This window comes from Anarhichas minor, unplaced genomic scaffold (genome assembly GCF_050575085.1).
Source record: "Anarhichas minor isolate MPS153535 unplaced genomic scaffold, ASM5057508v1 ptg000012l, whole genome shotgun sequence".
NCBI lineage: Eukaryota > Metazoa > Chordata > Actinopteri > Perciformes > Anarhichadidae > Anarhichas > Anarhichas minor.
The window spans coordinates 4,986,367-5,105,000 of NW_027466458.1; the positions used below are offsets into that span (position 1 = coordinate 4,986,367).

General features: G+C 41.3%; 10 protein-coding genes across 19 annotated transcripts in view; 8 read left to right on the plus strand and 2 right to left on the minus strand.

Annotated features, from left to right (window-relative positions):
• Positions 1-228: 228 nt before the first annotated feature.
• Positions 229-15,755, plus strand: gne (glucosamine (UDP-N-acetyl)-2-epimerase/N-acetylmannosamine kinase). 3 transcript variants are annotated; one of them, XM_076090350.1, is made up of 14 exons: positions 229-350; positions 9,223-9,294; positions 9,475-9,623; positions 9,728-9,974; positions 10,158-10,365; positions 10,457-10,609; positions 10,699-10,911; positions 11,298-11,385; positions 11,896-12,106; positions 12,426-12,555; positions 12,682-12,903; positions 13,840-14,022; positions 14,337-14,453; positions 14,657-15,755. In XM_076090350.1, exons 2-14 carry the CDS (start codon positions 9,241-9,243, stop codon positions 14,890-14,892), a joined length of 2,211 nt encoding a protein of 736 aa, XP_075946465.1. In that variant the 5' UTR covers positions 229-350; positions 9,223-9,240; the 3' UTR covers positions 14,893-15,755. The 3 variants fall into 3 exon arrangements, with proteins under 3 accessions (XP_075946465.1, XP_075946467.1, XP_075946466.1); XM_076090352.1 differs by lacking the exon at positions 229-350 and adding an exon at positions 411-8,440; XM_076090351.1 differs by lacking the exon at positions 229-350 and having other exon boundaries at positions 411-9,294.
• Positions 15,756-17,191: 1,436 nt separating this feature from the next.
• On the plus strand, positions 17,192-25,277 carry clta (clathrin, light chain A). Of its 3 annotated transcripts, XM_076090357.1 has the most exons (6): positions 17,192-17,464; positions 18,128-18,156; positions 18,787-18,904; positions 19,125-19,236; positions 20,394-20,447; positions 22,740-24,245. In XM_076090357.1, exons 1-6 carry the CDS (start codon positions 17,287-17,289, stop codon positions 22,858-22,860), a joined length of 612 nt encoding a protein of 203 aa, XP_075946472.1. In that variant the 5' UTR covers positions 17,192-17,286; the 3' UTR covers positions 22,861-24,245. The 3 variants fall into 3 exon arrangements, with proteins under 3 accessions (XP_075946472.1, XP_075946471.1, XP_075946473.1); XM_076090356.1 differs by lacking the exon at positions 22,740-24,245 and having other exon boundaries at positions 20,394-21,627; XM_076090358.1 differs by lacking the exons at positions 20,394-20,447; positions 22,740-24,245 and adding an exon at positions 24,252-25,277 and having other exon boundaries at positions 17,198-17,464.
• Positions 25,278-25,952: 675 nt separating this feature from the next.
• Positions 25,953-39,742, plus strand: nansa (N-acetylneuraminic acid synthase a). 2 transcript variants are annotated; one of them, XM_076090353.1, is made up of 6 exons: positions 25,953-26,315; positions 37,363-37,578; positions 37,662-37,761; positions 38,062-38,216; positions 38,457-38,723; positions 38,897-39,742. In XM_076090353.1, the coding sequence occupies exons 1-6, from the start codon at positions 26,184-26,186 to the stop codon at positions 39,104-39,106; spliced, it is 1,080 nt and encodes a 359-aa protein (XP_075946468.1). In that variant the 5' UTR covers positions 25,953-26,183; the 3' UTR covers positions 39,107-39,742. The 2 variants fall into 2 exon arrangements, with proteins under 2 accessions (XP_075946468.1, XP_075946470.1); XM_076090355.1 differs by lacking the exons at positions 37,363-37,578; positions 37,662-37,761; positions 38,062-38,216; positions 38,457-38,723; positions 38,897-39,742 and adding exons at positions 27,372-27,587; positions 27,671-27,770; positions 29,068-29,222; positions 29,775-30,041; positions 30,206-31,179 and having other exon boundaries at positions 26,048-26,315.
• A 5,976-nt stretch (positions 39,743-45,718) lies between these two features.
• Positions 45,719-48,320, plus strand: LOC142948369 (N-acetylneuraminate-9-phosphate synthase-like). The gene is made up of 5 exons (XM_076090359.1): positions 45,719-46,156; positions 46,240-46,339; positions 46,640-46,794; positions 47,035-47,301; positions 47,475-48,320. Exons 1-5 carry the CDS (start codon positions 45,887-45,889, stop codon positions 47,682-47,684), a joined length of 1,002 nt encoding a protein of 333 aa, XP_075946474.1. The 5' UTR covers positions 45,719-45,886; the 3' UTR covers positions 47,685-48,320.
• A 5,981-nt stretch (positions 48,321-54,301) lies between these two features.
• Positions 54,302-56,903, plus strand: LOC142948370 (N-acetylneuraminate-9-phosphate synthase-like). Its single transcript, XM_076090360.1, has 5 exons — positions 54,302-54,739; positions 54,823-54,922; positions 55,223-55,377; positions 55,618-55,884; positions 56,058-56,903. The coding sequence occupies exons 1-5, from the start codon at positions 54,470-54,472 to the stop codon at positions 56,265-56,267; spliced, it is 1,002 nt and encodes a 333-aa protein (XP_075946475.1). The 5' UTR covers positions 54,302-54,469; the 3' UTR covers positions 56,268-56,903.
• A 5,983-nt stretch (positions 56,904-62,886) lies between these two features.
• On the plus strand, positions 62,887-65,034 carry LOC142948631 (N-acetylneuraminate-9-phosphate synthase-like). Its single transcript, XM_076090763.1, has 5 exons — positions 62,887-63,324; positions 63,408-63,507; positions 63,808-63,962; positions 64,203-64,469; positions 64,643-65,034. Exons 1-5 carry the CDS (start codon positions 63,055-63,057, stop codon positions 64,850-64,852), a joined length of 1,002 nt encoding a protein of 333 aa, XP_075946878.1. The 5' UTR covers positions 62,887-63,054; the 3' UTR covers positions 64,853-65,034.
• Positions 65,035-71,827: 6,793 nt separating this feature from the next.
• LOC142948632 (solute carrier family 24 member 2) lies at positions 71,828-82,149 on the plus strand. The gene is made up of 9 exons (XM_076090765.1): positions 71,828-72,712; positions 78,740-78,775; positions 79,155-79,266; positions 79,662-79,745; positions 80,226-80,305; positions 80,431-80,568; positions 80,964-81,053; positions 81,618-81,784; positions 81,900-82,149. Exons 1-9 carry the CDS (start codon positions 71,828-71,830, stop codon positions 82,147-82,149), a joined length of 1,842 nt encoding a protein of 613 aa, XP_075946880.1.
• A 3,485-nt stretch (positions 82,150-85,634) lies between these two features.
• Positions 85,635-89,083, plus strand: xpa (xeroderma pigmentosum, complementation group A). Of its 2 annotated transcripts, XM_076090365.1 has the most exons (5): positions 85,635-86,025; positions 86,126-86,231; positions 87,201-87,366; positions 87,851-87,968; positions 88,104-89,083. In XM_076090365.1, exons 1-5 carry the CDS (start codon positions 85,749-85,751, stop codon positions 88,256-88,258), a joined length of 822 nt encoding a protein of 273 aa, XP_075946480.1. In that variant the 5' UTR covers positions 85,635-85,748; the 3' UTR covers positions 88,259-89,083. The 2 variants fall into 2 exon arrangements, with proteins under 2 accessions (XP_075946480.1, XP_075946481.1); XM_076090366.1 differs by lacking the exons at positions 87,201-87,366; positions 87,851-87,968; positions 88,104-89,083 and adding an exon at positions 86,446-87,044.
• Positions 89,084-90,249: 1,166 nt separating this feature from the next.
• kpna7 (karyopherin alpha 7 (importin alpha 8)) lies at positions 90,250-95,428 on the minus strand. Of its 4 annotated transcripts, none has more exons than XM_076090362.1 (12): positions 95,363-95,428; positions 95,143-95,286; positions 94,987-95,072; positions 94,427-94,595; positions 94,138-94,237; positions 93,748-93,830; positions 93,283-93,369; positions 92,972-93,148; positions 91,518-91,751; positions 91,163-91,345; positions 90,900-91,046; positions 90,250-90,625 (listed from the first exon to the last, which is right to left on the minus strand). In XM_076090362.1, exons 1-12 carry the CDS (start codon positions 95,426-95,428, stop codon positions 90,539-90,541), a joined length of 1,563 nt encoding a protein of 520 aa, XP_075946477.1. In that variant the 3' UTR covers positions 90,250-90,538. The 4 variants fall into 4 exon arrangements, with proteins under 4 accessions (XP_075946477.1, XP_075946479.1, XP_075946478.1 ...); XM_076090364.1 differs by adding an exon at positions 93,415-93,426 and having other exon boundaries at positions 90,250-91,046; XM_076090363.1 differs by having other exon boundaries at positions 90,250-91,046; positions 94,987-95,059; positions 95,127-95,286.
• A 22,780-nt stretch (positions 95,429-118,208) lies between these two features.
• Positions 118,209-118,634, minus strand: part of LOC142948633 (fibroblast growth factor 20-like) — a 1,707-nt gene continuing 1,281 nt past the window's right edge. Inside the window, exons 2-3 of the mRNA XM_076090766.1 lie at positions 118,590-118,634; positions 118,209-118,454 (exon numbers count right to left, since the gene is read on the minus strand). The exon at positions 118,590-118,634 is cut by the window's right edge and continues 59 nt beyond it. Coding sequence (XP_075946881.1) covers positions 118,209-118,454; positions 118,590-118,634 — 291 coding nt within the window. The remainder of the gene's footprint in view (positions 118,455-118,589) is intronic.

The following is a 118,634-nucleotide window of genomic DNA, read 5'->3' on the forward strand; positions in this document are numbered from 1 at the left end:
TTGTACATTTAGATCCGACTGAGATGATTTACTCTTAAAGACACATAACAAATTAATACCCCTCTGTAATTGAGAATCTGGTTATGGTTCCTTTGCATATTTGACATTTGATATGTATAATATTATAAGTAAATGACTGGAAGAAGTATTTTCCCCCCATTTACAATGTATTTTATTTTTTTATTATGAAGGTCCGAACAAAGCATATCCGGTCTTATAGTCGCGACTCCTCCTTGCCCTATATTCGTTGGCTAGTAACTACTGAAAACCTCAAGCAGAAGGGAAATAAGTGAAAGTAACCACGGATTGCTTCAGCATTAGATGAGGACAACGTATCTGGATAATTCAAGGTAACTTAATTGTCTCTCGGTGGGAATCCGTATCAGGGTACTATCATGTTTGATAAAGAGGGATTGATAACTTCAGCTAACTGTGATGTGGGGTTCGCCAGCTAACGTCAGCCTCCCTTACGCCGCTGCGAAACGTTCAGTCACTAACTCATGCGCGGATGAATTGAACAACGTGCCCCAACAACTCTGCATTGATATGATACTGTCTGTACTTTTTAAATCCAATTTGCCTGGCGTATTTTTGAAGCCAACGGAAAACACAGGCGGCACGACGTGACGCGAAGTTCGCCCCCATTCATGTTCTATGGGACACTAGCGAATCGCTTCGCAAGGCATTGTGGGATTCCGGACGACGTGGAACAGACCAGAAACGCTGCATGAAGTCTGACGTGTTGAACTTCATGCACATTAGGGAGACACGCTCGCTTGGAATCGTTTAGTAAAAAGTGTCGTACTACTGGGATGGGAAGACTGTCGACGTGAACTGCAGTGGATGAATGTCTGTGGAAGAGGAATCTGTTGTACTTTCTGGGTTGCAGATGCAAAAAATCCGAAGTGCTGTCACTGGCACAGCAGGCTGCTTGTTCCACGTTGCACAATACTGCTAATGAGCTATCTAACGTTACTCGCTAGTTTGCGAGCGTTGACACGTCCACCGCGACGGTGTTCTCTTCTTCCAGTGGGTCTTCTCCTAGTACATGTAGTAAATGTCAAATAAATAAACATTCGTCTGGACAAAACGAACCTCAATAATAAGGAAAACAAGTCCGGTGCTTGTCATAAGGTGCTGAAACAGCTAACAAACGTGTCTTGCTGCACAAAGATGCCTGTTTGCTGCAGCGACTGTGTGAAAGAGGAGGCGGAGGAACATATTGTTGAGCAGATGTGCATACAGGTGTATGAAAACAGTTCGTCCTTGCCTTCTTAGGATTACCTCTTATTTTGTCCACTTTTTTGGGTTAGCTACAAATTGGTCTATACAATAGGAGGTTTTGCACTATCATAATTTTCAGTTAAATTGAGTATAACATTTTCCAGCAACATTTGTGGGCTTTTAATAAATAGGTGTGGACAACATACCCAGGTGGTTCCTCATGCAACCACATCTGCAGGACATTAATCACAGGAATTACCCAAAGTTGTGCTTCCTTTAGTACAGATTAGTTTGATAAAGCTGGGCGTAATTGTTGCAGTATCCAGTGGCGGCTGGTGGAGCATTTTTCAGATGAAGATAAATGAGATATGCCGATATTATTTGGGATTAGGATTGTTTTTTGCGCATTTGGAATATGCTCCTCACTGTTTATTTCTTTACCGCAGTTTGTGACACACGGCATTAGTAGGAATATGGGCAAAAAACGGAATATTTTGTGCATGTAAACGTAGTTACCGTCATTCCCTCGTGTCAAGAACAGGAATACACTATGTTTCCTAATATTCACTTGACGTTATGTGACTGTCATTATGCCTTTGCTGCAGTGCATTATATTAGGCAAATACCCACTTCATCAATGCATCTCCAGTACCCTGCATTAGTTGAGCGCAGCAACTAATGATTATTTTCATATTTGATTAATCTGCTTGCTCATTATTATCTCAATGAATTGATTATTCTATAAAATGCCAGAAAGTTACATTGAACTCTTTTGGTACGTTGAGGCAAGCCTGTACGTCCCTGCACTTCTTAAATACACAGAACACTCCCAATAGTAAGTCAGTGAACTCTCCTGTGAATCAGAGACGTGGCAGACTTCAGAAGGCTGCAGGGTTTTTATGGTTTTGTCATAGTTTTACCTCTGACCACAGCTGTGTCTGATCAATGTTGGCATTGCTATAGGTACTGACCAGTGAGGTGAAGGCCCGCAGATGCTGCAGTCTGTTAGTGATTATTTCTAGGCGTATCTCTATTGGGCTGGTAGGAGTGTGCAGTCTTGACAGAAACTGAAATGTAACTGGCATAATTGACTAAACTAAAAGGGGACTATACACCCATAAAAATATGGTCTCGTTGTATGGTTTCACTCAGTCTTATAAACAAGCTAAATGTTGAAATAATTAGGGTAATTGAATCCATAAATGGAGTGTAAAAAAAGAAGGAAAAACAAAACCGTAAATTCTGCATGTTATTTACTACCCCAAGACAAACTCTAGTCTTCTGGTTAATGCATTGCACATTCACACAACCAATATGCAGTTCATCCACGCTCTATATGGAACACACAATGTATCAATAATGCTGGCTTTTAATATGAGCACAGAAGATAAGTAATGAATCATTAACAATCGAGGAACCCAGCTGCTATTGTTACCAACCCGAGATACAACCTATACAAAATTACAGCTAACATAGCTAGCAGAGCATAAGGTGGCCATAGTACAGAGGGTCACTTAAGGAGAGCTATCCTAGAAGATGGACTTTTTAGAATTTTAGTTAGAAAGTCGTTGAAGTTAGACCTGCTTGAAAAAACCCACAGCTCTTGCATTCCTTTGGATAGAGTCAGCCAGATAGGTGCAGCGGGGTTTCCAACGAAGTAGAACAATCAAGGGTGTGTGGTTGGACCGGTCCCAACTTTTGCCTATTCAATAATGAATTCAAAAGTAGTGTATTGCGCACTTTTATTTTAAAAGTACTGCTATATGAACAAAAGTGCAATAACATTTGGTTCACGAGATGCAGGTAGCATGTTTTATACTTAATGTGAATATAATTCATACTTTGTTGGCATCTTATTCTGAAAACCGGATGTTCGTCTGAAGAAACCGGATGTTGTCTCACGTTAATCTTTCCGCTAACTTTCAAAGTCCTTCGCTCGCTCCCGATCTGTGCCGTTTAAATGCGTTTACCGTGAATTTCAGCATATAGGTGCACTAACATGTAAGTGTCTGCTGAGTTGACCGCGGAGATCATTTTTTTTTTCCCATCTTAAAAAAGGCTCAAGGACACACACACACACACACACACACACACACACACACACACACACACACACACACACACAACTGACTATAGGATGTTTGCTGCCTTTTATCCCACTGTTCTTGTCATCCTCTTGTTATGTCTATGTATTGTCTCTTGTCTTTCAATTAAAAAATAAAATAAAATAATAATAAATTAAAAAAATGCATTAACACGCGATAAAATAATTGTCGGCGTTAATTGATGAATGCTTAATGCGAAATTAAGGCGTTAACTTGCCCAGCACTAAAATAAACCCAACCCAGATCCCACTCAGCCCCTCCCCCAGCTGTATCAGTCTGTCACCCTACCTCTCTCTCCTCCTTTCTCCCTTCCTCTGCTGCTTGCTGGCTCATGCATTTCTTCCCTTCATTGCCTAATGCGGCTGGGCTAAAGGGAGAAATAATAGGATAGAAGGATTGGAAAAAGGGTGTGATTTTAGCTGATAATCCACAGAGGCGAGGGATGGAAAAGCAACCGCGTTCTTTGTGGATAAACCCACATGTAAGTCATCGCTCTACCATATGTTTTGTCTTTATCTTCACATCCTTCCTTACCGTCTCACTGTCTGTCATTGTCCCTCTTTTATTCTGTGTGCATTGTATCTCTGTCTGCCGCTATTGCTGTGCCATCTCTGCCTTTTGCTCTCTGCATGCGTCCCTGCCCCCATACCATAACACTGGCTGCTGATGCTGTCTTGTGATGCTTGAGTGGAAGTCACTGGCGGGCTGAATGAGACTCAGGGTAAATCACATTATTTAGTCCAAGAGGTTGTTTTTTCTCTCTTCATATTTGCCACAAAAGAGTTAAAGAGCCACGAGGAATGGATTCATGTTGCTTTGACTACGTCACTCAAATATGTTTTAAGTTGGCATTCACACACGTAATTTAATCATGTTTCATGGACAGTAAGTCATATTCGAAGCAGTAAGGCTCGAGTCCGGAATGCTCACTTGAACAATACTGGATTACTGTGGTTGGTTCTCTTAGTGCTGGACGGTATACCGGTTCAACCGGTATACCGCCCAGCACTAAGGTTTTAATTTCTCGTATGATATCAATTTTTCACACTCATACCGGTCATACCGGTGCATAGCCGAAACAACTGCTGTCGCTCTTCAACAGGCAGCAAAATATATTGTTCGGTCACCGGGCGCTCAGTTATTTGAGAGTTACCGCTCATACTAGCCTGTCATCAAACAGTAGTCTGAGCTGCTAACTATGGAGAGTGCAAATACTTTCACCAGCTAGCCAAACCGAGTGGCAATACGCCAAGGTAGCAATACCCCATGAAAGTAGAAACACTTTCCTCAAACTACCGTTAGCTTCACTGGGCTAACACACCACAGAGTATTAATACTCCCGCTGCATAACCCGCCTGGAAGTCACAACGCTCCCAGTCGGCTCCCGCTATTCCCTAGCCACACCAGACTAGCATAAGCACATAGTGTAACTTTAGCTCTTCAGCTAATTATCCCTGCTAGTGACCATGGCTGCCGCTTTTGTCCCTATTAAAGCAGATGAAAAAATATAAGCGCGAGAATAAAATATCGAGCTTGGATACTCACCAGATGTGTGTGATGTGTCTTGGTTTAAAACATGCCCATGCCACCTTTGAGTCAATGGAGGAGTGCACACACAGTGGCTGATTCTCCCTCAAAGTGTTATGTCGCTGTCTGGCTCGTCAGACGAATATGACCGACTGCGACCCAGTTATGGCTTCCACCGCAGCAGCTCAAGAGCCGATAGAGCTAGCTGAGCTGATGGCCCCCGAAGTTGAAGCTGGACCGAGCTGGGGAGATCAACTGGACATTGTGGATCCGCTGCCCCGAGAATATGCCAGTTTGCCGGTCCCTGCCTCGCAGCACACCGCTCTTCTCTACTGTCCGGCTGGGTTGCAAAACCCAAAGCCTCTGTGACTCCGGCGGGTGATGGGAATGCATCTTTCCCCATATTAGACTTGCAGGACGTGTGCAAACGCGCCGCCGCTAAGCTCAAGATCCGATGGCCCAAAGTCCAGGCTGAGGTGACGCGGTCCCGTTATGATGAATGGGAGAACAACTCTTGCTGATCTTCCCAGAATTACTGGAGGAATTTGCTGTCTCTTGGCGCAATAAGCCGTACAGAGAGAAGCATCCTGTGACAGGTAGTTCCATGCTTGACTGTGAGGGAATGGAGAGCCACGGCTTTCGCAACATGCCCTCAGTGGAGCCCGTGGTGGCGGCTCACCTCCACCCGAAAACATCCCTGTCGTCCCCGGGACCTGCTCACCCATCCAGAGCGGACCGGTTCCAGTCCAACCTGACAGATAAGGCATACAAGGCCGCTGCACTGTCGGTCCGGGCCCTTAATGCCACATCTCTCCTAATGACATACCAAGCCGAGCTGGAGGAGGAGATGATGATGGCTTCGCCTGACCCGGCGTTATGGGAAGAGGTGTGCATCATCACGACCACTGCCTCCACCTCAAGGTAGCGATCCACTCACAAGGTAGAGCCATGGGGTTGATGGTTTTGCAGGAGAGAGCCCGCTGGCTGAATCTCACCACCTTGTCAGCCAAAGAGAAGGAGGACCTCCTCGACACCTCCAAACCACACCCCACGGTCTCTTCGGCACAGCGGTCACGTCGATGCAGAAGAAGTGCGAGGAAAGAAAGGAGGGTGAAGCCCTTAAGCTCTGTCTGCTGAGGAGGCCGCCTCCCGTCGCCCCTCCAGTCCATCGCCAGTCCTTTGCCCAGGCGGTAGCGTGACCGCCTCCCACTTTCAGAACCCCTAGGCTGCTGAAACCTCAAGCAGTCAGGCTCCGCCGAGAGCATCAGCTCCGAAGGGCCTGTGGCAGAGGAAGTCTTTCCCTCAAGAAGGGACCCGGCCTGACAAACCACCCCCCGCCTCCTCTCACGGGGTAAGGAGGAAGAAACAGCTAGCCTGATAGCCACCCTGGTTGTGATGAGCCTTCTGGCTTCGCTCACTCCAACGGCCCTGTTCACGAGCAGTTTCACAGAGCTCGGTTCTGTCTCACGCTTGCGTAGTACCAAACAAGCAGTGCTACGTCCCTATACCACTAGAAGGAGCTCTAACTCCTTGTATGACAGACTGGCCTGTCAGCCCTCTGTCATTGAAAACAGCGAGCTGGTCAGAATGCACCAGCTCAGAGTGGGTTATGAGAACATTAAACAGGGGATACAGTCTTAAATTTGCCGTAACACAGTTACAAGCCCCAGGACAAAGGGAAGGCTTTCTCCACCATCAAAGTGTACTTGGCAGCTATTTCTGCTTGTCATATTGGTTTTGAGGGAAGGGCTGTAGGCCAGCATCCCTTGGTCTGCCGCTTCATGAGGGGTGCACGCCGTAAACTCCCGGTCTCTAAACCACTGGTCCCATCCTGGGGCCTTGCCACCGTGTTGGATACTCTTTCGGCTCCACCTTTTGAACCACTCGAACAAGTAGACTTGAAAATGGTGGCTTTAAAGACAGCTTTGTTGTTGTCTCTTGCTTCAGGTAAACAAGTAGGTAAGATTCATGCTCTTTCAGTCCACTAAGCGTGTACGAAGTTCTCTTTGGGGAATGTAAGTGACTTTACATCCTAACCCTGCCTTTATACCTAATGTGTTAGGGTCATACTCCCCAATTGATCTGGTGTCCTTCTATCCCCTGCTATTCTCCTCAGATGAGCATCAGCGGTTACATATGCTGTGTCCGGTGCGTGCTTCACGCATCTACATTGACAGAACCAAAGGCTGTAGGAAAAGTGACCAGCTCTTTGTGTCTTGGGCAAAGAACCACTTGGGGAAGCCAGTCTCAAAGCAGCTCTCTCACTGGATTTTGGGGGCTATTGCTTTAGCCTATAGCTCTAAGGGGTTGCAGCCACCAGGGGTCTCTCTACCTCATGGGCCCTTTTCAGAGGGATCTCCATTCAGGAGATTTGCGCTGCTGCAAGTCGGGCCCATTCGGTGCTTTGTGTGGCTAAACCACGGTAAGGCTAATTTAAGGACAGTTGGTTCCCCAGTAACATCTGCCCAGCAATCCGGGAGTCAGTATTTTCCCAATGTGAGACACGAAACAAATGCTATGAAAGAGAACTTTAGGTTACTTGCGTAACCCCGGTTCTCTGAGTAGCATGAGTGAGTGTCTCACCAGACCACCCTCCTTGCTCATTCGTAGCGAGGAAGAGGTGAGCATTTTTGAATGACTGGCAGCGTAGCGTCAAGCCCTTTTTATCGGGGGAGGGCCTCCACCCTCCTTGACACTGACGTGCTTTTTTCCAGCCAATCCTGGCTGGCAGAATGCAATGGGAGCTTCTTATGAGGTCACGCCATAGGCGTTCCCAATTTGAGACACTCACTCAATCTACTCAGAGAACCGGGATTACGCAAGTAACCTAAAGATTTTTGTGGCTGATAGATGGCATTCTTTAAGCAGCTGAAGTCACAACTTATGACATAGCACAGTCAAGGCCTTTTTTATTTGCACAGTTGAGATGTTCTTTGCTCCTATTTGATAAAGGGCTCGATATTGCCTATGTTGATACACTTATTGTCCCCTCTTTTTGTTATTCTCTCTTTGTGAGTAGTACCCATTGCCTTGATTTCTGATTTGGCTCCTCTCCTTGGTCAGTTTCATACCATCAGTACAAAGGCTCCATCCACAAAGGCTAATGTTTCTATATTGACCAACTATTTATGTTGTATATGCACCGGGGAAATGGATTGTTATCAATATGAAATACAAGCCCTAAAAACAAGAAGGTACTTGCCATGGCTCTCATAACTCCAAGCACTCAATCCGCTCTGGAATTTGCGGTCCCTGTGATTCACCACATTGGCTCGAATATATAGAGTAACTATAATTTTTCTGGAAATGACACTCAAAGATTATTATTATTTTTTTTTTTATATTCAAGAACTTGACTTTGAATGCTTATTTGGAAACTGTCATAATGTGTTCACGGCAGCAGATGGCAGCAAGTGTTTGTAAAATGAGGATTCTTTCACCAGTTTTAGTTTAACGTAGTTGAATGAACTAGAGGGTACGTGACATATTGTGATCTGCCATTGGTGCACACTGTTGACAGCTGAAGAGAAGATAAGCAGCAAGGTATTTTTTCACAGTCGACATTTTGACACACAGGTCACACGGTAAGAAATGCTCGGGTGTAAATCATAAAATGAATTATGTCTGATTTCCATTTGTCTGTTTCAATTATAGGGTCTAGAGTGGCCCACTGTCATGGCTTACTGAGTAGCACTGATTAATCTTATTCGTAACACCTGCTTTATAGTATGACAAGTCAGAATGTCCATTTAAATTCTGGGGCTTGGTCTTTGTAGTTTTGGGTCAGGTGTGCAATGTTGTCAACTAAAATTCTAATCATACCAAAGATTGTCGTAGGACTACTCAGTGATTTAATCTTCATTGTTTTACTAATGTCCCAGTTGGTAGTTTAGACAGGTCTGACCCTTCAGGATAATGGAGGGGTTGAACAAATTCTTAAATCTTAAAATGAAATGGACTAATACAAATAGGTTGTAAACATATCCAGGTACTGCGAGGGATTGAAGTTCGATTCCCTCTGTCATCATTTCTTGTGGACAATAGTCCTGACCCCTTACGAACTCACTCAAGGCCAGTTTCCTTCTGCCATGTGACCAGAGTGTACCAGGTGTGAGTGTGTGACCACCACTTTGCCATGCAAAGCACTGTCCTACAGCATGTTTATCACCTCTGGAAAAAAAATGGTCAGCATGTGTTCTTTGTGTAAAATTCAAAAAAATGTTTCCACGCTACAGCATCTGAATATTCAGAAGATCCAGGTGAGTATGACCTGTGGGTGAGTTAGGGTACTGAACATAATATGCTAAAATCATGCATTACAAACCCATTACTGGATCTCACCTTCTCTATTGTCCTTGTTTTCTAGGAGTTGTACCTTCTGAGAATGCAAAGGTGCAAAGAAAGAATGGAGAGGACCAAGACAGAAGACGAGAATCAGGTATTGCTTTGTGTCTTTGGCTCCATGTGAAAACATTTAGGACATTATCAGTCATTTGTATTTGAATAATTAAACAACTATTGGAGAGAGGGGTGTTTCTACGTGGTGTGCATGCTAAATTCCAATCAACTAATGGTCTCTGTGTGTGTTTGTGTGTGGTTACACCTCCGTTTGGTGTAGTGTCAGAGGAAATTGAGGGTGTGTGTGGCAACATGCAACAGAGCGGACTACTCCAAACTGGCCCCCATCATGTTTGGGATCAAAAACCACCCTGACGAGTTTGATCTGGAAGTCGTGGTGCTTGGCTCACATCTCATTGATGACTATGGGTATGACGGCATCCTTTGTTAGCCAACACAACGGTCCATAATCGCCACGGGTGTTTCATTCAAGTTCTTCCTTTCATTGTCTTTTCCTACTTCCCGCTCCGCAGGAACACTTTCCGTATGATCGAGCAGGATGACTTTGACATCGGCTCCAAGCTCCACACCATAGTGAGAGGAGAGGACGAGGCAGCCATGGTGGAGAGCGTTGGGCTGGCACTTGTGAAACTGCCGGATGTCCTACAGAGGCTGCGCCCTGACATCCTGGTCGTTCATGGCGACCGTTTTGACGCGCTGGCCCTAGCAACTGCTGCAGCGCTGATGAACATTAGAATACTTCACGTGGAGGGGGGAGAGGTGAGGAGGCAGGGGGAGAGAACATACGAGAAAATTCGACTTGTGATTACATTTCAGTTAATGCCGCACTACACACAGTGTGTATCGTATGCGGTGATACCTTTTCTTACCTTTTTAAAGCGGTAATGTAAGAAAGTAATTGTTACCACATAACATAATCTTTTCTCTCCCTTTTTTTCCCAGGTGAGTGGTACAATCGATGACTCAATCCGCCACGCCATTAGCAAACTGGCCCATTACCACGCCTGCTGCACACGCGTGGCAGAGCAGCACCTCATCGCCATGTGCGAGGACCACTCTCGCATCCTGCTTGCTGGCTGCCCCTCATATGACAAGCTGCTGTCAAAAAATCAGAGAGACGACTACATGGATACCATCAAGAGCTGGCTGGGTAGGGGGGGAGACAGTCATGGGGCAAAAATAAAGTGGGAGACATTAGAGTATGTTTGTATGTCATGTGCGGGGCTTAATTCATGTTGCAGGTGACACGGTGCAGGAGGGTGACTACATTGTGGCTTTGCAGCACCCAGTGACCACTGACATCCAGCAATCCGTTAAGATCTACGGGCTGATGCTGGATGCCCTGCTCTCCTTCAACAAAAAGACCCTCATCCTCTTCCCTAACATTGACGCCGGTTAGTTTCACTTACTGGTCCCTTTAGTTCCTTCTGTTTTTTCCCGGCTCCTCTATCTCACTTGACCAAACCCCTTCCTATGTAAACAGGAAGTAAGGAGATGGTGCGCGTGATGCGAAAGAAGGGCATCGAGCAGCACCCCAACTTCCGGGCAGTAAAGCACATTCCCTTTGAGCAGTTCATCCAGCTGTTGGAACACGCCGGCTGCATGATCGGAAACAGCAGCTGTGGGGTACGAGAGGCGGGGGCCTTTGGCACGCCCGTCATTAACCTGGGCACAAGGCAAACTGGCCGAGAAACGGGTATGTATGACAGAAAACAGGATTATAGTTACTTGCTGCCTCTGCCGTAATTATGGTCCTGATTTGCTGTCTGACAGACGAAGCTCAAAATATGGATTAAATCAGTAATGAGGCACCACATTTGCTGAAGTAAGGGGCAGCTCTGCAAAAGTTCTTTATGTCTTTGCTGACAGAGCTTTTTTTTCAGCTTTACAAAATGTGTTCATATAGACAGTTTGTCATCTGACACAAGTTATTGTTGTTCTGAATATTAGAGGATTGTGGCAGCTGGAAGACAAACATGCTGCTATGGTATTATTAGCGATTTCCAAAGCAAGCGTTATTCTGTTGAATGAATCTGCCTCGGGGCTCGACAGCTATGTTGATGACGTTTCTCTCTCCGCCAGGTGAAAATGTTCTACATGTCAGAGATGCCGACACTCACAATAAGATCTACCACGCTCTGGAGCTGCAGTTTGGAAAGAGATACCCCTGGTATGACCAATGTACTGCCTGTCTGTCTCACTGGGTGCCAGTAACGTAGTTTTATTTACTGCGCTTCCAATGATATCTTGACAGCCTTCTAATTCACAAAGTCCAGTGTCACAGTCAAAATCCATCTCCTTATAGAGAAACCAGCTACATGACTTTGAAATGATCTACCTGTTTATAGATTATCTCTATTTGTCTTAACAGAGTGTTTAAAATGACCTTTTCACACAATCTCTGGCTAACACACAGGTAGTATTGGGGTCTGAAATAAGAGTAAACTTTGGGCCATGCAAAGTATTCATTCTGTCCGGTGAAAAAATGTCTACCTCAACATTAATCGCTGAGGTGTGATCATTAGTGCAACACAGTTTTAGGCCCTAGAGATCTGTGAGACGATGGCGCCCTGCCTCTAGAAAATTGTGGAAATGTTTAATTTAAGTACAGGATTGATGCTCTTTATTCCTTAGAAGCCATGTAACAATGTTTACATTCTGCACTTCTGTGTCCCATCAGCTCTAAGATTTATGGCGATGGAAACGCAGTTCCTCGTATTCTCAAGTTTTTACGGGCCATTGACCTGGATGAGCCCCTCCAGAAGACTTTCTGTTTCCCCCCTGTAAAAGATTCCATCTCCCAGGACATCGATCACATCCTGGAGACACAGAGCGCTCTGGCTATAGACCTGGGAGGGACCAACCTCAGGGTGGCGATCGTCAGCATGAGGGTATGCTCCATGGACTCTGTAATCGTTTGTTTGAATGTTTCTCCATTTTTTGATACTTTGATTCTTTGCATTTTGAACGTGTTTACTTTCAAATGGTTATCAATAAAGCCATGATTCAAATTACAACTTTCGAATGTCTAAGATGTGACTAAGCATGATTTATAGGCACTAAGAATTTTGTCTTCTTTGTGATTCAGTTTGTGCCTCAGTTTTACTATCTGCAATAAAAGCTGCTTCATGCTCTTCTGCTATTCTTCCCTTTTCTTTCCCTGCCACCACTCTGTCCTTCCCCCCCTTTACCACCTCCCTCTCTGTCCAGGGTAAGATGGTAAAGAAGTATACTCAGCCCAATCCAAAGAACTTCGAGGGCAGGATGCAGCTCATATTAAAGATGTGTGCAGATGCCATGCGGGACGCTGTCTGCCTCAACTGTAGAATCCTCGGTGTTGGTATGAAGGAAAAAAAAAACACACTCACATTAATGAATGAAAATAGTCTGTGAAGCTGACAAACCTGTTATCTATTATCTAACTATCATGTCATTGCTCCTCTAAAATCTCTCATCTACATCTTAGGAGTTTCCACAGGGGGGCGTGTAAACCCCCAAGAAGGAGTGGTCCTGCACTCCACGAAGCTGATTCAGGAGTGGTCCTCTGTGGACCTGAGGACACCCATCTCCGACGCACTGCACCTGCCCGTCTGGGTGGACAATGACGGCAACTGTGCTGCGTTGGCTGAGAGGAAGTTTGGTCACGGAAAAGGGGTGGAGAACTTTGTCGCTGTCATCACAGGAACAGGTGAGTCAGGATCAGGGCATGTGAGCGGTGAGAATTTCCGCCTAATATCACTCACTGCTGGCTCAAAAAAAGCAATTTAAAAAAAAGCTGCTATGTATTTTAATTACAGCTGTACTGAATACCTTTGTTTTGTTTTACATTCGAAGCCTCTGTTGAGGTTTTTGAATGAGGCCTTGAACGTCTGTTGTCATAATTTATGACATCACCCTAAAAAAATGAAACATCCTTCAACAAAATCCTCAATATGAATAAAGTGATTCATCATATTAAACGAGTTAGTATTTTTCATATTAAATCAACCCTCTTTAATGAATATAACTCGTCAGTGCTGCCGCCATTTGTGTGCAGCAAGTGGTAGAGCAAACAGTTTTTTGACCGTGGTAAGAAATTAAGTAATTTTGTAGTAGAATAGGTTGAAAAAGTAGATGTGCAACTGATTGCAACGTTGCCAGGCAAAAGTCTATTGCTGTGATCTCTCACCATAAGATAACAGCTAAACTGCATTAAGATTAGTCAAGTTTCCGCCATTTGCGATGTCAATCGAATCTGCTTTGTTTATTCTGCACAGCCGCATTCACCACTATTGCGTTGGAAATTGCAGCTTATGGCCAACTAAGGTGTTTGGGGAATGTTAGTCCAACATACAGTAGATCTGGTCTTTCTGGGGACATATCGAAGCCTATCAAGGCACAGTTTAGTGCCAAATAGGAATTAGTAATGAATTTGCTACTGTCGTAGTATATTTTATTTCGTACGAAACCTGTTGCGAGTGTCTTAAACCGTGAGCCCTGTCTCACGAAGCACATTGTGATCATCACTACAGCTGTATTTGAAAGAAATGATGAGTTTATTGGAATGATTTACTTAAATTACTCAAATCAGTTTCTTAATTGCACCTACGATCTGAGGAAGTAAATATCTTGACTCTTTGTGTAGGTATTGGAGGAGGGATTATCCATCACAACGAGCTGATTCATGGCAGTACCTTCTGCGCTGCAGAGCTGGGCCACATCATGGTTTCATTAGAAGGCCCAGAGTGTTCGTGTGGCAGCAGAGGATGCATCGAGGCTTACGCATCCGGCATGGCCCTGCAGAAAGAGGCCAAAAGGCTGCACGATGGTGAGTGTTTGTTTTGGTGTGTATGAAGCTAAGGATTGTGCCGAGACTCGATTATACCCAGATGATCCAGAAAGTAGCTCAGAAAGGTGTGTCTTCTAAACATCGTGTGTTTAAGTTGGTTGAATTTATTGGATGGAGGAATTTTTAAAATAAACTTATTTCTTACAGTTTTTCTAACTACCGTTGAAGTTGTCTCAGAATTGATGCCTTTGTTAAAATCTAGCGTGATAAAGAAAAAACCTGGCGTAGTGTTTTTGACAAGTTAATTAAATGTAGCTCCTTACATCTGACCTATGTGTTGGTGTGTCTCTCAGGGGACCTGCTGAAGGTGGAGGGGATGGATATGAAGCTCACGGAGCCGATCACTGCTGCCCACCTCATCAACGCAGCCAGACTGGGGAACTACAAAGCTGACGCTGTTCTGAAGAAAGGTCAGAGCACCAAACTAAAGAACAGAAAATAGTCTCTTGTCATGACAGGGATTCAAACGCTTTGCATTGTTAAACAAAATTAGTGTAATTTTCCTCTTGCCCCTCACCGTCCTTCATAGTTCACACGTCATTGCTCACAAACTCTTCGATTAAAAATAAGAGCAAAGTCTCATTTCTATCTGTCTTCAACTTCCTCTCTCCAGCCTCCACAGCGCTAGGTGTGGGCATCATCAACATCCTCCACATAGTGAACCCCACGCTGGTGATTCTGTCCGGAATCTTGGCCTCTTACTACCAGGCTCCAGTGCAGCACGTCATCTCTGAGAGAGCCCTCGTCTCTGCCCAGAACATCAAGGTTGTCGAATCAGAGTTGGAGGAACCTGCTTTACTCGGAGCGGCAAGCATGGTTTTAGACTATGCAACCAGAAGGAAATATTGAAGGATATCATTCTGATTTACGAAGGACTGCTACCAACAAAAGGACAGCACAACTGAAAGTAGTACTTGTACTGCCGTGATAGATACATAAGCATACATTTTGAAGGCTAGACAATGACGATGCGTGCAAACCATCAGTCAGTGTAAACCGCAGGTTGGGGGGGGGGGGGGGGTTTAGCATTTAAGCTTTTCAGCTTTTGAGTAAACATTAATGCCATCTTCAAACCAAATTTACCCATACAGGTTAGGACTAACCCATTCTACTTTGATGTGATGTGGGTGGATGGAAAAGTCTGTTGTTATAGAAAGCTTGTATCAGATGTGACCAAAATACTGCTTAAACATTCTTCTGCAGCTTCCTGTCAATTCACCTTAATTACTTGCCGTCTCACTTTTCCATTAATGTTGTTTGGAGTTTTCATTCTCTATTTGGTTATGCATTAAATTATTTTAGGTGTATAGGGGAAAGAAATTGTTTTTAAAGATAATGGTTAATGTAGTTGGTGATAAGGAAGAAATAGTTATTGAAAAATCAGTTGAAATGCTATAATGAAACGTTAGGTCGCAACTGATTTAGCTGCTGTAGTATAAGGATAGCCTAGAGGGGGAATTGTTTGCCTGTGTCAGGTGTTTCTTTGTACCATTTCATTACCACAGACCTTATGAAGATTTAAACTGATTTTTAAGTTTTCTTCGTGCCTTTGGAAGATACATTTTATCTCAAAATGATTTATATGACTTGTATTTAATTACATACTGTATTGTGCATTACAAGCTGATGGAATTTTTTTGGGATGTATTTCTTTGTCATCTTTTGGGGTTTATGTCCAAATAAATGTACCGTCTTAGTACAAATCCTGCTGACCTTTTGCAAAAGCCTGGTCCACAATATGGTTGCTCTCTTTGGGTGTTTATGCAGCTTCTTCGTTTGGATGTCTATGCAGAAAAACTGCAATTGTTACAATGCTCATGCAAAACACAAATATCTTTGCCTTCAGCATTTAAAACATCTTCAGTAGTGAAAAGGCCCAAATAAGAGACATGCAATTTAAAAAAAAAAAAACATGTTAGTAAAAGAATGAGGAAATTAAACAAATCTGATATTGGGGGCGATGTGTTTCTGGGGGTCCAGTAGAGTTGACTGAGCTGCTGTTTCCCATTGTAAATTTTACTTCTTGACAGTGAATGCACCTTTTCTCAGTCTTGAATCATACGAGTCTCCTCCTTATGAGATATTTAAACTGAATGAAAGTCACACAAGTACTGTAAATGGGACTTTTACATCGCAACAGTGGTCGCCCATTAAAACACTGCTGATTATTGCGTTCTATATCCAAAACCAGTAACACGTTGGAGCAACAACAGAGAAGCTGTATCTGAATCTTTCACTGTAGTCCCCTCTAAGTTTTAGAATCACTCCAGACCATCAAAAGTCAGTATTGCAAAACTCAGTCATCATCCAATTTATTAATATCTGTGCACTGTGAGTCATGTTCCGCCATGTTCCTCACTTGTTTAATTATTTTGATGATGTTAAATTACAATCATGAAAAGTTGAATTACAACAACATTACATTGTAATTTTTAAAATAATTAGTAGTTATCTTGAGTGTAAATTTCAGGGAATAAGGAGCCAGGTCATCATCTAGTCCAACATCCTCACTCAAGTCCCAAGATTTAGATAATGCAGTGACATTAGATGTTGCAGAACTGTACTTCTGAAAAATGCTCACCTGTATCAATAAGGAGACCCATCTTTGTTTTTTCATGGCCTCTGTAAAGTAGGCAACAACTGGATGCATATGTTTCGTCCTTGTTACATGCAGCAACACATGTTTTCAGCTCAGAGCAAAAGTTTTTTTATGTTGGTAAATTCTAGCTTTGAAAGTAACTGTAGTAGCACAGTCAGGTGAGTGTTTGCTTGTCACCTGAGCTCTTTGAGGTTTTCAGAGCAGTTAATAATTAACTACCATACACATTGTGCTTGGGCTAAACACAATGGACACAACAGACGTTGCCTAGGTGCTCCACCAGCTTTAAATATGTATGTATGTATATATATATATATATATACATACTTATATACATATACACATATATATATCTCAGACTGGATTTTTAGCACAGCTCTGACAGCACGTAGCAGGTCATGGGACCCGTATGCAGGAGCGTTCACAGATTTGATTGGTCCCATTTAGAGGTAGCTGTTTTGTGATTGGTGCTCTGTATTGTCAGTCACCCATCCTGGTTTCTGATTGGTTATTCTTCCGTTTCCGCTTTGCTACCTTTTTTTCTGTTATATTTGCAGTCTTTCCTTCCGTTGAGCCAGCTAGTCAGTTTAGGTCCACACCTGCACACAGCCTCTCATCTTTATCCTCCCACAAGTACTCACAACATGGATGATTTTGACATGCTGAACGCGCCCCCCGCTGGAAACGGTGTTGGCTCGGATGAAGATCCCGCTGCCGCGTTTTTGGCCCAGCAGGAGAGCGAAATCGCGGGGATTGAAAACGACGAAGGCTTCAGCATCCTGGACAGCGGAGAGGTCCCCTCGTCGCTGGGAGACTCTACCGGTGGGTCTCCGTTGTGGTCAAGATGAAGCCGTTTCCCTCCGTTCCACACTAATATTGTCCGTCTAGTTAGTTCATCTTAGGGCGTATGCAATAAACTATAACTCCCGTTAAACCTTAATTTGGTTCTAAATGGACACTGAAGGTTGATGCTAGCTATTGTTGGCTTAGCTAGCAAATTAGCCAAATGGTCTTATAGCTAACGGTAACGTAAACCTGTGTCAACGCTACGTAAAATGAAGACGTAACGTGAAACAGAAAACTCTGGATGATAACGTTACTGTTTGTTACGTGACCGATCCAAGCTCACCGAGCGTTACCGTACTCGCTTGTGTCATTCATTGCTTCCTGCTAAGCTTGACTACTTGCTGGCAGCGCGACATTTTGCTACAACCGTGTCTGCCAGTTACAGCCAAAGTAGGACATCAGTAGAGCTTTGGACGACCTTTGGCCCGTACTGCCTCGTTTCCTCGATGGTGTAGCTTCGTTGTAGTTTAGCAAGTAGTGAGTCAGAACTGCTGACATATCATATTATGAAATATGTGTGTATGCCAATCTTGCGGATTCAGCGATAGTAAAATAATCCCATTTAACCAAAGTCTTGCCATTATAGAGTTCTGTCTGTGTGCTTGATTACTAACAGCTATTTTTCTTGTATTTTTGCAGATGGTGCCGTCAACGGAGAGCTTCATGGGGTAATACTTTCTGACAATGTTTTGATTCTTAACTATTTCTACCCAATTATTTTGTCCTGGTGTTTGTTCCTCTGTATTTTGTGTGGATTGGGAGACTTTCTGAGCATAATACGGCTGTCAAAGTACACACCCGTCCAAAACAAACATCTTTAATCTTCTCTAAATGTAGGTATTTTGCTTGCTGTCTCTTAAGAGCTGTATTCTGCAGCTTTCTCATTAATATATTTACAAACATATTTGTAGTATTTAAGTGGTGGTGTGGAAAATACTTGTTTCCTTTTTAGTGCTAGTTGTGTGAATTCAGTGCTGACCGCAGAGGTTTAAACATCTGGCAGTTAGATTCACTCCAACTTCCTTTTCCTGTGCTGTCGTTGCAACATTGCTGCCTTTTGCACTGTCGGGACTTCTTTCTGGCAGTGAGCAGGGTAAAGCTGATGAAACTCAAATTTGGTCTCAATAAAGCCTCTCAACCAGTATACTGCTAACTTTTAAGAACAGTCATACTAAATGTATATTGGAGAGATGAATAATTCAGGATGAGAAGGTTTCTTCGCCATACCTCGGTGTATTGATAAAACGGATTTCTGTGAAGTAACACAATTGTCTCTGCATGTCTCCCTTGTTTCTCAGGAAAGCAACGGTCCATCTGACGCCTATGCAGCAATTTCCAGTGCAGACCGGCTGCAGGCCGAACCTGAAAGCCTACGCAAGTGGAGGGAGGAGCAAGGCGAGCGGCTGGAGTTGCTAGGTAAGCCCAGACCACCTTGTGTTTTTATAAAGGAGCAGCACAGACCAGTGAGAAGTAAAGGTTCTCAGGAGATCTATGCCAAACCTTTTTCAATAGTATGTGGGCCGGTGTGTAAAATGTGCCCCGTCATTCATATCATTAGTCCCTGCTGCTGTGTTTACCTTCCCATCTGCCTTTTCACTTCTTTATCGCTAATCTCCACGCTCATCTTCTTCCCTAGATCAAAACTCTCTGACGCAGGAGTCAGAGTGGAAGGAGAAAGCCAAGGTAGAGCTGGAAGAGTGGCACGCCAGGCAGAACGAGCAGCTGGAGAAAACCAAAACCAATAACAGGTACTGGTTTCATAGAGGGGTGGAAACGGGGAAATGAGGGAGGGCTGATATTACCATGAGTAGGAACACAGTCACATTTGTGTCCGGACAACAAAAAAAACCCAAGATGATCACATGGAGGATCCGCAAAAAGTTTATGTACTTAAAAAGGGTGTTTAAAAAAAGTGACGGATGAACTTATAACTGAATACTAAGGTTTGACTCGGTGCGTAGGGTCTCCAGAAGGAACAGAAATGGGTCCACCTTAGCGTTGAGGTTCCAGAAAGACAACGTGGTGCTGTGCCAACACGTCAATGTTCCTACCCTTCGTTAGCCCACACCATGCAGTCAGCAGCTCCACTCTTAGATGATAATAATGTGAAGTCAAGCCTTTTTTCTTTAGGGGGCAACCTCAGATGCTACAGTAGATGAGCCAAGAACATGATGATATAGTAGCATCGTAGTTCATGCTGTGACACACACACACACACTCTTCTGTAGCCTTGCAACAAATACTTCTGTGTGTTAGGACTGCAACTAACAATAATTTTCATGATTAATCCATTTCTTCTTTTCCAAACTTATCAATTAATCACTTGATACAGTAAAATTAATAGAAAAGACAGATTCTAATTTACCATTTATTTTTGACCCCCCAAAAAAGCCAAATATTTCATTACTGTAAACCACAGGTAAGCAAATGAGTCCTCACATTATAGACGCTGTAACTAGCACATATTTTTGGTATCTTCCGTTGAATACTTAAAATCATTATTATTATTATTATTATTATTATTATTATTATTAACAGTTAGTTACATATTGTGGGGATTCAATTAATTGACTGATTGGTTCAGAAGGTGTTTTGAAGTTGCTCTCTCCCTGGTGGAATTAGTTTTGTGTGTGAAGAGCTGCTGGCGTGTTACGGAACACCGCAGACTTATAATTAAAGATTCGGGGAGGTTGGACACAATCGCCTGACGGCCTCTCTGAGCCTGTGAAACCACCTGACACATGGATTTAGGAGTCTGCACAAAACCCTGAGCCTTTGATGACATGCCTTAGCTCATTGTTGTGTGGTAACCTATAATGCTTGTTGTTTCCATCCTCTTCTCCCTTTTATCGCTGTCTCTCTTCTCTTCTTGCTGCTCTGTCGTTTTGGGCGGATGTTTGTCCAGGGTGCTGGATGAAGACTTCTACAAGCAGCCCTTCTCTGAGCTCATTGGTTATGTGTATGTTGCTCCAACTAACATCCTCCCTTCTCATGTTTTCTTTATTTACCCCCCCTCCCCCTCCATTGTCATCAACTCCGAGCATCCAACCATTGCCATCATCTCATTACTAGTTCGGGCAGTGTTGACATTTTTTAGTTCCATGTTCATGTTTGAACTACTTTGATTTGGGATTTTGTTACATGCTTCATCTAGCTTTGTCTTTCTTTTTCAAATGTCAACCACAGTAATAATTATTCCCCCATATGTCTGCATGTCATCTGTGAGTGGATGCCTGTCAGGAAGTTATCCGTAAAGAGAATGACTGCATGCCACTTCACCGCCACGCTCCTCAGTCCCATCCGTGGAAATGAAATGAATCCTTTCATGACCAGACCTCATCCGTTTCCATGTCTGTACTCTTTTCCTGCTTCACTTCAGCCAAAGTTCCCAACGATTAATACTTGCTTACATTAATTGTATGAAGTGTTTTGTTTCTACTTAACACCTTTTTATTTCTCTCCACAAATTAATCTTCAAAATATGCTATTCAGGAGTAGGATGCGTATAGATTTGTTTGAAGCAAGTGTGTTTTACTAATTGGACTCGTTTGTTTGGGTAAACCTGACATCACCTAAACTTGTTGTTTATAAAATAAGATATTATTTCACTGAACAATGTGCAGAGTTGGCATTGTTTTTGGTGACGATTCCTTCCTCTGAAAGTAACTTCCCAGCCCTAGCCACTCGGTTATGTAAAGACGAGGGCTATGTGCAGAACAGGATAGTGCCAAACTGTGTGACGGTCAAGTTGTATTCCTTTTATTTGGACTTTTAATTGGAGGATTATCTGCAGGCTTCAGAAACTCCATTTGATATCTTGTTTTGCCTTTTTAAGAATATTTTACATTTGTATAGCCTGCAGGAAGGTCATAAATAGTTTAGGGACATTAATCCCCTGTGCAGAAATACATTTTTCTTTCTGTATTATTTTGGTTCCTCAGTTTCCAGGTAGCATTAAACGGTTCAGATTTTGGGTTTCTTAAGCCTGCAGATATACTTGACTTGTGATATTGAGTCCAGCACTCACTATCTCTCTTTCCTTTTGCTCAGAGAAAATGCACAGCAAAGACTTAATTGAAAGCACCATTGGTCATATCATGGTTACACAACTGCTTCAAACTGAACTGTGTGTTCATGCTTCAGAATGTCAGCTGCTCCGTAGCTACTGCTGTACGACACGATGGCGTGCTAATTGCCCCAGCTAGCTGGCCAATGAGCCGAGCTGTGCAGCCTTTGGTTTTGCTCGAAAATGACTATTGAGCAGCCATTAGACTGCATTGTGGTGTGCATGCTTTTTAAAAAATTGTTATTATTCATCAGGTTTGGTTTTCAGGTTCAAGGAGAGACCAAACCTGTAGCAGTGATAAACATAAAAAGTACATAGCTGAAAGCTATCACATTTTCCCTGGTAAACATCTTTATTTCTAGTTCTTTCATCAGCTTGCTCGTTGAGCTCGATTCATTACATTTTCACTGTATTTGTAAATTAATAGACGTAAACCTGAACATGTTTTGAATGCCTCGCGGTATAAAGAATTTGTCTCGTGATTAGGAAAAGAGGTATTTTACTGTGTTTTTCAATAGCCAGTTTTTTTTTTTTTTAATTATTCATATTTTGATTAAGTGCACACCTCAATGCAGTTTATGCAGCATAGTATTCCCTTTATATGTGGGATTGTTGGTGTAGAATGAACCTTTATCACACATCTTGTTAGTGTGAGACTGAGGGGGACTCCATTTCTAAGCATTCAGTCGGAACAAAAAGGCTTGTGTGATGTTAATACCACTTCCCACACAAATGTTGGGAATTAAAAAATGTGACGAGAATGAATGCACCTGAACAATGCCTACTAACGTTTGGAGGGAGTGGGAGCTGCAAATGTTGTTAAATGAATTGCGTTAATGTCTTGAAACAAGGTAATCTTGCTCGTAGGTGAGCTCTTGAACATTAGTTAAAAAATCAACACAGTTGTGTGTGTGTGTGACAGAAATATAGCATAAAGCAAAAATGTCTTTTCCACTCACCAAACCAAAGGCTGCACATCAGAATAATTCTGAACACTGTTGAAGAAAAAAAGATGACGTTTAAAAAATGGTCGCTTTTGCATGCTGGCTTTCAACATCTGCATTAAGCTCATTTTTGTTGTCTTTCATTTCACCCCCCCCCTCCCCCTCTCTCTCTCTCTTTCTCTTCTAAATTCTGACTTGTGAAACTGTTTCTCCCTGTTTTCTTTTCCTATGCACCTTAAAGCACACACATTAACCATCCTTGCTACCGCCTAGACCAGTTAAGTAAAACAATGAAACCCCACAACCTCCAAATACTTTATATCTTTAAAAAGGGGATCAATGCAGTGCTGTGTGTATGTTAGATAATTGATATGTTGCGCAGTTTACTATCCCGACAGCTAGCTCCACTGCCTAGATAGAGGTTTGTTATAATGTCCCTTCTGTGATGTTGTGGTACTTCTAGTCCCTTCTGTGTATTTGTTGTGACGGTGAATGTTTCATTGGCTTCTCATCCCCATTTTGCTTTGTGTACTGTGTTGTAGTTGGTAGCGGAGTTTGTGCTTGCAGGTTGGGTGGGAAATAAAAAAGAATCCTTGTAATTAGAAAAGTATTACGGCAGTGGAAAATATTACTATATTTGTGGGTTGGGTGTGATGAGGGCTTACTGTACATTTGTTTAGCCATGATCTGTGGCTTGCATCTCAAAATGTCTTGCGATAGTGGCACTGATCCATTTTCAGATTTGGTCTTTTTTTTACTTTTTGTTTTTTTAAGTTCAAGTGTTGTGGTAAGTCCTCCAGTGTAAATATCTTTATATTTGTCTTTTTATTTTTGTTTGATAGATGATTTCTAACGCCAAACCTTAACTAGGACGACAGTAATTGATCTGTTAATATACGCATTCTTTGTCACACCTCCAAATAGCCTGCTTTTCAGCTGCAGTGCATTGCAATGCATGGCCAAGGCCCAGCAGTGCTTCCAGTTCTTTTGGGCTTGGTTAAAAACAAAAATTAAAAACTTGCCATGATTGTTCCTTTTTAATCAAGGACATGTGTACAGATGAGTTTTTTGTCCTTGGGTCTTGCTGAGGAATAAGAACAGTGTAAATAGGCAAGTTGAAGTGTAAGGGTGTGGGCAAACGCCCCTCCCCCAGTTCTGTACAGAACGGCATTTTTAACCAACCAAAGATGCTTGTCAGGACTTACTTTGATTACTTTGTTTAGCTTTGGTTTGTTTCTTTGGATTTCTCATCAGTGTGTTGTATGTACCTTACTTATTAACTGTTGTGGAGAGTCACATAATGCCGGTGACTGTACTGTAATGTGTAAGCAGAGTTGGGGGGGGGGGGGGCATGCCACAGGGGATGAAACTGTTGTAGCTTGTTGCTCTTTATGGGCCTAAAGACAGATGGATGTCCATCTCTGTGTGTTGATTGGACTGTCCTGCCCTAAAGTAGACTCTGCTGAATCATCAAAGTCTCACCAAGCCATGAAAAGAGATTGTAGGGATTTATGCTTAATGTTTTTTAGGACAATTCCTCAAATTTGACTGAAATTTTGACTTTTATTGAAGATTTCTGACAAATGAATCATCAAAGGCAGGACTGAGTTTTTCCACCTGAGCTTGTGTGTGTTGGTGATCAGCAGAGGACTTCTTCGGAGCTGTATGTGTACTTTGGTGTGTCTTACCACTTCCCCCACTGATTGTTTTCTACTCCATGTCCTTTCCTTCTCCTCTCCCCTGTTTCTTGTAGGGCGGCTGAGGAGGCAATGATTTCAGATCTGGATGAGAACAACCCGGGCACGGAGTGGGAGCGGGTGGCTCGGCTCTGTGACTTCAACCCCAAGTCCAGCAAGCAGGCCAAAGACGTGTCCCGCATGCGCTCCGTCCTCATCTCCCTGAAGCAGTCCCCGCTAGTCCGCTAGGAGGCCAAGACTGCTCGGGGCGTCATTCCATATCATCGTCTGTCACCACACACGCACACCAACCAACCCAATCTGTAGTCTGAAGGAAAAAGGGCCTTAGACCCCTTCTGTGACACCCCCCCCCCCCCCCCCCCCACCTAAAGATTTTCACCTGTCAAGGCCTGTTAGATCCACACCAGGTCTCGTGTAACACTTTGTGTAATGCGGGTGACTTGGGACACTAAAAGGGAAGGGTTGATGTTCGTTTGGGCTTACAGCTACACTACAACGTGCTTCACACAACACCCAAACGATATCATTCCCATGATGCTCTTCTCTCTTAACCTGTCCGTCTCATCAATCCTTCTCTCGCCCACGAGGGTTGATTGATGTTTAATAGTTTGCCTTTTGTTTCCCATCCTTGCAAAAAAAACACTATCTCCGAATTTGTGTTTTTTTTAGTTTAATTTTATTTTATTTTATTTTTTTAGGGACCAAATTCAATGACAGAACTCCAAATTCAGTGTGCACTTCTGTGTATGTAGAGCTTGCTTGTGGCAAATTGTGTTCCAATCTATGCATTTCCTTTTGAAAAGCCTCTCCCCTCTCCAGTCAGGGACTGAACAAAGTCCAGTCATTACAATAAATATGACCCGTTTGTGTGTGCGATTAAACCTCAACAGTGTGTGTATGTACTCTTATGCGTGTACCTATGTACATATACAGAAGGCAATATATATACAGTATATAAAACAATTATGTCACTGAAATTAGACAGTTGTGGTTTTGAAGAGAACTAGATATTAGCCAGCTGTTGCTTGATCATGTGTGTTCGTTGTCCATTTGATTTCAATATCAGTAAAAAGTGAATGAAAGCTGTCGTCCTGTCATTCTTCAACTGGATATTTAATGTTCTTCTGTGCTCAGAATTGTGACCGTCAACTGAAGGTATCACGGGACTTCTAACGATTTTGTCTTTAGTTTAGTCGCCACCAGCTTCAATATCCGGCTTATTAGCTTGCTAGCTGCACTCTTATTGTCAAATTTGCCATTAATAATATGATAAATTGAACTTATAGCTGCACTGATCAATATTTGCTAAGAGTGGGTCACGATTGTGTAATATGAAAGAGGTCGCTTGTAGTGACGAACTCAGAGAATCATCACCCAACTCTGCAGGAAGGAACTTGTAACATATAGATCCCTTTTTACAAAAATGCTCCGGTCAGAACAAAAATAACTGCAGTTACAAAAATGCAAACTACACAGAATGAACAGGTCTGTAGTCGCTCAGAGTACTAACTCATTAGAGGCATCTATTTGGTCTTTTCTCGTGTGATTTGGGGATGGGCGCATGGGAGAGTTTTCCACCTGTCTCAGCTTGCTTTTCACCCAAAATATTGTATACCTAATAGAACCGTTGTTACAGGGTTCAAATGGATGTTTTCGTTTAGTTTTGATGTTGGTGAAACTTGATAATTTGCATGATATTTGCATGTGCATAAGGAGGCAGTGCTAGTGTGACAGTATCACAGTCTATATGCAGCTGAAGCACAGGGACACGCATCGCCACTTCTCGATCTCTGCGCTATTGTTTATCTGTAAAGGAAATCCGGATATTACGTCAAAATACAAGCGGAAGTCCTCCCACATCCTGGTTGTGCAGCACATGAATTGGTCCGCTCAGATTCAAGTCTCAGTTACGGCTTTCGCTTCGTGCTAAATACAGTAATTCCGTTTATTGAACCGGTTTGTTTTCCGTTTTCTTTTCTTTGGACAAAATGCCGTTAACGTTCGAGCTGTGTCCCGGTAGAATGATCGGAGGAGATCATCCGTGCTTCATCATCGCTGAAATTGGACAAAATCACCAGGGAGACATTGAGATTGCCAAGAAAATGATCAAAATGGCAAAGGTAATAAAATCGACACGTATCGCTTTGTATTGAATGTGAATAGGTATATTTTCTGATACGAGAACTGACGTAATCAGAATTCAATTAAAAAATGTGCCAATTGAATATTTTTGTCGCCTCATCGTACTCTTCTGAGTCATTACTTTAAATGAAGTTTGGCTTGTGTTAGTTAGTGGCCATGTTAGGTAACCGTATCTGTACTGAAGCCAAAGCACACGCCCGTTTTATGTGTATTCAGTGTAAATACCTCATAGACATAAAGAAGCAGCAATGGGTGAGAAACTTTGAATGCACCTAACATATAAACCTAAAAACACAACTTCTTAGTAAAAACACTTCAGTATGGCTGCTCCTTTAAACCTTCAGTAGAGCCTTGTTTTGCAGGTGTATATTGTTAATTATTTCCTGAAATGAACTGTGTATTTTGGTCCCAGTTACAGGGAAAATCGAGACAATGTCTTGAGTTATTTAAGTTATAAGCTTTTGTTAATTTCGAGAGGAATTTCCTTTAGAAGAACTACATTAAACCACAGTATTAAACATATTTTCTTATCTATTTAATGTGAACTTCATTCCCCATATATGTTGCTTATTATGCCGCTTTTAGATCCCATTAATTCATGATCAGCTCACCTGGTGAAAAAAACAACTATTTGTAACACTAGAAATAGATTTTAATAGGTATAATAAATGACAAGTGTAGTAATTGAACACTGTCTCCTCTTAATAGTACGAAATAGTCCTTTCTAGGAACATTACTGTGTTTTTTAGCAGACTACGGAAGTTTAGGAGGTGCAGTCAGAAGAGATGGGACGTCATTTCCGCAGGAAATATTAATACATAAATTAAATAAACGCTAAATAAACCTCCGGTTACATAATGAAATGATGAATGACAAGTGTAGTAATTGAACACTGTCTCCTCTTATTAGTACGAAATAGTCCTTACTGTGCTTTTTAGCACAATCTGTAGGAGCCCTAAAATCAATCATCACTACTTAGTATGTTTTACAAGCTTCCCTTCTTTTTAATCCTTCACTTATTTCTGCCTTTACAGGACCAGGGTGCGGATTGTGCCAAATTCCAGAAGAGTGAATTGGAGCATAAATTCAACAAGAAAGCCTTGGAGCGCGAGTACAACTCTGTTCACTCCTGGGGGAAAACTTATGGTGAACACAAGCGCCATCTGGAGTTCAGCCATGAGCAGTACAGGGAGCTGCAGAAATATGCTGCTGAGGTGGGGATCTGCTTCACTGCCTCTGGGATGGATGAGGTAAGACAGAGACGTTTGAAGAAGGCTTTCTGTGGTATTAATCAGGTTGAAGTTTAACCGTGTGTTTTCTTTCTGTCTTTTAGATGGCAGTGGAGTTCCTCCATGAGCTTAATGTGCCTTTCTTGAAAGTGGGCTCAGGAGACACCAACAACTTCCCCTATCTGGAGAAGACTGCCAAGAAAGGTGAGCGTGAACTGCAGCAGATGTATTTTATGTTGCATATTTAAATGCTAAAAATCATCAGTGCACTTTGTTGGGACTTCACCATGTGGTTGGAACAAAGGGAGTTGGCAGTTGGGCCTACATGGTTCAACAGCCCCACCAGACGTTAAGTCTCACCTACGATTTTTGGTCCAAACTTAACACTGGGGTCTCATTGGACGAGGGCCACAGGCACCACAGGGGGCTCCCTGTGGCGTGACTGAGACTATACAAATCTGCATTACCTCCAGCTCGGAGCCATCCCACGCAATTCGATTCGCATGAAAGGAGGTGTGCACAACGTTGTTGCTTTTAAGAAAACATAGGAATAGTTCTACATTCGCTGGTCGAACAATAGACTGTTTTGGCTGCAGAAAGAGAAGTGGATTAACCTGCAGAAGGAAGAATCATATTCTTCATAGGAAGAGAAGGACGTTACAGTCGACATTTGCCGGTCGTAAGGAAGAAAGATTCCCTTGAGGAATCCATGCTGCCATATGGACGATTTATCGCCGCGCAGCTTGAAGCTCTGGATCCCGAATTTAATGAAGAAATTCGAAGAACCTCATCGACTGCTACAAAGTCATCTCAGAGTAAGAGGCTTGTGTCTGGGCAGAGATAGGCCATAGTGTGTCTGTTACCTTGTTTTGTTTAAATTTACTGTATTTTGAACGTGGTATTGCGTACGTTTACGGACCGCCGAGTTCCGTTCCGAAATTACTGTTCTATTCGGCATTTTTGTAGTCTCACATGGCGTGGTCACTATTCTGATTATAGCTGGATATCGTGGTCTGTGCTGGAATTCAAACCTTCACTCTGAATGTGGAATAGTACTTTGACTATGCACATTGTGAGTGAACAGCAATTTTTTAACTTAATTTATAGTTTGGTTATTGGTCTGTGATCTCAGGGTGGTGCCCCGTTATTATTAATATTTGTTCATAATCTTATTGACATGAATCATTTTTATTGATGTCAATAATTTAGTTTCATACTTGCTAATAATCAAACACGCTCCTGCCAGATCTTAACAACTTCATAACTATTACATAAATAAATACTATATTAAGTAAAACAATAAAAGAGCAATAGAAGCAGAAAGAATGCACAAATGTGTCAGTAGAAATTAGTTAAAAAGTGGGAGAGGAAAAATAAATGAAGTTTAGCTTGATTGTTGAACTACAGGAGCTCATTAAGAGGAAAGAGAAGGGTTGCATTTCCCCCTTTGCCCATGTTATACATGTTGTTGATCAGGCTGTTGCCCTCCTGTCTGCGTCAGGACGGCCCATGGTGGTGTCCAGTGGGATGCAGAGCATGGAGACGATGCGTCGGGTCTACAAAACGGTGAAGAAGCACAACCCCAACTTTGCCATCCTGCAGTGCACCAGCGCCTACCCTCTGGAAGCTGAAGATGTCAACCTCAGAGTGATAATGGTGAGAAGAATAGAGCATTACTCCTTTATCAAAAGGTTGGTACAAAAACAAGATGAGTTGTGAAGTTGTCTCACTCCATTGAAAGCAACATTAGAAGTTTTTTAGCAGATGCATATTGAGTTTTAAAAGCCATTAAGATATCACATGTCTTATTGCAATTTGTGTTTTTAGCATTTATTTCCCCAAATTAAACTTACAATAATTAAGATTAATCTTCCTGTTTTGATGGCCATGTAGAATTGACACTTTCGTACGAGTTTAAAGCTACAATATGTAATGCCTAGCCACCTTCTCCAAAGAAATGGGGGGCAGCATCTCACCTCTACTACTGGGAACACACCATTATAACAATATATTTATAGCAAAAATACGCTTTTCTAGTTTCTAAATTTCTAGTCTCTAATGCTAAGCTTAGCTTTAACTTTATTTTAGTTTTAGTAACTCCCATTTAAAAAAATACACTTAATTTAGTTACTTTGATATATATATAGTGTAATACAAAACATTGTATGCATATCAGAAAAAAATAACTCACCCTCTTGTAAACTACAGGAATACCAGAAGGAATTTCCCGATATTCCCATCGGGTACTCCGGCCATGAGTCTGGGATCAGTATTTCAGTTGCGGCCGTAGCTATGGGTGCAAAGGTCATCGAGCGCCACGTAACCTTGGACAAGACTTGGAAAGGAAATGACCACGAAGCCTCTCTGGAGCCCAGTGAGCTAGCCGAGCTGGTTCGTTCCATCCGACTGGTGGAGAGGGCGCAGGGCACCGGCATCAAGCAGATGTTACCTTGTGAGAAGCCGTGCCATGATAAGGTGAGATATTCTGGCTCCACAAAAAAAAAAAAAGCCATCGGAAACTTACATTTGTACTGTTCAGAAAGACAGAGAACCTTTAAGACAACATTTTTGAAATTGTTTTCAACTCCCAACCATGAGAACAATAATGATGTCAGACCTTTTATTTTCTATTCTTCAAGCTGGGTAAGTCCTTGGTGGCCAAGGTCAAGATCCCCAAAGGAACCGTCCTGACTCAGGACATGTTGACGGTGAAGGTGGCCGAGCCGATGGGCGTCGCGGCCGAGGACATCTTCCAAATGGTGGGAAAGACCGTGACGAAGGATGTGGAGGAGGACGACAGCCTCTTGCCAGAGGTGGTGGATGGGTACTGCAAGAAGAGGAAGTGCTGAGGATGGCAAGGAGTTCATAAATGGGTAGAAAAGGCACATCATTTGAGAGGAAATGTTATCGATTCCTCTGGTCATTTTGTTTGGTGGTGATGGGATTGTCCTGGACGAGGAGTAATTGGTTCGTGCATTGCTCTGATAGTTTCAATATATCACAGCTGGGGTTCAAACGGTTTCTTTTTCAAATAACTCTGTTTTTTATTGTCTAAAAGCCGCCTTAACTTAATACACTAACTTTTTCTCCAACAGGCTCTTTGATAAACCCACCATAATCTTACAAGAGGCGCGGTAGTAGTTTCAGTCCTGTGGTCAGTACTAGTGCAGTGCTTTCTGAGGTGGCACAAAAGCCAGTTGTTACTGTTAACTTAACATATTTTGCACTATAGTTTCTGCCTGCTCTGTAGAGATTAAAGGAACATTGAACACACAAAGCTGCTACTGGTCATCTCCTCACACACCGGTGAGATCACAGAGGCCCTTTGCCAAACACTCATTGTATTCTTCTTGTACCTGCTCATTAATGTAAGTTCATGATATCCTGCATGGTTTGTGTTTGTGCTGCTTCTTTGAGAGAAGCACAATAAGACTACCGGAGCCAGACGCTTCCCAAAACCAAAAGAAGAAATGCCCCCTCTCTCAATTAACCTTGTTTTTGTCACGAACCCAAACCCGTCCGGATGTTAACTGAACATGTCACAACCTGTGGAGACTCTGTTGAGATTTGATGTTCCGAAAAGATGAAGCCTTCAAATAAAATGTTGCCCGAATTTCCTCCCTGAGGTTTTCCCTTGTCTTTGCTACATCACTTTGATGCTCGGATCGACTCCCTTTGTGTATGCCACATTCACTTTGTTCTCTCCTTCTCATGGCAGGTTTATTATCTTTAGATGTGCAGTTAGTTTCTGTGAAATAACATACCACACACTGATATTATCTGTGCATTGACTTGGTTATGCAGCTCTCCATCTGCTGGAGTAGGAAAGAGTGTCAGGATTAAGGGTACATCGTTTCACAGTAATGTTGGGCAAATTGAATGTATTAATTTACTCTAATCTGTAAAACAGCAGAAGGAACCATGTGACTATCACGTGCAACAGCACGCAGACACAGGAAGGCCAGCTGCTGCAGGGTCTAGTCTAGTAGAGAAATATGCAACAGGGCTTTGTTTTCCCCCATGTTCCTGAGTCAAAACTAATGTCATGTAACCGTCTCTTTGGTCCACGTATTGTGTTAACGGTGTGTCAAGTTTAGGTAGTCCAAGTGTCGGAGCTGACAGTAATGCGTCCTTCATGTCATTAAAAGCAGTAGTCAGTCCAGGTCGGCTTGTCATGCGCATAAAGAAGTTTACCATGAATCATGGAAGAGAGGGGTGCCTCTCTTTCTCAATATTGGGATCTACTGTATATAATATGACATCATTCCGAAGAAGCTCATCATTTGTTTCTTAGTTTGTGGTTTAGGCAGTTTGAATAGCCTGTATTCTTTTGGGAGGGAGGGTTTTGCCCTCTGCTGTGATCACATGTCCCAGATATGAAACTTTATCGAAAGCAAATTGCAATTTGGACGGACTAGCCTTGTGGCAAATGACATGCCCATTTGTATACAGTACATTTATTTGTGTAGCAATGTGTTACACGTACTGTAAGCAAACAATTCACCTTTGATTTGTCATGTTAAGTTCTTGTGCACATTGTAGACATTTGTACTTACACTTTTACTTGAATGAATGAGAAATTCAAATCTGTTGTGAAAAGCTAACCAATGGTTCAGAGATTTGAACTTATTGTTTTGAAAAAAGAAATGCTCATTCAAAAATGTAGCCAAAGCGAATACTGAAACGCTGTTTCACATTATGAACATTAAAGCATACATCTGTACAGAACACTGACCTTTCCTAGTGCGCTAAGCAGCAAAACAGGGTTATGTTAGAACAAAAAATAAGAGTCTGATCTTACATATTGTCTTATCATATATTGGACATGTAGCATAGCCTCAGTCTTTTTTAGTTTCTTTGGTTGGAGTGTGTGAGAATGACATCAGCTGATAGGACGTAAACATGGCTGTTGCCTATCCCGTTGAAACGTTCTATTCAGTGACTCATATAGATCTCAAACATAGAGTTTCAGATATGTTGTTTCCGAGCCCAGCACTCTTTACTACCCAACTGTTCAGTTTTAAGATATTTAGTCTTCTGCTTATGGTTAGGCTGTTCATTTAAAAGGCAGGAAATCTCCACATATGAGGGGCCAAAAACAGCATCCTCTGACATTCCTGCGTGCAAAATAACTTTCAGGATCAATCAGTCTTTAAAATGGTTGGCGGCTGTTTTTCTGTCGATCGACTAATCAACCAATTGTTACAGCTCTACAATAAGTAACAATAAAATACAACTCTCTATCCACAACCTTATATTCTTGTACAGGATTTATATTTTATGTTTTCCGATATGCTATTCTGGGACTTTATAAAATACTTTTCCATTAGTTTGAATTTGTCACATCATATTGTAACGTATGTTCTACTCAACAGTACGAGTTTTTAAATCCACTTATCTGAAAGAGATTTGTCTGTCAGTTGTCTGTCACAGATGCTTCTCTACTTGTCAATGTGCAGAATAGACAGAGATACCCTGCAGCGTGTCATTAGCTAACTACATACTTTTTGTGAGGTTACACCCTGTTACGCACTGTTCTAGTACATCCACTGTGTGGAATCCATTATCAGAGCAGGCGATAGGGTAACATCAACAGGTCTGTCCTGCTCTATATTGGGTCAAAATGTTCAGATGTTTTTTCATCGTAGCAGTCAACCCTGGAAATGTTTCTTAATGACAAATCTCTGTTTTGCTCTACTTTTTTGTTGACACTGACTGCTTACTGTACTATACAAGAATGGTTACATGCTTCATCTAGCTTTGTCTTTCTTTTTCAAATGTCAACCACAGTAATAATTATATGTCTGCATGTCAAATACATGACACAAATGTCCAATAATTAACACTTGCCTACAATAATTGTATGAAGTGTTTTGTTTCTACTTAACACCTTTTTATTTCTTTCCCCAAATTAATCTTCAAAATATATTATTCAGGACTAGGATGTGTATAGATTTGTTTGAAGCAAGTGTGTTTTAATAATTGGACTTGGGTGTTTTTTCCATTAATAATATGATAAATTGAACTTATAGCTGCACCAATCAATATTTTCTAACAGTGGGTCACGATTGTGTAATATGAAAGAGGTCGCTTGTAGTGACGAACTCAGAGAATCATCACCCAACTCTGCAGGAAGGAACTTGTAACATATTACAAAAATGCTCCGGTCAGAACAAAAGAACTGCGGTTATAAAAATGCAAACTACACAGATTAAACAGGTCTGGGCGTGGTGTTATGCACCATACGCAAACATCCGCCAACCGTCAAACGTGGGATGCGACGACACGTGCAGTCTTCTGTATGATTCAGGTCTGATCATGGAAAATATAAGCACTATCTCTTCTATTTGAGATATGCAATATGGCCGGCTTGTAAAATGTCATCACTCAATGGCAACATTTCTCACGTGATATGAACATCATCTCTGTTTGAAAAAATCTGCCCCTGACAACTTTTCCTTGCACTTATTTAAATAGTTTGTCGTCTCTACCGAGATACATATAGGCCTGCTGTATTTGAGAGGAAGGTTACATTTTTCGAGGGTGCTACGTGTGGCCCTTCTATTAATAGAAATAGTTTCTAAATGTTGCGTGACAGCACTGTACTGAAGGTAGAGAGACAATCCTTTTTAAGAGAGACAGCAGCAAGATGGTCGGCTAACAATGTCAATGTGTCGTTGTGCTATTGGATAGAGGAGATCAAGCTGATATTATGAAACAGCCCCAAACAATAACAGCAAGCAAATAATGAGTGAGCATGCGTGAGGAGTAACTGGCAGATGTATCAGAAATAAACTACAGGCGTAGGCGTGCAAGAGTATTGTCTTCCTGACCAGACTCTGACGCATCTATTTAGTCTTTTCTTGTATGATTGTGGGATGGGCGCATGGGAGAGTTATTCACCTGTCTCAGCTTGCTTTTTACCCAATATATTGTTTAGCCGTTGAACCGTTGTCACAGGGTTCAAATGAATGTTTTCGCTTAGTTTTGATGTTGGTGAAACTCTGTAATTTGCATGACATTTGCATATTGTGGTGGAAAATCATTTTACCCACTGTTGAGTCTTTTTAAGCTGAAATGAAGAATATCGTGAAACAGAACTTGTCTTTAAAATGATTCATCCTCGCAAGAGGAGGCACAGTTATACAGAGTCACAAAGAGTCTGTAGAAGTGCACGCTCCAGAGATAAAGTCACACAGAGTTATATTTATCAAGTGTGGGGTGCTGTTTACTGGAAAATCTGGCTCCAGGCCGTGGTAATAAAAGAAGGGCTTTACCTGCATAACAATGGACACGTACGTTTTATCCGTAAGCATTACATTACATTACAGTCATTTAGCAGACGCTTTTATCCAAAGCAACTTACAATTCAGAGTCTATCACATTTCTACACTGTAGGCACAGCTACGGGAGCAATTTTTTTTGGGGTTAAGTGTCTTGCTCAAGGACACATCGACATGCGACTAGCGGAGCCGGAGTTCGAACCACCGACCCTCTGATTGAAAGACGGCCCTGCTATCCAGTTAGCCACAATCGCCATAGAACATGTGCATATAAGTGCTTGTTATTCGACAGCAAGAAGAAGAGGATATGTGTGCAGACAGTTCTATGAACATAAAATAATCCCTGCTAACTTCATCTGTGACTGTAGTCCCGATCCATCTGTATCGATGGGCAATGGAACCGGAACGACGTCAGTTAAAGACGGTAAATAACGTAGCAGATAGATTTCCCATGAATCCCATAGAAATAATGGCAATTAGGTATATTGTCAGTGAGTGTATGCATGTGCTGACGGGGTGTCTGGCAAATAATATGACTAACTCATATGTGCAAGTGGCACAGTCAGTGAGTCGATTATTCTGGAGTTCCTTGTATGGTGTATGTGTATTCAACGGTGCAACGGGAGTGGCACTTGGTTCCTGCTTTCTATTGTGTTGAGTCAACGTAGTGCTGCCTATGAGTCAGTGCAGTAACCTTTTTATAGTGGCTGCTGTGGATCCAAATAACTTGCTCGCCACATTCACAGGTGTGTGGGTGGTGAGGAGAATCTGGAACGGTCCTTGCCAACGTATGGAGTGCCAGTGTTTCTGTCTAGAAGTCCTTCACGACCACAAAAATGAGTGCTTTATCTGCGTAACAACAGACACACCATGCATATAAGTGCTTGTTTTTCGACAGCAAGAAGAGGATATGTGTGCAGGAAGTCAGCTGCTGCATGGATCACAAGTTATACGATGCAAGCTTGTGATAGTTTGCACAAAAACAAGTTATAAAACGGTTTACTTAAAAGAATGTAAAATTTCCACAACAATTGGCATGAGGAGGAGGAGGAGGTGGCAGTGTGACAGTGTCACAGTGGCCTACCACTTTCAGACCAAACGGGCCGGTTGAACAGGATATACTAAAGAAGAGCAGCAGATCCTGTCAAGTCAAGCTTTCCATTTCTTCTCTTCTCTGAATATTTTTGTCGCCTCATCATCCTCTTCTGAGTCATTACTTTAAATGAAGTTTGGCTTGTGTTAGTTAGTGGCCATGTTAGGTAACCGTATCTGTACTGAAGCCAAAGCACACGCCCGTTTTATGTGTATTCAGTGTAAATACCTCATAGACATAAAGAAGCAGCAATGGGTGAGAAACTTTAAATGCACTTAACATATAAACCTAAAAACACAACTTCTTAGTAAAAACACTTCAGTATGGCTGCTCCTTTAAACCTTCAGTAGAGCCTTGTTTTGCAGGTGTATATTGTTAATTATTTCCTGGACATGTCCTGAAAGGAACTGTGTATTTTGGTCCCAGTTACAGGGAAAATAGAGACAACGTTTTGAGTTATTTCAGTGATAAGTTTTTGTTAATTTCTAGAAGAATTTCCTTTAGAAGAACTACATTAAACCACAGTAAAAAAATATTTTATCTATTTATTTATGTGAACTTCATTCCCCATATATGTTGCTTATTATGCCGCTTTTAGATCCCATTAATTCATGATCAGCTCACCTGGTGAAAAAACAACCATTTGTAACACTAGAAATAGATTTTAATAGGTATAATTGTAATAGACTTGGATAGGGGCATTGAAGGAGACGACTCAGAGGATGCTTTTCCAGCATTTATTTGCTGCAGAAGACAATACAACACACGCATATATTAACTGCTGGTCTCCCTCTGCGCCTATGCAAAACACAATTTTGCATAGGGAAAATCAGCGACATCAAGTGGACAGCAATGAAATCTCTACGTCGCCACGTCCCTTTTCTATGGGACAGGGCGGCCCGACACAAAAGCAAAAGTTCGCCCAAAAAGCCCGAATAAAATAGTCACAAAACTCACACTTCCAACAGTCAAAGTGACACATAACAGTCGGATAACATGATTGCATCAGCGGCTACTAAGGTGTGCAGCGTAAACAGTTCCAGTTTTGAAGATCACAACCAAAATAGTGCGACAGTATTTATTTTCCCATATAATCTACCCTCAACAATACAAAGCCCCGTTGTGAGGAGAAAACCGGACTACGGAAGTTTAGGAGGTGCAGTCAGAAGAGATGGGACGTCATTTCCGCAGGAAATATTAATACATAAATTAAATAAACGCTAAATAAACCTCCGGTTACATAATGAAATGATGAATGACAAGTGTAGTAATTGAACACTGTCTCCTCTTATTAGTACGAAATAGTCCTTACTGTGCTTTTTAGCACAATCTGTAGGAGCCCTAAAATCAATCATCACTACTTAGTATGTTTTACAAGCTTCCCTTCTTTTTAATCCTTCACTTATTTCTGCCTTCACAGGACTGCGGTGCTGATTGTGCCAAATTCCAGAAGAGTGAATTGGAGTGTAAATTCAACAAGAAAGCCTTGGAGCGCGAGTACAACTCTGTTCACTCCTGGGGGAAAACTTATGGTGACCACAAGCGCCATCTGGAGTTCAGCCATGAGCAGTACAGGGAGCTGCAGAAATATGCTGCGGAGGTGGGGATCTGCTTCACTGCCTCTGGGATGGATGAGGTAAGAAAGAGACGTTTGAAGAAGGCTTTCTGTGGTATTAATCAGGTTGAAGTTTAACCGTGTGTTTTCTTTCTGTCTTTTAGATGGCAGTGGAGTTCCTCCATGAGCTTAATGTGCCTTTCTTTAAAGTGGCCTCACTAGACGCCAACAACTTCGCCTATATGGAGAAGACTGCCAAGAAAGGTGAGAGTGAACTGCAGCAGATGTATTTTATGTTGCATATTTAAATGCTAAAATCATCAGTGCACTTCACCATTACATAAACAAATACTATATTGAGCAAAACAATAACAAGAGCAATAGAAGCAGAAAGAATGCACAAATGTGTCAGTAGAAATTAGTTAAGAGACGAAAAATAAATGAAGTTTAGCTTGATTGTTGAACTACAGGAGCTCATTAAGAGGAAAGAGAAGGGTTGCATTTCCCCCTTTGCCCATGTTATGCATATTGTTGATCAGGCTGTTGCCCTCCTGTCTGCGTCAGGACGGCCCATGGTGGTGTCCAGTGGGATGCAGAGCATGGAGACGATGCGTCGGGTCTACAAAATAGTGAAGGAGCACAACCCCAACTTTACCATCCTGCAGTGCACCAGCTCCTACCCTGTGGATCCTAAAAATGTCAACCTCAAAGTGATAACGGTGAGAAAAGTAGGATTTTAAATCCTGAGCGTCTCACTTTAGTTTGACATTTCAGGAGTTGGTGGATTTTGTTACTGTTGGGCTGAGCCAGGCTAGCTGTTCCCCCCTGGTTTCCAGTCATTATGCTAAGCTAAGCTAACTGGCAGCTGGCTCTAGCTTCAAATTTAACTCACAAATGTGACTGTGGTGTCAATCTTCTGAGAGATTTAGGAGTAACACTCACGCATTTGTAAACTACAGGAATACCAGAAGGAATTTCCCGATATTCCCATTGGGTACTCCGGCCATGAGACAGGGATCGGTATTTCAATTGCGGCCGCAGTTATGGGTGCAAAGGTCATCGAGCGCCACGTAACCTTGGACAAGACATGGAAAGGAAATGACCACAGCGCCTCTCTGGAGCCCAGTGAGCTAAAAGAGCTGGTTCGTTCCATCCGAGAGGTGGAGATGGCGCAGGGGTGCTGCATCAAGCAGATGTTACCTTGTGAGAAGGCATGCCATGCTAAGGTGAGATATTCTGGCTCCACAGACATTTTTTTTTTTAAATGCGAGCCATAGTTAAATTACATTTTTACTGTTTAGAAAGACAGATAACCTTTAAGAAAACATTTTTGAATTTTTTTTCTACTGTGCCATGAGAACAATAATAATTTCAGACCTTTTATTTTCTATTCTTCAAGCTGGGCAAATCTGTGGTGGCCAAGGTCAAGATCCCCAAAGGAACTGTCCTGACTCAGGACATGTTGGCGGTGAAGGCGGCCGAGCCGATGGGTATCGCGGCCGAGGACTTGTGCAAAATGGTGGGAAAGACCGTGACGGAGGATGTGGAGGAGGATGACAGCGTCATGCCAGAGATGGTGAAAGGGTACTGCAAGAACAAGAAGTGCTGAGGATGGCAAGGAGTTTTTAAATGGGTAGAAAAGGCACATCATTTGAGAGGAAACGTTATCGATTCCTCTGGCGATATTGGTCATTTTTGTAGTGATAGTGGTTCAAACAGTTACTTTGCTCAAGTGATAAACCCACCATAATCTTACAAGAGGCGCGGTAGTAGTTTCAGTCCTGTGGTCAGTACTAGTGCAGTGCTTTCTGAGGTGGACCAAAAGCCAGTTGTTACTGTTAACTTAACATATTTTGCACTATAGTTTCTGCCTGCTCTGTAGAGATTAAAGGAACATTGAACACACAAAGCTGCCACTGGTCATCTCCTCACACACCGGTGAGATCACAGAGGCCCTTTGCCAAACACTCATTGTATTCTTCTTGTACCTGCTCATTAATGTAAGTTCATGATATCCTGCATGGTTTGTGTTTGTGCTGCTTCTTTGAGAGAAGCACAATAAGACTACCGGAGCCAGACGCTTCCCAAAACCAAAAGAAGAAATGCCCCCTCTCTCAATTAACCTTGTTTTTGTCACGAACCCAAACCCGTCCGGATGTTAACTGAACATGTCACAACCTGTGGAGACTCTGTTGAGATTTGATGTTCCGAAAAGATGAAGCCTTCAAATAAAATGTTGCCCGAATTTCCTCCCTGAGGTTTTCCCTTGTCTTTGCTACATCACTTTGATGCTCGGATCGACTCCCTTTGTGTATGCCACATTCACTTTGTTCTCTCCTTCTCATGGCAGGTTTATTATCTTTAGATGTGCAGTTAGTTTCTGTGAAATAACATACCACACACTGATATTATCTGTGCATTGACTTGGTTATGCAGCTCTCCATCTGCTGGAGTAGGAAAGAGTGTCAGGATTAAGGGTACATCGTTTCACAGTAATGTTGGGCAAATTGAATGTATTAATTTACTCTAATCTGTAAAACAGCAGAAGGAACCATGTGACTATCACGTGCAACAGCACGCAGACACAGGAAGGCCAGCTGCTGCAGGGTCTAGTCTAGTAGAGAAATATGCAACAGGGCTTTGTTTTCCCCCATGTTCCTGAGTCAAAACTAATGTCATGTAACCGTCTCTTTGGTCCACGTATTGTGTTAACGGTGTGTCAAGTTTAGGTAGTCCAAGTGTCGGAGCTGACAGTAATGCGTCCTTCATGTCATTAAAAGCAGTAGTCAGTCCAGGTCGGCTTGTCATGCGCATAAAGAAGTTTACCATGAATCATGGAAGAGAGGGGTGCCTCTCTTTCTCAATATTGGGATCTACTGTATATAATATGACATCATTCCGAAGAAGCTCATCATTTGTTTCTTAGTTTGTGGTTTAGGCAGTTTGAATAGCCTGTATTCTTTTGGGAGGGAGGGTTTTGCCCTCTGCTGTGATCACATGTCCCAGATATGAAACTTTATCGAAAGCAAATTGCAATTTGGACGGACTAGCCTTGTGGCAAATGACATGCCCATTTGTATACAGTACATTTATTTGTGTAGCAATGTGTTACACGTACTGTAAGCAAACAATTCACCTTTGATTTGTCATGTTAAGTTCTTGTGCACATTGTAGACATTTGTACTTACACTTTTACTTGAATGAATGAGAAATTCAAATCTGTTGTGAAAAGCTAACCAATGGTTCAGAGATTTGAACTTATTGTTTTGAAAAAAGAAATGCTCATTCAAAAATGTAGCCAAAGCGAATACTGAAACGCTGTTTCACATTATGAACATTAAAGCATACATCTGTACAGAACACTGACCTTTCCTAGTGCGCTAAGCAGCAAAACAGGGTTATGTTAGAACAAAAAATAAGAGTCTGATCTTACATATTGTCTTATCATATATTGGACATGTAGCATAGCCTCAGTCTTTTTTAGTTTCTTTGGTTGGAGTGTGTGAGAATGACATCAGCTGATAGGACGTAAACATGGCTGTTGCCTATCCCGTTGAAACGTTCTATTCAGTGACTCATATAGATCTCAAACATAGAGTTTCAGATATGTTGTTTCCGAGCCCAGCACTCTTTACTACCCAACTGTTCAGTTTTAAGATATTTAGTCTTCTGCTTATGGTTAGGCTGTTCATTTAAAAGGCAGGAAATCTCCACATATGAGGGGCCAAAAACAGCATCCTCTGACATTCCTGCGTGCAAAATAACTTTCAGGATCAATCAGTCTTTAAAATGGTTGGCGGCTGTTTTTCTGTCGATCGACTAATCAACCAATTGTTACAGCTCTACAATAAGTAACAATAAAATACAACTCTCTATCCACAACCTTATATTCTTGTACAGGATTTATATTTTATGTTTTCCGATATGCTATTCTGGGACTTTATAAAATACTTTTCCATTAGTTTGAATTTGTCACATCATATTGTAACGTATGTTCTACTCAACAGTACGAGTTTTTAAATCCACTTATCTGAAAGAGATTTGTCTGTCAGTTGTCTGTCACAGATGCTTCTCTACTTGTCAATGTGCAGAATAGACAGAGATACCCTGCAGCGTGTCATTAGCTAACTACATACTTTTTGTGAGGTTACACCCTGTTACGCACTGTTCTAGTACATCCACTGTGTGGAATCCATTATCAGAGCAGGCGATAGGGTAACATCAACAGGTCTGTCCTGCTCTATATTGGGTCAAAATGTTCAGATGTTTTTTCATCGTAGCAGTCAACCCTGGAAATGTTTCTTAATGACAAATCTCTGTTTTGCTCTACTTTTTTGTTGACACTGACTGCTTACTGTACTATACAAGAATGGTTACATGCTTCATCTAGCTTTGTCTTTCTTTTTCAAATGTCAACCACAGTAATAATTATATGTCTGCATGTCAAATACATGACACAAATGTCCAATAATTAACACTTGCCTACAATAATTGTATGAAGTGTTTTGTTTCTACTTAACACCTTTTTATTTCTTTCCCCAAATTAATCTTCAAAATATATTATTCAGGACTAGGATGTGTATAGATTTGTTTGAAGCAAGTGTGTTTTAATAATTGGACTTGGGTGTTTTTTCCATTAATAATATGATAAATTGAACTTATAGCTGCACCAATCAATATTTTCTAACAGTGGGTCACGATTGTGTAATATGAAAGAGGTCGCTTGTAGTGACGAACTCAGAGAATCATCACCCAACTCTGCAGGAAGGAACTTGTAACATATTACAAAAATGCTCCGGTCAGAACAAAAGAACTGCGGTTATAAAAATGCAAACTACACAGATTAAACAGGTCTGGGCGTGGTGTTATGCACCATACGCAAACATCCGCCAACCGTCAAACGTGGGATGCGACGACACGTGCAGTCTTCTGTATGATTCAGGTCTGATCATGGAAAATATAAGCACTATCTCTTCTATTTGAGATATGCAATATGGCCGGCTTGTAAAATGTCATCACTCAATGGCAACATTTCTCACGTGATATGAACATCATCTCTGTTTGAAAAAATCTGCCCCTGACAACTTTTCCTTGCACTTATTTAAATAGTTTGTCGTCTCTACCGAGATACATATAGGCCTGCTGTATTTGAGAGGAAGGTTACATTTTTCGAGGGTGCTACGTGTGGCCCTTCTATTAATAGAAATAGTTTCTAAATGTTGCGTGACAGCACTGTACTGAAGGTAGAGAGACAATCCTTTTTAAGAGAGACAGCAGCAAGATGGTCGGCTAACAATGTCAATGTGTCGTTGTGCTATTGGATAGAGGAGATCAAGCTGATATTATGAAACAGCCCCAAACAATAACAGCAAGCAAATAATGAGTGAGCATGCGTGAGGAGTAACTGGCAGGTGTATCAGAAATAAACTACAGGCGTAGGCGTGCAAGAGTATTGTCTTCCTGACCAGACTCTGACGCATCTATTTAGTCTTTTCTTGTATGATTGTGGGATGGGCGCATGGGAGAGTTATTCACCTGTCTCAGCTTGCTTTTTACCCAATATATTGTTTAGCCGTTGAACCGTTGTCACAGGGTTCAAATGAATGTTTTCGCTTAGTTTTGATGTTGGTGAAACTCTGTAATTTGCATGACATTTGCATATTGTGGTGGAAAATCATTTTACCCACTGTTGAGTCTTTTTAAGCTGAAATGAAGAATATCGTGAAACAGAACTTGTCTTTAAAATGATTCATCCTCGCAAGAGGAGGCACAGTTATACAGAGTCACAAAGAGTCTGTAGAAGTGCACGCTCCAGAGATAAAGTCACACAGAGTTATATTTATCAAGTGTGGGGTGCTGTTTACTGGAACATCTGGCTCCAGGCCGTGGTAATAAAAGAAGGGCTTTACCTGCATAACAATGGACACGTACGTTTTATCCGTAAGCATTACATTACATTACAGTCATTTAGCAGACGCTTTTATCCAAAGCAACTTACAATTCAGAGTCTATCACATTTCTACACTGTAGGCACAGCTACGGGAGCAATTTTTTTTGGGGTTAAGTGTCTTGCTCAAGGACACATCGACATGCGACTAGCGGAGCCGGAGTTCGAACCACCGACCCTCTGATTGAAAGACGGCCCTGCTATCCAGTTAGCCACAATCGCCATAGAACATGTGCATATAAGTGCTTGTTATTCGACAGCAAGAAGAAGAGGATATGTGTGCAGACAGTTCTATGAACATAAAATAATCCCTGCTAACTTCATCTGTGACTGTAGTCCCGATCCATCTGTATCGATGGGCAATGGAACCGGAACGACGTCAGTTAAAGACGGTAAATAACGTAGCAGATAGATTTCCCATGAATCCCATAGAAATAATGGCAATTAGGTATATTGTCAGTGAGTGTATGCATGTGCTGACGGGGTGTCTGGCAAATAATATGACTAACTCATATGTGCAAGTGGCACAGTCAGTGAGTCGATTATTCTGGAGTTCCTTGTATGGTGTATGTGTATTCAACGGTGCAACGGGAGTGGCACTTGGTTCCTGCTTTCTATTGTGTTGAGTCAACGTAGTGCTGCCTATGAGTCAGTGCAGTAACCTTTTTATAGTGGCTGCTGTGGATCCAAGTAACTTGCTCGCCACATTCACAGGTGTGTGGGTGGTGAGGAGAATCTGGAACGGTCCTTGCCAACGTATGGAGTGCCAGTGTTTCTGTCTAGAAGTCCTTCACGACCACAAAAATGAGTGCTTTATCTGCGTAACAACAGACACACCATGCATATAAGTGCTTGTTTTTCGACAGCAAGAAGAGGATATGTGTGCAGGAAGTCAGCTGCTGCATGGATCACAAGTTATACGATGCAAGCTTGTGATAGTTTGCACAAAAACAAGTTATAAAACGGTTTACTTAAAAGAATGTAAAATTTCCACAACAATTGGCATGAGGAGGAGGAGGAGGTGGCAGTGTGACAGTGTCACAGTGGCCTACCACTTTCAGACCAAACGGGCCGGTTGAACAGGATATACTAAAGAAGAGCAGCAGATCCTGTCAAGTCAAGCTTTCCATTTCTTCTCTTCTCTGAATATTTTTGTCGCCTCATCATCCTCTTCTGAGTCATTACTTTAAATGAAGTTTGGCTTGTGTTAGTTAGTGGCCATGTTAGGTAACCGTATCTGTACTGAAGCCAAAGCACACGCCCGTTTTATGTGTATTCAGTGTAAATACCTCATAGACATAAAGAAGCAGCAATGGGTGAGAAACTTTAAATGCACTTAACATATAAACCTAAAAACACAACTTCTTAGTAAAAACACTTCAGTATGGCTGCTCCTTTAAACCTTCAGTAGAGCCTTGTTTTGCAGGTGTATATTGTTAATTATTTCCTGGACATGTCCTGAAAGGAACTGTGTATTTTGGTCCCAGTTACAGGGAAAATAGAGACAACGTTTTGAGTTATTTCAGTGATAAGTTTTTGTTAATTTCTAGAAGAATTTCCTTTAGAAGAACTACATTAAACCACAGTAAAAAAATATTTTATCTATTTATTTATGTGAACTTCATTCCCCATATATGTTGCTTATTATGCCGCTTTTAGATCCCATTAATTCATGATCAGCTCACCTGGTGAAAAAACAACCATTTGTAACACTAGAAATAGATTTTAATAGGTATAATTGTAATAGACTTGGATAGGGGCATTGAAGGAGACGACTCAGAGGATGCTTTTCCAGCATTTATTTGCTGCAGAAGACAATACAACACACGCATATATTAACTGCTGGTCTCCCTCTGCGCCTATGCAAAACACAATTTTGCAAAACACAATTTTGCATAGGGAAAATCAGCGACATCAAGTGGACAGCAATGAAATCTCTACGTCGCCACGTCCCTTTTCTATGGGACAGGGCGGCCCGACACAAAAGCAAAAGTTCGCCCAAAAAGCCCGAATAAAATAGTCACAAAACTCACACTTCCAACAGTCAAAGTGACACATAACAGTCGGATAACATGATTGCATCAGCGGCTACTAAGGTGTGCAGCGTAAACAGTTCCAGTTTTGAAGATCACAACCAAAATAGTGCGACAGTATTTATTTTCCCATATAATCTACCCTCAACAATACAAAGCCCCGTTGTGAGGAGAAAACCGGACTACGGAAGTTTAGGAGGTGCAGTCAGAAGAGATGGGACGTCATTTCCGCAGGAAATATTAATACATAAATTAAATAAACGCTAAATAAACCTCCGGTTACATAATGAAATGATGAATGACAAGTGTAGTAATTGAACACTGTCTCCTCTTATTAGTACGAAATAGTCCTTACTGTGCTTTTTAGCACAATCTGTAGGAGCCCTAAAATCAATCATCACTACTTAGTATGTTTTACAAGCTTCCCTTCTTTTTAATCCTTCACTTATTTCTGCCTTCACAGGACTGCGGTGCTGATTGTGCCAAATTCCAGAAGAGTGAATTGGAGTGTAAATTCAACAAGAAAGCCTTGGAGCGCGAGTACAACTCTGTTCACTCCTGGGGGAAAACTTATGGTGACCACAAGCGCCATCTGGAGTTCAGCCATGAGCAGTACAGGGAGCTGCAGAAATATGCTGCGGAGGTGGGGATCTGCTTCACTGCCTCTGGGATGGATGAGGTAAGAAAGAGACGTTTGAAGAAGGCTTTCTGTGGTATTAATCAGGTTGAAGTTTAACCGTGTGTTTTCTTTCTGTCTTTTAGATGGCAGTGGAGTTCCTCCATGAGCTTAATGTGCCTTTCTTTAAAGTGGCCTCACTAGACGCCAACAACTTCGCCTATATGGAGAAGACTGCCAAGAAAGGTGAGAGTGAACTGCAGCAGATGTATTTTATGTTGCATATTTAAATGCTAAAATCATCAGTGCACTTCACCATTACATAAACAAATACTATATTGAGCAAAACAATAACAAGAGCAATAGAAGCAGAAAGAATGCACAAATGTGTCAGTAGAAATTAGTTAAGAGACGAAAAATAAATGAAGTTTAGCTTGATTGTTGAACTACAGGAGCTCATTAAGAGGAAAGAGAAGGGTTGCATTTCCCCCTTTGCCCATGTTATGCATATTGTTGATCAGGCTGTTGCCCTCCTGTCTGCGTCAGGACGGCCCATGGTGGTGTCCAGTGGGATGCAGAGCATGGAGACGATGCGTCGGGTCTACAAAATAGTGAAGGAGCACAACCCCAACTTTACCATCCTGCAGTGCACCAGCTCCTACCCTGTGGATCCTAAAAATGTCAACCTCAAAGTGATAACGGTGAGAAAAGTAGGATTTTAAATCCTGAGCGTCTCACTTTAGTTTGACATTTCAGGAGTTGGTGGATTTTGTTACTGTTGGGCTGAGCCAGGCTAGCTGTTCCCCCCTGGTTTCCAGTCATTATGCTAAGCTAAGCTAACTGGCAGCTGGCTCTAGCTTCAAATTTAACTCACAAATGTGACTGTGGTGTCAATCTTCTGAGAGATTTAGGAGTAACACTCACGCATTTGTAAACTACAGGAATACCAGAAGGAATTTCCCGATATTCCCATTGGGTACTCCGGCCATGAGACAGGGATCGGTATTTCAATTGCGGCCGCAGTTATGGGTGCAAAGGTCATCGAGCGCCACGTAACCTTGGACAAGACATGGAAAGGAAATGACCACAGCGCCTCTCTGGAGCCCAGTGAGCTAAAAGAGCTGGTTCGTTCCATCCGAGAGGTGGAGATGGCGCAGGGGTGCTGCATCAAGCAGATGTTACCTTGTGAGAAGGCATGCCATGCTAAGGTGAGATATTCTGGCTCCACAGACATTTTTTTTTTTAAATGCGAGCCATAGTTAAATTACATTTTTACTGTTTAGAAAGACAGATAACCTTTAAGAAAACATTTTTGAATTTTTTTTCTACTGTGCCATGAGAACAATAATAATTTCAGACCTTTTATTTTCTATTCTTCAAGCTGGGCAAATCTGTGGTGGCCAAGGTCAAGATCCCCAAAGGAACTGTCCTGACTCAGGACATGTTGGCGGTGAAGGCGGCCGAGCCGATGGGTATCGCGGCCGAGGACTTGTGCAAAATGGTGGGAAAGACCGTGACGGAGGATGTGGAGGAGGATGACAGCGTCATGCCAGAGATGGTGAAAGGGTACTGCAAGAACAAGAAGTGCTGAGGATGGCAAGGAGTTTTTAAATGGGTAGAAAAGGCACATCATTTGAGAGGAAACGTTATCGATTCCTCTGGCGATATTGGTCATTTTTGTAGTGATAGTGGTTCAAACAGTTACTTTGCTCAAGTGATAAACCCACCATAATCTTACAAGAGGCGCGGTAGTAGTTTCAGTCCTGTGGTCAGTACTAGTGCAGTGCTTTCTGAGGTGGACCAAAAGCCAGTTGTTACTGTTAACTTAACATATTTTGCACTATAGTTTCTGCCTGCTCTGTAGAGATTAAAGGAACATTGAACACACAAAGCTGCCACTGGTCATCTCCTCACACACCGGTGAGATCACAGAGGCCCTTTGCCAAACACTCATTGTATTCTTCTTGTACCTGCTCATTAATGTAAGTTCATGATATCCTGCATGGTTTGTGTTTGTGCTGCTTCTTTGAGAGAAGCACAATAAGACTACCGGAGCCAGACGCTTCCCAAAACCAAAAGAAGAAATGCCCCCTCTCTCAATTAACCTTGTTTTTGTCACGAACCCAAACCCGTCCGGATGTTAACTGAACATGTCACAACCTGTGGAGACTCTGTTGAGATTTGATGTTCCGAAAAGATGAAGCCTTCAAATAAAATGTTGCCCGAATTTCCTCCCTGAGGTTTTCCCTTGTCTTTGCTACATCACTTTGATGCTCGGATCGACTCCCTTTGTGTATGCCACATTCACTTTGTTCTCTCCTTCTCATGGCAGGTTTATTATCTTTAGATGTGCAGTTAGTTTCTGTGAAATAACATACCACACACTGATATTATCTGTGCATTGACTTGGTTATGCAGCTCTCCATCTGCTGGAGTAGGAAAGAGTGTCAGGATTAAGGGTACATCGTTTCACAGTAATGTTGGGCAAATTGAATGTATTAATTTACTCTAATCTGTAAAACAGCAGAAGGAACCATGTGACTATCACGTGCAACAGCACGCAGACACAGGAAGGCCAGCTGCTGCAGGGTCTAGTCTAGTAGAGAAATATGCAACAGGGCTTTGTTTTCCCCCATGTTCCTGAGTCAAAACTAATGTCATGTAACCGTCTCTTTGGTCCACGTATTGTGTTAACGGTGTGTCAAGTTTAGGTAGTCCAAGTGTCGGAGCTGACAGTAATGCGTCCTTCATGTCATTAAAAGCAGTAGTCAGTCCAGGTCGGCTTGTCATGCGCATAAAGAAGTTTACCATGAATCATGGAAGAGAGGGGTGCCTCTCTTTCTCAATATTGGGATCTACTGTATATAATATGACATCATTCCGAAGAAGCTCATCATTTGTTTCTTAGTTTGTGGTTTAGGCAGTTTGAATAGCCTGTATTCTTTTGGGAGGGAGGGTTTTGCCCTCTGCTGTGATCACATGTCCCAGATATGAAACTTTATCGAAAGCAAATTGCAATTTGGACGGACTAGCCTTGTGGCAAATGACATGCCCATTTGTATACAGTACATTTATTTGTGTAGCAATGTGTTACACGTACTGTAAGCAAACAATTCACCTTTGATTTGTCATGTTAAGTTCTTGTGCACATTGTAGACATTTGTACTTACACTTTTACTTGAATGAATGAGAAATTCAAATCTGTTGTGAAAAGCTAACCAATGGTTCAGAGATTTGAACTTATTGTTTTGAAAAAAGAAATGCTCATTCAAAAATGTAGCCAAAGCGAATACTGAAACGCTGTTTCACATTATGAACATTAAAGCATACATCTGTACAGAACACTGACCTTTCCTAGTGCGCTAAGCAGCAAAACAGGGTTATGTTAGAACAAAAAATAAGAGTCTGATCTTACATATTGTCTTATCATATATTGGACATGTAGCATAGCCTCAGTCTTTTTTAGTTTCTTTGGTTGGAGTGTGTGAGAATGACATCAGCTGATAGGACGTAAACATGGCTGTTGCCTATCCCGTTGAAACGTTCTATTCAGTGACTCATATAGATCTCAAACATAGAGTTTCAGATATGTTGTTTCCGAGCCCAGCACTCTTTACTACCCAACTGTTCAGTTTTAAGATATTTAGTCTTCTGCTTATGGTTAGGCTGTTCATTTAAAAGGCAGGAAATCTCCACATATGAGGGGCCAAAAACAGCATCCTCTGACATTCCTGCGTGCAAAATAACTTTCAGGATCAATCAGTCTTTAAAATGGTTGGCGGCTGTTTTTCTGTCGATCGACTAATCAACCAATTGTTACAGCTCTACAATAAGTAACAATAAAATACAACTCTCTATCCACAACCTTATATTCTTGTACAGGATTTATATTTTATGTTTTCCGATATGCTATTCTGGGACTTTATAAAATACTTTTCCATTAGTTTGAATTTGTCACATCATATTGTAACGTATGTTCTACTCAACAGTACGAGTTTTTAAATCCACTTATCTGAAAGAGATTTGTCTGTCAGTTGTCTGTCACAGATGCTTCTCTACTTGTCAATGTGCAGAATAGACAGAGATACCCTGCAGCGTGTCATTAGCTAACTACATACTTTTTGTGAGGTTACACCCTGTTACGCACTGTTCTAGTACATCCACTGTGTGGAATCCATTATCAGAGCAGGCGATAGGGTAACATCAACAGGTCTGTCCTGCTCTATATTGGGTCAAAATGTTCAGATGTTTTTTCATCGTAGCAGTCAACCCTGGAAATGTTTCTTAATGACAAATCTCTGTTTTGCTCTACTTTTTTGTTGACACTGACTGCTTACTGTACTATACAAGAATGGTTACATGCTTCATCTAGCTTTGTCTTTCTTTTTCAAATGTCAACCACAGTAATAATTATATGTCTGCATGTCAAATACATGACACAAATGTCCAATAATTAACACTTGCCTACAATAATTGTATGAAGTGTTTTGTTTCTACTTAACACCTTTTTATTTCTTTCCCCAAATTAATCTTCAAAATATATTATTCAGGACTAGGATGTGTATAGATTTGTTTGAAGCAAGTGTGTTTTAATAATTGGACTTGGGTGTTTTTTCCATTAATAATATGATAAATTGAACTTATAGCTGCACCAATCAATATTTTCTAACAGTGGGTCACGATTGTGTAATATGAAAGAGGTCGCTTGTAGTGACGAACTCAGAGAATCATCACCCAACTCTGCAGGAAGGAACTTGTAACATATTACAAAAATGCTCCGGTCAGAACAAAAGAACTGCGGTTATAAAAATGCAAACTACACAGATTAAACAGGTCTGGGCGTGGTGTTATGCACCATACGCAAACATCCGCCAACCGTCAAACGTGGGATGCGACGACACGTGCAGTCTTCTGTATGATTCAGGTCTGATCATGGAAAATATAAGCACTATCTCTTCTATTTGAGATATGCAATATGGCCGGCTTGTAAAATGTCATCACTCAATGGCAACATTTCTCACGTGATATGAACATCATCTCTGTTTGAAAAAATCTGCCCCTGACAACTTTTCCTTGCACTTATTTAAATAGTTTGTCGTCTCTACCGAGATACATATAGGCCTGCTGTATTTGAGAGGAAGGTTACATTTTTCGAGGGTGCTACGTGTGGCCCTTCTATTAATAGAAATAGTTTCTAAATGTTGCGTGACAGCACTGTACTGAAGGTAGAGAGACAATCCTTTTTAAGAGAGACAGCAGCAAGATGGTCGGCTAACAATGTCAATGTGTCGTTGTGCTATTGGATAGAGGAGATCAAGCTGATATTATGAAACAGCCCCAAACAATAACAGCAAGCAAATAATGAGTGAGCATGCGTGAGGAGTAACTGGCAGGTGTATCAGAAATAAACTACAGGCGTAGGCGTGCAAGAGTATTGTCTTCCTGACCAGACTCTGACGCATCTATTTAGTCTTTTCTTGTATGATTGTGGGATGGGCGCATGGGAGAGTTATTCACCTGTCTCAGCTTGCTTTTTACCCAATATATTGTTTAGCCGTTGAACCGTTGTCACAGGGTTCAAATGAATGTTTTCGCTTAGTTTTGATGTTGGTGAAACTCTGTAATTTGCATGACATTTGCATATTGTGGTGGAAAATCATTTTACCCACTGTTGAGTCTTTTTAAGCTGAAATGAAGAATATCGTGAAACAGAACTTGTCTTTAAAATGATTCATCCTCGCAAGAGGAGGCACAGTTATACAGAGTCACAAAGAGTCTGTAGAAGTGCACGCTCCAGAGATAAAGTCACACAGAGTTATATTTATCAAGTGTGGGGTGCTGTTTACTGGAACATCTGGCTCCAGGCCGTGGTAATAAAAGAAGGGCTTTACCTGCATAACAATGGACACGTACGTTTTATCCGTAAGCATTACATTACATTACAGTCATTTAGCAGACGCTTTTATCCAAAGCAACTTACAATTCAGAGTCTATCACATTTCTACACTGTAGGCACAGCTACGGGAGCAATTTTTTTTGGGGTTAAGTGTCTTGCTCAAGGACACATCGACATGCGACTAGCGGAGCCGGAGTTCGAACCACCGACCCTCTGATTGAAAGACGGCCCTGCTATCCAGTTAGCCACAATCGCCATAGAACATGTGCATATAAGTGCTTGTTATTCGACAGCAAGAAGAAGAGGATATGTGTGCAGACAGTTCTATGAACATAAAATAATCCCTGCTAACTTCATCTGTGACTGTAGTCCCGATCCATCTGTATCGATGGGCAATGGAACCGGAACGACGTCAGTTAAAGACGGTAAATAACGTAGCAGATAGATTTCCCATGAATCCCATAGAAATAATGGCAATTAGGTATATTGTCAGTGAGTGTATGCATGTGCTGACGGGGTGTCTGGCAAATAATATGACTAACTCATATGTGCAAGTGGCACAGTCAGTGAGTCGATTATTCTGGAGTTCCTTGTATGGTGTATGTGTATTCAACGGTGCAACGGGAGTGGCACTTGGTTCCTGCTTTCTATTGTGTTGAGTCAACGTAGTGCTGCCTATGAGTCAGTGCAGTAACCTTTTTATAGTGGCTGCTGTGGATCCAAATAACTTGCTCGCCACATTCACAGGTGTGTGGGTGGTGAGGAGAATCTGGAACGGTCCTTGCCAACGTATGGAGTGCCAGTGTTTCTGTCTAGAAGTCCTTCACGACCACAAAAATGAGTGCTTTATCTGCGTAACAACAGACACACCATGCATATAAGTGCTTGTTTTTCGACAGCAAGAAGAGGATATGTGTGCAGGAAGTCAGCTGCTGCATGGATCACAAGTTATACGATGCAAGCTTGTGATAGTTTGCACAAAAACAAGTTATAAAACGGTTTACTTAAAAGAATGTAAAATTTCCACAACAATTGGCATGAGGAGGAGGAGGAGGTGGCAGTGTGACAGTGTCACAGTGGCCTACCACTTTCAGACCAAACGGGCCGGTTGAACAGGATATACTGGTTAAAGAAGAGCAGCAGATCCTGTCAAGTCAAGCTTTCCATTTCTTCTCTTCTCTGAATATTTTTGTCGCCTCATCATCCTCTTCTGAGTCATTACTTTAAATGAAGTTTGGCTTGTGTTAGTTAGTGGCCATGTTAGGTAACCGTATCTGTACTGAAGCCAAAGCACACGCCCGTTTTATGTGTATTCAGTGTAAATACCTCATAGACATAAAGAAGCAGCAATGGGTGAGAAACTTTAAATGCACTTAACATATAAACCTAAAAACACAACTTCTTAGTAAAAACACTTCAGTATGGCTGCTCCTTTAAACCTTCAGTAGAGCCTTGTTTTGCAGGTGTATATTGTTAATTATTTCCTGGACATGTCCTGAAAGGAACTGTGTATTTTGGTCCCAGTTACAGGGAAAATAGAGACAACGTTTTGAGTTATTTCAGTGATAAGTTTTTGTTAATTTCTAGAAGAATTTCCTTTAGAAGAACTACATTAAACCACAGTAAAAAAATATTTTATCTATTTATTTATGTGAACTTCATTCCCCATATATGTTGCTTATTATGCCGCTTTTAGATCCCATTAATTCATGATCAGCTCACCTGGTGAAAAAACAACCATTTGTAACACTAGAAATAGATTTTAATAGGTATAATTGTAATAGACTTGGATAGGGGCATTGAAGGAGACGACTCAGAGGATGCTTTTCCAGCATTTATTTGCTGCAGAAGACAATACAACACACGCATATATTAACTGCTGGTCTCCCTCTGCGCCTATGCAAAACACAATTTTGCAAAACACAATTTTTGCATAGGGAAAATCAGCGACATCAAGTGGACAGCAATGAAATCTCTACGTCGCCACGTCCCTTTTCTATGGGACAGGGCGGCCCGACACAAAAGCAAAAGTTCGCCCAAAAAGCCCGAATAAAATAGTCACAAAACTCACACTTCCAACAGTCAAAGTGACACATAACAGTCGGATAACATGATTGCATCAGCGGCTACTAAGGTGTGCAGCGTAAACAGTTCCAGTTTTGAAGATCACAACCAAAATAGTGCGACAGTATTTATTTTCCCATATAATCTACCCTCAACAATACAAAGCCCCGTTGTGAGGAGAAAACCGGACTACGGAAGTTTAGGAGGTGCAGTCAGAAGAGATGGGACGTCATTTCCGCAGGAAATATTAATACATAAATTAAATAAACGCTAAATAAACCTCCGGTTACATAATGAAATGATGAATGACAAGTGTAGTAATTGAACACTGTCTCCTCTTATTAGTACGAAATAGTCCTTACTGTGCTTTTTAGCACAATCTGTAGGAGCCCTAAAATCAATCATCACTACTTAGTATGTTTTACAAGCTTCCCTTCTTTTTAATCCTTCACTTATTTCTGCCTTCACAGGACTGCGGTGCTGATTGTGCCAAATTCCAGAAGAGTGAATTGGAGTGTAAATTCAACAAGAAAGCCTTGGAGCGCGAGTACAACTCTGTTCACTCCTGGGGGAAAACTTATGGTGACCACAAGCGCCATCTGGAGTTCAGCCATGAGCAGTACAGGGAGCTGCAGAAATATGCTGCGGAGGTGGGGATCTGCTTCACTGCCTCTGGGATGGATGAGGTAAGAAAGAGACGTTTGAAGAAGGCTTTCTGTGGTATTAATCAGGTTGAAGTTTAACCGTGTGTTTTCTTTCTGTCTTTTAGATGGCAGTGGAGTTCCTCCATGAGCTTAATGTGCCTTTCTTTAAAGTGGCCTCACTAGACGCCAACAACTTCGCCTATATGGAGAAGACTGCCAAGAAAGGTGAGAGTGAACTGCAGCAGATGTATTTTATGTTGCATATTTAAATGCTAAAATCATCAGTGCACTTCACCATTACATAAACAAATACTATATTGAGCAAAACAATAACAAGAGCAATAGAAGCAGAAAGAATGCACAAATGTGTCAGTAGAAATTAGTTAAGAGACGAAAAATAAATGAAGTTTAGCTTGATTGTTGAACTACAGGAGCTCATTAAGAGGAAAGAGAAGGGTTGCATTTCCCCCTTTGCCCATGTTATGCATATTGTTGATCAGGCTGTTGCCCTCCTGTCTGCGTCAGGACGGCCCATGGTGGTGTCCAGTGGGATGCAGAGCATGGAGACGATGCGTCGGGTCTACAAAATAGTGAAGGAGCACAACCCCAACTTTACCATCCTGCAGTGCACCAGCTCCTACCCTGTGGATCCTAAAAATGTCAACCTCAAAGTGATAACGGTGAGAAAAGTAGGATTTTAAATCCTGAGCGTCTCACTTTAGTTTGACATTTCAGGAGTTGGTGGATTTTGTTACTGTTGGGCTGAGCCAGGCTAGCTGTTCCCCCCTGGTTTCCAGTCATTATGCTAAGCTAAGCTAACTGGCAGCTGGCTCTAGCTTCAAATTTAACTCACAAATGTGACTGTGGTGTCAATCTTCTGAGAGATTTAGGAGTAACACTCACGCATTTGTAAACTACAGGAATACCAGAAGGAATTTCCCGATATTCCCATTGGGTACTCCGGCCATGAGACAGGGATCGGTATTTCAATTGCGGCCGCAGTTATGGGTGCAAAGGTCATCGAGCGCCACGTAACCTTGGACAAGACATGGAAAGGAAATGACCACAGCGCCTCTCTGGAGCCCAGTGAGCTAAAAGAGCTGGTTCGTTCCATCCGAGAGGTGGAGATGGCGCAGGGGTGCTGCATCAAGCAGATGTTACCTTGTGAGAAGGCATGCCATGCTAAGGTGAGATATTCTGGCTCCACAGACATTTTTTTTTTTAAATGCGAGCCATAGTTAAATTACATTTTTACTGTTTAGAAAGACAGATAACCTTTAAGAAAACATTTTTGAATTTTTTTTCTACTGTGCCATGAGAACAATAATAATTTCAGACCTTTTATTTTCTATTCTTCAAGCTGGGCAAATCTGTGGTGGCCAAGGTCAAGATCCCCAAAGGAACTGTCCTGACTCAGGACATGTTGGCGGTGAAGGCGGCCGAGCCGATGGGTATCGCGGCCGAGGACTTGTGCAAAATGGTGGGAAAGACCGTGACGGAGGATGTGGAGGAGGATGACAGCGTCATGCCAGAGATGGTGAAAGGGTACTGCAAGAACAAGAAGTGCTGAGGATGGCAAGGAGTTTTTAAATGGGTAGAAAAGGCACATCATTTGAGAGGAAACGTTATCGATTCCTCTGGCGATATTGGTCATTTTTGTAGTGATAGTGGTTCAAACAGTTACTTTGCTCAAGTGATAAACCCACCATAATCTTACAAGAGGCGCGGTAGTAGTTTCAGTCCTGTGGTCAGTACTAGTGCAGTGCTTTCTGAGGTGGACCAAAAGCCAGTTGTTACTGTTAACTTAACATATTTTGCACTATAGTTTCTGCCTGCTCTGTAGAGATTAAAGGAACATTGAACACACAAAGCTGCCACTGGTCATCTCCTCACACACCGGTGAGATCACAGAGGCCCTTTGCCAAACACTCATTGTATTCTTCTTGTACCTGCTCATTAATGTAAGTTCATGATATCCTGCATGGTTTGTGTTTGTGCTGCTTCTTTGAGAGAAGCACAATAAGACTACCGGAGCCAGACGCTTCCCAAAACCAAAAGAAGAAATGCCCCCTCTCTCAATTAACCTTGTTTTTGTCACGAACCCAAACCCGTCCGGATGTTAACTGAACATGTCACAACCTGTGGAGACTCTGTTGAGATTTGATGTTCCGAAAAGATGAAGCCTTCAAATAAAATGTTGCCCGAATTTCCTCCCTGAGGTTTTCCCTTGTCTTTGCTACATCACTTTGATGCTCGGATCGACTCCCTTTGTGTATGCCACATTCACTTTGTTCTCTCCTTCTCATGGCAGGTTTATTATCTTTAGATGTGCAGTTAGTTTCTGTGAAATAACATACCACACACTGATATTATCTGTGCATTGACTTGGTTATGCAGCTCTCCATCTGCTGGAGTAGGAAAGAGTGTCAGGATTAAGGGTACATCGTTTCACAGTAATGTTGGGCAAATTGAATGTATTAATTTACTCTAATCTGTAAAACAGCAGAAGGAACCATGTGACTATCACGTGCAACAGCACGCAGACACAGGAAGGCCAGCTGCTGCAGGGTCTAGTCTAGTAGAGAAATATGCAACAGGGCTTTGTTTTCCCCCATGTTCCTGAGTCAAAACTAATGTCATGTAACCGTCTCTTTGGTCCACGTATTGTGTTAACGGTGTGTCAAGTTTAGGTAGTCCAAGTGTCGGAGCTGACAGTAATGCGTCCTTCATGTCATTAAAAGCAGTAGTCAGTCCAGGTCGGCTTGTCATGCGCATAAAGAAGTTTACCATGAATCATGGAAGAGAGGGGTGCCTCTCTTTCTCAATATTGGGATCTACTGTATATAATATGACATCATTCCGAAGAAGCTCATCATTTGTTTCTTAGTTTGTGGTTTAGGCAGTTTGAATAGCCTGTATTCTTTTGGGAGGGAGGGTTTTGCCCTCTGCTGTGATCACATGTCCCAGATATGAAACTTTATCGAAAGCAAATTGCAATTTGGACGGACTAGCCTTGTGGCAAATGACATGCCCATTTGTATACAGTACATTTATTTGTGTAGCAATGTGTTACACGTACTGTAAGCAAACAATTCACCTTTGATTTGTCATGTTAAGTTCTTGTGCACATTGTAGACATTTGTACTTACACTTTTACTTGAATGAATGAGAAATTCAAATCTGTTGTGAAAAGCTAACCAATGGTTCAGAGATTTGAACTTATTGTTTTGAAAAAAGAAATGCTCATTCAAAAATGTAGCCAAAGCGAATACTGAAACGCTGTTTCACATTATGAACATTAAAGCATACATCTGTACAGAACACTGACCTTTCCTAGTGCGCTAAGCAGCAAAACAGGGTTATGTTAGAACAAAAAATAAGAGTCTGATCTTACATATTGTCTTATCATATATTGGACATGTAGCATAGCCTCAGTCTTTTTTAGTTTCTTTGGTTGGAGTGTGTGAGAATGACATCAGCTGATAGGACGTAAACATGGCTGTTGCCTATCCCGTTGAAACGTTCTATTCAGTGACTCATATAGATCTCAAACATAGAGTTTCAGATATGTTGTTTCCGAGCCCAGCACTCTTTACTACCCAACTGTTCAGTTTTAAGATATTTAGTCTTCTGCTTATGGTTAGGCTGTTCATTTAAAAGGCAGGAAATCTCCACATATGAGGGGCCAAAAACAGCATCCTCTGACATTCCTGCGTGCAAAATAACTTTCAGGATCAATCAGTCTTTAAAATGGTTGGCGGCTGTTTTTCTGTCGATCGACTAATCAACCAATTGTTACAGCTCTACAATAAGTAACAATAAAATACAACTCTCTATCCACAACCTTATATTCTTGTACAGGATTTATATTTTATGTTTTCCGATATGCTATTCTGGGACTTTATAAAATACTTTTCCATTAGTTTGAATTTGTCACATCATATTGTAACGTATGTTCTACTCAACAGTACGAGTTTTTAAATCCACTTATCTGAAAGAGATTTGTCTGTCAGTTGTCTGTCACAGATGCTTCTCTACTTGTCAATGTGCAGAATAGACAGAGATACCCTGCAGCGTGTCATTAGCTAACTACATACTTTTTGTGAGGTTACACCCTGTTACGCACTGTTCTAGTACATCCACTGTGTGGAATCCATTATCAGAGCAGGCGATAGGGTAACATCAACAGGTCTGTCCTGCTCTATATTGGGTCAAAATGTTCAGATGTTTTTTCATCGTAGCAGTCAACCCTGGAAATGTTTCTTAATGACAAATCTCTGTTTTGCTCTACTTTTTTGTTGACACTGACTGCTTACTGTACTATACAAGAATGGTTACATGCTTCATCTAGCTTTGTCTTTCTTTTTCAAATGTCAACCACAGTAATAATTATATGTCTGCATGTCAAATACATGACACAAATGTCCAATAATTAACACTTGCCTACAATAATTGTATGAAGTGTTTTGTTTCTACTTAACACCTTTTTATTTCTTTCCCCAAATTAATCTTCAAAATATATTATTCAGGACTAGGATGTGTATAGATTTGTTTGAAGCAAGTGTGTTTTAATAATTGGACTTGGGTGTTTTTTCCATTAATAATATGATAAATTGAACTTATAGCTGCACCAATCAATATTTTCTAACAGTGGGTCACGATTGTGTAATATGAAAGAGGTCGCTTGTAGTGACGAACTCAGAGAATCATCACCCAACTCTGCAGGAAGGAACTTGTAACATATTACAAAAATGCTCCGGTCAGAACAAAAGAACTGCGGTTATAAAAATGCAAACTACACAGATTAAACAGGTCTGGGCGTGGTGTTATGCACCATACGCAAACATCCGCCAACCGTCAAACGTGGGATGCGATGACACGTGCAGTCTTCTGTATGATTCAGGTCTGATCATGGAAAATATAAGCACTATCTCTTCTATTTGAGATATGCAATATGGCCGGCTTGTAAAATGTCATCACTCAATGGCAACATTTCTCACGTGATATGAACATCATCTCTGTTTGAAAAAATCTGCCCCTGACAACTTTTCCTTGCACTTATTTAAATAGTTTGTCGTCTCTACCGAGATACATATAGGCCTGCTGTATTTGAGAGGAAGGTTACATTTTTCGAGGGTGCTACGTGTGGCCCTTCTATTAATAGAAATAGTTTCTAAATGTTGCGTGACAGCACTGTACTGAAGGTAGAGAGACAATCCTTTTTAAGAGAGACAGCAGCAAGATGGTCGGCTAACAATGTCAATGTGTCGTTGTGCTATTGGATAGAGGAGATCAAGCTGATATTATGAAACAGCCCCAAACAATAACAGCAAGCAAATAATGAGTGAGCATGCGTGAGGAGTAACTGGCAGATGTATCAGAAATAAACTACAGGCGTAGGCGTGCAAGAGTATTGTCTTCCTGACCAGACTCTGACGCATCTATTTAGTCTTTTCTTGTATGATTGTGGGATGGGCGCATGGGAGAGTTATTCACCTGTCTCAGCTTGCTTTTTACCCAATATATTGTTTAGCCGTTGAACCGTTGTCACAGGGTTCAAATGAATGTTTTCGCTTAGTTTTGATGTTGGTGAAACTCTGTAATTTGCATGACATTTGCATATTGTGGTGGAAAATCATTTTACCCACTGTTGAGTCTTTTTAAGCTGAAATGAAGAATATCGTGAAACAGAACTTGTCTTTAAAATGATTCATCCTCGCAAGAGGAGGCACAGTTATACAGAGTCACAAAGAGTCTGTAGAAGTGCACGCTCCAGAGATAAAGTCACACAGAGTTATATTTATCAAGTGTGGGGTGCTGTTTACTGGAACATCTGGCTCCAGGCCGTGGTAATAAAAGAAGGGCTTTACCTGCATAACAATGGACACGTACGTTTTATCCGTAAGCATTACATTACATTACAGTCATTTAGCAGACGCTTTTATCCAAAGCAACTTACAATTCAGAGTCTATCACATTTCTACACTGTAGGCACAGCTACGGGAGCAATTTTTTTTGGGGTTAAGTGTCTTGCTCAAGGACACATCGACATGCGACTAGCGGAGCCGGAGTTCGAACCACCGACCCTCTGATTGAAAGACGGCCCTGCTATCCAGTTAGCCACAATCGCCATAGAACATGTGCATATAAGTGCTTGTTATTCGACAGCAAGAAGAAGAGGATATGTGTGCAGACAGTTCTATGAACATAAAATAATCCCTGCTAACTTCATCTGTGACTGTAGTCCCGATCCATCTGTATCGATGGGCAATGGAACCGGAACGACGTCAGTTAAAGACGGTAAATAACGTAGCAGATAGATTTCCCATGAATCCCATAGAAATAATGGCAATTAGGTATATTGTCAGTGAGTGTATGCATGTGCTGACGGGGTGTCTGGCAAATAATATGACTAACTCATATGTGCAAGTGGCACAGTCAGTGAGTCGATTATTCTGGAGTTCCTTGTATGGTGTATGTGTATTCAACGGTGTATGTGTATTCAACGGTGCAACGGGAGTGGCACTTGGTTCCTGCTTTCTATTGTGTTGAGTCAACGTAGTGCTGCCTATGAGTCAGTGCAGTAACCTTTTTATAGTGGCTGCTGTGGATCCAAGTAACTTGCTCGCCACATTCACAGGTGTGTGGGTGGTGAGGAGAATCTGGAACGGTCCTTGCCAACGTATGGAGTGCCAGTGTTTCTGTCTAGAAGTCCTTCACGACCACAAAAATGAGTGCTTTATCTGCGTAACAACAGACACACCATGCATATAAGTGCTTGTTTTTCGACAGCAAGAAGAGGATATGTGTGCAGGAAGTCAGCTGCTGCATGGATCACAAGTTATACGATGCAAGCTTGTGATAGTTTGCACAAAAACAAGTTATAAAACGGTTTACTTAAAAGAATGTAAAATTTCCACAACAATTGGCATGAGGAGGAGGAGGAGGTGGCAGTGTGACAGTGTCACAGTGGCCTACCACTTTCAGACCAAACGGGCCGGTTGAACAGGATATACTGGTTAAAGAAGAGCAGCAGATCCTGTCAAGTCAAGCTTTCCATTTCTTCTCTTCTCTGAATATTTTTGTCGCCTCATCATCCTCTTCTGAGTCATTACTTTAAATGAAGTTTGGCTTGTGTTAGTTAGTGGCCATGTTAGGTAACCGTATCTGTACTGAAGCCAAAGCACACGCCCGTTTTATGTGTATTCAGTGTAAATACCTCATAGACATAAAGAAGCAGCAATGGGTGAGAAACTTTAAATGCACTTAACATATAAACCTAAAAACACAACTTCTTAGTAAAAACACTTCAGTATGGCTGCTCCTTTAAACCTTCAGTAGAGCCTTGTTTTGCAGGTGTATATTGTTAATTATTTCCTGGACATGTCCTGAAAGGAACTGTGTATTTTGGTCCCAGTTACAGGGAAAATAGAGACAACGTTTTGAGTTATTTCAGTGATAAGTTTTTGTTAATTTCTAGAAGAATTTCCTTTAGAAGAACTACATTAAACCACAGTAAAAAAATATTTTATCTATTTATTTATGTGAACTTCATTCCCCATATATGTTGCTTATTATGCCGCTTTTAGATCCCATTAATTCATGATCAGCTCACCTGGTGAAAAAACAACCATTTGTAACACTAGAAATAGATTTTAATAGGTATAATTGTAATAGACTTGGATAGGGGCATTGAAGGAGACGACTCAGAGGATGCTTTTCCAGCATTTATTTGCTGCAGAAGACAATACAACACACGCATATATTAACTGCTGGTCTCCCTCTGCGCCTATGCAAAACACAATTTTGCATAGGGAAAATCAGCGACATCAAGTGGACAGCAATGAAATCTCTACGTCGCCACGTCCCTTTTCTATGGGACAGGGCGGCCCGACACAAAAGCAAAAGTTCGCCCAAAAAGCCCGAATAAAATAGTCACAAAACTCACACTTCCAACAGTCAAAGTGACACATAACAGTCGGATAACATGATTGCATCAGCGGCTACTAAGGTGTGCAGCGTAAACAGTTCCAGTTTTGAAGATCACAACCAAAATAGTGCGACAGTATTTATTTTCCCATATAATCTACCCTCAACAATACAAAGCCCCGTTGTGAGGAGAAAACCGGACTACGGAAGTTTAGGAGGTGCAGTCAGAAGAGATGGGACGTCATTTCCGCAGGAAATATTAATACATAAATTAAATAAACGCTAAATAAACCTCCGGTTACATAATGAAATGATGAATGACAAGTGTAGTAATTGAACACTGTCTCCTCTTATTAGTACGAAATAGTCCTTACTGTGCTTTTTAGCACAATCTGTAGGAGCCCTAAAATCAATCATCACTACTTAGTATGTTTTACAAGCTTCCCTTCTTTTTAATCCTTCACTTATTTCTGCCTTCACAGGACTGCGGTGCTGATTGTGCCAAATTCCAGAAGAGTGAATTGGAGTGTAAATTCAACAAGAAAGCCTTGGAGCGCGAGTACAACTCTGTTCACTCCTGGGGGAAAACTTATGGTGACCACAAGCGCCATCTGGAGTTCAGCCATGAGCAGTACAGGGAGCTGCAGAAATATGCTGCGGAGGTGGGGATCTGCTTCACTGCCTCTGGGATGGATGAGGTAAGAAAGAGACGTTTGAAGAAGGCTTTCTGTGGTATTAATCAGGTTGAAGTTTAACCGTGTGTTTTCTTTCTGTCTTTTAGATGGCAGTGGAGTTCCTCCATGAGCTTAATGTGCCTTTCTTTAAAGTGGCCTCACTAGACGCCAACAACTTCGCCTATATGGAGAAGACTGCCAAGAAAGGTGAGAGTGAACTGCAGCAGATGTATTTTATGTTGCATATTTAAATGCTAAAATCATCAGTGCACTTCACCATTACATAAACAAATACTATATTGAGCAAAACAATAACAAGAGCAATAGAAGCAGAAAGAATGCACAAATGTGTCAGTAGAAATTAGTTAAGAGACGAAAAATAAATGAAGTTTAGCTTGATTGTTGAACTACAGGAGCTCATTAAGAGGAAAGAGAAGGGTTGCATTTCCCCCTTTGCCCATGTTATGCATATTGTTGATCAGGCTGTTGCCCTCCTGTCTGCGTCAGGACGGCCCATGGTGGTGTCCAGTGGGATGCAGAGCATGGAGACGATGCGTCGGGTCTACAAAATAGTGAAGGAGCACAACCCCAACTTTACCATCCTGCAGTGCACCAGCTCCTACCCTGTGGATCCTAAAAATGTCAACCTCAAAGTGATAACGGTGAGAAAAGTAGGATTTTAAATCCTGAGCGTCTCACTTTAGTTTGACATTTCAGGAGTTGGTGGATTTTGTTACTGTTGGGCTGAGCCAGGCTAGCTGTTCCCCCCTGGTTTCCAGTCATTATGCTAAGCTAAGCTAACTGGCAGCTGGCTCTAGCTTCAAATTTAACTCACAAATGTGACTGTGGTGTCAATCTTCTGAGAGATTTAGGAGTAACACTCACGCATTTGTAAACTACAGGAATACCAGAAGGAATTTCCCGATATTCCCATTGGGTACTCCGGCCATGAGACAGGGATCGGTATTTCAATTGCGGCCGCAGTTATGGGTGCAAAGGTCATCGAGCGCCACGTAACCTTGGACAAGACATGGAAAGGAAATGACCACAGCGCCTCTCTGGAGCCCAGTGAGCTAAAAGAGCTGGTTCGTTCCATCCGAGAGGTGGAGATGGCGCAGGGGTGCTGCATCAAGCAGATGTTACCTTGTGAGAAGGCATGCCATGCTAAGGTGAGATATTCTGGCTCCACAGACATTTTTTTTTTTAAATGCGAGCCATAGTTAAATTACATTTTTACTGTTTAGAAAGACAGATAACCTTTAAGAAAACATTTTTGAATTTTTTTTCTACTGTGCCATGAGAACAATAATAATTTCAGACCTTTTATTTTCTATTCTTCAAGCTGGGCAAATCTGTGGTGGCCAAGGTCAAGATCCCCAAAGGAACTGTCCTGACTCAGGACATGTTGGCGGTGAAGGCGGCCGAGCCGATGGGTATCGCGGCCGAGGACTTGTGCAAAATGGTGGGAAAGACCGTGACGGAGGATGTGGAGGAGGATGACAGCGTCATGCCAGAGATGGTGAAAGGGTACTGCAAGAACAAGAAGTGCTGAGGATGGCAAGGAGTTTTTAAATGGGTAGAAAAGGCACATCATTTGAGAGGAAATGTTATCGATTCCTCTGGCGATATTGGTCATTTTTGTAGTGATAGTGGTTCAAACAGTTACTTTGCTCAAGTGATAAACCCACCATAATCTTACAAGAGGCTCAGAAGTAGTTTCAGTCCTGTGGTCAGTACTAGTGCAGTGCTTTCTGAGGTGGACCAAAAGCCAGTTGTTACTGTTAACTTAACATACTTTGCATTATAGTTTTTGCCTGCTCTGTAGAGATTAAAGGAACATTGAACACACAAAGCTGCCACTGGTCATCTCCTCACACAACGGTTAGATCACAGAGGCCCTTTGCCAAACACTCATTGTATTCTTCTTGTACCTGCTCATTAATGTAAGTTCATGATATCCTGCATGGTTTGTGTTTGTGCTGCATGGTTCATTTTGTATAGCCCAAAATCACAAACCACAAATTAGCCTCAGAGGGCTTTACAATCCGTACACATGTGACAACCTCTTTCCTAACGGGGAGAAAAAGGGAAGAAACCTTTGAGAGCTTTGGGAGGGATCCCTCTCCCAGGATGGAAATAAGTGTAATAGATGTCATGTGTACAGAATGAACATCATAACAGAGTTACAACACATTCAATGCATATGACATATATTATTCATAAAATGAGAGTAGTAGATATAATAATGATGGAAACTATTACTAGTAATAACAGCACAAGTGGATATAGTAGAATAACAATGGTAACAAAAGCAGTAATGGTATCAGCAATAGCAATGCGACTAGTAATAATAATGATAGCAGTGGGTGTCAGGCAAGACCACAGTCCAGATATAAGTACGATCCACGGAAACCTGCGAGGCGAGAAAGCACAAAGACTCCGGTGAAGAAGCAAAGTCAGTAATGTGCGTTAATGGTATCGGTAATAGAAATAGTAATCTGACTAATAATAAAAACAATATTAGCAGTGGGTGTCAGGAAGGACCAGGGTCCAGATATAACCGCAATCCATGGAAACCTGTGAGGCGAGAAAGAACAAAGACTCCGGGGAAGAAGCAAAGTTAGTAATGTGCATTAATGGGACATGAATTCATACAGAAGGAGAGAGAGAGAAGAGGAGAGAGGAGCTCAGTGTATCAAGTCCCCCGGCAGTCTAGGCCTATAGCAGCATATCTAGGGGCTGGTCCAAGGCGTCTGGACATATTTATATTGGATTGATCAGGTGATCTGTGTGAATCTCAAGTGCTCCATACACACCGATGTTCTGCATTGAAAATATTCTCATTTTATTTGTGGAAGTGAGTAAATAGATGGCTTCATACCTTTATGGTTCATCAGACACCAATCCAAAACGTTTGGTTCTAGTCTTGCTGGGTTCATACTTTACAGTTCAGTATTTTAGTTATTATAATACTGAATCGTTGTTTTTCATTATGAACATTAAAGCATACATCTGTACAGAACACTGACCTTTCCTAGTGCGCTAAGCAGCAAAACAGGGTTATGTTAGAACAAAATAACAGTCTGATCTTACATATTTTCTTATCATATATTGGACATGTAGCATAGCCTCAGTCTTTTTTAGCTTCCTTGGTTGGAGCATCTGAGAATGACATCAGCTGATCCTATCCCAGCTAGCTAGCTTCAGCTATCCCATTGAAACGTTCTATTCATTGACTCATTATATAGATCTCACCAATTACCTGGGCCGTCCCTGCTCACAGATGGAGGGTCTCTCTCTAAGGCGTATATAACTTAGCTGCTGTTTCAGGCACAAGCTTTAGCCAATAAGCTGCTGCTGATCCCAGCTTCACAGAGGAACATGCATACCTCTCACTTTTCACTGCCTGGCCTGCCAATGAAAATTACTTAGCAAGTGAGCCACTTCTCACCTTGATAGAATTAAAAAATCGAATATTGTTTTCGAGGGTGCCAATTGCTGTCCAATGCAAAATCAAGGTTTTCATCTATAACTCTCTTGGCCAAGGTTGTGCTAAGGTTTGTGTCCAGATGTAATTAGGCTACATCTTTGCACTCTAACTCCAGCTATCTTAGAGTCGACCCCTAACAGATCTCATTCGTTTTTTTTAAGAGAACAGCATCATAAATTTAACCCGAAACAACTACTGAAGGTCTGGTGACCTTCTATATGCCAAGAGACTTATTTTTATTTCAAGTTCTGCAGGTGATATATACCTCTGCCTGCCTAGAAGGAGGGTTAGGTTAGCCTTTTTGGTTATGTAACAAGTTTAGCCATGTCACGACTTTACATAGCCCTTAATATAGCAGCTATAGCCCCATGCAGAATCCTTACTGAGGTCAAACACCTCTGCACCTCGCCAACAGTCGCCTCAGGCCATGGCATTGCCTTGTTGTTTGACAGTGTGGAAATAAAATATGTAGGCTGTATTTAATATGGGGAGCATGCAACATCTTTTATCAAAGTAATATTTGCACAATTTGTATTTTCTCTTGTTTCCTTTATGTAAGCTTGTCTACAGACATACAGCCTGAGACCATTCTGAAACTTCATCATACTTTATGCAGAATGTTTTGAAAAACACACGCCTGTTCCCACAAGGTAATGGAGCTTGACTGGCTGAGGTAACAGACGGACTGTAAGAATCAATAGCAACATTTTGCTTGTGAGGGAAAGTTAGCCGTGCATGCCATTAAGTATGCCCCTGTTTAATTGGATAAGAACAGTAGGAGGTGAGAAACGATGGGTGTGGTCCGGGCAAGGCACGAGAAGTAGGGGGGATAGGAAGGGGGGAAGGGTGCCCCACACACTTTACACCCCTGGTACGATTTGGTGTCGCAACTGGTGTGTTCCCATCTCTAGTTTTCTTTTACACCATTTTCATAAATCTCCATCTTCAATAACTTTTGTGATCGTGTTTATTGTAAAATTAAAAAATCTCATTCAAACTTTTATATTTCTAATCTGCCAGTGGGGTGGGATTATTTATCTCATTTGACTTATTTTGTCTTTTATAGCACGACTATACACACGCACACACACACACACACACACACACACACACACACACACACACACACACACACACACACACACACACACACACACACACACACACTGCTGCTGTAGAGGTGGGGCTATGTTAGGGACAAGCTACATAACAGAATAGGTCACATCATTTGATCTCACCTTCATGTGGCTTCGGAAGCTTACGGTTCTCTTGTGTAAAGCCTGACCTGGCTTGAAGTGTGCACACACACCAAACTCACACACACTGCTCAATCGACATTTTGTTATAATTTACACTTCAAGAAATTATTTTGTTTTTTATCATTTATCATCATTATTTTATATAGTATTTGTACACATGACATTTTTTTTCCTTTGGCAAAATAAGGGGTGAGACTTAATACCATATTATATCTATACAGTCTGATATATAATCTTATGTCCTGGGACCCACATACTGGACCCACTGGGTCCACATTAGCATGTGTCAGTAGGCTTAAGTGTTGTGCTACAAATTAAGGATTCAGAGCAGGTGTTGTATCCAAAAGCCAATTACAGGCATGCAGGAAATGAAAGACAGCAGAGGCATGGTGATGTCACCTCCAACAACTGGTTGTTTACAACAAGAACATGTCATGCAAACTTTACATTCTCGTTTGCAATTTTACAAACGTGCAAAGAAAACTGCACAATGATGTCAATAATTGGAGGGAAGTATCAAAAAGTTGTTCGAAGAAAGAATACATTTGTAGTCAGAAAGAAAATGCAAATATGAGAGAAAAACTCTGCAAAGGTATCAATATAAGTCAACTAAACCCTGAATTAAGTGGTGCATTTAAAAAATGTTTCTTCATGCCTCTTTCAGTCGAAACAGTCTGACACCCTAATTTAAAAGTTGTAAAGCTGTAATACACACAATTATCATGCAACATCCTCCCTGAACTATGCTGCAGCATGCTACGTCACGGAGTAGTTAGGACAGTTTTCAAGGACTTTGTGCACAGCACTATGATCTGATAGAACAGTAGGCTTCAGCCTCATCAAGCTGTGAGCTTGTTGTGTAAGACGCATTTGCTTGGGTGTGGGGAGAAATGATACATGACACTGGGGGAGGTGGGAACAGGTGGCGGTGGGGTGGTGGAGAGAGGGAGATGGCATTGATCCTTGATCTTGGACAGGATAGGGAGAAGAGATGGAGGGGAAAGGTAGAGGCAGAGATATACTGAAGTAAGGAAGGAGGGAGGCTGTATCAAAGGTGGGAGGAACACTGAGAGGGAGGGAGGAGCCCTTGGTTCCTGGGCTTCTGACCTGGCATCGCGGAGCTCCACCTTGGCTGAGGGAGGAAAATTTCACTGAGGATTTACTGTTGGGACCTTCAGACTGAACTCTGAGCTCTCAGGACTTTTCTCCTTTTGGGATTCAATTTTCTGGAATATTCATTCAGAGACTCAGACCTGCTGGAGTCCTGAACGGGAGATTTCCAAGTGTGGTATGAGAAAAATATACATTTGTGTGCTTTTTGTACTTAGCTGTTAATAGAGTCGAGCTTGATTCTTAAACTACTACTACAAATGTGCAACTTTAAGAGCACAGTTGGTTTTGAAAATGTTGGCTAAATGTTAACAAATTGGTGTCCCAAATGAATAATGGGGATTGTGTAGGATTCATGAGATGAAGTTTCAACGTTGCAGTTTGTCCCAGTGTAGCTGTTGCAGCCTTGTATAACCCCTATGCTCATTACTTATTTTTTGTCACTCAAATTCACTGATCATTGATGCTATCTGACTTTGTGCAGCGGCATCAGTGTGCATGGCCTGAGGCTAATCTAAGTATAACTTCTCAGGGATTAAATAGCTCCCTAATGAGCTTTCACTAATGTCCAAGCTTCATTTAAGGTAAATATAACACTGCAGGTTCTCAGCACAATGACAAGAAAGCCACAGGACTTTAACAGAATCACTGCTATTAATACAATCAAACGTTATTAGCAATTCAGCACTGACCATAGTTCCAGCTACAAGAAAAAACAAATATTTCAGCTCTTATTCAGACTTTCAAATATGTTGTATAAGTCTGTGATACATCTTTGTAAGTTTACATACATATGAGTAACGTAAAAACAGCCAACACAGAATAATTTGCCCAGCAATTATTATTCATCTGAGCCTTAAAAGGTAACCTATGCAGCAGACACAAATATAGACCTTACAGTTCCAATAAAATCAGTAGCATAATACTTAGAATAGACAGTTCAACAAATATTATTGGGTTATTATCACTGATGCAATAGTATGTAAGCAAATTGAAATGGTGTAGCAAGTCGCGGGAGGGATCATTCTAGCTACTTTATACACTTTTTTATCAGTTAGTTTAATCTAAAATAATAATAATGATAACACATTTATTTTGTATAGTGCTTTAAAGGGTACTCAAAGGCACTTTACATGGTAAAAACAGAAACAATAAAAGCAATAACAATACAAACAAGGCAGATAGATGACATTATAACAGTAAGAAACAAAACGAAAACAATCATAACTAGCACCACATGGTTAAAAGCAGATTTAAATAAATGAGTTTTAAGTGCGGTTTTGAAAGGGGCGAGTGACAGAGAATGTCTGAGGTGCTGGGGGGGGGGGGGGGGGGGGGGGAGTTCCAGAGGAAGGGTGCAGTAATAGAGAAGGCCCTGTCCTCCCAGGTCCGATGTTGGACAGAGTAGGGGGGGTAAGGAGGTTGGGGTTGGCGGATCTGAGGTTGCGGGTGGGAGTGTGTCGGTGCAGGAGGCCCGAAAGGTATGAAGGGGCGAGGTTATGAAGGGCTTTGTATGTGATGAGAAGAATCTTGAACTGGATTATTTGCTGTATGGGGAGCCAGTGGAGGTTTTGAAGGACTGGGGTGATGTGATCTCTGGTGCGGGAGTGGGAGAGCAGACGGGCAGCTGAGTTCTGGATGTATTGTAGTTTGTTGATGATTTTGGTGGATGAGCCGTACCGGATGCTGTGGGGAGGAAAGGGAGGGGTGTAGACAGGTAATGTTTTTGACATGAAAGAAGATATTTTTTTGTGATGGGATTGGCGTGGCGTTCGAAGGAGAGGGTTTGATCGAAAATGATTCCAAGATTACGGACATGTGTGGAAGCAGGAACAGTGGTTCCAACGATGCAGGGGGAGAAGCTGTGGTGGGATTTGTTTAGTGATTTCAGGCCGATGATGAGGATTTAAGATTTGTCGCTGTAGAGTTTAAGAAAGTTGGCTTGCACAGTTTATGTCTTTGAGGCAGTTGGTGGTAGTGAAGTAGGTGATGGGGGTGATGGATTTGGGGAAGAAGTAGAGCTTTGTGTCATCAGCATAGCAGTGGATAATAACATACCATATCTTATTCATCTTATCTTTTGCATTTAAAGCCATTGTCTGCTAAATAACTTTAGTTGTTAGATATATTGTGTGGTTTAAAAAGTACAATATTTCCCTCTGAGATGTCGTGGTAGAAAGCAGCAGAAAATAGAAATACTCAACAAGTGTCTCAAAATTGTACATAGCTACAGAACCTGAATAAATGTATCATTTCTAACGAGGCCTGTAAGTGGATGGATATCAGAAATATTAACATATTAACACTCATTAAGACACTGATCTTTATGTATTCTGTTCTAATTGTGTACACTAATTGTTTATAGTTATTTAAAAAATCTGCTCACTGAGATTAAAACAGTCTTTTTATTTCTCTGTCTTGCAGTGAGTAATATGAGGAATATGCCTTTGAATGGGCTAGATCCTGGAATCAGACTGCAGGGCTTCCATCATGCTTAGACTGGGAAGCAGCATGCTAACAGATCGGTGAACTGTTGCGACCTGTCAAACCCCCACCCTCGTAGCCACCTGCACCACCAACCCAGCTTCGAGGGTGACTCTAGACACTTCCACTCTGCCTGACAATCTAGGCCAACACCATGGATTTCCTGCTAAGAAGTCGAGACAGGATGGCTTTCTCCAGCTCTGAGCCTCTTTTGGGCCCTCAAAGCAGCTGCACCAGGCACCACTACCATGGCATCAAAAGAAAGCTGCGGCCCGGACGGATTATGGGCTTCATCATCAGCATGGTGGCTGTCTGCACATTCTGTTCATGGAGTGCCTTGTCACTGGTCACAGCAATGGCCAAGGAGCTGGAGTCGTCCGCTGAGGGTTCGGCCGAGGCGTTAGTGCCCCAAAGAACTCTTCTGCAGTACCACAACCTCTCTGCCGCGCCAGAGGACAAACCGGTGGCCATGAAATCATCTGATATAGAGATGAAACACGGGGACTACCCAACAGACTACTTTAGCGTGGAGGAGAGACGTCAGGGCTATGTGTGTTTTCATATGCTTGGCATGCTGTACATGTTCATAGCCTTAGCCTTAGTCTGCGATGAGTTCTTTGTTCCTGCGCTCACTGTTATCACAGAGAAGCTGCAGATATCTGATGATGTAGCAGGAGCCACCTTCATGGCAGCAGGTGGCTCAGCCCCGGAGCTCTTCACTTCTGTCATAGGAGTCTTTGTCTCCCACAGTAACGTGGGTATCGGTACCATCGTGGGCTCCGCTGTCTTCAACATCCTGTTTGTGATAGGGATGTGCGCCCTGTTCTCCAAAGAGGTGCTGAACCTCACCTGGTGGCCTCTGTTCAGAGATGTCTCATTCTATATCATTGGCTTGCTCATGCTCATCTATTTCTTTCTGGATAACCAAATCACGTTTGGGGAAAGTCTCGGTCTGCTGTCGTGCTACACCTGCTACGTGACATTCATGAAGTTCAATGCCAAAATAGAATATCTCATCAAGGCCCTCCTGGGCAGCAACCAGGTGGACGAGCTGGAGACGGCACCAAAGGTGAGTCTGACTCCATCCATCATTCCATTTATCTATCTGTCCACTTGTCCATCAATCCATCCATATATCCATCCATCCATTTGTTCATCAATCCCTTCATCCACTCATTCATCCATTCATCTTCCCTTATTTCCTCTCTTTTGTTGACCACTCTACCCTTTACTTTATGTTTTCAACCCATCTCAGTTGACATCATCTGATCCTTACATCCATCCATTACACAGCGTAACCATCACAAACAACTCTCAACGCTTTCTAATGCAGGAAAAATTAAGTAAAAATCTCGCAAAGCTGAAAATAGCCAACTAAGATTCAAATTCTTTTTTGTGTCTTTCAGGGAACATTTGTGTTTCTTGAAATGAGTTTCTGATAAGTGGATGCAGTTACAACATTTCTAGAATGGAACCCTGACTGTTCTTTTGTCAGTATCTTTTGGCTGAAATCTGGACATCTGTTGATGACTGATCTGAGAAAAGCATTTGTATGTCACAATGAATAAGATCCCACAGTGAACCTGTTTCGGCTACTGACCCCGAGAATAGTAGTGCTCTTATTCTGGGAATCAGACAGGGTGTTGAACAGACAGCACTTTGTCAAGCAGCCAAACCCTCTTGACTTCTTCTCTGGAAGGATATAAAGCTTTGTCTTAACCTGCCACCTGCTCGGACATTGCTAGACGCAGAGCCAGACTGCAGCCTCTTGGTGCTGACTAGGCCTATTGGCCTCATCTTCTGTCACTACTTTTATTGACCAAGTCCAGACCAAAGTGTCAGAATAGGGCTCATGTAACAGAGCTGGTCCATAAACTGTCTTCAGATAACTTTTGATGCTATTGAATATTGAATACATATAAACCCTGAACATCCGAACTACACCAGCCTGAATTTATAAAAATCTATTTAACTTTCAGTCAAAATTCGGTTATCCTTTTATTTAAGCGAAGCACATTATAGTTATGTAGTTATAGTTATAGTTTTACATATCCAGTAGAACACCATAAATAACATTGCAAAATATCTAAATATCACCCACACTCATACATAGTATTATTTCTAAATTCCATGCTAGGAGTAAGTTAATGAAATTGACAGAGTTTTGTGACGGTTGAGCTGGACTTGAGCATCCTGTATGATGAAAACTGAAAGCAACTAAATTAAATCAGAAACCAGAAATCCTTGTAGCATCTCTTCAACCTCATCAGCACGCTGCCTACTTCAGCTCCCCTCGTCTTTTTCCTGACATTGGAAAAAGTGGTCTCTTGACTCTGGAGGAAGGTCGCAGCTCTGAGTGTTGGTTGTCTTCTATTTCGGCTCATTAAACATAACTAGATATAATTGCAGAGCATCTGTTTACAATCTGGTCACAATGTTAGGAAAGCATGAGACATGAGAGAGTGTTCTGGGTATTTATCAGTGTGACATTAGTGTTTTTTCTTTCACATTATGAGTCATACTCACAGGATGTTGACCTACCACAAGACACTTACCAATCACTTCACAATCACAAAACCAATCACTTCATGTCAGCCGGGAAGAGATGATGGGGAAGTGTAATTTTGGGATTAGCTTGGAGTGCTCTTTGAGCTGCTTGCTGCTGTGTTTAAGGCAGCAGATTCAAGACAGAGGGGGGGAAATGATGCTGCGTTCAAAAGGTTCAACTGCGACACATGAAAACACAAAGAGTCTATTTTTCAAGTCTGTCTCTGCATCCGTTTCTGTCTGTGTGTGTAGTTGGAGTCAGATCTGTTGCTCTCCGATGTTGTAATCTCAAACTACAATAGGCTGATCTAAGAGCAGTTCGCTCACAGCCTACCAGCCGACCGATCACCAGTTCTTCAGGGGCGTTAACAGGGCACTGCTGCACATGATCTGGGTTTGTTTGTCTGAAAAGATTAATTACAAATAATGTACATTTTATTTCATTATAGGCCAATACAGTGAGATATTGTGCTATTAAAAGATATACAGAAAGAAATAGTTAAGATGCAATAGTGATTGAAAACACTTTAGAGAAGGAGGCAACTATTTTTATGGTAGTGATTGAGGCCAGGATAAGTTCTCCCGTTATAGGAACAGATGAGATCATGATCACCTGCTTTAAAACTCCTCCCCTTAAATGCTTAGGTAACTGTTTTATTTATTTTTAAAATTGGATTGGTATTAGTAATAGTAATAATGTTGTACTTTTTCAGTGTCTTCATCATCTTCAGGCTGATCAAAACGTTTTTCTTTTTTTAACATGTTTTTATTTCAACCTAATCCATTCACCAGGAATCAGTTACTGTCAATTACGATGAGATTTTTTTTTCCCAGACCGCAAATGTATCATCTGAACTGTGTTTTATATCTTATCCACTTTTGTAAATGTCATGTTCTTTTTGTTGTAAACACGCGAGCACATGCTGATCAGTGTTGTTACAGAAGCTCTGTTTGACATGCATGCCCTTCTGGGAATCAGCTCTTCTTCAGGCTGCCGCCCCTCAGCCCAAGAACAGCTTTTCTCTTTCTGTCGTTCTGCACTCGATGTCCAACTGCCTTGGCCTCATGTGTCGGTAGCTGCTTAATAATCCCTCGGGTTAATGCTCCCCAATCCCATTAGAGCCACTAATAATAGTCAGATGCTCTCTGGAAGGAGCAAGAATCAGAAGATCACTGAGAGAAAAATGACAAGCTGCCCCGTCCTCTGCCTGCAGTCGTGCTCATCACCTTGGTGTGGTTTTTATTTGTATTATATTTGGATGTTTCATGCTGCTTTTGCACACAGCATAGAGTGTCTACAAAGAGAGGGTGAGAAAGAGAAGATCTGATGGTTTTCTTGCTGATGGCACTAAAGACGACAATCCTCTCTGATCCCCTTATCCACTGCTTACCTGCGGTGACGACAGCAAACATGCAGCCCAGCACACTGTCACTCAATCTCTGCAGAGCTCTAATATAATGTTCACATTTTCCTTGTAATCATTAATATCAGACCTGGATTACAATGCAGCAGCGCAGTGCATCTGCAACTTCATACAAAATTAAACTGAAGGTTTCTTGCCATAAGTATCTATCTGTACAGAGAAGGAAGATGAATTGGTCAATAGTTATTATCTATTACATGTTAGTAAGTACAGTTATATTGTTTCCCAGAAGGGAACATAAGAGAATATAATAGTCATGACCCAAAGAGCAGATGCAATTGTTTTATGTAATTATCCAACAAAACACAGCTGAAAGTATACAACCTTTATTTAACAATAGTGACACTTCATACAGTCTTGTTAGTTGTGTTCTGGGGTCAGCACAAAGCTCATCTGATGGATTCTATACTTGCACAGCAGACCTGACTTTTCAATTTCAGACTATTGTGATCACGATCAAAACCCTCTGTCCAATGCAGCAGTGAAAACAAATGCATCTGTAACTTTTGATGCATTCTGTTGAGCACATAATCATTACACTCCTCTGCCATTTGGAGTGTAACTGGAGTTAAACTGCAGCAGTTGTGTAGCTGGAAATGCTTTTAATATTTGCTGACCGATGAGAGTGAAAGGGAAATGTTTGACAGGACGGTGACCTGTGAAGGTTGCTGCGGGACTTTACACGCAGGCTTGAAAAGTAGCAGTCTAAAAGGGGTGATCTCTGCAGATTAATCCTGGCTAAGTCCCACAGCTTGGACAGTTGGGTGGAGAGAGAGAGAGGGAGAGGGGGGGGGGATCGGACTGTCCCTCAATGATGACAATGATGATGATTGGGATGAAAGGTGTAAATCTGTAGGATTTTAGAATTTGGAATTATTCCCGCGTTTGTTGACCGGGGATGAAACCAGCAGGAGCAGCTCAGTCAACAGTATAAAAATATTTTAAGCTTGAGGCTTTCGTCTTCTTCTGATCACCTTCGGGTGTCAAACAGCTCTGTTATATTATGAACAAGCTGGGATTTGCGTGTAGAGACTCTTTACTTGATAGATAGATTTTGATGCCTAAGGGTTTGGATGTAATTTGAAATTCTGCTTTATAATTTACAGCTTATGAATATGGCCCATGGTGAGCTGTTTTGTTTAAGTCAGTGACAAGAGATGTACACTACAGACCAATGAGCCGGAGCTGAGTTTTATCTGAAACTGCAAAACAAACGCATCAAATATTGAACAATAAAGGAAAACATGCCGCTGTATACTGGAAGCAGCATTAGCAATGTAGTGTCAAAACCTTTTCTGCATTTCGTGCTTGCTTTCATCTATAGATTATTGAATCTGTAAATGTATTATTATATCTACCAAAATAGAAATGTTTGTACGTTAACAATCTTAACACTGTATCTTTCATTTTCTTTATCTGAGAGTAGATGCCTCTTAATTATCGTATTGTGTAACAGTTTTCTTCAGCGTCGTGCTTGATTTTATTTCTACAACCTGTTGGTTGACAAGCAAAAAAAGATTTGGAGAATGTTCTGTTTTTTGTTTTAAATCCCTTTACTTGCTGGAATTGATTTGAGACAGGTTTTTGGTGATTAGTCATCGGTGATTCATGGAGGGAAGCTGAGGAGAGGTTTAACCTCACAAACATTCAGTCAGAGCTGAGAGGAGTGACATAAGGGTGTAAGGTGACAAAGATTAGCAGCTTTTCAAAATAAGTTACAGTATGTCATGCAGAATACAAACATGTTGCACAATGCAGCAGTTATCGGAGTATATTGCCGTATAACTGGTCTAACTAAAATACATATAATTTCAGTCTCAGCAGAGTCTACAGCAGGTTGTGAGTGTCTTTTGTCATCAAGTGAGCACCAACCAACATAAACTAATGCCCTACTATCCTCTGCCATTAGAGCTGATCAGCAATCACATGGGCAGGTGTCCACAACTTCTGTTATGTTACTTGTTAACGTTAACCTCAATACATTTCTATTCATTTTGTTTGACAAAAATGATTGCCAACATGAAATACCTCTATCTTCACTCAAAACAAATATGATTGGCTTTGAGAACTTGGTCACACATTTATGAAATTCAATTCTGTGTTTGATCCAAATATGGACTATATGGAAAACATATGACAAGTGGTACCCCTTCAAAAAGAAAAAGAAAACCCTTATCTTAAGCCTTGTTTTTGCTGCCATAACAGCAGCAGGTGTCTTGTCAGATGCAAGCTAAAGGGATTATCTTCTCAAACTGGGGCCTCCATCATGAAAATGTGTCAACAACAAAACCCTCCACCTCTCTGCTTGTTGTCGGTGATTGTCTGTGTTGTTCTCTTCAAAGATTCAGATACCTCCGGTACTGGCTGTCTTTGTAGGACATTTGTAATCTTTAAAAGGAATTGGGAAGTCTGGAAAAAGGGACGGAATAGCAACCTCGGCTGTGTGATGTAATCGTTTGTGAAAGCTAACTCTGTGTTAAGTTTAGCGCTATTTAAGGTAAACGTTGAGCCACATGAGTACAATTCACCTCAGATAGCGCCATCGCAGCTCTTCGGTTAATAATACCTGTAAATCTGTTATGAGGGTGTGCGAGCGAGTGAGTTTACTTTAAAAATATTTAGCTCTGTAAATGTTCATAAAAACCTTCTTCTTCTTGAGCAATACATGAAGACAGAAAATAACAGACATGTTGATTTGCTGTTTGCGTTGGAAATCAGTGTATTTCATAGCAGTAATTGCCAAGTTAATAAAATTAGAACAGCTCACACAAACCTCCGTGATCACAATTACGTTTACATTTGACAAAACAATATCTACTCACGAGAAGTTATGTTCATTCCACACCAAACCCTCCCCACTGCTGACATCAACCACCTCAAAAACCACCACCACAGTCTCTATCTGTTCCAGCCAGTGGACTGAGAGTGTGTGTTTGTATGTGTGTGTGTGTGTGTGCGTGTGTGTAGGGGTGTGTGTGTGTGTGTGTTTGTATACACTGCAGGCCTAATGTGTTGGATTGCATATAATACATGCATTTGTGTTACTGTCTCTATTCCCTGTGTATACTGTATATGAGAAAACATATACTGTCCATATATTGATTTCTTTCTCTGTGTCTTAACAGGTCAATGCACCTGGAGATGACGAGAACAAGCTGACGGTGAGTTTGTTTTGTGTGTGTGAACTGCTCTGTATGATCCCTGCAGCGTCTGGTGTAGGTCATGTTTATGTGCCTGCATATATTTACAGTATGCTGTATGTATCAAAGTCAGCCATTTTATATAAAAACGAGTCCAGATACATATTCTACATTCACACTAGAAATAAGCTGCAGTAGAGATATGACATTCAAACTATTGCTCATAAGGTTGTTTTTTTTACATCACCAAATTATTTTGAAATGTTTTAGAAGTTCCGTGAGTTCATAAAAATGTTAAATGGAGCCAAATGTAGAACAAGTATGTACACATTCATTTATTTTGCATTGAATATAATGTATATTATTTATATATATTTCTGTATTTGTGATATTTTTACAGGCCAAACCGAGGCTGCAGAGGGAAGGCAGCTGTGCCTCTCTACACAACTCACTGATGAGAAACAGCATCTTCCAGCTCATGATACACACCCTCGACCCTCTCAGTGATGAAGGTATGGGTAAGCAAATAAATAAGCACAACACCACACATACATACACTTACACACACACACACACACACAAATGCAAAAAGATATAATGTTATTACAATGAAACAATTCAATTAACAGTATATTTTTACATAAACAGCTTTGGTGAAGATTATGTTTAGGATCAGAATTAGGTTCAGGAAATGTTTATGTGCACAATAGTGTTTGGTTGAGGTAAGATATTGTAAGATCTTCATTCATCTAACCACTTTCCACTTCTTAGTATTTCCTTACTTCTTTCTTAGGAAATAATCAGTGGGAAACATATTCCCCCCCATTGCACATGGCATGTATATATAATACTTAATCACAAATGTTCAGGGGACAACGCTGGGCTGACTGAGTCTCTTTTGTTTCAGGACAGTTCAAAGAGAAGGCATCAATCCTCCACAAAATGGCCAAGCAGAAGTGTAAAGTAGAAGCTGCCTGTGCCAACGGTGTAGGTGAGCAACAGGGCCGTGTGAGACTATTTGTCCCACTCAAAGATCAAGTGACAAATCAATCGTCAGATCTTTACTCCAATTAAGAACTGTGTCTATAGATGAATGGTGAAAACAATACGTAAAGTGATCAATATTTTGTTAATCAGAAATGAATAACTGGACTTTTTTGAAGGTCAAGATTGCATAAGTAACGTTAGTGTAACATTAAGTATGTGGTAGTTTCAATCAAGTTATCAGCTGACTGACTTGACTGACCTGATTTGGTATATTCATTGTTAAGGGGCATGTATGTGATGCTGTGTATATTTTGTTTCTCAATAGGAGGCCTCTCCCAGACACAACCTCCAAGAAATGCAAATTGTACAGTTTCAGCTCTTTTTTTTAACATCATTAGATACCATCTTTTTTATTTCAAATTAATACTGTTCCTGTGAACGAGTTCCACTCTGTTTTTAATATGGTTTATTTTCTTTCCTCAAGCTGATAAAAGAATCCCCAACAGTTCAAATGTTGCAGTGGAAGTCACACCACCCACGAACGGTGTTGCAGGAGGAGACGAGGTATGGCTTTTATCTTTGAGCATTCCTCCAAGTTCACATGTTAAACTGTACGTTTTTATAGCGCCTCAGTTAAGAACACAAGTTTTTCTTTTTTTAAAGCATGATGGAAAATGTTTCTTCTTCAGGGGGATGAAGAAAAAGAGGAAGAAGACCAGCCTCTGAGCCTGGCCTGGCCCGACACCAACAGGAAACGGTTCATCTACCTCATCATCATGCCCATTGTCTTTCCACTGTGGCTCACACTGCCCGACGTCAGGAGAGAGGTGACAACACACACACACACACACACACACACACACACACACACACACACACATACATGATATGTAAAGCGTGTTTTATGTGCGCAAACATGAAGAAACAACTTGGAGTTATAACACAATGCAATCAATGAAATATTTGTTTTTGCTCGACTACATATTCATATTCTGTATTGAAGAGTTTCTGGTTCTGGAAGCATGCGAAATGTAGAATAACTAAGATTACATGTGTCTCTTATTTTCTTAATTTACTGCATGACCTGCTCAATAGTTTTGTGAGTAACTGCAGGTTCCAAAATATTATTTTATATGTTGACATTGGTATATCGGGCTCTAGGCTGGGCCGAAGAATAACTGATTGAGTGGTCGTTTGACTGCGTTGCTCTTGTGGTTTTCAGACCTCAGCGAGGTTCTTCCCTGTCACTTTCCTCGGCTCCATTAGTTGGATTGCTTTCTTCTCCTACCTGATGGTGTGGTGGGCTCACCAGGTACTTCACACACACACACACACACACACACACACACACACACACACACACACACAGGTGAAGTGATCAATCTTTATCGTCTCAGCATGTCGCGTTACCACTCTCACACCTTTTAGACTGCCACACTAACCACAGTGGAGCATAAAAGAAGAAGGTCTTCTGTTAGTTTGAAGAGATCTAGAAAGTTTGTTGTAAGCCAGAAAACAAATGTCACAATTCAGTATTATTCGATTCCTTACTTAAGAAAAATGTTACTGTCTCCATGTAAGCTGCTATGGGGACACAAATACCAGCTTTTCATAAGATCAACACGTAGGAGCACTGCTTACACTTGGGTTTGCCCTGCCCCAAAATCTTTTTCTGTCCTTCCTGCCACCATGAAACTCACAAAAGACATTCTGTAATTATAACCTCAAATCTGCCTCGACAGCTTAATTATGTTGACTTTTTGTTTGTACATTTGGTATATGTATATTTTGATTATTTGATGTGTAAAGGATGGGACTGTGTTTCTGACACAGTTTCTAAACTGTGCGACATTAAGAAACTTATTCTTGCTTTCAGGTTGGAGAAACATTCTGGATCACAGAGGAGATTATGGGTTTAACAATATTAGCAGCTGGCACTTCGATCCCTGACCTGATCACCAGTGTGATTGTAGCACGAAAAGGCCTCGGTGACATGGCCGTGTCCAGCTCTGTGGGCTCAAACATCTTTGATATCACTGTGGGGTGAGTCCAGCAAGAAAACACACTGTGTAATATCTGTTTTTAGTTGACAGCAAGTGCTGTTCGTCTCTCATAACTTAAATAACCTTTCTCTGTTGTGTTCCTCTTCTGCCTCCAGTCTACCGTTCCCCTGGCTCGTTTACAACATCCTCAACGACTTCAAGCCAGTAGAGGTGAGCAGCAACGGCTTGTTCTGCGCCATCGTCCTCCTCTTCCTCATGCTCCTCTTCGTCATCATCTCCATCGCGGCTTGCAATTGGAGAATGAGCAAGTTTCTGGGCCTTTTCATGTTCGTGCTCTACTTCGTCTTCCTCGTCCTTAGCGTCATGCTGGAGGACAAAGTCATCGTCTGCCCCATCACCGTCTGAGAGAGAAAGAGAGCCAGAAATTAGGCGCGAATGTGCTTGTGTGTACAGTGGGATTTACAACAGGAGAGGAAAATCATGCTCACACAGACACAAACTGTCTCTTATCTGTCTCACTTACATACACAGTAGAAGACTGCATGCACACACACACACACTCAAGTGAAAGGTGAAGAAAACAAACACACACAGGTTGTGGATGTCAGTTAGGCAGAGACGCTGACTTAAATCAACACTGGAAATTCATACAGGTGCATCACACCCGTCCAGCAGCTGGCAAACAAGCCTGTGCATCATCAATGGACTTTATTCCACTCAATAGGAGAGACTCCTCTCTCTTTGTACCATGTGACTACATTCAGTAGTCACTTTGGGTTGAAAACTGATGGACAAGTTATGTGGACGCCACCTGGGATGGAAAATTTCACCCGAGATCACCAGAGATTGTTGTTTTTTTTAACTAAAGGACCACATGGCAGGATAGGAAGTACCTCCACTACTCATGCAAGCAGCCAAGTTAAGCACATAAACTGAATATGGAGGCTCAAAAAGACTTTATTTTGTTGTTGTTTTAAAGGGCAGCAAAGCTCCGGAGAGATCCTGCATGTCTGCGGTTAAAAAAAAAGGAAGGGCCGGGCCACACATAAGTGTGATAGCTGCTTTGTATTTGTTAATGTACCTCCTGTATGGCTTTGCAATGGCATCAAAAGAGAAATATCCAGTGTTAAAAAACCTTGAGTGTGTTTCGATAGAGTATATTCGAGGACATATTTGGCAGAAATGATTACATCCTATTTATGATAGGATACTATTCTATGATAGGATACATTAAATGCTAAATAGTTACGTTAGAGCTTACACAGATAGACGGTTCTAAGGTGTTTTCATGCTCAATATAGTCCAACTTGTTTGGGTTTTTCATACCATAAGTTTGTTTCTGTTCTGTCTGCCTTTACATTGCACTTTGTGCATGGAAATGTAATAGCCAGGACAGTGTGGAATTTCCCAGTAGATGATGCCATCTGGACAACAAGTGGTGGACTAAAGATTAGTGTTCTCCGTTATATTTTACTTTATGAACTCAAAAGTTTTTTTTTTTTCAAATCATGTATTTATAAAAAAGAGTGTTAAATATCAATCACCGGGTTTCTTCTGTCATGTTTTGATGTCAAACAACTCATATACCGTATAACATATCTCGCCGCTATGTTCACATGCTACGTTCTTGTGTTCAGTGTGTGACATAGAGATTCAATTCTTAGAATAAAATGATTGTAAGAATCAGCAAGTAGGCCCGTCATTTTATTGTAAAACCAAACATGGACTGTCGTGACTTTACATATTTTGGCAATTTAGTTTTCTTCTAAACGCTCTCTGTTTCAATTAACTCATACAATCAAGATAATCAGATCAAACAATAACAAAATGAAGAACAGTCTGTAACTCAATGAATCTGTTTCCATTTTTGTTTCTCGTTTTGCGAAATTCAGGTAAATGTTTTTCATTGGGTTTCCTTTGTTTCTTTTAATGAGCAAAGTCAAACTGTTTTGTCTTCATCAGTTCAAACACCTGTTGCATGACTGCCTCATATACGCCATTAGTTTAAAATATATGAAGCACATCTGTATGTGGGAAATATTTTATACTTTATTCTCCCAACAATATTCAACATGCTCCATCAGTCTTGGAGAAATGTTTAATAAAGGTATTATAGACATCATGGCAGGATCGGTTTAACACTCCCAAAGGGTTAAAAAATTATATTTTGTGTCTCTGTGTAAACCAAATATTATTATTTTTTCATAAATTGCAAAAACTTTTGTCCATTAAATTTCCCCTAACTATTCCCTATTTCTTGCAAAATTTAAAACGTTTGTTTTATCGTGTGAAAAATGTGTATAAAAGATTTGACTGTATACAAGCTCCCAATCATAGTCAGCACATAGTTAACCTCAACAGTCAGCCTCAACGTCTATTCTCGCACTCCGGACGTAGACTGCCCATATAAGTATCGTTTCTAAATCTTTCTTGCTTTGGTGGATTATGTAAAAGTGAGGAATGTGTGTATGAATGAGTGCATTTAGGAATATCTATCAGAATTCATCCTTGACCTGTTTAAATACCATGACAAATGGTAAAATGCTTTTGTATTTCCTATCTACGTTATGTGTTAAGTATGGAATCATATTCATGTACTACTTGAATTGTATATTATATTGTAAAAAAAACATATATCATTCATCTCTGTATAAAGTGTTGTATGATCAAATAAATGACACCCCAAATTTTCATTGTTGGTGTTTGGACTCGATGGTAACTTTGGGATTGGTTAAGAAACTTTTTTTTATTTTGAAAAATGAATTAAAATCTCATAATTATTATATATTTATTTTACACAGAAAGAATAAATACTCAGTATAATTTGACAAATCTGTAATAGCTGGGGTCATAGGACATTTTAAATCTAACACACCACTTAAAAAGTCGGCCCACTTTACCTCTCGTCCCCCTCACAACACCGGTTCAGATTTGCAGTGTCATCTATCAGGACTGTGATCTGCTTTACTTTGACACAATCCTCTTACAGCAGCATGCATGGCCTGCTGCCATGATCCGCGTGATGCAACAGGGATTCACTGGACACCTGTGGTCAACCGATAAAGAACATGCTCACCTGCTTTCTGTCCGCGTTTCTCTTCACTGACAACTGAGGATGTTTACTTACTGTACTGTTTCAGTCTGCCGACCAGTTAATGACAAACTTCCTTGTCTGTGTCTCATATGTAAATGTCACAGTTGAGTCCTCTAACCTCAAGTATCTCATAAAGGGAAGAAGATAAACATGGTGAGTCCATTCAAGCCATCGTATAAGCCTCAACTCAACTTAAGAAAGTACTTCTACACAGACTGAGGGCTGTGGATTTTGTTCCCCATACGATGAAATTAATTTGAAGGATGCCCATTAATAAAATTCGTACATGTTACTCCCATGGTGTGAGACAGTCCAGTTGTGATGTCATAAAGTTTAAAGTGTGTGGACATAACACATTCTTAATTTAGGTGGTGTTCTCCTTTATGAAGGGCCAGGGTCTTTCCGTGGCTGGTGTGGACAGTGGGAACAGTTGCAGTAACCAAAAGCTATTTCAAAGCTCATAAGAGCGCATATGAACATAAGACGTTAAGACGGACTCAAAATAAATGCATCCAACCAGTTTATATTAGCCTTTGACCATTAAGTCAAGGTGAATGGTAGATATGATCAGGAGAGACAATTAAAAGAAGAAATCTGAAGCTAGAATTTGTACAATGAAGACAGTGATGAACTTGTCAGGTGGCAGCTGCAACAGACTTTGAATGTGTTGTTAACCACACTAACACTAACCTGCACTAATGAGTAGGATTAAGTCTTCACATTCCCAAGCAATAGGTGGCGGTAATGCACCTAACACTTTAAAATCAAAAGAAGAAGAAGCAACCGGAAGCGTGCAACTGTTTTGTAACAACAATCCTACAATGCTGCACCTTGTGTGGCACGAGCCCCGACTGGTCCAGAGTGCCATTTCATTCATTGCTATGTGGTGATCGCTGTTTGAGAAAGCAGCATGGATCCATTAGAGTCAGAGGGACTGAAAGGTGGTCTCGGCCCAGAACAAAGTCCCAAACCCGAGCTTTCTGCAGCGATGCGGGCTAAAATCGAGCGGAACCGGCAGCAGGCGTTGATGCTCCGGCAAGCGCGACTAGCGAGCCGCCCATCGTCCGCTGTGGAGGGGGCGACCTCGGCGAAAATCTCCAAGACCATCGACTCTGGTGCCGGCTTCTTCATCGAGGAGGAGGAGGAGGAGAAAGAGCAGAGGACCAGGAAGGTTGTGCATCAGCCAGGTGTGTGTGTTTGAGCGTCTGTGTTCGGTGACGTAGGTGTGTGCGTGCATGCTTATTTGACTTATATGTTGTGTTGAGTGTGGGTGTGTTTTGTTTCCAGCCCCAGTCATCGAGCCAGACTACCTGCTGTGCGATGATTGTCAAAAGCCCTTTATGGACTCGTACCTCAGCAACAGCTTTGACCTATCTGTCTGTGATAAGTGCAGGTAAACACACACACACACACACACACACACACACACACACACACACACACACACACACAGAACAAGTAGTTTTTAATGCAGCTTTTAGAAAAGCATTATGTCCTCTTCATTATGGAGAATACCTGTAAATTATGGTACAACCATTATTTTGGATATTGTATGCTAATTGTACATGATGGTGTGCATTTATCTGATAAAGCATGAATTCCTGCAGGCTCTCTACTGGGTCATACTCTCCGTCTCCAATCACAAGCTGCTGCTTCGTGACCGGGAGACACCATATAAGATATTGCAGCTGGCTGCAGCTGCTTACAATGTGGGTGTGTTGGGCGTTTCGCTGGCTTCTTCCCAGCCTAAAGACCCTCCCGCACTGTCTCGGGCTGACATTTTGGACTTTGCATCGGCCAAATGAATTATCTAATTCAGGGAGTTGCAACTGCTGCGGTGATGACCCTAGCCGCTGTAAGTTCACGCCATGTGGGGCTGGGTCTTAAAGCTGGGTGCCCCCCATCGCCACGGAACTGCAGTTCGTGTTGATTTCAACGGGCACTCTTAAAACGTCTGGATGACGAGAAATCACAGCTCGGCCACCATCTGCTGCTCGCCCACCCTCAGAGGAACGCTGAGCTATAGCATAACAACTTGCCTGTGAGGAAGAGGGGAACGTTGGCTGGATAGAGCACCAACGCCTCTAGCCGCCTCCACTTCTTGGCGCTCCTTGATGACCTGGTTGTGGTGTTCAGGATGTCTACTGCTTTTCTTTTGTCCCCTGCAGTGTCAGGCTATGGCTCTTCCAAGTTCAGTTGCGTACTACCTGGGGCCCCCTACTTCTCTGCTGTGGTGGCCAGGGTTACAAAGAAGTAGGCGGGCTGCAGCGACTAACCTTTAGTCTGCCAGGATCACTGTGGTTGGGTCGTTAACCACATGTTAATGAAATGTATTGACAGTTTAAGCCTCTTTCCCCCTCAGAGACAACGAGGAGAAGCATAAGCTAATCTCCAGAACTGAGGCCAAGCAGCACTACCTGCTGAAGGACTGTGACCTGGACCAGAGAGAGCCTCCACTCAGGTTTACACTGAAGAAAAACCCTCATAACCCGACCTGGGGAGACATGAAGCTTTACCTCAAACTACAGGTACTGGCTGGAAGACGGGGACTATGTGCGTCACAATGAATACGTTTTCCCATATTGTCTAATATCGATGTTTAGCAGGAATTATGATTTGCAATGATTTGAAGAAAAAAAAATTGGGAATTGCACAAACTATTTAAAAAAACAACAACATTGAAATATGATTTTAAGACCAACATACAAATAATGAAAGATCATCAAGCAGTGAAGTAGTGCTGAAACAGTCAGTTAGTCAATCATCATGAACTAGAGAGGCCACAGGTTCTTGGACATTTTGCAATTTTCATCGACTAAATAATCAACTAACCAGAATAATTGTTGATCAATGGACGAATAGTACAGGATAGAAACAAATATTGAAATCAATTTCAGTTGCAGCCCTAAATCAAAGCCACAAACATTTTAGTCAAAAACCAACTAACCCCTCATTGTTCTGTGTGTTTTAATGAGTCTGTCTGAATTATGTATTTGTGTGTGTGTTAACCAGGTGGAGAAGAGGTGTATGGAGGTGTGGGGCTCAGAGGAGGCCCTGGAGGAGGCCAAAGAGACGAGGGAAGAGAACCGAGAGACGCAGAAACAAAAACGCTTCAACAAGAAGGTCAAAGGTCGGTTACCCTTTCTTAGCCCAAATACCAAGTCAGTTACATTCCGAATTGTGTAAACATCAACATTTGGATTTGGGATGAGCGTCATAAGCTCTGGACGTGTGGATATTTCATATATCTGTGTTTGTGTGTCAGAGCTGCGCAGGGCGGTAAGGAGCAGTATGTGGACCAAAGACACCAGCGTTCACCAACATCAGTACGGACCAGAGGAGGTGGTGGATCCGGAGGAGGACCTCTACAAGAAAACCTGCACCACCTGCGGACATGAACTCACCTACGAGAAGATGTAGACACTCGCGAGCACACACACACACACTGGCTGTTCAGTCTACAAGGAGAAGATATTCTGTACTTTTATGGGGAACCATGCCTCTCACAAACCCTCGATCCGTCCGGCTGTATTCCTTTTTCCTGGATTTCTACTGGTATTTATTAATAAAACACTCCATCCTGATGACTTACAAGGAGCCAAAATGACTCTCCTGTGTGGCACTTACAGGCCGTCAGTTATAATACCTTTTTAAACAGCTGTTACTGACTTCAACTGCTGTATCTTTTAGCAGACTGCCTTTCCGGTCCGCTGCATAATGCTACACTTCCCTTTTCTTTTGTAGCAGAGATGCCTGCTTTATGGTTGGAACAGAAATGACCAGTATGATTAAAACTTTGCTGGGGGGGGATTCCATTTTTAGGATTTCATGTTTTTCAACTAAATACTACCTCGCAGATTTCAGTCGCATGATACCGTGATGTAATCACTGTCATGTGAAGTATGTTAAACTTGACTTTTCATCGCCTTTGTGGCCTCATTCAACTCCGCATTAAGCCACAAGTCATATTTCATTATGACTGAATGCAAAGGCTTTGTTTCTCATGTCTGATTCTTAGTGTCGGCTATAAAGAGACAAGCTGTCATTGTCCAGATATTCATTATATTACTACAGTTAGACTGAAAATATGTAAAACATGTTAACATCTTGGTGTAATGTAAACATTTTTATAAAAAGTTAATTTCTTTTCCAAGTTTTGTATTTTGAGACTGCGTGGAAAGTCTTCAAAATACTTCTCTCCATATTTTTCTTGAAGTGTAGACATACAGTTTGAAAACAGTCCGGGCCAAGTTTGCATCTCTATTTTTTTGTACATTATTATTTTAACATGTAGCCATGTCACTGTCTTACTTTTAATGTTATTTGTGGAGTGGGCTTGTTGTGGATTAAGGGGTTTAGATTTCCAATCCAACCTTTTTTAATTACTTATCCCATAATTTGGTTTTTCATATCTTGCTGTTAAAAACCTAAGCTTTGTCAAAAATAAGTCAGATTGTGTTTTTCTCAAATGTAAGTTCTCAGAAACCTGGCTTTTTCTTATCGACCAAGAGGGCAAAATTAGTACAGGCACAAATCCTCAAGGGTTTCTTTTTTAGATACTCGAACAAATCAAATTAGTTTTAATAATTTGGATGAAAAAAAAAAAAGTATGTCTCAAAATGACTCAATTTCATTAGTGGCAGCTATATTTGACCGGCTATAGTCCATCCCAGTCGTTGCAATACCTTTAAAGGCTAAATACAACCCATAAAATGCAGATTCCACTTGTCAAGTGATTAAAGCTCCCACCTTGTGTCTGAAAGGTTATTTACATTACATTACGTCATTTAGCAGACGCTTTTATCCAAAGCGACTTACAATAAGTGCATTCAACATCGGTTTGAGAGAACTGGTCACCAGAATTATACCTCAAAATGACTTGATCTAAATTTTACAGACAAGACCTTAATATCAGTCTGATTATAATCCATTAGCACCAGAAATGTTATAATACAATCATATCTTTCAATTTCTCAAAAAAACTGGTATTAAGTTGGTTATTTTTGACCCAATAACGTATATCTACATTGGGTAAATATTACCAACCGAATGTAATGTTATGTTTAAACTTTATATTGAGTCAAAGAAAATAATTTACTGACCCAAGTTTAGGGTTCTGTCTATATTGCATAGGGTTATTGAGCCATAAAACAATTTTATGCTTCTTTCATCCTCCTATTAAACCTAAACTTATTTTTTTTGAAAATATTTTACAAGTTCTAAAATACTTCAAAGGGCATATGACATACAAGTTTTTAAATGTATATACATATATAATTTGTTTATACCTTTAACATAGTGTAATGATTTTCACAGTCACATAAAGTGTTAACTTGAAGTGGGTAGTCAGTTATTGTTCTGGCAGCTGACAAAATCCTTTGTATGTTACACAAAAGTCAACGGCAAACAAAACACTACTCTTTCCAATGATTTTTCCAAGTAGTCATGACTAAGCATAAATTCAGTCATTCCTTTACTTCTACGTGGGCGAGTTTTGCGTTTTATTTAAGGAAGTCAAAACTGAAACCTAACCAAGAGTGTATTTGGTTGCAAGTCCCTTTAGCTGATTGCCCAACTTTCTTCATCATCATCACGAGTCACAGGTCAGGAAATTCTAATACAATTACTAACGCAAAGTAGATATTTCAATTAATGCACAACCTTTATTTATTAAGTTACTTCAAACATGGAAAAACAGGTTTAAAAGTCAAAGGTTCCCTGAACATCAGAGGTCTTGAATACAAATCCATCATCTGTACTGTCGACCTTGACCCCCACAACTTCACCCTAGTCAGAATAAAAAAATAAAAAATAAAAAAAGGGAAGTTAACAATGTTAGTATGCTTCAAACCTGCAATTACAAAGACATTGGAGCCATTTTAAATGGGCTTCCTTGCCCTCAGATATGGCATAAGCTTAATGAGACGTTTCCATGAATTTCACAAATTGACTTGGTTGTAAAACTGATGAAGAAAACGATGAAAATCCTCTTCATTTTCAAATCTTCAGTGTGCTCTTAAAATATGGATTTAGGAAATTTGTCATGCACTCTGCTACTTACATCACCAAAGTACTTCTCTATGAGGGCATGAGCAGCCTGGTACACCATATCATTGTCATGATTCTGCAGCATCTCAATGCGGTCCAGGCCTCCCAGCTCTTCAATCAGAAGGCTAAGTTTCTCCGTCTCACCGAGCTTCTCTGCTGCCTGAAAAGTCAGTTACTGAAACCAGCCCTCTCATCCGCCCATTTCTAGGTCTAAGTCAAATTGTAGCACGTTTTATAATTAGGTGCAAGAATTTGTGGGTTTTTTGGCCCCCTCACCAGGAAGATGTTGTTGATTGCTTCCAGTATGACCAGAATGACTTTAGCATCTTTGACCTGCAACAGGTTGATGATCCCCTCCAGGGCTCCACTCTGCACCAGATTGACCACCTGCTCCACAGTGCCCCCACTGGTGAAATTTGTCACTGCCCACACTGCCTCCCTTTGAGTTTTGAAGTCTCCCTGGGGAAAAAACTAAATTGTTCAGCTACTTCTCACATAGCATTTGTTGCTGTCCAGTGAAAAACATTAAAGTAGACCCTGCTTCCATTAGCACAAGAATAATCATTTTTAAAACTACAGTTCAACATGTCTGAGGAAAAGAAAAAGTCGAGAAGGTCATGATTTAGCTCACATTTCTAAGCTGTTCCACCAGAGGAGGGAGCAGGCCGCAGGTGATGAGCTGTTGGATTTGTCTACAAGGGCCAGCAGCAATGTTAGACAATGCCCACGCTGCCTCCTTTTGCACACTGGCCTTTGGGTTCCTCATCAGTTGAGGTAGGACTTTCAAAACTCCAGCATCAACTGCCACCTGGGTCTGCAGGTCTGAGCCACTCACTATGTTCCCGATTGAGCGGAGAGCTGGGGTCTGGAGGTCAGACAGGTAACCGATTACTATTAGATCGTGACAGGGCAGTTCTGGCCCATCACCAAGCTTTGAGGAAAAACTACAAGCGAACGTGCTTTACTCAGACAAAATTTGCATCGTCAGTAGAGTCCTAACATGTAGCAGTAACAATCTGGTTGTAGCGTCACATGCAGATGGCAGATCTGACAGCTCATGCAATGTTTGAACTATATAGCGCATTGAGGACATAGAGCAGGGGTCTCAAACTCATTTTCACTCTGAGGCCACATCAGCATCACGGTCGCCCTCAAAGGGCCGGTTGTAAATGTAAGACTGTAAATGTAACTTCTCCTAACATATTGGTAAATAACTGTCTCTGCATTTGATTATTCAAGTGTAAAAATATTGTACATTCAGTTATATAAATGTAAATATATATTTAAGCACATTTCTGTTTTTATAACTTAAATCCTTTTAATTTAGGGTTAAGAAACCCACATTACTCTATCAAATATCAAACTATTAAAGAAAATATCAAACAAGTTATTACAATAACTTTATTCAATGCTTATTAAAATCCTTTCAAGGGTGCGTTTGCACAATCCCACGTGAAGTATTTCATGTGTTGTAAAGCCACGTTTAAAGTACCGTATTTTCCGCACTATAAGGCGCACTTAAAAGCCTTTAATTTTCTCAAAAAACGACAGTGCGCCTTGTAATCCGGAGCGCCTTATATATGGATCAATTGGTTAATTGGTTGATCCATACTGGTTGTACACCGCGCTCTGTCAAAATGTTTCAGTACGACTGGTAAACTACAAAGCCGCACCGCGGTAAACACCGGTACTGTGCTTACTCCTAGTCCAACACCACTTGTGTGTATAAAGACCCCAAAATGGCACCTTTCAAGAGACACGCTTACGACGCTATTCTATTCTATGCGCCTTATAATCCGGTGCGCCCTATATATAAAAACAGTTCTAAAATAGGCCATTCATTGAAGGTGCGCCTTATAATCCGGTGCGCTTTATAGTGCGGAAAATACGGTAGTCTTCAATGTACTCACAATACATTTCAAATGTAGGGTAACCAGCCAAAGAGCTGCTTCTATGACTGTTTAAGTATATCATCATTTTGATATTTTTTTTTTGCTGGCGGATTCGCGGGCCACATAAAATGACGTGGCGGGCCGGGAGTTTGAGACCCCTGACAGAGGGTTGAATGAGTCAAGCGCACTGTACCATGACACTGAGCTCCTCGTGGCTCATTAGCTCCACCAGTCGAGAGACAATGCCAGTTTTCACTACAACATCAATGCGGTCATTGTCACCATCTGAGAGGTAGGAGATTGCCCAGCATGAGTCAGACAAGATGTCCTTATCACCAAGATGGAGTAACTGGATCAGAGAAGGTAGCACCTGAAGGAACAGTTACAGCAGTTTAGTCATCCTGTTGGTATTGTAGCACCTGTCTTGCATTGGATCGAATCTTCTGTGGCGCTGGATGCAAAGCTCAGATACTTCTGTAATGTAGCATCTGTGATTTCACTTACCTGCTGGACTGCAGACAACGGTGGAAAAGGGTTCTTATTGCGACACAAGTTGGACAATGTCCATGTCAAGTTACGCAGGTAGCCAACCTGTGGTAAAAGCATTATGAACAACAGGACTGATACAGCAACAACATTTAGACTCGACTTTGACGCGAACGCTACCTTCAAGTCAAATTCTGTAGCCAGTTCCTCATCTCTACTTGAGGCTAGCGGGGCAAAGCTACATTATCAACAAACGTTACATCCAAAACTCCAAATAAAGTTTGTGGTGGAGTTGCATTGTGGAGAATTATGTGCCCGATGTATACGACGTGGGCTTTTAGTCTACTAAATCTATTTACACCGTTTTAAAATTCACACTGCAGTGCAAGCTGGCTGAGTGCCCTCTTGACAAAGCTCAATGCCAGTTTCTGAGAGGTCGGAGTAAATTTATTCCATGAAGATTGAGGTGAAGTTTTGACTTACTGGTGTGTCTGGGGAGATGCGGGCCAGTAAGGCTGGGACAACGTTGCACTCAATCAGGATGTCTCGATAAGCTGCACCATCACCTGTAACAAGAAGTCACGTTTTGTGACGTTAGTACAGCAAACTACAGTGACACTCTGTGCACCAGATTTATTTTTCAAAACCAATCCCTTTAGCTACAGTGAAAGACAGAGCACCATATCAACATTTCAAAGACACAAGCCTGAGTCAATTCATAGCTCGATACAGTAAGAGTTGATGGTCCATAAAGTGAGCAACATCTTTAGTTTTGTCATTTTGGAAACCATTTCTCTATTAACATCCTAAATATATCAGCTGTGTCAATTCATAATCAAATCCAGACATGGTTTAAAACATTCAGCATTTTACCTGCAATGTTTCCAAGAGCCCAGACAGCCTGTTCACTGATGTGCAACATGGGCGACGCGAGCAAGGCGATGAAAGCTGGTACAGCCCCATGTTCCACCACCTGACACACAAATGCACTGTTGTGTTGGACCGTCAAGCCATAAAGAAAGCCTTAAGTCCATTTAGTTGAAGTCTGTTTTAAAGTTTCAAGATGATTATGGTCCTGACAACCTGTTTCAGTCAAATGGCTGAAGTCACAATAATTAGGCTAGGTCTTGTGCTTCACAGAGGTTCATTACTGTGTTCACACCTGTTGAGTATGCCAAGATGTTCCAGAGGCGATGTTTGTAAGGGCCCACGCCGCTTCAAACTGCAGATTCGGCTCATCATCCATAGACAGGAAGGACACAAAGCGGGACAGCAGACCTGCATCTACGATCTCCTTCAGAGGAGGGTTACGCTCCTGAGACAGCAGCTTCCTGAGGGGGAGGATGAAAGAAATGTACAGGTTGCTATAGATTTCCCTACTTCCATTAGTTGCAATGGGTATAACACTGGAGATATTCAAGTAACCCAATAGGTTGTGTAAAATGTCAATGTCATTACAATTCCATAGGCGATCGCCTCAATATGGTGCTTTTCTTCAACAATCCAAAAGATAGTTCCTTAGGACCAAAAATTCAGTCCTCACCTTAGCTTTTTTTTTGTCCAGTCTTTGCGTGATGCATGTTGCACTTTTACATAATTATCGAAGCAATTTTGGTGATCAACTAATCACAAATTTTTGCACATAACACACTACAGCAATTGCATCATATGCAACAAATTATGGTTCATACCAAAGTTGATAAATGACCCCTGATGGCTCACCTGGCTGCCTGGCACCCTCGGGTTTGGGACTCCTTGCAGTCGGAGTTCACATCTTTAATGATATCCTCAATGGGTAAAAAGGACACCTAAATGACAGACACACCGTTAGAGGCTCCACTAGTTAAGAACGAACTTGTAAAAGGTTTCTGAACTGACCATCGCGTTGGAGATATAATCAGGAGAGAGGGCCTCCTCGTCCGGGAGAGACGACAGCGTTATGTTTCTTCTCTTCAGGAAACTTTCATTCTTGTGAGCTTTGCGAAGCTCCACGCACTCCGAGATGCGTTTCTCTCGAAGTTTCTGCCAGAGGTCGAGATGCATGGTCAATAAAGTTATTATTATGTACGACGACTATGAAAAGGCAACATCAACTTACCGCTGGGTCTTTCCCCTTGTTCTTGAATTTGGAGATCCGCTCGTCAACAACGTTCTTGGTAGGCATAGTGGACGTTTACGCACGGTGGCCACGCGCTCTCTACTTGACTGAAACTGGTGTGAGACCTTCCGCGGGGAGGTTATGAGGAGGAGAGTCGCCTCAGGTGGATCTAATTAGATGTGATTGATTCACGTGCAGGCTGTGCGCGTTTCAATCAAGTAACCAAAACAGCTTTCCCTCCAGCGCCAATTAGGTTGGGCAAGGGTCTGTGAACTAATTTCTTTGCAATTTATGTGTTAGAGAGAATGGTGTGTTTTATTACTTATTTATTTTTTAATACCGTGCAATTTGTAGTGATATTATAGTCTTTAGTGTAAGGCCTTTGTTCCGACGTTTATGTTGTTAACGTGTCTTATATACCTGAAGCTGTACGATGATGAACTGCTTTGTTAGCCTTTGTTAATAAAGTATTTATGAAAAAAAAAAAAAAAAGTGTGCACGTTTGATCCGTTTGTGTCATACAGAAGATAAAAGAACAAGATAAACTCTTGACTTTACTTTGTCTACATACATGTCTGATGTTGAAGTAATACTAATAATTGTAAAATAAGCAACAATAAGCCTTGGAATTCCACATTATATATTTTTTCGTGGTAGTAACCAGTCATGGCCGTTCCTAGACAATAGATGGCAGCATAAAACCACTTTCATCAAGCCTACGTTTGAGGGTGTAAATGTGATTATTTTTTAAATCCAATGTATTGCTTAAACATTATGAATTAATCGTATTTTAACTTTATCTCTGTAGGAAAAAAAGTTAAAGATGAACATAAATAGATCAAATAAGTGAAAGAGGGGAAAGTGAGGCAGAGAAAGAGTGTGACAGTGATGGAGTCTCGTCTTCCTCTGGAATAACCAGGAAGGGCTGAACAATAGCAGCTGAAGTGGAGGTTTCCCCCTGACCAAGTTATAATGGCTTCCTCTTTATAACACATGTACACACACACATGCACACAAGGGTCATGTGGCTGTGAGCGCTCAGACTCATGTATAAACACTCTTTCTTTCTGCAACCTCACCACCACTCTGAGTGTAGGTCACAACCCTTGTCATGGTCTTTTCGTCTAATGCAGCACCTTAAACCTTCTTGCTGATACACTGCTGTCTCACACACAAACACATGTCCACATTATTGACGATACATAGCGTCCTGGACCTATAAAGGTTCACTTGTACTGTGGGAAAACACTAACACATTGCTGCCAACCTATACGGACTTGGTTGGGTACGTCTGTGCCACAGCAACATGACCAAACAAAATGTATATTCATATTAAGTCATAGTATTCCATGTAAAAACAGCCCGTTGTGGTAAAACCCACAAAGAATTAATTATTCAAGTGTGCAGCTCTGCTTTTTAGCCTCGTTCAGTTCATTGTTTGGGTTTAAGGGCTGCACATTTTCTCCATGGTTAGTCTTGCTGTTCACATTAGTCCCCAAAGAGAGCCTATTGCAGCACAAAGCCCTGATAAAAACACTTCATTACCGGCCCAACATGTAGAAAATAGCAAACTAAAAAGCCAGAAGACCAAAACAGAGCAAGTGTGAATGTTTTACTTGCATAAGTCAGATGCCACGGGCACAGAGAGATGGATGAACATTAATGTTGGTGATACATCAGCACAACAGCCATATAAAATGGTGATATGATGATGTCAGCAGTGTGTCTGTCAGCTTGTTATACATTTTTCATAGAGATCTGATGCTTGAGAACACATGGAATTGGTTAAAAATAGGCTAGTAAAGCGAAACGGGGGCTGCACATTCAGTGGATTTATCCACTGAAGAGTTTTGTTGAATTATACCTGCTCCAGTTTAGGGCCCAGTTTTTTTGGTTTAGGGTTGAGCGTGTGATTAAGTCTGATTTTTGCTGCCAGTCCAGGATCATTTAGAAGCGATGAGCATGATTTACCTCACAGGGGGACAATTAAATAATTAGGAAAAAAGACAAAAGGTTATTCCCCTTGTCTGACAGTCCCCCTGCCATTTCCTCTACCTCTGCTCTGTTTTCTTCTCCCTGCTTCTCTGTCAGTGATTTCCGTCTGTCAGGCATGGGAACACAGAGAGAACAAACAGAGATGGATGATTTCATTTGTTCTCATGCTCTCTGGCTACATTCATATTATCTTTAGCGTAGAGGTCTGAATGTCCTTCAGAGGACGACTGTGAGCTTTGGCCAGAGGTATTAATACATATAGAATTTCTGCTTCAGTAGATGGCGAGAGACAGAAAAAAATCCGCAAAATACGTCTTCAGAGAATTCAGGTTGCCCTATTACTCCACTCTTATGTCTCTAAAAAGATTCACTTGTTTCACAAAAGACAGAACTTCTATACATAATTTGTGGCATAATGACCTGTTGATGTGGAGTTTTTCTGCGGTGGGTGTGGGTGTGTGTGAGAGACTTGGTCTCGTTGCCCGTGAGATCATCCTGCTGGCCTTTTGACCTGGAAGTGCTTATGGTTCCTCAGAGACGCCCTGAAGGGTGTGGAGTGTTCCTGCCCTGTTGTCTTTGACTCCTTGTTAAGTCTGAACAATGTGAGGTGAATGGAGGAAATTCCACTGTGCAGGTTCAGGGCCACTCAAACACTCACACACACACACACACACATACACACACACACAAACACATATACGCAAACCCAAATCACTGTATGCAGAAGCATTCGTTATTACATGATCCCGTATTCAAAAACATGCAGAGACTCCTCATCAGTTGTAGTGGATAATTACTGTTATTAAAAACGTACAAAAAAGCTACAGCTTCAAGTCACAGCATGTACCACTTTCTAATGTGTGTCTAGCTAATGGCTGTATAAACGATAAATAATTCATTTTTCGTGCTTTGTCTTTTCAGTTGCAATTCAAGCATCAGGGCCAGAATCCATTCATCACAAATTATTTATTATATTTACGACAGACTTATGATTTATTAACATTTACAACAGCAGAATAATTACTAACTTATTGGTTAAGTGAGAAACTCATTAGCATCTTGTCATTGACGGGATTATTAATGAGTCACCCAGCAAGAGAGATTTTTAGCAACCTGGCAGCCCAAAAGTTCCTCCTATGAATGATTTATAACTTCAGTAAGTGGTCAACAAAATTGAACCTAAAAAGGACAAAAGTAAGCACATCATTTAGTCAGCACCGTTCTGACAGAGTTTCAGTTGTACATCATGGATTCACATCACTGGTATTTATCCTTCCATACTCTCCTTCCATCCCGAGTGCTGCCTTTTTCCTTTGTTCCTTTTTTCTTTCCTTCCATCCCTTCATTCGTCTCTTTTGACTTTTCTCCCTCTCATTCTCCCTGGTTCCCAGATCAACTTGAGCCGTCTATGGGAAATCATTAGTATAGATTGTTCTGCAGTGCTGCGTCAATACACACACACACACACACACACACACACACACACACACACACACTTGTGCATAATATGCCTCCCTGCATTTAATAGTGGATGGATGTTTCAACCTTCTTTGCTTTTTACTGTAAAGTGTAATACCGAGGACAAATCCTTGGCAAAGGATTACTGTGTGTGTGTGTGTGTGTGTGTGTGTGTGTGTTACTATCATTATGGTAGGAAGAATTCGGACACAGTCAAACACACACACACATGCACAAGAGATTGCGAATAATGATGACAAACATTCATGCAGTGTTGTAAAGACAAAGGTGTGCTTTGTCTATCCACTTAAGTCAGCGGTTCTTAGATATCAAAGCGGAGGAGAGAAAAAGAACCATAACAAGATGTGGGTTGTAACGGAGGGAGAGAGAGAGAGGGAGAGAGAAATTTAAGTGCGTGTTTGTGCACATGAAATCAAAGATGGAGGGAATTTCCATTGAGAAAACAAAGAATTTCACACTGATATCATTTTGAATTCTCAGACACACGTGTGGTATGTGAGTGCTTGCTTTTCTGATACTACTCATCAGTCTTCATGCTGTCATGCCTCAGGTATGACTACTGTCAATGCAGTATTTCAAACATCTCTCTCATTCTTTCTCTCTGCCCTTCTCTTTCTCCTTCACATTCTTAGACACACTGGCGTTCAGCTGCACTCTATTAATATTTCATGCTGCCACTCCAATACCTGCCTGTCAATAACCGGGATAAGACACACCTCAGGTCCAATCCATCATACTCACAATGGACCAGGCTGCTAAATTGTGTGTGTGTGTGTGTGTGTGTGTGTGTGTGTGTGTGTGTGTGTGTGTGTTGATAGATCATTTGTTTCTGCTGACAAAGCCCTCGCTGTTGGTTTGCATAAACAGGCTGAGGGCTCAATGGCTGAGAGATCGAAATAAGCCATTTATCATTTCCCACAGACACGGGCATTCACACACTCACGTGTGCACATACACTCACACACTCACAGATGTTTATTGGCAGACAGGGTTGAAAGATCAATACAAATTTTCTCTGATGATCGGTCAAAAAATAGAAACGTTTACATGACGTAGACGCAGGAAACAAAGTTGAGTAATATTAAGTTCACAAAATGCCTCATTAATAAAACGTACAAACTGATTAAAAAGCCTCTTTGTGGACGTTTTGTCATATAAAATGTACAAAAATGTTCCACGTTCCTTCATATTGAACATGTAAAATTATGCCAACTCTCCCAATCACACCACGTCTCTATAGTATCTCTTGTGTCCAGTTTCTAGAGTAGCGTGTCACCATAACACCAGGTTTATGTCACTTGTTTGTTATTTGCTGGTAACATTCTATCACTTACAAGTAGGATGTGTGCGATTTTGTGCATGCGTTTTGATGAGTTATACACAGTAATGCATCAAAGTTATAGTACCAAGAGTTCATGGTGTTACATTTGTGGTGTTTTATATGTATTTGTACCTTGGAAAGTATACGTTTATGTGTTCTTGCTTGATACAAGTTCAGATGTGATCTGTCTGATGTCATTAAACGAGTAATCTAAAGTTTGCAAAGCCTTTACTAACTCAGCATTTTGTCGTTAGTGTGGGGATCTTCTAAATTATTGTAGTAAATACAAAATACAGGAAATTAAGTAAAACACAATTGTTATTATACTTCAAAAAACAAGCACCAGAACAGCTGGATCTTGTTGTGAGTTTTCTTTGTTCCAATGTCAAGCAAACATGGCTGAGAAACCTTTAAAGTGAACAGACATGGACATTTGAACATTTACAATTTCATGACAACTGGAATCTACTTATAAGAAGATCATTCCATCAAAACTACAGAAGTGGTGTTTTTTATTTTCATTTTTTATATACAGTTAAAGAATTACATAGTTCATACTGTGATGATATTTTGAAATCCTGTTAAATTTCAACAACATTTCAAAATCACACAGGATAGCCTCTAATCTGCACAGTGTCCAGGCAACACAACAAGAACGTCCTGAAAAAATAAACAGGATGGAGATGCAATATAAGACAGATGCATTGTGGGTAACGGAAGGGTGATGGTTATGACTGTTTGTGAAAGGCAGTAAAAAGCAATGAAAAGGTTTCACTGTATTGTCCTTAAGCAAGCCCAGTCAAACTATCGTCAGCATGTAAATGTGAGGCTTCCTTTAATCCACCTGCGGGCCTTCAAAGTAACTGTGCTATTTCAGCACATTGGTGACATGCTGTAAAAAGTGAGAGCAATGGACAGTTTGTGTAGAAAGCACACCAGCGATCCAGTCCAAACAAACACACTGACATTTTTTAAACTACCATCCATTGTTGTACACCCATCTTGTGCAAGAGTTTTCAAACACTCATCCCAAATGTTTGCCTGCATGCATGTGTTACTTTATCTACATACTCACATATGTAAATGTACAAAAAAAAAAAATAAAAAAATCACAAAAGGTGAACATTTTCCGTGCGCTCTTCATATGTATGCTGATTTTCTCAGAGACATGTAGCCTGGAAGAGACTGAGTGGCATTATCTGTGGATCGGCCAACTCCCAGAAACAAGAAAGGGAATCAAAGCGGTGGAGGAGAGATGGGGAGGGGCGGAGGGGGCGAGGAGATGCATAGAGAACTTCAAAGGTGAACACAGAGTTCATAGAGATATGAGGCTCAGACAACAGGGCAGAGCCCTCACAGACAAAAAAAAAAAAGAAACAGGGCAGAACTGAGAACATACACACAACATACTCTCAGTGGGGGGCAAAGCTGGCAATACTGTCCACAATAACATCCTTCATTCTTGGTGTGTGTCTGTGAGTGAGGAAGCCAGCTGGCAGGCAGACAAAAGGAGGAGGAGTTGGAGGTTTTAGGGGTCCAGTGAGGACTTTAGAGGGTTGGGTGGGTGTTGCTGTGGGGGTGTGAGCCAGGTATCGGGTGTTACTGGGCTGAGAGGCCCCTCGCATTGGCATCCTATTCACCTGCTGCCCGAGCCCGGACAAAGGCTGGGGCTCTGGGGCTCCGCTGGGCCACAGCCAGGTAACACTAGAAGGTCTTAATGGCTCCAAGGTGAAGGGAAGATGGTTAGAAGAAGATTACATGGGAAAATGTTTGGTGATCTGAGGCTCCACCATCAACACAGTCACCTTTTTCCCATGCAGCCGGGGTTTAAATGCAATGCTTCACAGAAGCTACACGGTGTTGTTGATACAGAATATTCTGTATTCATTTGTTTAACAAACAACAACGTGGAAATCAGAGTGAATAAATCAGCAATGCTAAACACAATGCCAGTATTGTGTTGAAATGTACAACAAAGTCCTAATTGAAAGAGTGAACATAAAAGTCCGTGTGTGTGCTTATCATAATAGATTATGTACGAGTGATTGTGAAACTGATCCCTCTTTTAGCGCCAGTGTGTCCCCGTGCAAAAACAGCAGTGACATTTATTAAAGAAAAGGCGTGTTGATTTCTGCATTGTTCTGTCCATTTTACTGCAGACACATACCTACTGCAGAGGGCTGAATCTAAACAGTAATTACCATACCTGACTGACATACAGACAGACAGATGTGTGCATGCGTGCGTGTGTGTGTGTGTGTACAAATAATTATTCTTGTTTGCTGTAACTCATAAAGACTTTTTTTAGAATTGTAAAATGGCGCTGAGACAAAAGTAATACACCAAAGTACACTGATTATAGTATATACATTTAGATTCACTACAAAAAACATATTTTGTATTGTATTTATTTTATTTTAATTTGCACAGCAGGAAGAGTGGGAAGCTCAAGTAATTTTGCTTTATTTTAAACAATAATATTTCGGCAAGAAAAAACAAACAAAAACTGACAAAACTCTCAAAGAAACAAAGATGCCCCTTAAAACCATTCTACCCGCAAATCCACAACAATAATAGTTTACGATCACAGTTGTTTGGGGTGTGTGCGCTGTATTGTTTAACAGCCATGCTTTCCAAAAAGGGTTCTGTGGAAGAAAAGGGTTCTTAATGGAATCACAAAGACCCCTTGAAAACCCTTTCTTCAAAAAAGGGTTCTCTGGTTCTGGGTAGAACCTCAGCCCTTCAGGAATAACTTGTTTGGAACCCTTATTTCTAAAAGTGATACTTCCACTGTTTCCAGTTTCCATTGTAACAAGTGACCCTTACGTCAAATAATTTTTGTTCCCAAGGGTAGATTTTAACGTTCAATAATAGACTCAATGACTTATTAAGATAGGGCTGTTTTTGCAGTGCTGTTATAATAGAATAATGTCCCATTTTTTATTTAATTCTCTATCTGAGCAGGACTCTATGGGGAAAAGGTCAATTATCATTAGTTTTTAAAAGTGTGTGTGTGTGTGTGAGAGAGAGAGAGATGCACTATGGGTAGGATGGAAAAAGTAGAGACATCAAAGAGCAATGGAAGAGAGAAACAGCTGGTCAGTGTGTGTGTGTGTGTGTGTGTGTGTGTGTGTGTGTGTGTGTGTGTGTGTATTGCATGTGTGTGTGTACATGAACACACCTTCAAAGGGGACCCTAGATGTGCCAGCCCACCTGACTTCAAGCATCGGTATCGGGACACATACACTTATCCATACACTCTTGCAAACTCACAAACACACACATACTCTGGAATAAACACACTGACACAAAGTGCACACATTGACTGAACTCTACTCTCTCACATACACACTGTATATACAAACTCACCTGTCACTGTGTGCATGTGCCTGCATGTGCCTGCGTGTGTGTGCGTGTGTGTGTGTGTGTGTGTTTCTTGTCAGCGATTAAAGCACACTAAAGTCCCACACAGATAAATCACCAGTTCTGTGGATGTTCAGGGGTGTGCACGTCCTGACATGTCCAGACTCAACGCTCCACAGCTGGGCAGGATTGGCCTGGATTCAGCCTCTTTGGAGGAGAGAACCAGACAGGAGCAAGATAGTAGAAAGAGGAGCAAACCGATGTGGCCAATGCTGTACATAGTTTCTGCACTGTAGCTAGAAGAGCTTCACTTTGTTTTAGAGGAAATTAATGGAAAACTTTGTTTTACCTTCTTTACAACATTTAAGTCCCAGTTTCTAGTAATTCAATTCAGAACCGCTTTGTCTGTTGCGGAAGCATGTCCAAGTCACACCTAATTTTAATGAAATATTAAATATACAAGTTGTGTGCTCGGATTTCACCTCTCAACAACACAAGTCTTTCAGTCTCAAGTCTTGGGAGTTTCACGTAAGTCAAGTCTCAAGTCCTTGTTGTTGAGACTTGAGTCTATGAGGTCAAGTCAATTTATTTTACACAGCCCAAAATCACATGTATGTTCTCCTTAGCTATGTCTTTGAATAAAAGTGTTTGTCAGGGGTCTTCAACCTTGTTTACGTCAAAGAAACCCTTTGCAGAGCTGGAAACCCTTCTATGCTTTCAATGACTTAAAGTACACAACTCATTTCATATACCCTGAATATGAGCGTAGCATTATAATTACATGTCATTGATTTCGGTACCCAGTAGTGCACCAAATCTCTTCTCAATAATACTGTTCGCTTGTTAACTGTCACTCTCTTTGCCTCGGCTGCCGGCAGGTCAGAGGCTTTGCCCTCATACATCTCAGTCGTAGTGTTGAAGCATGTGATCTACGGTGTCATTTACAGCTTTGTATTGTGATACGACAAGTGACAGAATTACTGAATGGGGCTCTTGATGAGCAAACACACTGCTTTCTTTCACTTCCAAGGTTCGCCAATGAAGAGCAAACATATGATACACTGCTTCCCTGAAGAGAAAGAGAGTGAGTGTGTGAGTGCATGTGCTTACCTGCGCTCATGAGTGTGTATATCTAAGAACAACCTGAGGTGCCGAGGTTGTTTATCTCCTGGCAGGTCAAAGCTGCTTGGAAGTGGTAAAGACTACACACACACACACACACACACCGACACACACACTGTTTTAATAGAGCCGCAGTCGGGAAAGGAAACTCCCTGGCTTCGAAAGGCAGTGATCACTCATATCCTGATCTTCTGATAACAACATGTGTGTGGTTTTGTGTGTGTGTGTGTGTGTGTGCATTTGCATGATTCTTACAGTACTCTTAGGCCTCTATTGACATAGTTACTGTCTGTATTTGTTCATGAGGTAGCCTATGTATAAGACAAGCATTCCATAGCTCTGCTGACATTTATTTTGCACACACACAAGGACGGATGCTTTTCAAAATATTGTCCGTCACCTCCACATGTCGTAATGACTCAGGTATGGTTACTGTCATCGCAGCACCTCTCTCTCTCTATATATATTTCTTTGTTAAGGTCTCTCTCTCCATTTAAAGATAAATTATCAGTGAGGCAGAGGTGACACAACCACAAAATAAGACATGATCAGATACCTTCCACCTGTGTGCGTGTTTGTCTGTGTTCGCACAGCAGCTGTGACTGGTAAGAACAAGCCCACTGAGTGATAACATAATCATTATAGTTCACTTGTGTATCCAGTGATTTCATTGTACATGCACGCTATAGTTTTAATAGGGCAATCCTCCTTTTGTCGTAGTTAACTGTCGTGTAAGTTATCGTACTTACAATAAGGTGACATGCAAAGTACGCAATTAAATTACTCAAACTCTTTGCTGAGGCTTTAATTCATATTTTTTCACATTAACAAGGGATCGGGTGAATATGTGTAATGAACTTTATTGGTTTATTAACTCTGTTGCTCTCAGCATTGTTTTCATTGAAATGCTTTAAAAACAAACATTATACACTACCGGCTCAGTACCAAACATGAAGGCAGATACTGTTGGCAACGAGGTGTTGAACATATAGTTGAGCATTTCCCTCAGGAGATAGAGACCAAACACAGAGCTAAAAGACTGAGAGTGACTTTTACCAGGTGGCAAGAAACATGTTTCCAAATTCATGATGATGTTGCTCTGTTTAGGTGAAAATATGTCAGAGTTGGGTTCACAGCTGTTTGTTTTTGTATTAATCCACCTTTTCATGATTTCTTTCCCCAAAGAAATTGTTAAGCAGATGTGAGAAGCGAGATCCTGATGCATCTTGTCTCATGAAATGTAGTTTACTCTTAGAAGTAAAGGTGCTGACTATGACCATATATTCTATTGAGAACCCGTTTCTATCTTCAAATAGATCCACCGAGGGGGTTCTACCAAGATCACCTTTATGTTCCAAGGACTTCATCACAGACAGAAAGTGGGATAAACTGATATTCGACTCCCACCTCCACTGTAAAAATGTCTTGAGATGATACCTTTAAATATTCTACTCAAGGATCTCTACCGAGTCAATGTTTTGACTTCTATATTTTTGGCATGACATTGTTGCATCAGCATGATGTACTGTTCTCTCTTAGAGGCTTTATTATTCAAAAAACCAGACCAGCTGAGCCTCATCTGTGTGTGTGTGTGAGGACTAGTCCTCCGTGTTTGTACCGACAGCTACATGTTTCATAAAACAGCAACAGATAAAAGCATCGAGGAAGGCTGTGTTGTTATGAAGCCATGTTTTGTTCTGAAAATCTGACAACTCTTCTGCCTGACTGTCGTCTACACAAGTTAAGAACACAGTACCACACACACACACACACACACACACACACACACACACACACACACACACACACACTCATACACTTCTTGCTTTGAGAAAAGGTGTAATAAAACTTCCCTGTCAGTCTTTCATGTGTGAGGCTTAAGAGCTGTCACACTAACAGGAGGAAACCACCATGCTTTGATAGGCCGTCCATATGGAACGGAAATCTGCACACAGCATGCATGGACGTGTGTTGGTGTATGTGTGTGTGTGTGTGTGTGTGTGTGTGTGTGTGTGTGTGTGTGTGCGTGTGGGTGTGTGTGCGTGTGGGTGTGTATCTCTGTGTGTGTTTGTGTTTGCATGCCAAATACTCTCAGGTGTCATTGCTCAATAAGGCCGCTTGATATCTATATTAAATAGTGGTGCGGCTAAACAGCACCGACTGATTGTTTGAACTCTGCAGGACGCTATGTATCATTGTATCAAATTGCATATCAGTTTGCTATGAACACCATTCTAATAAACACAGATAGTCTAACGAGTCATTCCCTAAAACTGCAATGATTTTGCGATTTTATAGGCACCCTGTGAGTTTTTAGTTTTTTACTTTTAGTGGGTCTTTGAGCAATGTTTAATTGAGCGGGTTGCTGTTGTTGTTGTGCTCTACTAACACGCAAGAATGCAAGTGACCTGATACACACTCTAGGTACTTGCAGAGTGTGGTAATGCAAGTGTGCAAACAAATCACTTCCAATCAATTCCAGCAATAAGAAATGTAGAAATGGACCAGCAAAAGGATGCTAGCTGATGTACACAGTGCAGGGGCCTCATTTATCAAAGCATGCATACAATTTCTAGATATTTATTATTTTTCTATTTACATTTCTACCAATAGATCTACACATACTGGACCTTTAATGCAGAGCCGCAAACAAAACAAATAAAGCATCACAGACAATGAGGTTAGGTGCTGTATAGCCTTCAAAGGAAAGACCCTTAAGCATCCCAGGAGCATTCATGTGGGAAAGTTTCTCAGCTGGGGTAGTCCCACACTTATGGACATTATACATGATGTGTTCCTGGATTGTTCCTGACGGGATTGCATTTCAAATTGTGTTCTACATCATTTCCACGATTTCCATAGTTCAGTGGTTGCCATACCAGTGGTTATTACGAGCGAAGGAGGTTAGACCGCGAGTGATGTGGTGTGCACTTCTTCTGAAGATTTCCCTGCTGTGCAATATTTTGCTGTTTTAATGAAATGGTGTGGTGCCTTTAAACATATTAAAATACACTCATATGACACTTCCTCAAGTGGCCTCTTCAGCATGCTGCAGAATGGGGAGAGGCGAGGCACAGGACCACTTTTTTAAGATTTGCTTTATAATGTGTGACTGTTTGATAACAACTGAATGTTATTAACAGATCCTCTGGATCTCTTATATTAAGCAACAGGTGCTCAGTGGTGCAGTAGAGAAATAGAGGCATTAACTTACTCGAAATGATTACCTTGTTTTACAAATAAAAACAAAAATACAGGTCTTGGAGGTGGAGTTGCGGGTTGTGTATCTGTAATTTAGGAATAATTATACCTGTTTACCACTAAGAGTTTGTTGGTTTCAAATACTATATGATCATGTTTAACGCTAAAGTTTTTACAATGACTTCTTTCTACAATAAGTGTGCATGGTAGCTACAGGATGGTTATAGGGTTAGGAAACTAAATGTAACTGAAAAGCCCAAAAGAAACGTGAGCGACTTTATGGAAAATGCGCCCCAACTTGGAAATAATGTTTTTCCTTTGACTGTGTTTCGGCACGATTTTCTGAGTGATGCATCCTTCCAGAGCAGCCTTCTTATGTCATCTCATTTCATTTTTGTAGCTGACTTAGATTTATTTAAACAAACATTTTGGTTTTCTTGTTTTGTTTGGTTATTTACCTGTTCATCGAATAAATTAATTAAATCAAAATCAACTCTCACCAAAATTGGATTATCAATATAATTCAGCCTTTCAAATCATATCAAACACATCACGAGCATCACATAGAGAGAGGTGGGGAAGGCAGGCAAACAGAATAAATGGAAGGAGGTGCAGCTCAGACACACAGTGGAAGAACTGAGCCACTGGATGCAAACCCACTTAGGATTGATCACAAATAGGAGATAATCAATTCAACTCCAATTGAATTCACATCAAGCAGAGGGGAAAGGCATTTCAACAGAGCAGCAGAGGCATTCTTCTCCTCCACCATTGATGGTGTGTTTGACACACATTTGTCATGTCAAGACCTTGTGGAGAATTCCAACCGATTATTCAGTAAAAATCCATAGCTTTCTGCTCCCCTGCCGCTTCTGGAAAATCTCTGCCGTCATTTTTTTACTTGTCGTTTCTCATCTGCAGGGCTTTGTCCTCGGTGCAGTGCGGAGTCACCTGTGGTATCGGGTATTTATGATGACTATACAGTCTATGGTGGACTTAACAAACACACACACACACACTCACACACACGGGCATCTCCCCCATGATGGACACACAAGCGCTGTTCCATTGATCCGCTAATCTAGTGGGGAGGGGAAGTGCAAGACTCTCATTTAGTTAAAATCATTACCCCTCCCACAAGATGGATAGAGATGAAGGGATTTAGAGAGAAGGAATAAAACAGTGAGGTGGGAAAAGAGGAGAGGGCAGATTAGGTGACAGGAAAATATGACAAAAAGAGAGAGAGAGAAGGGGAAATGAGGGATGAAGAGTTATAGCATGACGGGCAGTCCTAAAATTAGCTTTTGCCAATTCTGCTGGACTGAGCATCACTTTATGTCTCTCCCTCTAACTAAATTATGCTGTCCTCTCTGTCCGTTTCTCTCATTCCTATAGCTCACATCACACACACACACACACACACACGCACACACTGAAGCACACACTGCAAAGAGGTGTGTTAGAGGGAAGTCTCTGCAGCGGTCGATAGCACTTGGCGAGTGATCTATTGACAGAGCGGGAGCGTGTGAGAGATGAGTTCAATATACTTCAATTTAGCTCCACTTGCTTTAATTACTTCCACCCTGTGTGTGTGTGTGTGTGTGTGTGTGTGTGTGTGTGTGTGTGTGTGTGTGTGTGTGTGTGTGTGTGTGTGTGTGTGTGTGTACCCCCAGAGGCTGAGTGGTGTTAGACTACCCGTGACGGCTGATAATAAAAATACAGCTTTGGTCATTATTGAATTCAGGGTCTGCTGAGTATTTAGGAGCGTCCTGGGGGTTGTGACCCCTCAAGGTGTGAATTTATTTCAAGAATATGGTAATTTCTAAATCATATATGTCCATTTCATACTGTTTGTGATACCTCTTTTTGTGGCTGCGATTTCCTCCAGTGATCAAAAACATGTATAGGTTCAAACTGGCCTGCCTAAATATATGGCAGCTTTCATGCTGTTGATGAGTCCTGAAGGACACACTAATCTCACTGGCTTTATTATGATATATGAAATGCTGGGTTGTGACAGGAGGCCAAGTGGTAAAGGCAATGTGATCAAGTCCATCAACAGATGGGCACGTGTCCTCATGGGTTTACAGTGTTTTTTTTCCAGTTGGCTAAAATGACTGTTAAACTGTTGCGGACTATGACCTTCGTGTCTCAGACACAAAGACAGAAGTAGTGTGACAACCAGCAGAGACTGTACACGGAACTGTACACGGAACTGTACACTGTACACGGAACTCCCTATAAAATCATCAATTATGTCTGTAACATTTCTGCTTCTGTACATTTTAGATTTCTGTTTCTGTTAAATAAATATGATATATTGACTTAATTTGTGACCTTTAGACAGAGTCAGACTAGCTGGTCCTCCCTGCTTCCAGTCTTTACGCTAAGCTAGGCTAACCATCACACTTTACACATAAAGAGTGGTATCGATCTTCCCATCTAATTTTTTGCAAGAAAGCAAATAAGTGTATTTCATACACCAAGTTTACAAAGGCAAAGGCAAATGCATTGAATTTGTATAACTTTCATTTGTTATAATCTGTGTTGCTATCATCATTTCAAATGTGAAATATCATTTAGTCCTAACTCATTTACTACAGAAACAAATCAAGGCATGCTCCAAGTGTTGTGGGACCTAAAAACACATTAAATACAATATAACACATAACTCGATTGTATCTCTCACTGTATCTTTCCAAATGCGGCAGATTTTACCACTCCCTGGTCTCCCTCTCCTTCCCTGTACCCCTCCTCATCTGGCATGTTTCTGGATGTTTCTGCTCCTATTAAGAAGTTAAGAGTGAATTTGTCCGTGAATCCATAGCATTGAGCGAACATGTCCGCTGTGAAGCCGCACAAATGATTTTTTCACTACGAGGGTGGTGAACCACCAGGGAATAAGTGTCCGCTGTCGCATCTCTAAACCCTTCTCTTCACTCCCAGCAGTTCCCAGGACCTCTTTCTCTGCACTTCCACTCACTCTCAAGTTGCAGTTTCACATCCAGTGAGCTCGTGACAGGAAGTTTGAAAAGAAAAATCAATCTAAAATAGTGAATATGGTGAACACATTACCTGAGGTGCATGTTGACATTGTCACCGTGAGCATGTTAGCATGCTGATGTTAGCATGCTGATGTTAGCATATAGATCAATTCACTGCAGTGCCAAAGAGGTGCCTCAGAAAGCTGCAAGCATGTCTGTAGATTCTTTGTATTGTTTTGATATAAACAGGTGGAATCAATTATAGTGGGAACTCATTCTCCCACATGTTGAATAACTTATACAGAAAACTTGTGTGGCTGCTGTGTTTCTTACTTGACGTCTTTTCTTCCCTCAATCATTTGACATTCAGGAATGAGAGGCCAGAGATTTCACACAGTACAACTAAATGGAGGAAATTAACTTAAAGTCGCTCTCCATCCAGAGGACGTCCAGCTACGCCAGCTTAAGTGGTTATTCTGCTTGAGTTCAACGTCACAAAGAGCATTTCCTGAACACGTTTTTTTTTTTTAAACAATCTGAACACCTGCAGGTTCAACTGAGTTTGTTGTTGCACCCAGAAGCATAATTCAGTCAGCTAAATGAATTAAAGTTATACGATGGAAACAGTTTGCAGTTACAGACAAACACTTATTTCATGTAAAACCCTTGCACCACCGATTATGGCCTGTTTTTACATGACTTAAAAGGGAATTATTTTGTATGTGCTGGCACTGTTTTGTGACCGTAGGGCCAGTGAAAATCTTAATTGCAACACACATTGTAAACTAACAGAAAAAGTAATGTGACTTTCATGATTAGCTAAGAAACAAACTTGTTGTTTATAAAAGGAAAATACAACATTATCCAGGAATGTGAAAGAACTAACTTTCGTTCTCTGCCCAATATTATTCCGTGTTGTTTGTAATTTGTGGTTAGTGGATATGAGCTGAAGACAGTGGTTAGATGGGTATTTGACATGGAATCTGCACGGTGCGTTCTGCTCAACAACATGTCGTACAGCGGCTTCTGAACGGTCGATGATAACAGGGTTGAAAATATGTGCACCGGTGTGAATCTTTGATCTGCAATATGTCAGGTAACACTCTTTCATTGGAAACAGACCGAGAGAAAACAGCAGGAGGGTTTGGAGGTGCACTTGGTTTACTTTAGCCTCTGATGTGGTTTGACTGTGTATTGTTGTGTCCTCTGGGATAATTTAACACTGTTTTGGTCAACTTCTTCACCCTGTTTAGGCTGTACTTTCTATTATTCTAAATGTATTCCCTTTCTTGAAACAATGCTTTTGCTATTCAGAGTAATAGTCTTCAACATTTTAATTCATTGTAGTAAATACAGAACATCTATCCGGCTTTTGTCAATATCTTCAACCTGCATCGGCTGTTTTTTTTAATGGGTTAGGGAAAACATAGTGTGTTTGGGCTTAAAACCATGTGAACTAATTAAAACTACCCATGTAACACAAGTATAGAAAACACATCAGAAAGATCACTAACTTCAAAATAACTCAAATACCGACCTTCTGGTTGATAGTTCTGTGTTTGTTTTACCGATCAAGCTGCCCTCATCTTTGTGTTCCTTATACTAAGTCATCAGTTTCCAGCATTTTCTCTGAGCATCTAACAATGACGCAGACAGGTTTACATTGTAGTTACTTGAAAGTCCGGTGCCCTCAGATGCCGAAGGGTGCGACAAAGTGTCTGGAACACAGTAAAGTTGCGGACTGTAAAACCGAAACGATGAGCTGAAAGGGACTAAGAATCTCTGTAGAGCTGACAGGAACTGCAGAGTTGTTGATAATACTCTGTGGTACATCACAACAAGCGACATATTTCATGCTACACATGTCATTTGATCCATTGTTGACATAAAATATTGTTTAGCACAGCTTTAAAAATAATCATTTTTTTTCACTTAGTACAGTCATGTGACATTATATTGCTGTAAGCGTGTGTGCCGAAAGGAGTTGGATGGTTTGGCATACAAGCATGTGACTAAGAGACTGTGGTTCATGTGGTGCCAACAGTCAACATTGTTTTTTTTTTAAGTTGATCCTTGCCTTCAAGTTCAAGTGCGCTCATGACCACGAGCTTTCTTCCTAAAACAAAACACACATGGATCATCTTCAAAGGTGTTGGGCGCGTACTGTAGATATGTTTAGATTAACACATTTGAATTTTGTGCATTTATATTGTCGTGTGCAACTCCAAGATTCTGTATATTGAAATTTTAGGCGATTCAAGAGAAGTTTAAGTTTTGTGTGTTTGAACAGAGTGTCGCTGCATAACGTGAATTTGGTTTTAAGATGAAGCCACAGGTGGATACGTCAGAGTTTAGGATGTTAAGTCATTTGTTAGTCCAAAGTTGGACGAGTTCATAGCTGTCTAATACGTCTAAGAATTTGGAAAGGACACATCGTTTTTTTTTTCTTCTTTTTGTCTGAATTCACCACAGCCGAGTCATTCACACGGCACCATTAATCTCACGCACAGAGAGGTGATGACAGATTGTGCGCGCATGTCTTAAGTGTGTGTGAGTGTTTGAGTGTGTGTGTATGTGTGTGTTGACGACTGCAGGAAGAACACCTGTGTGGACGTAGATAGGTACCAGCAGAGATCACTAACTTCTACACCTGCCATTTGAGAAAAACACTCACACACCTTATGGAACATAAAAGGGACAGTGGCAACAAATTGTTTGAATAGTTTTTAAATGGACGTGACATTTTACAACAGTGAATAGATTAGTGAATTTACTGTTTACTGCTGCTTTTATACAGTAACCATTTAGGCTTTAAAGATGAGAGAATTTTCTTGCATCTTGGGAGACATTTATACCTTTTATGGACCTTTTAATGGACATCAAATGAACAGGCAAGATGCAACGAAGAGGTGAAATGATTAAAAGAGAAGATGATATTTTTCCCTCGTCTACTTTTTTTGCTCTGGTTATCTCTGCGTGGACCATTATTTGCTGGATCCAAAAGTGGAGATCTAACCAGTCGATGGAAAACCCCACAGAGGACAGACAGAGAGTGAAGAGAGGGGGTGGATGGTGGAGATACAGCAACACACGCACACACGCACACACAAGTCTTCACACATCAGTCAGACAGCCCTCTAGTCAGGAGAACCCCTGGCTCACCTTCACACAGATTCACAGATCACACACACACACACACACACACACACAGAAGTTGTACTGACATGAATCTACGCAGTCACTTTGACTCACATAAACATGCCTCCCCCTCCCTGCAAACACACACGCACACACACACGCACACACACTTCAAAGGAAGATTGTGACCTGACAGGCCGGCAACACTAAGAACCCACATGCAGCTTTTTTTTCTAATTCTTCCTCTTAGAAACCCACCTGTTTCTTACACACTTTCAAGTCATACCTCTCTTACTCTCTTGCCTGGTTTTAAGATCTCTGTGTTTGTGTGTGTGTGAGTGCATGTGTGTGTCTGTGTCTGACATACACTCTCAGTCAGTCTACGCATGCTGGTACTCAGGGGCTGTCTATCTGATGTTCTCTCTGGCTCATCACTGTATGCCCTTATCAGAGGATTATACACACGCTGACCCGTGTCTTAACTAGACACAATGTAGCCGTGCTCCTGCCTGCACAACTGGGCAGATGTAAACCGCAGCACCCTGTAATCTTATCTGAAACATGTTGCCGAGCTGATGAGCCTTTATGCTGGCACCGACCTGGCAATATCTCCTTGATGTGAAATGCAGCTGGAGACATAAAACAATTTCAGACAAATCTGACAGAGCTGGTGTTTCCCCAGTGTCAGGCAAACATAGGCCAGATGTTGAAGGGTACAGGCTGACAGGTAACACCGAGATCTGCTTCAGTACTCTGTGAGGTCAGTCTTTGTTTCGCTCCGATCCTCAGTACGCAGGGGTCCTTTGGGTGTCACAGTAGGGGGTCCAAGCATTGTACTTCACTCACATAACCCCATAAAGCCTGTTAGAGCACTTAGCCTGTGCAAAGTAGAACAAAGGTTACTTCACATTTCGTGGGGGTAGATTCCTACATCACGCATGGTCCCCAGGTAATTCTAGTGCGCCAAGGTAATACGAAAGGTTGACAAGTTACTGAGCTCTGGTAACTAAATTATGCTGACTCCAGTTGTACTCCGCTTTACCTTAATCTGATTACACTTGAATTATCAGAATACCTACAAACGAACGCACTGACAAATAGACACACACACGCGCGGACATTGACAAAACAAGCCCCATTTAGTAGCTTTAGTTCTGCAACTTTTGATCATACCACAAGATTATCATCAGCAGATGGAGTTTGCACAGTTGTCAGAGAATTGTCTTTTCCATGTAGTCAAGGATTTAGCGCCTTAACTGCAGCTTTCAGTTCTCGCAAAGCACATATAGACTTTATTGTGACGCTTGAGACAGATATATCCCTCTAAATTCTTAGTTGTGTTTTCAAACAATGGGTTCTTAATTCCCCACATTAGTAGTAGCAGCATTGTTTATCTACTACAAAGGGCTTGTTGGCCCATACGGTGGAGTATCTGACATAGCCTTGTTTGCATGCTAACTTTAAAGAAGTAAAGAGTCACTTTCAGCGTTGCAGTAGAAAGGGCTTTGAGAATGAGAACGACAGCATGTGTTTGGCAAACGATTGAGTTATACTATTGAGTAAATAATACACATACACACAAATTATCATCAAATTATCAAAAACTGCTAACTGGACCTTGAGGTAAGATTGTTTTCAACTGTTGTTTTTCTACTAAACACAGAGCTGCCTTCAGCAGGCTGAAAAACAATTATCCCTCTTGTTTCTCATACTGTAGTATTTTGTTCTGCCTTAATCATTTCCTAACTCTAGCACCCCTATTTCTGTCTCCGTAGCTGTCTTACTCTCACCTATTGCTAGAGTGACATCTGGTCAATTCAGTCTCGGGTGTCATAAGAAGAAGGGGTGACTCACCGGGGACAGGCGGGTTAAGAGAGAGATAAAGGGATGGTGAAGGGGAGGATGAAAGACTGTAGTGCACTCGGCCTGCCAGTCACTTGTCTAATTGCAGTGTCTGTCAGAGGAAGCGCGTGCTTGTCTCTTTACATTGATGACTTCATGTTATTTTTCTACACCTTTCCCATTACTGCCATCATATCTCTTTCAGTATGGAGCATACTCTTAACTATGTGTCACCTCTCCCTCGGTCTCTCTTTCTCCTTCCTGTGTTTGTGTGAGACATTCTTACAGTCAGTCAGTTAAAATATATATCTAAAGATTCCCAATGATATCACTGAAAATATGATTACAAGAACAATTTAGAAAAACAAAAATGCATTAAACCAACTTTCTTTTCAATTCTTGAAATAATTCAGTAAAACCTGGCTTTTATTGGTAATTTTGTCTCTCACTAAAACTATTTGAAGGACAGTTTGATCTATAATTCAAAGTTTTATTGTCACATAACTTTGAATTCCTGATCATGAAGGAATTTGAAGGGTCATGTTTTTTTTCTTCATTCAGTATGGTGGTTCGTAAACAAACTTTACTAGGATGAGATCACAGTAGCAAAAAGGTGGTATTTGAGGTATTGGTGCTATTGTATGGTGAGAAAAGGCAAAGTATGCTACCCTAGTCCTCTATTCATATTGGTTATTATTAAACTTCCCTATTGTATTGTGGTATTGCATGTTTACTGAGCTGGTATATAACCGTATTATGTCGTTTGTGGCTCTGGAGGAGCTGGAGGAGCCTTGTCAAGTCTGAGAAAGTTACAAAAGTGACATCACTTGAGAAACTTGAGTATGGGTCTAAAGACTACAGATATTAAATACAAGCTGGGGTTGTGGAGTTTGAAACTTGTGGGAGTTTACCAGGTAAGGAGGGGTTAAAAAAAGAGGTGCATTATGGACATTTTTAAGATCCAGCGTCTTTGACACTTGACTAAAGTCAGAAAATCTCCGTCTCTGCAGCATCGACTTGGACCATTCTCTTTATTTTCTAAATATTTTGGACACCAGCTTTAAGGTCCAGGACTTGTTGGTCCAACAACAGCTCCAGATAAGCAGACAAGCAGATCAAATAATAAGCCCAGATGTCCACATGATAAATGGACATATTGCAACAGTGCCCTATTTTGGACTGTAAAGAGATTGCCTCATCACTGACCCATATGACACGAGGTCTTTCGACACTGTCAACACAAAGTCTGAAAACTGATGTGAATATAAATAACACTGTGAGAATGGAAAGCAGCAGTTCATACGATGATGACACAACAAATAAGAAAATATTCATGGCTTGTTCTTGATATCCTTTTTTATTTCATCTCATACCTGTAAAAATATATTCTCAAAATAAATAAATATATTGAAATAAATATATGTATGTCCTAGGAAACAAAAACTTATAAATAAGAATACAATCTGTCAACAGGTAAAGGTGTCTTTGTCGGTCCTGTGCTCGTTGTTTGATCGCAGTCGGTGGAAGAACAACAGAAATCCTTCACTGGGTTCTAGAAAGCACCTCTAGAGTTCCAACAGAACACGCAGTAGTTCGCCACAGTACACCACAGAACAAGTCCTTATAAAACTCCATTGGATCAGCACTTCTTTGCTTGTTCCGCGTGGCTTTGTAAAAAAGTCATAATGTTCTGAGCAGCATCTCTCTTTGGAGCAGTTTCAAAGGAGAATCCTTCTGAGCCATCCCAGAAGACTGTCCGTTATTAGTGATTCCCCCAACTCTCAGATTTGTTTCCCAAAACAGACATGGCTGATTTCCAGTGCATGAAACTACTTTTTAGTGTAAACCAGCCAGTGGATTAAGCATTTTTATAAATAATTTACTTAGCAGCCACAGTAGTGTTTTGAATAAAATTAACTGAAAACAGTGGAATTGACAAGACTCATCAGCCACAGAAGTAAAAAGCAATATACTAGCAGCCAGTTGTTAATCTCACTTATTAGTTCCCACACTTTTGTCCTCTTTAACATGCATTTTTGGACTTGCAGGGAAACTTAAACAAATCCAAAAGTCATCTGTTTAGCCACTGGAGCCTCTGCATAGGCCAATAAAGGGGCAATATTAGGGGCCCAGATGCCTGCGTCTGTCAAGGGGCCTTCACATCTTCCACAGAAGATCCCTAGTGCTGTTAAGTCAAACTCCCCGGCTAGTGTGTTTCATAGAAGGTCTCTTTTCTTCCTCCATGCCATTGGTGGAGAGTGTTGATTTGGAGCACTTTTTATGATCCCCAGATCAACAGGATTTTCCATGTCCCTCAAGAAGGGGTTTAGGATTAGGTGCACTTGGGTTGCCTTTCAGCTCAGACTGGCTCTGACAGGGTCATGGTAATGCCCCGTCAGTCTCAGCTCTGGCCCAGTATGTCCCTGTATAGCTCCGGTACTCTATCCGGGTCTACAGGCCTTGGTAGAAAGTGAGTGAACCTCTGATGTCGCCTTGACCTCGTTCCATCCCGGGACGTCCCATCTTTGTTCAAACCAACAAAGTAAAATGCACCTTTTTCTCCATGCCGGTAGAGGTTGGATGAGTAGGTGTTGTACCAGTTTTCTTCAAATTGCTCCTTAAAAACGGATTCTGCAGAGAGCTTCTCCTGCAGAAAGAAAGACAAGCAGAAGGAAATCTGAGTATAGCAATGCAAAATATGTCACCTGTTGGCAATTGGTTACAAATCGGATATGTTGAGAATTGGCCCAGTAAAGTCCTTTGGTGTTCAGGGTGTACTCACCGATCCATACAGTTCTCCTTTGCTGTTCATGGCGAGGTAGAGGCT

What these genes read in the sequence shown, in the direction of transcription:
- kpna7 (XM_076090362.1), bottom strand. Translation starts at nt 95,428, where the DNA reads ATGCCTACCAAGAACGTTGTTGACGAGCGGATCTCCAAATTCAAGAAC. An exon ending in ACAAGGGGAAAGACCCAGCG is followed by an intron (nt 95,287 to 95,362) that starts GTAAGTTGATGT and finishes GACCTCTGGCAG; the next exon opens with AAACTTCGAGAGAAACGCAT. An exon ending in TAGAGAAGTACTTTGGTGAT is followed by an intron (nt 90,626 to 90,899) that starts GTAAGTAGCAGA and finishes TATTCTGACTAG; the next exon opens with GGTGAAGTTGTGGGGGTCAA.
- clta (XM_076090356.1), top strand. Translation starts at nt 17,287, where the DNA reads ATGGATGATTTTGACATGCTGAACGCGCCCCCCGCTGGAAACGGTGTT. An exon ending in TCAACGGAGAGCTTCATGGG is followed by an intron (nt 18,157 to 18,786) that starts GTAATACTTTCT and finishes CTTGTTTCTCAG; the next exon opens with GAAAGCAACGGTCCATCTGA. An exon ending in CGAGCGGCTGGAGTTGCTAG is followed by an intron (nt 18,905 to 19,124) that starts GTAAGCCCAGAC and finishes CTTCTTCCCTAG; the next exon opens with ATCAAAACTCTCTGACGCAG.
- nansa (XM_076090353.1), top strand. Translation starts at nt 26,184, where the DNA reads ATGCCGTTAACGTTCGAGCTGTGTCCCGGTAGAATGATCGGAGGAGAT. An exon ending in AAATGATCAAAATGGCAAAG is followed by an intron (nt 26,316 to 37,362) that starts GTAATAAAATCG and finishes CTGCCTTCACAG; the next exon opens with GACTGCGGTGCTGATTGTGC. An exon ending in CTGCCTCTGGGATGGATGAG is followed by an intron (nt 37,579 to 37,661) that starts GTAAGAAAGAGA and finishes TCTGTCTTTTAG; the next exon opens with ATGGCAGTGGAGTTCCTCCA.
- LOC142948632 (XM_076090765.1), top strand. Translation starts at nt 71,828, where the DNA reads ATGGCTTTCTCCAGCTCTGAGCCTCTTTTGGGCCCTCAAAGCAGCTGC. An exon ending in GTGTTGCAGGAGGAGACGAG is followed by an intron (nt 80,306 to 80,430) that starts GTATGGCTTTTA and finishes TTTCTTCTTCAG; the next exon opens with GGGGATGAAGAAAAAGAGGA. An exon ending in TGGTGTGGTGGGCTCACCAG is followed by an intron (nt 81,054 to 81,617) that starts GTACTTCACACA and finishes TCTTGCTTTCAG; the next exon opens with GTTGGAGAAACATTCTGGAT.
- LOC142948369 (XM_076090359.1), top strand. Translation starts at nt 45,887, where the DNA reads ATGTTTTACAAGCTTCCCTTCTTTTTAATCCTTCACTTATTTCTGCCT. An exon ending in GGAGAAGACTGCCAAGAAAG is followed by an intron (nt 46,340 to 46,639) that starts GTGAGAGTGAAC and finishes TGTCTGCGTCAG; the next exon opens with GACGGCCCATGGTGGTGTCC. An exon ending in TCAACCTCAAAGTGATAACG is followed by an intron (nt 46,795 to 47,034) that starts GTGAGAAAAGTA and finishes TGTAAACTACAG; the next exon opens with GAATACCAGAAGGAATTTCC.
- LOC142948631 (XM_076090763.1), top strand. Translation starts at nt 63,055, where the DNA reads ATGTTTTACAAGCTTCCCTTCTTTTTAATCCTTCACTTATTTCTGCCT. An exon ending in GGAGAAGACTGCCAAGAAAG is followed by an intron (nt 63,508 to 63,807) that starts GTGAGAGTGAAC and finishes TGTCTGCGTCAG; the next exon opens with GACGGCCCATGGTGGTGTCC. An exon ending in TCAACCTCAAAGTGATAACG is followed by an intron (nt 63,963 to 64,202) that starts GTGAGAAAAGTA and finishes TGTAAACTACAG; the next exon opens with GAATACCAGAAGGAATTTCC.
- gne (XM_076090350.1), top strand. Translation starts at nt 9,241, where the DNA reads ATGCAAAGGTGCAAAGAAAGAATGGAGAGGACCAAGACAGAAGACGAG. An exon ending in CATCTCATTGATGACTATGG is followed by an intron (nt 9,624 to 9,727) that starts GTATGACGGCAT and finishes CCCGCTCCGCAG; the next exon opens with GAACACTTTCCGTATGATCG. An exon ending in TGACGCTGTTCTGAAGAAAG is followed by an intron (nt 14,454 to 14,656) that starts GTCAGAGCACCA and finishes TCCTCTCTCCAG; the next exon opens with CCTCCACAGCGCTAGGTGTG.
- xpa (XM_076090365.1), top strand. Translation starts at nt 85,749, where the DNA reads ATGGATCCATTAGAGTCAGAGGGACTGAAAGGTGGTCTCGGCCCAGAA. An exon ending in GAAGGTTGTGCATCAGCCAG is followed by an intron (nt 86,026 to 86,125) that starts GTGTGTGTGTTT and finishes TTTTGTTTCCAG; the next exon opens with CCCCAGTCATCGAGCCAGAC. An exon ending in AGCTTTACCTCAAACTACAG is followed by an intron (nt 87,367 to 87,850) that starts GTACTGGCTGGA and finishes TGTGTTAACCAG; the next exon opens with GTGGAGAAGAGGTGTATGGA.
- LOC142948370 (XM_076090360.1), top strand. Translation starts at nt 54,470, where the DNA reads ATGTTTTACAAGCTTCCCTTCTTTTTAATCCTTCACTTATTTCTGCCT. An exon ending in GGAGAAGACTGCCAAGAAAG is followed by an intron (nt 54,923 to 55,222) that starts GTGAGAGTGAAC and finishes TGTCTGCGTCAG; the next exon opens with GACGGCCCATGGTGGTGTCC. An exon ending in TCAACCTCAAAGTGATAACG is followed by an intron (nt 55,378 to 55,617) that starts GTGAGAAAAGTA and finishes TGTAAACTACAG; the next exon opens with GAATACCAGAAGGAATTTCC.